The 144,179-nt window shown below is 39.4% G+C and overlaps 2 protein-coding genes across 17 annotated transcripts; both read right to left on the bottom strand.

Annotated features, from left to right (window-relative positions):
• Window positions 1–42,903: 42,903 nt before the first annotated feature.
• LOC130087183 (uncharacterized) lies at window positions 42,904–78,379 on the bottom strand. Its single transcript, XM_056253409.1, has 28 exons — window positions 78,321–78,379; window positions 73,196–73,264; window positions 72,906–73,043; window positions 72,744–72,770; window positions 70,595–72,287; window positions 70,299–70,382; window positions 60,126–60,293; window positions 59,624–59,707; window positions 59,306–59,473; window positions 59,069–59,230; window positions 58,904–58,984; window positions 58,748–58,822; window positions 58,449–58,601; window positions 58,073–58,231; window positions 57,824–57,892; window positions 57,460–57,651; window positions 57,182–57,340; window positions 56,923–56,994; window positions 56,036–56,095; window positions 55,668–55,754; window positions 55,468–55,548; window positions 54,683–54,832; window positions 53,909–54,067; window positions 43,931–44,014; window positions 43,687–43,830; window positions 43,411–43,569; window positions 43,189–43,287; window positions 42,904–43,102 (listed from the first exon to the last, which is right to left on the bottom strand). The coding sequence occupies exons 2-28, from the start codon at window positions 73,212–73,214 to the stop codon at window positions 42,904–42,906; spliced, it is 4,725 nt and encodes a 1,574-aa protein (XP_056109384.1). The 5' UTR covers window positions 73,215–73,264; window positions 78,321–78,379.
• Window positions 78,380–78,899: 520 nt separating this feature from the next.
• On the bottom strand, window positions 78,900–141,986 carry svilb (supervillin b). Of its 16 annotated transcripts, XM_056253461.1 has the most exons (42): window positions 125,127–125,337; window positions 122,366–122,429; window positions 119,797–119,876; window positions 119,643–119,700; window positions 119,087–119,250; window positions 117,969–118,689; window positions 116,695–116,778; window positions 112,344–114,557; window positions 111,469–111,639; window positions 111,153–111,187; window positions 110,949–111,013; window positions 110,610–110,746; window positions 109,946–110,041; window positions 108,511–108,775; window positions 108,046–108,132; window positions 105,374–105,956; window positions 101,836–102,418; window positions 100,367–100,502; window positions 98,978–99,022; window positions 97,151–97,231; window positions 95,970–96,114; window positions 95,245–95,340; window positions 95,044–95,124; window positions 94,627–94,807; window positions 94,187–94,359; window positions 93,269–93,424; window positions 91,437–91,573; window positions 91,190–91,337; window positions 90,946–91,091; window positions 89,744–89,919; window positions 89,473–89,620; window positions 88,923–89,220; window positions 87,789–87,943; window positions 87,597–87,702; window positions 86,901–87,108; window positions 86,106–86,239; window positions 84,758–84,913; window positions 84,515–84,658; window positions 84,228–84,352; window positions 82,675–82,830; window positions 81,778–81,803; window positions 78,900–79,750 (listed from the first exon to the last, which is right to left on the bottom strand). In XM_056253461.1, the coding sequence occupies exons 1-41, from the start codon at window positions 125,182–125,184 to the stop codon at window positions 81,792–81,794; spliced, it is 8,808 nt and encodes a 2,935-aa protein (XP_056109436.1). In that variant the 5' UTR covers window positions 125,185–125,337; the 3' UTR covers window positions 78,900–79,750; window positions 81,778–81,791. The 16 variants fall into 16 exon arrangements, with proteins under 16 accessions (XP_056109436.1, XP_056109445.1, XP_056109444.1 ...); XM_056253470.1 differs by lacking the exons at window positions 81,778–81,803; window positions 125,127–125,337 and adding an exon at window positions 141,935–141,986; XM_056253469.1 differs by lacking the exons at window positions 81,778–81,803; window positions 125,127–125,337 and adding an exon at window positions 141,711–141,813.
• Window positions 141,987–144,179: the final 2,193 nt, after the last annotated feature.

Genomic DNA, 144,179 nt, shown 5'->3' with positions numbered 1-144,179 from the left:
CTTATAACTCTTATAGCTCTCTCTCTCTCTCTCTCTCTCTCTCTCTCTCTCTCTCTCTCTCTCTCTCTCTCTCTCTCTCTCTCTCTCTCTCTCTCTCTCTCTCTCTCTCTCTCTCTCTCTCTCTCTCTCATTGAAAATGTTTAAACTTTATACAAATATCAACAATAGCATATCTATCCTCTGGAAGCCAGTCAATAAATTTATAAAATCCTAATATGGAAAAATGATTAAGAGCATACATTTATTCAACTCCTTAATAATTCAAAGATAAAGCATCATAAAACCGCTTGTGAATGTAAATCCATGCCTTCACCCATTTTCTTGGCAAATACATGTATGCTATTTAAAGAACAATAAAATGTTAAAGATGAGACCTTCCTTCTCTCTCCAACACACTCTTTGTCATCAGTCTGTGCATCAGTCCCGAAACAAAGGGCTTAAAGGTGCCATATGTAAAACTTGAGGTAAAAATATCCAACAAATGAGCTACACGTATCAAAAGAATGAGAAGAAATAAATGCAATGATGTCATTAAAAAAATGACAAGTTATAGTGCTGCCGAGATATAAACCTGAATTAGCATGCTAAATTACTAGTCCCGGCCCGGCCGGTGTCATAATACCAGTTTCGGCCATGGGAGGCGGTATGCGGGCAACATACATAACCACCAGCCAAACTCCAATACACGAATAACTCGCACGGCTTGTGGGCGTACTTGAACCTGTCAATAGCGTCTATATGAGGCCGGCCTTTATAATTTAGTGTTGAGATGTTTTCATTGAGTCTCTAATCTCTAAAAATCTCCAAATGAACTGCGGTCTTACGATCGTGTCAATTGATTTGATTAATATGCGCGAGGGAGAGAGAGAGCAGGAGGACAGCGCTCGTGTTGTTTGAAGACGTGAGAGTGCGCGCGCGCGGCCGGGGCGCTCTCTCTCTCTCTCTCTCTGCTCGTTATGCGCCCTGTCAAGCGCAGCAGTCATTCTATTCTACATCACTCACCGATCAAAATAGGCTTTGGTGGGACAAAGCGGACGATTTGACGGTTTTAGAAGATTAACAACCCGAAACTAAAAAACAGACTAGAGTAGGCCAACTTTCTGGAGGTATACTGCCCCCATCTGGTATGGAATATGTGGATTTTGAATTGATTTTTTTACACAAGGCACCTTTAAAAAGAAAGAGCGGGAATTGTTATCGAACAGAGAAAAAAAACATCTGTCTTGTGATTTAAACAGACCATATTCATATTTCTAACAGGAACACGATGTAATATAACCAAATACGTGGTTATGAAAGATTAACATTTAGAAACATTTAAAGTGAAAATGTTCAAAAATGTTCAAATTATATTACAAAAGGACCTATTTGATGACATTTTTTGTCAAATGTTAAAACGTACTTTCGCAAAGTCTCCATAGAAAAGCCCCGTTTGTTTAGATGAATCTTCACCCGCTGGTCAGTGCACTGGTCAGATGATTTCTTGCATATGAACCTGGGACATTTCACATAGTTCAATCAGATTGTTACAACATGATACATTTTGGTAATATTTATTATTATAGCATTTAGTCAATTGCTTCTACGTATGTAACAAGAGAAAATGTAGGAATTGTATGTAACAAGTACAGACCCTTCAAAAGTGAGTGTGCAGCCAGGCCTTGGCTGGGCGTTCTGCAAGACACTGACTGCCTCCTCTAGTAACTTGTTAGCTTTTAAGCTACAGAATAACACAACATATTACAATCAGCATATAGTACGGCATACTTTGCTTTCAACATTTATTTGAACACTTCCATCACCACATTGTTGGTGAATGAGGGCAAATGTAAAGCTGAAAGTGCTTTGTAAAGCCAAAGTTAGTCTAAGCCTCAGGTGCTCAACAGACCCGGACAGTTCGGAAATCGTAATAACAACATGTACGTGCATTCAGGTGTATTTGGATAGTATAAAATGGACAAATTTAGAAAAGTTTCTAAATTTTAGAAAGTTTCACTTTTTTTTTTTTCACTTCCTGAGAGAAGGGAGTGGTAATACAAAAAAAATGCACTTAGAGTGACAACATTGACAATAACAACTTTTGCACAGTGTGACGTTCAGTAAAACAACATCATTTCTTACCTGATTTCTGTTAGTCTGGGACAGTCTCTGGTGAAGGACAGGATATAGTATGGTATAGTTATAAGGTAGTCATTGCTTTTCTTTAGGCCTTAAAACGGTCAAAGGGGCCTCCAACCAAATTTTGCTTAGGGCCCCCAAAGGTCTAGGGCCGGCTCTGACAGGATCGAATCAGCCCACGCCTTTATCAGACTTTTTAAATTCAGTTCCAACTTCTGTGCAGGCAAAGAACTCAGTAAAAATAGAAAATAGTTTGTAGAAGCATTCGAAAGAAGTTTGTCCAGTCAATGCTTATAAGCTCCGAGCGCCGGAACGAGAGGCTGAAGTGAACCAGATCTTCAGATCTGGTGAAGATGTAAACACTTTTGGTTGTGGCTATGTGAAAATTAAAAATGAAAGGCAGAGTTAATATCAACGGTAGCAACAGAGACACAACATTAGTAGTATTAACATAAACCATGTGTCAAAAAAGGTGATTTATGACTTTGATTTATGGTTCTGAGGTTCCCCTGTCTCTGATTTATGATGGGTCGCTGACAGGCTCCGGTATGTCTAGGCTGCGCAACGCCATGTGACATCCTCCGTGCCGATGTCCGGGGACTTTTAAAAAACAAACAAACAGATCAAACAGATGTTAAATTTTTGACTGGTTTTTACGACTGGGTTAACGAACTCACACCTCGCAACTTGCCATTGTAGTTTTTATGGTATGAGGCGTGCCTTTTTCACAACTACGTCACTACCTACGTCTTTTGTTGCAGTTTTAAATAAGGTTAGGGGTTACACTGTTGAACACAGAAGACATTCTACGACTTTCCTGATACAATGGCTACTCCGAGAACTCCTAAAACCCCTAGAAAGGTTATGTGTATTTCGCCGACAAGAGGACCTGTTGAAATGAGAGAAGATCTAACTTTTGCTCCAAGGAAAAAGCTAAATGTTAGCTTGACAAGATTTCTTCATGAAGACAGTGCTCTTGTGAAACAGGATTTCTCAATGTCTGGTGGTTGTGTGGTGAGGTATGTGTTTGACAAGGTGATGCGTACTGTGAAACTCTACACAGGAGATGTTGAAGACGATTTTACATCACAGACCCCATGTGTGATTTTCCACAAGAAGGACTGGTTTCTGTTTTTCAACTACGTTTGGAGAGATTTGAACGACTGTGGTGATGATCCGTTGTACGTAGCCGAGTGGGATGGCTCAATTCCTGACACAAGATTTCGTGTGGTCGGGGACCATAGTAAAAAGTTACCAGACGATTGTGTTTATATTTTCTGCTGCAACGACAAGACAAAGCTCTGCGAACGTGCGTGGCCTGTTCGTGAATCTGAGCATCACTTGTGCTACGACATGAAATTTTTGTTTCAGTGGAAAGATGTTCGTACGCTTGACAACGTATTTACATGCATCGACAAGATGTTTAGATGGTGCGACATGTATGACCGTTACAGTTCTGTAAAGATTAAATTGTTTCACCCTGAGCAGGGCGTTACCAACGCTGAAGACCGCCTCTTAACCCCACCCACGTATTACAGCCATTAAAAACGCCTGCAGATCGGTACAATTGCTACATTCATTCACCATGTCTCAAGAATCTACAACAGTCTACTGCTACACCAACAACCCTGAGGCTCCCCCAGCGATGCCTGATGACAATGCTACGCCGCTGGAGCCCCACCCACAAACTTGCGACAACAGTTGGTTGGATAAATTTTGCATGGATCTTGGATATCACAACATGACCTTCCTTACAACACCATACGGCAACACTGGTGCAATAGCTGGAGCTGCGGCCCTTGCTGGAATTGACAACACAGACAGTTGTATCCGCTCGGACGGATTCAAAATCATAAAAGCGACTGTTGTGGTCCTTCTGGAACACGTCATCAACAAAAAGCTGAAAGAAATCTGTTTGGGTTGTGAAGTGGATCACCCCAGTCAGATTAGACATTCCTGCCTGTTTGCACCGGGTCCCTATTTCTTTGACGCCTACTTTGAGGAACTGACACGTAATCTGGTGAAACCGGACCTTAAGCACATCGTTGCTCAAGCATTGAGCCGTTGTGGTTTAAGGGTTCACCCCCAGAGGATTCAAGGTTCAGTGGAGGCTATTTTACATGAACTGCGTGACGAAGTTTTCATTGTGGAAAAGCTTCGTGAAGTCAGAGAGAAAGTTGTGGACGTCAGCAGCGAACAAATTGTCTATGACGCTGTGGACAGCTGGAAAGGTATTGTCCAAGTTGAGTGACTGTAACACCGACATGGGGAATACGTGTTTTGCAACAGGTCTGGCAAAGTGTCTACTTAAACAACGTATTAGATGTGAGATGACCGGCTTGTTGTATAAGATTATTAATGAATGTGCCAATGTATCTGTTACTGTAAACAGATTTGCTGTAGATACCAATCGTTTTACAAACCTCATGAAACAAATGTCTGTTGTAAGAACTGTGTCAAATGAATGGACAGATTTGATGCGTTTATGCGTTAATGCTGGTGAACCAATTTGTGTGACTATCAGAAAGATTTTAGACCTGATGACTGAATGCGGCAGCTGTATTAGAAGCATATTAGCTGATATATTGTGCTTGTGTACATATGTGACTGATCTATGTGTAGACATATTGACAAGAAACAATCAGGCTGATGTTTGTGAAATTATTGAAACCCTGGTTGATTACATTCTTGAAAAAAACATTGTGATGTGTATACATTTTTTACACTACATTGATGCTGTATGATACCTTTGTTTTCTTTTACTGTTTAAGAAATAAAAACCCAAATTACTTAAACCATCTGTGTTATTCTTTTTGTGGAGCGTGAAGTGGAAACATGTCAGAAGAAATGAAAAAGACTTATTACACACCTTCTAACCCTGGTTCTTTAGGGGGGGAAAAACGCTTAAAAGAAGCTGTTTTAAAAGAAACGGGTGTTCGTTTAACCGATAAAGAGGTTTCAGACTGGCTCGCTGGCGAGGATGCATATACACTACACAGAACGGCCCCACTAAAATACAAAAGGAATCGGGTTTTTGTCTACGGTATCGACATGGAGTTCCAGGCCGATCTAGTCGATATGTCTGCATATGCCCCGGTAAATGACAACAACCATTTTTTGCTGACATGCATCGATCTCTTTAGTAAATATGCATGGACAAGGGCTTTAAAAAACAAGAGTGGTGTAGAGGTCTCTAAAGCTTTTGAATCCATACTGAAAGAGGGACGTGTACCACAGAAATTACAGACAGATAAAGGAAAGGAGTTTTTTAACAAACATTTTCAAAATGTAACAAAAAAGTACAATATAGCCCATTTCGCAACAGCCACAGAATTAAAGGCATGTGTTGTCGAGCGGTTTAATAGAACCTTAAAAGGTAGAATGTGGAGATATTTAACTGCTACAAACTCCAAACGTTACATCGACATACTTCAAGACATTACACAAGGATATAATGCGAGCCATCACAGAAGCATCAAGATGAGGCCGATTGATGTGGGGAAAGAAAACGAGTCTGTGGTGCTGCATAACCTATATGGTGATACCAGACCTCATAGTGTTAACCCCGTATTTAAATACAAGATTGCTGACGTGGTTCGAATTTCTAAAGTCAGAGGACCGTTTGCAAAAGGGTATGAGGAAAACTACACACAAGAGTATTTTACTATATCAGCGTGTATCCCACGAGAACCCCCTGTTTACAGATTGTGTGATTACGACGGGGATGTTATCGACGGCGTTTTTTATGCGGAAGAATTGCAAAAAATATTTGTCAGTAAAAACAAGACATTTAAAGTTGAAAAATTTTTAGATAAGAAGACGAAGGGTCGCAAAACATTAGTGCTGGTGCAGTGGCTCGGATGGCCAGCGAAGTTTGCGTCATGGATCGACCAGAAAGAATTAGTTGATGTACAGAAGCCATAAATACAAACCACACACACAGGATGCATACAGTTGTATAAAAACCAGACATGGCTGAGGGTGGATTTTATGTCACACTACCCTGCAACGCTTCGCAGTCTGTATACCCTAATAATAAAATCTCTAATTATAGAACAAGACTGGCTACCACTATAAATATAAAAGGAGAATGGGAGGTGGGGCTTGTTCAAATTGAATATCCTAGAAGCTGGTACACCTTTAACAGCAATGACGCCGTTTTCGAGATAAACATTGGACCCACCACGACCGATGGTGAAAAGTACACTAACAGCTTACGCCATGGTGTAGATGTGAAGAAGACCAGCTTATCGAAACTACGCATACCAATAAAAACAGGGTATTACGACAATGTCCCATCTCTAGTTAGTGTAATAAATGATTTAGTAGTGCCTCATGGGGAACTCGGTTATGACCGCGTAAAAAACAAAGTATTTCTGAAAGCAAAACCTAACATTTCAATGACCTTCCATGGAAAACTAGCCATTATTTTAGGATTGAAACCAGGCGTCCCTATAGGAGATTCTATTCTGCAAAAAACAAACCCTGAAAAAACTAATTATGAAAAGGATATTGTAACATATGCAATGCATCAGTCGGACATACACAGTGGTTTCTATACTCTTTATATCTACACGGACATTATCCGTTACCAATCAGTGGGTGATGCTTTTGTACCGCTCCTGGAGTGTGTACAAATAACAGGGGACAACAATAGCACAGTCAGTGTTCGATACGACAAACCCCACTACGCGTCTATCAACAAATCAGTCATCACAGATATTGTTATAGAAGTGAAGGACGATCAGAACCAGCACGTCCCATTTTCTTACGGGAAAGTGTGCATCAAACTTCACTTCAGGCCTGTAAAACACTTTGTTTAAAATGGGATATTTCAACAATCACAATGTTGACCCTATGCGTTACGTTGCCTATTACCAGAATCAGGCAGGCAGCGGGCTCCCCGGGTATGCAGGAGGTGGAGTCATGTATGGGGCTGGTTTGGGGGGGATTTTTCGGGGGCTCTTTAGAATGGCTATACCCCTACTAAAACAAGGATTTAGCATAGCCAAGCCGCATCTTAAATCAGCTGCAAAAAACATACTAAGTGACGTTGTTAGTAATACGTTATCAAGATCTTTTAACAACAACTATGATGCTCAAGACGGATCCGGACTAATGGTAATGGCTCGCAAAAGAGCATCTAGGCCGCCAGGGGTGCGGAGGAGTGGCCAGAAGCAGAAGAAAACAAAACAACCTCCCAAGAAAACATCAGTTGTAAAACGCAAGCGCAAGGAGACAGCTAAGTGTACTGCTTCAAAAAGATCAAGGAGCTCTGTTAAAACAATATTTTAAATCATGGCGTTACTACACAACATGTCAGAAGAGTGTTTAAAGACTGAACTGGATCTGTTTACTGTACCACTAACTCAAACAGCAATTGAAAAAAACACTTATATAGAAGTTCCACCACTATCAGCGATATCCGACACATCTCCGCTGGAATTTTTTATTGCGGGGAATGGAGAGGATTACATAGATATAAACAACACATTAGTTTTTTTGCGCCTCAAAATCACTAATGCTGATGGGACGGATATTGCAGACGGAGATCCCGTAGGTCTTGTGAACTATCCTGGATCTACGATTTTTTCACAAGTGGATGTGTCGCTTGGAGATCGGCTTATATCACAGAGTTCTAGCACATACCCATACCGCTGTATGATAGAATGTCTTACCAATTATGGTAAAGACGCCCTTGAAACGCTTTTCTCAGCAGGGCTCTTTTACCTGGACACTGCGGGCCATATGGATGTGGCTGACCCGGCTGGGGGAAATCGCGGGCTGACAAAGAGAGCAGCCTTCACCAACGCTAGTAATGTGGTCGAACTACTCGCACCTGTTCACAGCGATATCTTCTTTCAGGAAAAACTATTACTTAATGGATTAGATCTTAAAATTAGAATGACTAGAGGTAAAGATGAATTCTGCCTGATGAGGAGCAACGCTACAGCCTATAAACTAAACATCCTGTCTGCGTCGCTATTTGTGAAAAAAGTGTCTGTGTCGCCAGCTGTGAGACTGGGGCATGCACAAGCCCTACTCTCAACCACAGCCAAATACCCCATCGACAGAGTGTGTCTGAAAAACTTCTCAATACCTGCAGGCTCACGTGTCTGCAATCAAGAAAACTTGTTCTTAGGAACTCTGCCAAAATCTCTGGTTCTAGCTATGGTTGATAATGATGCATTTGTGGGTGCCTATAATAAAAACCCATTTGCGTTTAAAAACTATGATTTAGAATTTCTGGCCATTTATCTGGATGGGCAACAGTACCCAGCGAAGCCCCTGCAACCTGAATATGAAAATGGTTCTGCAGTGCGGGAGTTTTACCAGCTAGCGCTGGCTTCTGGAAGGCATCTTAAAAACCAGCCTCTATGTATCGATAGAGAGGATTTTCTGCACGGCTATACACTCTATGCGTTCAATTTTACACCAGATGAGGAGTGTAGCCAGCACGTATCGCTTATCAAAAGTGGCAATATTAGACTAGAAGCCCGTTTTAGACAGCCGCTACCACGTACGATTAACTTAATTGTTTATGCATTGTTTGATAGTTTGATTGAAGTGTCAAATCGCCGACAGGTCCTGGTTGATTACTACTAATACATTCAAATGAACACTGTACAGCTTACGGCTGTCATGGATAAGGTTTCATGCGATACTTATTTTCTCGGAGTTCTACCATGTGACTACCTACCAAAAACCCCTTTAAGAAAACTACCAGCAATGGTTTTGATCAATACACATCCTTCAGGACTCCCAGGGGAACACTGGTTGGCTATCTACATAAATGAGGATGGTGTAGGATGTTTTTTCGACAGCTTCGGTAATAAACCAGATTATCATGGTTTTCCGCCGATTATCAAAAACTTTTTAAAGCTCAACTCTAGTCAAGTACTACATTCAACTGTGCAAGTCCAAGATTTTTCATCAGATACATGTGGACAACATTGTGTGTTCTTTCTCTACCACATGGCAAAGGGATTTGATTATGATTATGTGATGAAATTGTATACCAACGATTTTATTAAAAATGACAAAAAGGTGTCAGCATTTGTGAGAAAACTAAAACAAGCACCATGTAGTGAAAATGTTTTCAAATGTGTTCAGTGTGTACAAATGGGTGAAATGTTCATGTCTCATGCTTAATATTTTAATAAAAACAACTAAAGAACGGAATTTTGTTTATTTTATCCCCACTTTTATTACACATACATCACATCATAAGTTCTCAAAAAAAAAAGAGAGAAATTGAGAACACAATACATACAAACTGTTAGTTTAAAAACTTAACCACTGACTCGGGTCTTTCTGTTTCTTACTCCTCTTAGATGATCCTGTTATAGACGTGGTCGATTTGGTTTTGAAAGAGTTAATTGCATGTCTGACATTGTGGTTTGGTACCACAGAGTATGGCAAATTTAAACTAGCAAAAGCCTCCAGAAATTCACGCCACCCGCCAGGTCTCCGCTCGTCAACAATCTTTTGTGGAGCCGTGACGCTTTTAACTAAGTCAAGCATGTGTGAACCAGGGATTGTTCTGCCTTTAAACACAAACTCACAAACACAGACTCAGTCCATGAAGTAACATCTTTAGTTTTAGACATTTTATCTAAAATGTAACGAACATTTTTCACACTCCTCTGTGGAATATTCTTTAAAATCTCATCTGCAAAATCACCTAAATCGTCATGGGCACGCACATGGCCTGGTGCGGGAGGGTCTTCTTTTTCAACATTACTAGGATGTGGTAGCCTCAATGTTAATGTACCGGATTCTCTATCCCCCTGTCTAGTGAGTGTTAAAAACCGCTGCAAAACACCTGTGTACATCTTAACTTTTTCATGGTGATCCAGATCAGACCTGTGCAAAATATTTCTTATAGTCATGTCCAGGTCATTCTCCACAACCTGTTGTATAGACTCACGGGTGTTAGAGGATTTCAGCTTATCCAACTGGTGTTGCGGTACTAAAAACATCTTCTCGGCATACTCCATCACCAAACTTATTTAGATGTAACCAAACTGGTTATAAACGGGATTGCCGCACTTAGCAAAGGTAGTAGAAATCCTCCTTGTTGGTTGATTAATCGTCTTTTACGTCTAACTCCAACCTTTTTATCTGCAACAATTTTGATCTCACTTCTTCTTCTCTTCAGTTTCTGATATTGCAGTGGTGTTAGCGGAATATTACCGTGGACTACGTTAAGAGCTACTTCACACAATGTCACAATGAGTTCGTCTGCAGCCGCCTCTAAAATAACGCGTCTTTGTTTAGGCGTGGCTTTTAATAACAATTTTAAAAGAGGTAGGTTTCTTAAAAGTCTTGCAGACATTTTCAAATCTCTCTGTCAATGTTTTCTTTTCTGAATGTACACAACTGGATGTTGTGACAGAATATCTGTTCTGAGACGGTACTGTTCTGGTGTTTTCGCTTTAAAGTCAATCAATAGATACCCGAAAGGGGTGCTGGTAGCATTTTCATAACACTCCATAAAGTATTTTGTGTTCCTGGGGTACATCTGCCGCGCTAAGACATTAATTTGGGTATTGTCTCTAGGGTTTTTAAACAATACCAAATAATTAGTGTTCAAACTGATAGTCCTACTGGATTTACCTTGAAAAAATAAGTTTTGTACGATATATATTGCACTCAAGCTTCTATGGTGCACATAGTTGGTAAACAAACGTTCAACTTCTGAATTGCTGCTAGCATCTTTCATAACATCATCCAATATCACAAAATTGGTCTTGTTGGTGGGAAACAAGCGATCATCATTCAGAGTCTGCGGTATACCTTCAATAAATTTAATATCATACAGTTTCAACAATTCATCATACATAGGTTGCCAGCAGTCATAAATGTACACAATGTTTTCAATTTTTTTAGAAATTACACTTTTAGCATTTTCCAACAACTTTTTTACAAAAAATGTTTTTCCTGAGCTAGAAGGACCGCTTAACACACATGAAAAAGGATGTTGTAATCTAAAATCAAAACCATCAGGGTCTACCACACCCCGGTGCCCAAAAACGTTGTCAGTAGCCATATGGTAGCGTAGTTAGGTCGGGTAGCAGTACACGCTTGTTGTATACGACTTTAAATTTTTTCACAACTGACTTGTTGTGCAATGTGAACTGCTTTTTGTTCCTCACTATACTGTCGGTGTACGCGAGAATGTGATTACTGTCACCCCGCCCCCTCACATATTGATCGACAAGCCCAATTAATGTGTCTAACCTAATGGTCTCGGAGTTTACAGCATTCAGTGTGATACCTTTGGCCTTCATACAGACCTTACCCTTAGCAGTTCTGTACCCGTAACTTTTCGGACCACTTGCCGAAAATTCCACAATATGGTCTCCATCCCCAACTTCATCAGTAAGGTCACCAAGATATGGCCCCAGTGGGGGCTCATATTCACCCTCTTTAGACGTGAACACAACACTATCTGTGTCGCAATAAAGCAGTCTATCACCCAACATGTCCATAAGATCATAAAGTTCTAACCGCGCGTGGGCCGTTGTAAAAGCCCCGAGAAAGACGTTAATGTCACGAGTCTGGGTCCCTTTCCCATTTGCGTAAGCCCACTGAACGATTGCAACAGTGTCTGACACAAATGAGAAATGCTTGAGGTCATACTCAGTGCCAAAAATGTATCGGGCAAACTGTTCGGGGTCTGTTAGTATTTCGGTTGTTGGTAACTCCTCGCGCATACTGAACCTCCCCCACAAAGAGTTAAGCAGTAGCTTCATGATGGATCTACGTGCAGCATTAAACTCAATCTTGTCCAGATTCAGCTTAATCCCTTCTTTCTCAAAGTAATCTCTAACATACGATTCTTTGTCGGCGTCGGTCACAACGTCTTTTGGAAAACCTGAACTTTCCTGTTTGAACTGTAAAAATGTTTTAACATAATCACAAAACAATGTTTCAGAGCGTTGGGGAAAATGCCAGACCTCATCGATTTTTGTCACTACATAACCCTTCTCAACGGCTTTTAACAGTTCAATGCTAACCCAGCACCCATGAATTGCTCTTTCCTCATTAGTATGCACACACGGGTGTGTCTGGTTCTGCTGTTCAGCACACGTGCTGCAAAGCGGGAACATTAACTTACCCCCGGTCCAATAAGGCAGTACGGGGTGAAGCAACTTCCGTGGCGGAAGGACTGTTGCCTTGACGAGTCCGTAATAATCTTCAAGGTTTTGAAAATCCTTGTGTATTATTTCCGGATGCCCAATTGGGTAACATTTTCGAGCCTGACAGTAGGGATATAGTGATGTAAAGTCAACATACCTAATCCGCTCGCCCTCCGCAACTTTGTGATACAGTTTTAATGCGTTAGTTCGGCCGCCGAATAGAGCTTCACGGGGTTTCAATCTTTCAGTGTGTTTGTAAGTGGACATGAAATCCATAACTGCAACATCACTCTGTTTAGCGCGTATCCATGCACATTCCCAAATCACCTCGACCTGAAGACCGTACGCACGCTCCAAAATTTCAATCTTGTCGTCGCATTGTCTTCTCAAAACGCCATAAGGCACTTTTGATAAAGGGTTTAGGTCGTTGGGGTTATAACATCGTTCACAACCATGAAAGAAACACCCGAGAAATTCGAATGCTTTTTTCACGTAGCCATCGTCGTAGAAACCATCCACATAGTATTTCCCAAATGACGCCTCACCGGTGTTTAAAGCATGTTGAATTTCTATGCCCCGTGATTTTCGGATGAATTCGAGCCATTCAATTGAAATGTTCGAATATGTTTTGTTCTGGTTGGTGTACGCATTGTTACCTGTCAGAGCTATTGTGTCTTTTGGGATGTAGTGTGTTTTATATGTGGCCATACATGTTGCTGCCAAAGTGGTGTAATTAAATGGATCAAGGCCTGTACACAAAATGAATTCGTCGCGGTACTTCATGCATGCCTCCCTCAGCAAAACGACATCGTTTTTACCATAAAGCGCGAGTTCTTTTTTAAAATCGAACACTTTGTCAGATATGGTATTGTACCAATCATCAAACGCAGCCCTGTCTTGGTTCGACATTGTTGCATACCCGTAAAATTTCTTGTCAGGGTACGGGCCTATGTAGTTGTCATTTTCAACGCGGTTAAAGTGGTGCGGAAAATACCCCTTCTCTGCATTAGTCAGATTAAATGCAACGGGTGTCTTGGCCAGACGCATGGGTATGAAGGAATATGTATCAATAAAACGTTGCTTGAAAGCTGTGTCATACATTAAGATTAGCCTGCAACCTTGCATTGTGATTTTAGGAGCAATCCCCATCTTAGTAAAGAATTCCAAAATTATGAAATTGTCAAATCCTGCTGCATTGTGCGCAAGCCATGTGTAATTAAGGTAACGTGGTTGTCTGAATTTTTTAATGAGACGATCCACACAATCGGTCCCTTCAGCCACGAATTCCTCGCCATTAAACGTGATAGCACATACAAAATTGGCAACGTGTTTACCATTTTCATAACGGGTCTCAAAATCGTAGAAAATGTAACGATCGTTCGGCATCTCCGGCTTAACTGGTTGGATAAAACACTGATGCATACCATCGGTGACCAAACTCTCACCACAGTGCACACAACGATCTGCAGGGCATTTATGGGGTTTGGGTTTAGTACCGCTGACATGGTAACGTCTATTACATTTACCGCAATATTTAGTCACGTCGCACTGTGCGTATTGCATACCCCGAGGTGGTTTTTTATGCATCTCGAAACAATAGTCAGACTTACAGTAGCGCAGGCAGTCGCCGCAATGTTTTGGCTTTTTGGGGTGTTTATGACATTCCGGGTCATTACAGACATCGCAGATGTACCGACATCTGTGATCTCTCCTACAGGTGAATCCTCGGTGGCAGAACTCACACACGTATGGGGTGCCAATAAATGCACGTAGATTTTTAATCATAAAATAATGATTGTCATGCAGGTACAAAAATACTGTTTTAGGATGCGGATCGTCTGTGTTTGTATACTTCTCCAAAACACCCGTATCAGACCGATAGAAGACAACTATTTTAACGCTCAGCATCTGTTCAAACCGTCTGATGTCATTAAACGCTATCTTGTATTGATCACCATAGCCAGCTGACTTCTGTATTGAAGATGCTACAGACTCAAGCTCTACGTGTGGTTTCTGTGGATTTAGGAAATGTGCCAGACAGATTGCAAAACAAAGATTGTTTGAAATGTTCGTGGGACAGAACAGATTAAGTCTGTTTTTGGTAATCACTTCATTGTGGGCAAGATCACGGATCTTTCGATAAACACCGCCGTGTTTACTTCTCGCTATCGACAGTCTTAAATTCAATCTCTCATCAAACTGTACGTCAGAGTTGCTCTGCATTATTTTTTCAAGGTCGTTTATAAATAGATCTACACTATAACCATTGCTACCCGTCAAAAGTGTACTAACATCTGATGTCAAACTCGATCCCCTCAACGTGATGCTGATTAAACACCCGTCTCCGCCTAACAGTTTGGAAAACTCCACAATTTCAGAAAGTGAAAATGTAAAAACACTGTGTAGGCTGCTAAATCTGTCGAAGATATCTCTCGCAAATTTATAAGCCTGTGGACTTCCAGACCATTGAACCGTGCTCGTGGCAGTACCGTGTACCCACTAACATCACCACCTACTGTTACAAGTGATTCTATATCTCTATCTGTGAGACCCATATTAGGCGCTTCAGGGTTGAGTGTGCGATGTGTCTGTGTACCTGGGCCCTCGCCTGACTGGTGAAAAGACACAAGATGATCAAATGCAGAATTTGGTTCTGGACGAGGTTCTAACACCTCTCCTGCTTGTTGGGTATTTACAACATGTTCAAAATCATTATTTGGGTCAGGATCCTCATCGGACATTGATCTCACGATGTTTAATAATTCTACCAACGTATCAGTTGAAGACTCAGACCTATTCATATCCTCCACAGTCTGTATTAAATAGAGCAATGTTTCTGTGTTACTGCACTGTTCGAGGGGCACCACGCTACCATCGTTTCGTCTAACCCTGGCTACCGGACCCTGATCAAAACCATCTGGTTCCCGACAACGTTTAGGCATTTTTAAATCAGATCTTTTTTATTTTATTTATTTAAATCACATGTAGCAACACCTTAAAAACTATGGATAATAAACCCTGTGTCCATACAGTAAAAAAGATAGAATGAAAAACTGTGACAAATGTTGAAGAAAAAAAAAAAACAAAAAAAAAAACATAGTATGCAAAATATATATATATAAAATGTTGTCAACTCACCCAAGTTTCTTTTTAAGCATGAGCACCAGTTGCTTTAACAATTCTGTAGTCAGGCCTTGTTCTCTGGCTACTTTTTGAACAGTACCACTATGCAACCGTTGCGCTGCTATGCATTGTTTAAGCCAAATTCCCTGTTGTTGTTGTGTTGACTCATAAGCATCTAAACGTCTCTCAATGGCATTAAGGCGTTTGTCAAAACGTACCTCGAAGGCATTCAATGCGGTCTTGACAGAGTCCTGTATCAGTCCGGCTATGTGCTGATTGTCTATAACGGGTTGTGATTCCTGTTTGTAAGCCTCCTGATTTGAAGGCAGCTGTTCAGGGTCAGATTCTTCCACGACCACGACCCGTTCGCTGGTTGGAACAGACTGCGGTGTTTCTTTAGGGTCGTTTGTAAATACACAGCCGTCCCACGCAACCCAGTCTCACGGCAATTCGTGATATGGTCACGTAATTTAATCTATTGATTCGTGACACGGGCACGTTTATTTCGTTATTTTCGTGATATCAGCACGTTTTTTTAAACTAATGTATTTCAATGGGAACATCTTTCGTGATCACAGCACGATTATTTTTGCCTGTCAGGCTGCAGCAGAGAAGCTGTTTAATCAACATTTATTCACGAGATCTTATCATGGTTTATGTATTCCTTTTAATTTTATTGTTTCGGTCTTATTGCCAGGGAAGCTGGATTGCTTTGCTGTTTATTGATATTTTTAAAAGTATATTTTATCAGTAGGAAATCGCGCTGAAGCAGGCTCATTCCGAACACATCGCGATATTTGGCATTAGTTCACGTGTGCCGGATGTTGGTAAGTAGTCGTAAATACGCTGTCCTAATAATGTATGATATAGGCTAATGTATTTTCTGTTTGTCGATATTAATCAGATTAGATCACGTTCAGTCACTGCATCATCTCCACGGAGGCTTTGCATTTCATTGCTTTCTAATTCAAAACAGGGTGATTAAACAGTATAAACACTGTCTGTCACGTGATGTTAGGCCTAGAACTTCAATCAGTTAATCATATTAATATCAGGTTTAAAGTAGTACAATTAGTACATAATAGTACATATCATTTGTATAAATATAAATATACTTGACTTGACTTGATATAATTTGTAGTAGAAGCACAGTAAAAACAACACTTACCATGCTTTTACCATAGTAACATTAGTTTTACTGTGATACAGTACTTATTGTAAATGCACAGTAACCACAACACTTACCATGCTTTTAATATTTAATACTCTAATGTAACATCCTATATTTGTAAGTTAAATCAGTACTTTTTCCTTGAAATAATCCTATATATTATAAATAATGATATTTTCTTTTCTCTTTCTTCAGCTGAAAAGACCAAAAGGGCCTTTCGGACTCAGTCAGCTCATTATTGTTTGAGGACAAGTAAACCGAGGAGACGGACAGCTGCAAAGGCAAATATTCGCAATGGTATGTGTTGGTTTTAACCCTAAATCAAACATTTTATAAAAGCATTTGTTGTTTCTTAAACCTTTTCTTACAAAACTCATAGCCCAATCAGTACGAACATAGTCTCAAAGTCTTAATAATTCACAAGATTTAACAAGTTGTCAAATTCGTACGATACTCGTACATATTTGTATAGTATACTCGTACAAAAACCTGCAGCTTTTACTCCTAGTGCTGCTGTCATTGGCTACTGCCTATTCCTGTACATTTATGGCGATATTTGTAATTCAGTTACTTTCTTGGAAAGTAGTCGAATGTCCCACACATTGTCAGAAAGTTTATATTAATTACATTGTGTTCATTAAAATTATTACAAATTGGTCCCTGTCTGTTCATGTTCCAATGATACATGATTTCTCTTCACACCTCATGACCTTCCTCTGTTTGCAAGAGTGGAAAAGCTAATTTGACTTGTCACATGACATCATATATTCGATTATTTTGTAGTAATCAGATCAGTTACACTGCTGATAACTGTCCCATTTGCATGTAAATCATGTTATTTTTAAAAGGGTTCATATGATTATTGCTTGCTAGTAAAGACATACTTTTATTCATAGAAATGCCCACATATCAGTGAATTTATAACATAAAAATGCTTTTAACATTTAATTATGCAACACTCTTTACAGAAAATATCCCAAAGTTATGGATAAACTCACAACATCATCATCAAGTCCTGGGCACATTGGGCAACAAGTGTCCTCCAACGTATTCGATACGTGGTCGAGTTCTCCACATCTTCCCATGGGACACTGACATTCTTCAGGTCTTCGTGAAACATCTGTGTCCATTCCTTGGTCTTCCCGGTCTCCTGCGTCCTTCTGCTGGTGTCCACTTCATCGCTGTCTTTGGGTGTTGTTGTTCGGGCATGTGTAGGATGTGTCCAGCGAGGTGCACCCTTTGCTCTGTCACAGTTTCTGAAAGTCTGCATGTGAAGTCCCACTCCTCCTCAGGATCTCTTTAATATATGCAGAACCAATATTGAAAATAATTATTTATCTTTTTCCATATTGTTAAAGCATTTTGTTTTCTCTTTTCAGCTCCATAAATTGTACTTGATGTCTGCCTAATGCCTTTATCAAAAAAGTGTCAGTGCTCATCAGGTGTTTTGCTAAAGGATATATTCATTGCCATCCATTAGTTCTAGTAATGCAGTGACATGATGCAATAGACAAATGTATATTTCTGCAAGTGTATATAGCAGGTGTTTGTCCGAACAATTGAAGATAGTGAGAGTGTTCAGGAAAACCTTTTGAAAACAGTCAATATTTCTTTTTGGTGCTGAAAGAGTATTACAGAAATGACACACTTGACTACTGGACATTATTCTGTGAGTTTGTTACATTTGTCTTTAAACAGTTTGACATTAAATATTGGAATATGCTTTCAAAATTGTGTGCATTCATTGTACTTTTGTTAAATTTATTTGAATATAATTGATATACCTTTGATATACTATACATACACTGTAAACCATAGAAGCACTTTAGTACATGTGATTATCTTTAATTAAAACACTGAAATACTACCCCTGCTGTAGGCCATTGCTTAGAATAAAGTTTCTCTTTCAAATGTATTTATGCATTAGTATTTAATCAAATAAGCAAATTTGTGTCATTGATCATGTGAACTCGTTTTTGGATGGTAACCACACAAAGATGTATTTTGTTTTTAAATATTAGTTTTATAATTTAATTAGAAGGAATGTATGTTTAAAAGCACAAATATTCAATATTTAAGTTATCTATCCCGGAACCGGAAGAGATCTCTCATCATTTACCATAAATGGGCAAGTAAGTGTGACGCATCTGTTCAGCTGGGTTGTTATTGGCTGTGACTTTATCGCAGTACTCACTGTGATTGGACTATCATTTAACCCATATAAAACGGCGCTTCATGTTATAAAGTATGTTTTGGTGTTATTACGTTAGTTATACATTAAGTTAACTATAAAGTGCCTCTATTTTGTGAGAAATTACTCCTTTGCCGAGATCACAACCCTTACCCTAAGCATGTCTGCACATTTCAATGAACTACAGCACCATGTTTCCTGTTCCATTGATAGAATGACAGAGAAATGTGGGTAATGTAGTTTAAAACGTTTCATAATGAAACAATAAATGTTAAATAAATAATATCTTTAATGGGCAACTGGATATCTAAATTTGTTCATTGTGCAAACCTTTATGACATATATGAGGGACAGGCTGCAATTTGATATTTTACTGTGAGCACTTTTAAAATAACCTTTTTGCCAGATTTACATATATGTCTGAAAACTGTGTCCAACATTATTTAGTAAACATAGCATAAGCAGTTGTCCTGCCAATTTTCTCTTTGATACACTGACCGGACTTTGAGTTACAGCCATTTGAAATGTGCATTCTTTTGCTCTTCTGGGGGCCATTGCTGGTCTCTTGGGGGTGGAAGGGCTGGACAATCTACACAGATCTACACACACTATTACACAAAGATAATGCACCATTTAGTAAAACAACAAAAAAACAGTGCCAACATTTCCTTTTCTCCCCCTCTGATTGTTTCTTATATGCCTGACATTAGTAATGTATACGCTTTCATTTTAAATGCAGTAGATGTACTAGAATGATCAACATGGATCATCTTCAATTATACTTGAAGTGTTTATAGCAAGATAGCCCACTACAGCCTCTTGTTATTCACATAGCTTCCCTTTATTTCACTGAAAACTGGCATACATGCAAGTATGTGCAACTTTTGTTGCATTGTCCCAAATATCATTAACAAGATCTAAATTTGTATGTCCTAAGTAAAAGAATCATAGTAATTAATTATATGTAGTTGTTTTTAAATAATTAACTAAACTAAAGAAATAAGAAATTAAAATTTCTCAAATAAAATTCTATTTACTGTACCAAACACCACTTTAAATACACAATATTCACGATACTTTATTCCAAAACTTTATTGGAGGACACAGCATAAAGTTGATAAAGTAGCATAAAGACAAATGAGATTCAAGATAAATAAAAATGTGTCTTCAAAAATACATTAACATCATATTAATCCATTCACAGCTGCTGAAGCCACACAAATGAGTGTCAGAGAATCCTATCTAGTCACCTATGATACAGAAAACAGATTTGATATTGTGTTGGAAAATAATGATTCATTATCACAGCTAAACTGGTTTCTCACTCTTCCCTGTACATGTCTCTATCGTGTTCATGTTCTTCTTCCTCGTCTAAACAGTTTGTTCAGTTGTACCCAACAGTACAACAGATGAACAGAAGATGTAATCATTGATGTGGTGTAGATCTTTCTCAACCAGAGGAAGAAGTCTCAACATCCCATCGTCAGGCGTTCTCCAGTCCTGTTCTGAAAGTAAAACAAAAAAACACAAACAATTCAAATTAAGTTGTGTAATGGACAGTCAGGTCAGCTTATATTCTGTGTTATTTACAGCAGTGATGGGCTACTCTGGCCCTCAGCGTCCACTGTGCTGCAGACTTAGCTCCAACCTTTAACCCACTTGCCTATTGTCTACAAGTAAACCTGAAGACTTTGGTTAAAAATGTCAGGTGTGCTCAATTAGGGTTGGAGATAAACTCCCCACCTAAAAAGGAGAATGCAAGAGGGCCAGAGTTGCCTGTTCCTTATTTAAATTTACATAGCAGCAGTCAGTACATTATATAATATACACATTGCAGTAATATATATATATATATATATATATATCAGCACATAATATAAGCTAAGTACTGAACAAAAACAGTTTTACACATATCAACGGCAACCTATTTTAAAAGATCTTTTAGAATGGCATGGTCTCTTTTGAGCCTTTGCAAGTGATGCTTGATTTCTTTCAAGACAACATACTCTTCTGTCAACTTGTTTCAAAAGCTTCACTTGGTCAAAAACCAAGTGATAACCTGTACAATGTAAAAATGTCAACATCAAATTATGTACTACATATTACAGCAGTTTCAATACAAGACATACAAATGGACTTGTGCACCTTTCTGTCTTCTTTGGGCACCAGATGTTCCTTTCTCACCCCAAACAAAGGACTTATTCGATTAGCTTGTCATGATATAAGGACAGGTCTTCCTTCTCTGCTGTAAAACAAGAAAGTCTACTTACTCTATGTGCAATTACTATTGTTCTTGAAACATAAATTAAGAATAAGTTAATCTACCATACGATTCAGGAGAGAACATTTGATGAGTAAATACTGATTGAAATATTGTAGAAACTTTACCTGGGAAGGGCTGATCACGGCATGATTCACTGCCGTTTCAGCTCTTGTGAGGATTGGCTCTTAAAAGCGCTGCTGAGTTTGATATTGTAGAGCTTTAGTAATCTAAAAGAACTTAGTAATCCTGCAAAACAGAAAGGAAGGTAATTTTAATACATTACATGCAAGTAGTCAGTTTATATATAACTGTAGGATTTATATCTGTAAAGAGTGTTGCATAATTAAATGTTAAAAGCATTTTTATGTAATAAATTCACTGATATGTGGGCATTTCTATGAATAAAAGTATGTCTTTACTAGCAAGCAATAATCATATGAACCCTTTTAAAAATAACATGATTTACATGCAAATGGGACAGTTATCAGCAGTGTAACTGATCTGATTACTACAAAATAATCGAATATATGATGTCATGTGACAAGTCAAATTAGCTTTTCCACTCTTGCAAACAGAGGAAGGTCATGAGGTGTGAAGAGAAATCATGTATCATTGGAACATGAACAGACAGGGACCAATTTGTAATAATTTTAATGAACACAATGTAATTAATATAAACTTTCTGACAATGTGTGGGACATTCGACTACTTTCCAAGAAAGTAACTGAATTACAAATATCGCCATAAATGTACAGGAATAGGCAGTAGCCAATGACAGCAGCACTAGGAGTAAAAGCTGCAGGTTTTTGTACGAGTATACTATACAAATATGTACGAGTATCGTACGAATTTGACAACTTGTTAAATCTTGTGAATTATTAAGACTTTGAGACTATGTTCGTACTGATTGGGCTATGGGTTTTGTAAGAAAAGGTTTAAGAAACAACAAATGCTTTTATAAAATGTTTGATTTAGGGTTAAAACCAACACATACCATTGCGAATATTTGCCTTTGCAGCTGTCCGTCTCCTCGGTTTACTTGTCCTCAAACAATAATGAGCTGACTGAGTCCGAAAGGCCCTTTTGGTCTTTTCAGCTGAAGAAAGAGAAAAGAAAATATCATTATTTATAATATATAGGATTATTTCAAGGAAAAAGTACTGATTTAACTTACAAATATAGGATGTTACATTAGAGTATTAAATATTAAAAGCATGGTAAGTGTTGTGGTTACTGTGCATTTACAATAAGTACTGTATCACAGTAAAACTAATGTTACTATGGTAAAAGCATGGTAAGTGTTGTTTTTACTGTGCTTCTACTACAAATTATATCAAGTCAAGTCAAGTATATTTATATTTATACAAATGATATGTACTATTATGTACTAATTGTACTACTTTAAACCTGATATTAATATGATTAACTGATTGAAGTTCTAGGCCTAACATCACGTGACAGACAGTGTTTATACTGTTTAATCACCCTGTTTTGAATTAGAAAGCAATGAAATGCAAAGCCTCCGTGGAGATGATGCAGTGACTGAACGTGATCTAATCTGATTAATATCGACAAACAGAAAATACATTAGCCTATATCATACATTATTAGGACAGCGTATTTACGACTACTTACCAACATCCGGCACACTAATGCCAAATATCGCGATGTGTTCGGAATGAGCCTGCTTCAGCGCGATTTCCTACTGATAAAATATACTTTTAAAAATATCAATAAACAGCAAAGCAATCCAGCTTCCCTGGCAATAAGACCGAAACAATAAAATCAAAAGGAATACATGATAAGATCTCGTGAATAAATGTTGATTAAACAGCTTCTCTGCTGCAGCCTGACAGGCAGAAATAATCGTGCTGTGATCACGAAAGATGTTCCCATTGAAATACATTAGTTTAAAAAAACGTGCTGATATCACGAAAATAACGAAATAAACGTGCCCGTGTCACGAATCAATAGATTAAATTACGTGACCATATCACGAATTGCCGTGAGACTGGGTTGTCCCACGATTGTATCAGACCCTCACTCCAGCTCTGCACATCATTTATATCGGGAACTACGACCACCTCTGTTAAGAAGTAGAAAAGGGTGCAAACAAAAAAAGTTAGTACAAATGTGTGTTAATATTATAATGATAACAGTAATATTAATATTAACTATATTTTCTAAGACTAAAAATAAAATAAAAATCAGTCTGGTACTAATGTAACATTAAAAAACAATATGTAGTGTCAAATTATCTCTCTCTCTCTCTCTCTCTCTCTCTCTCTCTCTCTCTCTCTCTCTCTCTCTATATATATATATATATATATATATATATATGTATATATAAACAAACAATCAAACAAGACCATGCTAATATGGAATGGCGCAGCAGCCTAAAATCAACATGTCTACACTTTTTTTTTACACACAGTTCTCCAATGGTGTCACCTAAAATTATAAATAATCACCTACTCTAAGAGACATGCAGGTTTTATGTTTTTTTTTTTTTTTTTTTTAACAATAAATGCTAATGTATGATAACAACAGTTCTAAACTAGCGTATTGGCACATTATAAATCCACAAACACATTCGACCTCTCACTATCACATTCAAATAAACAATATTTATCTTTCTGATTTAGTGTGAACAGAAAACAATCCATCAGCTTTTGTTCATTACTTACTTTTATCAGCTGATCGTCTTGGCTTTTTTGGAACAGATGTCTGTGGTACGTCTCTCGATGACCCATCAGCAGAAGCTTTTGCGTCCGCATGGGATACCACTGCAGCTTTACGTTTCAACTTATTTTTCGGTTTGGCCACTATGCCCTTCAAGCTTGCCTTATCCAGGTCAATCGCACATTCAGACACACCAACATTGCGCACAACGTTCGATAAACCATCTGGAAATACATGTGTTAAAGTTTTAAAATAAAATCAACAAACCATAGCAGCATAACATTGTTTGATAAAGCCGAATCACAATGCACATACCCAGGGGAATAACTTCAACGTTAGCAGACTCGCAGCTTCGCGGTGGTGCATGTACTAAGGCCTTGATAGTCACGCGTTTCGGCCCTGGTAAAAACAAAAAACCCAGAGAAGATAAGATATTTTCACACAGCCACAACACTGTTTAAACACGGGTGTAACAACATTTAACAATACCTGCCACAAGTGCTTCCGTGATCGCTCGTGAAGAGGCAACAGCGTTGTGCGTAGCAGCAGCTGTGCTAGGTCTAGCCACGCCTCCTGGCGAAAACAAAACATCATCCGTCACACACACACACACACACACACACACACACAACGTATGCAACATTTAAACATAATTATACGTACCGCCGGCTTGATTTAGGAAATTAATCTCCCCAACAAGATCGAAGAGACTCAAACTATCACCATCTGAAGCGGGCAGATAAAACCTTAAGTAACGCAATAGAACAGCGACACTCATATAAATAAATAATCATCCTTAACAATGTTACTAAATAATAAAAAATACTTACTGTTAAGAGTTGTAGTGGCAATTTTAATGATATTCATTGATCTTTAGTAAAATATAGATGATTCAAAGAATGTCACATGTGTGTCTCTCACTTGTAGTGAGAGAAGATTCTGTTTATGTACCTGGGGAGGCAGAAGAGGGAGACACTCCAGAGAACAGACGAACAAGGACCTCTGACCTAGATGTCAGAAGGCCATTTTGGTGCAGGGGGGCTTAGTGGGCCAACTAGTGACGTCTATGGAAAACTACTGGGAGGAAGGCTCTGGGGGGAAGAAGGCCTTGAAACTAAGATAAAAGCTAGTTCAGTCTGTCTGGGGGTGTATCACTCTTCTGCACAGGGTAACAACTGTGTATTAGACTGCTCCTATTCTTGCAAGAATAAATACTTCTATTTTATATAATTTGACTCTGAGTGTCTCTTACGCAGTGATGTTTGTTTGAGATGAATTTTTGCCACAACAGTTTTGGTGTCAGAAGTGGGATTCCTTGGACGTGCCTCCTGGACCTGAGATCGGACGGTGTTTGGCCACCTGGACTAAGTAAGTTCCAGCTCTACCTCGTAAACTTGAGAGAGAGGGGCCGACCGATATCAGGGCCGGGAGAATCGACCACTGGAATCTAAAGAACCCGCAGGTGGCAACAGAAGCATCTCTGGTAAGAGACAGTTCAATTTATTTTCTTTTGGGTAAGTTAATTAAATTCAGTTTAATTGGGGAGAAGAGTGAAATTGAACCATATTGGCTGAAGGCTGTTTCTGTGGTACGTAATCTGAGATTACTTGAGATCTATATAGAACAAGAAATTTCAAACAGATACGAGGGAAAAATCTGAGATTAATTGAGGTCTGTAACAGAACAAGAAATTTCAAGCAGATAAATAATCTGGGATTAAGTGAGAACTGTAACAGATCAAGAGATTTCAAACAGATAGGTACCCTGAAAATGAGTTGTTCCACGACGGAGCAAATTGTTTTTAGGTACTGAGGCTAATTAGGGGGAACCAGAATTTTTTGGTAAACCGTAATTAGGAGGGCACTAATAGTGCAACCCGACCGATTTGGGTTAAAAGAAAGAATCGGATTTGTTTAGGGACGCCTAACAGATTAAAGAAAACGCGCGTTGAAGAGAAATCCACAGAGAACAGAAAACAGCCAGTATGGGGATGTCTCAAAAGCAAGCTTGCGAAATTTGATACACCGGTTTTCTGTAGAACTAGGAAAGTATGGGGGGAAATGTATATTTTAGATATTGAAAAAACTGAGAAAATACCATGATTTCCCCAGGGAGGGAACACTGAGCACAAATAGACTAAGAGTGTGCGAGAATCAGTGGAACAGGGCAGCGGGACAAAAGGTTCTTGTGGCTGCGTTCAATATGTGTGTAAAAAATGTGAACAGATAATGGATTGTTGGCTTGAAGATAAAATGTCGAACTGCCAGGAGAAATAATGTTTTTTACTTCTTCATCCAGTAAATGGATGCATGACATTAGATGTCTATAGAACTTAAATTTATATGACAAGGATTGAAGTAGCAAGAAGCAATAAGGCTGTCTGTGTGAAATAGAGGGAACTGTAAGTGAGACTTGGTGGAAGAGGGAAGTGAAAAAACAAAAAGGGTTGGTGTGTGAGACATGTGTGTGTGGGGATTGTTCAAACAATCATGTACTGGTTAGATAATGAAGGAACTGGCATGTTTGAGAAAAGAAAGGAGAGGATAATGAAGGAACTGGCATGTAGGGAAAAGAAAGGAGAAATATAGTAGAAAACTATATGTGATGAAAATAGAAATGGTCTGACAGAATTTATGGAAGTCAAATGTAAAATGTTTAAATGATATGAAAAGTTTTAGAATAAAATAAGGCATTGTATGATTGACAGGGATTAACATGATATGAAGAATGTTTTAAGCAGCATGGGGAACAATTCTAGATTTTGATAAAATAATGATTGAAATGATGATATATCTGCTTTATTTTATTAATGTTAAGAAAATAAGGGTATTGAAGCAAGTAGCTATAATGGTTGTCTGTGTAATTTACGGACTGAGTAATATAATCTGTTTTGGAGAAACAGTAGAGATAAGACTGAGACAATAATGTGATGGAAGGGAAAATGGCTTCAAACCAGTGGAAATGAAAATAATGATGTACAAATTGTTACACTTTATGAAGAGTAACGGAACAGTCCGGGAAAATAAATAAGTAAATAAATAGTGAGACAGAAGAGAGCAAATGCTGTAAACAGCTCTGCTCTGAAGATCTCACTTTGAAGAGATTTGCAGATGATGTTTTGTAAAAGATAAGCTGGGATAACAGCAACAGTGCTTGCTTATTCGCCCGGTTTCCGGATGTTAGACATGTACTTGTAATTAGTGTTGTTGATGATAATACCAAATTAGTAAGGTAAAGACAGAAAACAAATTCGAATATTTTGAGCATTTTCTGTGCTGCTCATGAAATTATGTTCTGCCAATAATAAGAGATGATTTGGCTATTGTGATTGAATCCGCCATTGGTGGATGGTCAAAGGAATACAGAGAACTGCTTGCTCTGTTTACATTCCTGAAATGGGACACACACTGCTTCAAACGTGTGCAATTAGTTGGAGCCCTTTGGAAGCTCACAGTGATCAAACTGCAAGGTGTCTGATGCTGTAGTTGAGGCTGACACACGAACCAACCAGATGACAGAGAGTGTCTTGATTGTGGTCAGCAGGACTATTTAACACGTGACACATTTCTGGTAATAATATTGGTTTGAGAATAGATCAGTGTTTAAATGACGACAGTGACAATTTTTGGTCTGAGAAATAAGAGATAAAAAACAAGGTCAAAGATTGAAGTCTTAAAGTGAATCCTTTTGTGACTCCAACAAATGTGAGTTGCAAAAAATGTAAAGGTAATATAGAGAGACAGATCTCAAAGATGATTTATAATAACTGCAAAAGATGCAGAGTAGCCTCGTCAAAGTTAGTGTGAATCCTGATTGGAGACTGATAAACTCCTAGAAAAAAAAAAAAAAAGAGAAAACTTTGAAGTCAGAGATTAAGCTATGGTAATTGAGATTGAGAAATGTGAAACGTTATTGAGAACTAGAATAATTACCATTATGTAAGAACAAATAAGCAGAAGCAGTAGGCTACTGAATTAACAGTTGCTAAATGTAAAATGTGTTGAAAGGCATCTGATTAAACAAACAGCTTGAAAAGTTGACCATGAAAGAACTAGAAGCTGATGTTTTGCTTTCAAAAGATAAGTTTGTTATGGGCTGTAATGAAACAGTTCGCTTATCTAAAATCTGATGTGTGCTGTGCCTGAAACTGCCAGTGCGACAGAGACTCAATCTGAGTGGAAATTTGTAATGTCTAAATTCCCTGAGGTGGGCAAAAGACAAATATAAATAATATGTTTATTTGAAACCGTATGTAATTTCTGGCAAAGATGCCTTAAGCTGGGATAGAGTTAAAAGATGATAGATAAAAGTTTGATGTTAGAAGTATATGAGAGAGCAGTGTACCATCCAATAGAGTCTCAGAGTCTCTCTCATTCAATGAGTCAGCTAAAAGCTGGTATCTGTGATAATAAGTAAAGCACAGTGTTTCAGTTGAAGATCATAGACACAGAGATGTTTTAAAAATAAAACTGAATGACTTTAAAGAAGTATTTAAAATAATAATACAGATAGAGATGACATTTTGATTAGCTTATTTTAGGACCAGTAACTTCTTTGTCTCATTTAGTCTCCACCATTCAGGACCGATGGCTCCGGCTACAGATGAAGTACACTGAATGTAAAGTTGTGATCTAAATTCACTGAGTATAATCTAAGCAGCTAGGTTTCTGCTTTTAAGATGGTTAATGGATTTAAGTGATTAAATACTGTTGTTATTGACCTGTCTCCCTTTGTGAACACTATTAGGCAATCCGAATGGCTCTGGTGACTCTTGAACGTGCCTTTCCTAAGCTCCAGAAAACAGCTGAGTTCTGTTGAAGAGAACTGATTGTGTGATGGGAAAGAGCGGTCACCAGTGTGTACAGTGGCTACTCAATGACGGGTTTGATCTTCCTGGCCAGGGGACAGCCTAACGCAGGGGGTCACGAACATTGGGCACCTCCGGATGGAGGTGTTATTTGTGAGAAAGGTATGAGAGTTGAGCGCTGATTACTGGAGGCCACCGGGGTCAGCAGAGCATTGAGAGGTGAGATGGGCTGTGACGAGTCACGGCGGTCTGACCCAGAAAATGTGAGTTTCCTCTACATACCACTCGCCAGAAGAAACCGCATTCATTGTATGGCTTGTTTTTCATTGTGACAAGTCTGCAAATATGCCAGGGGAAAACACCCTGATGGAGATTATAGATAAAGGGCTAACAGGAGTGGGCTTTCAAGAGCCAGCTGAGGCCATGAAGTGATTTCCCATTAGTTGTTGTGGAGACAGTAGCAAAACTTTTTATGTACTGGTTGCCTTACGGGCAAGGAAAATCATAGTGTTGATTTTGAACTAATATGTTATAACATAGTTTTAACTCTTGAAGGTCGTTAGGCATGGTGGTGGCTAAAGATGAAGACAGCTTTTGATTTAAGAAAAGTCTGGATGACAAAGGTGAATGGTCAAAGGTTATTGTAATGAATAAAAATTTTGTCTAAGTTACAGCCTTAGGAGGCTGGTGGAAAATTATTTGTTTATAGTGAGAGAGACTGCTTGAGCGGAGGAAGGGATGGTAATTGTGTCTGTCTTTCTGTTATTGGCCTGCTAGAGCAAGCTGAAGAAAAATAATGATAATGAAACAAAACAACCCTGCTGACTTGTCTAAAAATCAAATGAATAATGAACAGACGTGCTTTGAAAGTGGTTAAGATACCATGTAAAATTAGGTAGAAGCTACAGTAAAAATGGAAAGGTTAAAATCTTATTTAAAATTTAAATCTTTAAGCAATAATATAAAGAAAAGTGAACATTGAGAATGAGCAGTTAACATATGTGTGTCTAGTACGAGTGTGTGTGATGGTGACAGCACTTTATGTCTTGTATGTATTAGTTTGGGGCACTAATATTCCGCCTGAATGGTGTGTATATTGCGTCATTAACCTCTGGAATGAGTTTATCATTACAGATGGGTTAAGGCAAATGACAACTTTTAAAGAAGCTGATAATTCTGATGAAAAGACAATACAGAACATGGGACAAGCTTTAAGTTGATTGGCCATCAAGCTCTGTCTGGTAGTAATACTTTTGTCATACATAATGTAGATTTGAAGATCAGTTTAAGTAAATTGGAATTGTGTAGTTGTAGATCACCATCTGGCATGGGCTGAGATAAATGAAAATGTTGTAGATTTGAGGGAAACAACAAAGTGACATATTGGCTAAGTCAACATGAAACTATCAAGAGAGCCTCTCACATTTATGATTATTGTGAACAAAGGGGGAGAAATGATTGACTGACATTGACCAAGTCTGTACAGCACGACCTGACCTGATAGGGAAAATTGATGACTTTGGAAATGTTTGTAGATGACTGACTTGAGAGACCAAACAACAGGCCTGAAAAGCAAGATTCGATGTGAGACTGAGGGCCGTTGCCTTTCAAATACTTCGAGAAGAAGATGAGATTGTGGCTTTAAGTGAAGAATGTAATATTTTTGTTTCAGAGGCAGAGAAATTTGTCTGAAGGACAACGTTTGGATTAGTGTTGATGGCAAGCTTTATAAAAACACTATGTTAAATGTTATGTTAAATTGATGCTCGAGTTGTGTCGTGCATCAAGAGGGAGATGGTATAACAATTGCCAAATATGGTTTATTAAGGGGTTCACAGTTGCTGAATAAATGTTGGGAGAACACTAGGGGTAATTTGATAAAAGCCCTGAAAGAAGCCATTTTTTCTGCCTAACAAAATTGATGTCTGTGAGTGTGCACACACCAATAACAAAGATTGTTTCAACAGGAAACGCCAGGGCATCGAAGGACACGGGAGAACAGTAGACAAAAGAAACTGCGTACTTTACTATCTGACAATAACCTCGAAATTTGTTTCTCTTTACAGAGAGCATGCAGGATTGGGAGACAGGGCAAAATGTGCCAATAAAATAATGGTTATGGATGAATTTGGCTAACTATCCTGGCCTGGGTTATTAGTGTGGCAGAAAGGTGCTACACCTGCGCAGCGCATAACTTAAAATTTTCCTTTTACAGAATGTCAGGATGGATTGGATCAAACAGAACTAATTCTGTTCCAAATGTATAAATATTGTGTGGACATGAGCAAAGTGGGTTGAGTGTTTTTCAGGGTAAAAGGACCCCGAGTGCTATTAAGTGAGCAAGAAATTATCCGGAGATAATGTTTCAGGTTGTTGATTCCACAGGTCACACCAAAGGGGACGAGCGGCTGTCAAGCGGTCACTAACAAAATACTTAAGGTCTCCATTCACAGGTGACAGTTCACTCCAGTGGGGGTGCGGTCGTGATATAAGGGAAAACCTTATAAGGATCAGAAAATGGTTGGAGAGTGTGACACCTGGGTCCAAGCCTCTCACCTACACCGACAGGCCACAACCATCCCATAGTCCATGGGGCGAACGAGATGATCAACACGCCTGGAGGAGGATGTGAACCAACTAATGGTTTAAGAATGTGGTTTTGTGATTATTTTGAGGATTTTATTTGATTAAATCAAAATAGGGCTTAGTATTGATATACAGTAGATCAAAAGATTTGATTGGTTACTTATTCATTAGGAAATATTTAAGGAAAATGTTTTTGGGAAGAGAAGATCTATTAATTAATGTAAATTATAGGGATAATTGTTGAAGCTTATTAAGTAGAACCACAGCATGTTTGAATTAAAAGTTAAAGGTAAAAGAACACGGAACGTCCGTGGGGCGAACGAGATGATCAACACAACTAATGGTTTAAGTTTAACAGAAGAATCTGTTTTTGTGATGATTTTGTTTGATTGAATCAAACTAGGTATTGATTTGATTGTAAATGTAGAAAATATATTGATTGTGTCCGTAATGGAAATATTAGAGTTAATATTGAACAACTGCATTGGTTAGAAGAATGGATAAAATTATAAGACTTCTCTGGTTAGATTTTGTTAAATATGGCATTAAATAGAGCTTACTAAATTGAATTAGAAGTGAACAAAATATGGTTAGGAAAACCGAGGTGAAATATGGAGATGGGCGTAGATTAATGGAAAAGGCTTAATGATAGGAGTTAGGATTGTTATTCTAATAATTTTGTTATTCATGGGGGAATATGATTACAGTGACAGGTGAAACATGCTGTCTGTTCAATTGGTGAAAATGACAGTCTATCCCAAGGATGAACAAAATTATGTGACGATACATGTAGCGGGAGCTACAGTGAGATATGTGTTAAATGTATGTTCTGTTTGTTTTTCTTCTATTTGTTTATTTTCTGAGAAAGATTAAGGGCAAAAGATTTAAAGAAGGTTACAAGCAGCGGTCATCCGTGTTACGAGATGGCGTACAAAGATAGGGTTTGAAACTGAGTGATTTTTATTATACTTTTATCTGTTTGATTCCTTACTATGTTATAACTACCTTTTTCCTTACTGGCGTGACTGAGGGTCTGTTTACAGGAGCGCAGGAACAGTGATTTCTCGCTTAGCCCGGCGTCGTAAAAATGTTTACTTGCTAGCTAAAATATTACGGGGCCTTTCCCCCACAAAAACAGCCTTATGCTTCTTCATTCTAAACCTTTCTTCACAGGTTCAAGGAGAGTGATCATTTATGCAGTATAAGTATAAGAGTATAAGTGTGATGATATGACTTAAAATTTGTTTTATTGTTTATTATTGTGATTATGGGTAATCAGAATGATAAAAAGTGAGGAGTTGTAGTGGCAATTTTAATGATATTCATTGATCTTTAGTAAAATATAGATGATTCAAAGAATGTCACATGTGTGTCTCTCACTTGTAGTGAGAGAAGATTCTGTTTATGTACCTGGGGAGGCAGAAGAGGGAGACACTCCAGAGAACAGACGAACAAGGACCTCTGACCTAGATGTCAGAAGGCCATTTTGGGTGCAGGGGGGCTTAGTGGGCCAACTAGTGACGTCTATGGAAAACTACTGGGAGGAAGGCTCTGGGGGGAAGAAGGCCTTGAAACTAAGATAAAAGCTAGTTCAGTCTGTCTGGGGGTGTGTCACTCTTCTGCACAGGGTAACAACTGTGTATTAGACTGCTCCTATTCTTGCAAGAATAAATACTTCTATTTTATATAATTTGACTCTGAGTGTCTCTTACGCAGTGATGTTTGTTTGAGATTAATTTTTGCCACAACAGACTGGATTCCATCTTCTTGCACTCGCGATTCCAACAACACAATATGGCTTGGAAAATAGTTTGAGAACGAGAATAATCAGCGGTGATGCTTGACACGAGACACGACACACTAGTACGCTTCAGTGACTGTGCTCGCGTTCAACACACATTTATACACGCAGCTTTTGGCGAAGTGTGAAAACGGGCCTCCCCAGCAGACAGAATACACAACGACATAACACCTATATCGCGCAGGTAGACGGGCAATAAAACCCGGAAGGCCATGGGCCAGACACCTTTCTTTTACACCTCTGGCCAGGATGTCACCGCAGGAGGATGTCACATGGCGTCGCGCAGCCTAGACATACCGGAGGCTGTCAGCGACCCATCATAAATCAGAGACAGGGGAACATCAGAACCATAAATCAAAGTCATAAATCACCTTTTTTGACACATGGTTTATGTTAATACTACTAACATGTATTTATGTTTTTTTTTTTAACCACCCAGATTTGGTGTCCTTTAGTTTTTATGAGTTTTATACGGCCTGATTTTGAACTCGCACTGCAAGCTCACAACTGGTTTAAAATACAGTCTCTTTTGCCCAATATGCTGTTGGTCCTCCACAAGCTGCCAAAACAGCACTGACCCTGCTGAGGCTTGGACACTTCAAGACCCCTGAAGGTGTCCTGTGGTCTCTTATGCCAAGACATTAGCAGCAGATCGTTAGCCTATTTTTACAAAAACTGCTTCTACGGGGCCATAACATAAGATACAAGGTAATGGAGCCTTTTATACATTGTCGTGTTTCTTTAGAAATAAACAATGGACAAATGGAGTCTTTAAACGCCTCAGATATGAAGTTATTCGCTGTCAAAGTGACGCCAAAATGAATGGGACTCAATGGAATGCTAACAGCAGGTGAAGGCTTGTTAGCCAATGGCGGCCCCCGGGTAGACTTCAGTTTCCGTCTGGTGGATTACCCCCTTGTGTGTTACTTACATGTGCATGTAGTTTGACTGGTTACTATTTCCTTTCCTAATGTTTTGTCTGCCCTCTAGTGGTTGGAAGTGTGTATTGCGTGTCTTATTAGGAGCAGATTCTCTACACCTGTGGACCGTATAAGAGGAGTGTGGATATAAGGAGCCCCGTTGTTACATCTGGGAGCGGTGTGATTGGTGTGTCGTCAAGTGGCGATTGTTTTCTGTTTTTCCTATCCCTTTACTCCCCAAACTTTACGTTATGATTATTGTTTGTTAAATAAAACCCTATTGGACCGAGCCTTCCGTGTTGACCCTCTGTGTTATGGCAAGGGCCGTAACACCCTGTCACCGGTTTGTGTTTTTTTCCTAATCAAACCACTGCTGGTAAATTCTCACCACTGCTGACCGGAAGCAACCCACAAACCCTGCCGTTTCAGAGATACTCTTACTCAGTCACCTTTTAATAAAAATTTGGCCCTTCCTTTAGTTCTTTAATCCTGCCCATTTCTCCTGCATTCAACACATTGATTACGAGAACGGATTGTTTGCTTAACATGTAATTTTTCCAGACCTTAATATGTGGCCTTGTTAGGAGACAATGTTGATTTCACAGACAGGACTTAGACTAAGCCAGGATTAGACCTTAGTTCAATTAGGGCATTTAAGTGCATCTTGAGACAAAATAATGGCACTGAGATATTTTAAGATATATCAGTGCAAGTTTGAGCTCAAAACATCTTAAACATGCATTTTAGTCTAGGACTAGCTTAAGCCATGTCTGTGAAACCGGGGAAAGATGTTTTTACACAAGATTAGATTAAATAAGCAAAATAACAGATCTTCTTCACAAATAAGTGGAATGCACTCGTAGTGTGTACACTAGGCTGGTATTCAATTTTAAAATACAGTCTCAGGTGTCAAGCAAGCCTCTGCACTTAAAAAACAAAACGTGGTTAAAAGGTTATTTGGCCACGATTGTGATTTTTTTTTTTTTTTACAAAACTCACTGAAAGCTAAATGTTTTGGTAGGTTCAATCTTTGATTTATTGTTGCAGATTGTGGCAATATATAGATGTGCAGATTTTGCCAGCACCGAGATTTAACCAGCGTAAAAAGACTATGGCAATTGAACTAGTCAATAATACGACTGGTTATCAACAAGATTTAAAAGATGAGAAAATATTTTCAAAATTTTATACATGTTTGCTTTATTTTCCTTCACCTGGACAGTTCTTCGTCGATTGTCAGATATAAACTTTTGCCGCAATATTTCAAATTATGGATTTCCACACTGCAAACAAAAGCATAAAAAAAATGAATGGTTATTGTGCAAGCATGCTCAAACTTCCTATTTTGAGTCAATGGTATTTTAAAAAGTATTACCTCTGTGATCGTAGGGTCTGTCCTCTCGCAAAACTTTGCATTATGCCCACAAAATCAGAATCTGATAAATATTCACCTTCTGGAATCCTTCAATATAAACTCCAAAACATGAATGTACAAACTTTATACTGATAATCCCAAATAATCATGTGCTAAGAAAAAACTGCATTTTCTGAAACGCATTATCTCCAAAAATACTTGTTGGCCTGTTTAGCTATATCCAGAAATTAGATTAGATAGATATATAGATATTGATCAATGATGAAAAGATGGATTTGATTGTAGCTGCACAATTGTAACGACTCAGTTCACTGCTGGACAAAGTACTCACCTTACTGAGCGAAATTTGTGTAGTACAGGCCCAATAATAGCCAGCTTCTCTGATGTTAAGTGGCAGAAAGCGAAAAACAGTTCTTTAATACACTGGCAGCACTGAGCGCAGAACAGCAGGACCCAACAGTCTGTTCTTCTTAGGACTGTATTGTATATATAAACACTTGGCCAGGCTTCTCCAACTTCTTTCACAAAGTCTGCTTCATGCAGCTCGTACAGACAGTGGAAAAAAAACAGAGTCCACCAATCAATAGTAGAAGTGGTCCTGAATACTAAAACATGTAGCCTACATATGTCTTCCGTGGAAGTCAGAGAACGGGTCAGAGTGCAATGAGAGCGTGTCCAACTGGTAATATGATGCCATAAAGAATCACATGTGCAGTAAGATTTGTGAAGTGTACATAAGATTGCAAGCGTAAATTAAATTTGCATGTGCAAGAGACGACTACGTTGACAACGGGGATATACAAATCTCCATGGAGAAGCTGACACCAGCGACGTATTTGAAGAGAAGAGGATTACATGGAAAATGTTCAGATATTAGTAAACAAGTGTTTAATAGAATATTGTTCACAGTGATATCACAGTAATGTATGATAGATGAATAGTGAAGTCTGTAGTTTGAGAGCATATGTTATTTAAAAGGAATATAATTATATAAAAAACAAAAAAAACAAAAAAAAAAAACATAGCTTGTGGGGTAAAACTATGCTGAGGGGTAAAACGCCCCCCAATGGGCATAGTTTCTCTTTATCATAATTACTATAGTAACATATTTCTGTTTATCAAAGTCTTTATTTTACACTTTAATGCAGTATAACTAGGCGATAAAATCAAAATATTTTAACAAAACATTGTGGAGTGCAGTAAGTGAGGAGACAAGAGACGGAGATGCGTCGAGTCAACTTTACTATCCACTTCAATATTTATATCACAAGTCAGCGAGTGATATCCAAACATAAACACAACGTCAAAAACCGGAACCCGTCATCGTCTAACCCCCCCTTCCTTAAAGGTACAGTCCCTTGGTGAATGTCTCTTTCAGACTTCCTTGTGGGTCACTACACAGGCCCCCCCAGAATTCACCCATAAACAGGGCCAGGCCGAACATGTACCCCAAATAGAACATGTGACACTATGCACTAGTGCAAAACAGGACAGTCCAGCACATAACAGTCCCTCCAACAAAATCAACGTACAGGGGGGCGGACTGGGCGGCCATAGCGGCTGCGCTTAACAGTAGAGGGGCCAAGGGCAAGGGGCGGGGCAGGGGCAGGGGTCGAGGTTGCCGCAGGTGGGCGCCCTCGCCGTGGGGGCAGGGCCAGCTGAAGCGGTTCGCCAATATCCACATGAGCAGGCTTGAGACGGTCAATAGCCACCCGCTCAGGCCTGCCCCCTATATCCACCACAAAGTTCTTAGACCCCCCCACCAGGACACGGAAGGGCCCATCGTATGGGGGCTGCAGCGGTGTCCGATGGCCATCATGGCGGATGAAGACATACTTGGCTGATGGTAAATCCTTGGGCACATAGGACCGGGGAAGGCCATGGTGAGACGTTGGAATAGGAACAAAAGCATCTGCAATGTCCCGAGACGCAGCCCGATGTGAGGCAACTGACCACGGGGCCGTGGCATCTGGAAGAAACTCCCCCGGAACACGCAGAGGCTGGCCATACACCAGCTCGGCCGATGAGGCTTGAAGATCTTCCTTAGGGGCGGAGCGAAGGCCAAGCATAACCCATGGGAGGCGGTCAGCCCAGTCGCTGCCCGTAAGGCTGGCCCTGAGCGCGGCCTTCATGTCACGATGAAACCGCTCGCACAATCCGTTGCTCTGTGGGTTATAGGCTGTGGTACGGTGGACCTTCACCCCAAGGACCTCGGCGACCGCAGACCAAAGCTCCGATGTGAACTGCGGACCCCGGTCCGAGGAGAGGTCGGACGGTGTGCCAAAACGGGCCACCCAAGCCATAATGAACGCCCGGGCCACTTCCGCTGATGTAGTGGAGGACAGGGGAACTACTTCTGGCCACCTGGTGGTCCTGTCCACCATGGTGAGGAGGTAGGTGTAACCACGGGAGGGGGGAAGTGGGCCCACCAGGTCCACATTCACATGATCAAAACGTCTCTCTGGCACTTTGAAGGGTGCCAAAGGAGCCTTGGTATGACGAGTCACCTTTGCGCGCTGGCACGCCACACAGGCCGCAGCCCAGGCCCTGATGTCCCTCCGCAGTCCCGGCCAGACGAACTTGGCCCCCACCAGCTTGGTAGAGGCCTTCACCCCCGGGTGGGAAAGACCATGGATGGCATTAAAAACTTTATGCCTCCAGCCAGCAGGTACCATGGGGCGAGGTTGGCCAGTGGAGACGTCGCAGAGGAGTGTAGCGTTGGCCGTGTCAAACATCACATCTTCCATGAGCAGCGCCGTGGGGGCCGTCCTGTAGGCTTGCACCTCAGAGTCCGCCATTTGATCCGCAGCCATAGCCGCATAGTCGAGGCCCAAGTGGACGGAACCAGCGACCGCCCGGGAGAGGCAGTCGGCGACGAAATTGTCCTTGCCAGCCACGTGCTGAATGTCAGTGGTAAACTCGGAGATGGCCGAGAGCTGACGCTGCTGTCGACCAGACCACGGCTCCGTAGACTTGGCCATAGCAAACGTCAGCGGCTTGTGGTCAACGAAAGCCGTGAACCGCCGACCCTCCAACAGGAAACGGAAATGACGGGTGGCAAGGAAAAGACCCAGGAGCTCCCTGTCAAAGGCGCTGTACTTCCTCTCATTGTCCCGGAGCTTCCTGCTGAAAAAGGCCAGCGGCTGCCAGGCTCCGCTCACCCACTGCTCACACACAGCCCCCACGGCGTAATCAGAGGCGTCCGTAGTAAGAGCAACTGGGGCGGTCGGAGACGGGTGCGCCAGCAGAGCAGCGTTGGCCAGCGCAGTTTTGGCAGCATCAAACGCATCAGCCATCTCTGGGGACCAAGCCAACACGTCCGCCGGTCTCCTACCCCGCAAAGCGTAGTACAATGGACGCATGAGCTGGGCCGCACGGGGGAGGAAACGGTTGTAGAAGTTCACCATGCCCAGGAACTCCTGCAGGGACTTCACAGTGCGTGGGCGTGGAAAACTGGCGACGGCCTCCACCTTGGCAGGGAGGGGAACTGCCCCCTGTGGGGTGACGTGGTGGCCGAGGAAAGTGATGGATGACCGGCCAAACTCGCACTTGGCCGGGTTGATGATGAGGCCATGCTCACTGAGCCGGCCGAACAACTGCCGGAGATGCGTCCGGTGGTCGTCTGCGGACGCGCTGGCCACGAGAATGTCGTCCAAGTAAACAAACATGAACGGCATATCTCGCAGCACCGAGTCCATGAGACGCTGAAACGTCTGCGCTGCCCCCTTGAGGCCGAAAGGCATCCGTAGGAATTCGAAAAGGCCAAAGGGTGTGATGACTGCTGTTTTGGGGACATCCTGCGGGTGGACAGGCACCTGGTGGTAACCGCGCACCAGGTCCACCTTTGAGAAAATGGTGGCACCGGCTAGGTGGGCGGAAAAGTCCTGGATGTGCGGCACTGGGTACCGCTCGGGTGTGGTGGCGTCGTTCAGGCGACGGAAATCTCCACAGGGACGCCATCCGCCATCAGCCTTGGTCACCATGTGCAGGGGGGACGCCCACGGGCTGTTGGAGCGGCGCACGATGCCGAGGTGCTCCATGGTGGCAAACTCCTCCCTGGCGATAGCGAGCTTGGCAGAGTCGAGGCGCCGGGCTCGTGCGTAGACTGGGGGGCCCACCGTGGTGATGTAGTGCTCCACGCCATGCTTAGCCACCGCCGATGAAAACGTGGGTGTGGTGATGTCAGGGAACTCAGCAAGTAGGCGTTGATACAGGTCCCCGTTGGCCAGCGTGTTCGACAGACAAAGCGCCCCTGTCCCTCCCAGCGTGCAGGGGTACGAAGCAAAAGAGAGGGCGTCGATCAGGCGGCAGTTTGTAACATCCACCAACAGTCTATAAGCGCAGAGAAAATCCGCCCCCAGGAGCGACGTAGACACAGCAGCCATGACGAAGTCCCAGCCGAAACGCTGTCCGCCGAAACACACTTCCACATGCCTCGTGCCATAGGTACGAATGGGTGTGCCGTTAGCGGCGTCCATCGGGGGGCCGTGCCCGCCAGCCATGGTGTCCACAGGCTGCGCCGGCAGGATGCTGCGCTGAGCCCCAGAATTGACCAGCAGCCGCCGGCCGGACAAGGTGTCAGTGATGAATAACAGCTTGCAGTCACGGCCAGCGCCCATAGCTGCTAATGAGCGCCGGCCCTGGCTTTTCCCTGGGCTCCGAAACTGCAAGGCTGACGACACTGCTTGGCTTTTGCCCCAAACCTGGAATGGTAATAACACCACCCGTCCTCACGCTGTCGGCGGGGCGTCACAGCAGCTGCAGTGTCTGGGTCGTCCTCCGAGGGTGGAACAGACGTGCGCTGGGTGGGCAGCAGTGCATGGACAAACTGCTGTCGGTTGGCGAGGAATATCCTGTCTGCCTCCACAGCCAGTGCTCGGTAGTCTCTGGAGGAAGGGAGGGGGGAACTAGCCAGTGCGGTGCGCACGGGTGCTGGAAGCTGCCGCAGGAATATGTGGGCGAAAAGGAACGAGGGATCCGCCGCGCCCAGCACCGCCAGCATCCTCTCCATTAACTCGGACGGCTTGCTGTCGCCAAGGCCGTTCAGGGACAGCAGGCGGTCTGCCTTCTCCAGTTCTGACAGTTCAAAGAGGCTCAACAGGAACGTTTTAAGTGCGTCGTACTTGCCGTCAGCTGGAGGAGCCTCTAACAGCGCCATAGCCCTGGCCGTCGTCGAGGCATCTAAGGCCGCTACCACGTGGAAATACTTTGTAACGTCCTGTGTTATTCCTCTCAGCTGGAACTGTGCCTCGATGTGCTGAAACCACGGCCGTGGATTGTGCTGCCAAAAGTCCGGTAACTTGATAGTGGCTGCGTAGATAGCGCCGACATTAGCGCCGGCGCCACGGCCGCAGCGTTTTCACCACCGTCGTTGTGTGACATAATTCAGCCGTGTTCAACTCGCGTCAGGGGTCACCAATGTGGAGTGCAGTAAGTGAGGAGACAAGAGACGGAGATGCGTCGAGTCAACTTTACTATCCACTTCAATATTTATATCACAAGTCAGCGAGTGATATCCAAACATAAACACAACGTCAAAAACCGGAACCCGTCATCGTCTAACCCCCCCTTCCTTAAAGGTACAGTCCCTTGGTGAATGTCTCTTTCAGACTTCCTTGTGGGTCACTACAACATGATAAAATTACCTCAAGTGAGCATTAGCTAGCTAGCTTGGTGGATGCAATGATGGAAGGTGGTTAGGTGACCCAATGATAAAATATAGTGACTTTTAGAGCATTTATTGAATATATTTCACTTTAAATATACTAATTTATGTTTAATATTTATTTCTGTTTTTCTTGATGATAGTGGTGAACAAATACTACATCAATTATCAACCCCATATAGGCCTAGTGTAGAAATCAAAATATTAAAATGTTAGAAATTTGGCTATTTTGTACATTCCTGAAATAAATATTAATAGGTATATATACATGTTGTTGCATTACTTGCCTTTTACTTTTAGAGATTAAAAACTATGTTTATTTTGCTGTTGATCTATGAAGCAAACTGGTTGGTAAGAAAGGGGGCGTTTTACCCCACCTTGGGGGGCGTTTTACCCCACCGCTGGGGCAAAACGCCCCCTTTGTACAAAAATATTTTCAGTCAAAAAATATATATAATTATGCAGGTTGAGCAATTTTAATATTTAGTAATATTCTCCTGCCATAGTCACTCAAAACTGGGATGGCAATTCTAGTCACATTTATGTTTTGTTTCACAGTAATGTCACATTTTCCTTAAGGGGGGCGTTTTCCCCCACTCTACCCTAAAGGTGTAAATCGCCTTTCAAGTGTAAGAAAAAAATCTTTGTATCATTTTACTGTTATTCATAAGTGAAATGCATATTGTGAAACTGCAGCTCGACATTGTATATAAAAAAATCACTATTGAAACAAGGACGCTAAAATGTAATCGCGTGCAAATTAGCTTCTTTACTGCTTATTCAATTCAATTCACATTTATTTGTATAGCACTTTTCACAATACACAGGGTTTCAAAGTCCATATTACAATTTAGTGATCTGTTATTAGTTCGGATCACTGTCCATAGTTAAGTTATGCATTTCAGAAGTATTCATATACAAATCACAGATAAAAATATATTAATTTAAACAATGTAATAATTTATTGTGAAATTGATTTCTTTAAATTTGCTATTGGTATTCTCCACACTGCAAAATCCTTATGTGTTAATCCAATGTAAAATCCTGTATTGATTTTATACGGGACGCATCATTTTAGACTGTGAATACGGGACGATCCTGTATTTTACGGGACGGGAGGCAACCCTGTCAAAAATATACGTTATTATTATTAATACGTTATTCTTCTGACATCTGAAATATGAAGGAATTTTACAGCTCATCCAGTCAAACTGACAGATAAGGTTTGTTTGCACTGCAGTGCAACCTTATGATTTAAAATGATTTGTTTCAGTCTTTTTGAGTGGAACTTCCCCAAACTGGAAGTGCCTATGATCGGCTTAGGGAAAAGGTTGACAAGTCGAAGCAGAAGTTGAAGTTGAAGACGCCTAATGCTACAACAAAAACTAACCCCTAACCGTACGCCACATCCTAAAGACCTTTCGGCACACCCATTACTCTGATCTGCAGATAACAACACTTACAACGCTCGACTTCTCTCGAATCCACAAATTCCTTATTAAAAAAATAGACACAAAAAACTTTTATATTAAACATAATGCTGTCACAGATCATTATTTTCCAGATATACTAAATTAGATCAGTTAACCCTTTAAAACTGTTTCAACAGATGATGTTGAGATGCAAGTTTGTGCCATCTATAGTCAAGAGAAAAAATGTGGGTGTGGGGACATCTTACCCTTAAAAATGTATTTATTAACATTATTTAGTGCATAACATTCTGTTTAATCAACATGTTGTCAATTAAAGGACCCATTGAAGAACCAAGTAAACAATTACCAGTTAAGGATACTGTATGTTCAGGTGTGCTTAATACAGTCGTGCTATGACTGTGACTGCACCTGCGGCCATACTGTGTATACAGCATTTTTTTCATGACATCCCTATGTTTAGTTTTGTCTTGATTAATTTCATCTTACAATATAAAAGTTAGACCACAGATAACCCAGTTTTACTGATTTAAAACTCTGTCCCTCTATGATAAGATAAAAAATATAATAAACTATGTGATTGTTTAACACTCTTATTTTAGGATATATGTTTTTTGCCACAATCTCTAAAGAGCGATAAAGTCTTCATAATCGAAGATGACCTCAGGGTCATCGTCATTGTTGTCTTCTGTCTCAATGTTATCTATTGTGAAAATTCTTGTGCGCGAGTCCCTGCAGAAGGTGACCGTCACTTTCTCATCGCAGGCTGATGATGTGTCTATCATGGTTTCAGTGCGCACATCCATTGTTTCACTGCACTTCATCCTTCAAAGAGATTGAACAGCAGTCATTAAACCATACTTAATGGTGCAATTCTTTAATAAATGGATAAATAAGATTATAGGACAAACCCTGTGATGATAATCCTGCAATCTGAATCCACCCGAGAGCTCTGGAGGATCCTCACAACATCCTCCAACAACAAGCCACCACTTTCAATGCAGTCATATCTGAAACAGTAACACATTTCAATAGAAATATTTCCATTTTCATTTTTAAGAGAAATTTTAAGTTTAAATAATAAAAAACTTTGTTCAAGGACAAACTGCAATTTCCTTTAAACATCCTCTTACCTGATCTCCTGAAGACTGGGACAGGCTCCGGCTAAGAACAGAATCCTCCTCACCCAGTTCTCTGTAAGTCTGCGGATCTCGAGTCCGACTCTCCGCAGACCAGACACTGAGAGTAAGCTGGACATCAGATTACCCACAAGCTCTTCATGCTCTGAACTGCTGGATTATGAGCAACATAATTAGAAATGTTAAATTCACTGTTGGCAAATGATAAATATATATGGTGCATATTTGCTATGACATTTCACATTTATAATGAAATGGCAGAATCCTTACCTTTCTTCTAAACCTTTAAGGTGGTCAAGGGTTTCAAAGAGTTCCTGTCCATCGAGTTTAGGGATCTCTGAACATGGTGATGTGAATGAAATGAATGATGGGGATATCATGCTATCACGGGCCAACCGGATGTCCACTGTGCAGCTAGAAGAGAGACGACGATGTAAGTTACAAGTGCATATTTTTATGCTCATATTAGGAATGTGTCGTTTCTTTACAGCCTGGATAGTTGAGATGGACTTACGTAGAGTCTGTGATGTTTTTGGTGACTATGAGAGAGGAACACACATTTGGCACACTGTATCTCTTCTCGTTCTCCACCTGCAAACTGACAGGCGAGAAAAAAAACAGGGCTATATTGAAAAAAATATTTATTTTAATGCACCATAATATCCGATCCACCTGCTTTAAAGTTAATCTTTCAGTATAAGACAATAAAACAACAACATAATAAAATTGCATGATAAATAATAACAATAATAATAATAATAAATATAGCTGCGAGCAGCGATTACGGGCCCAAGCCGGTGGCACCGCAACCCCGGTGCCTTTAGTTACCTAAAGGCACCGGAGTGGCGGTGCCACCGGCTTTGGCCCTTCATCGCTGCTCGCAGCTATATTTATATATATATATATATATATATATATATATATATATATATATATATATATATATATATATATATAAACAAGCCGGTGGCACCGCCACCCTGGTGCCTTTAGGGTTACTGTGCATGACGGGCAATAACTTAACCCCGCTTTGACTGTTGAGAAGATGTGTACTGTAGAGCTTGCATTGGTGTGGGCTCTGCAAAAGTGTGCATTGAGGGCACATATCATATGCGTGAGCAACCTTCTGAAACCTAAAATGAAAAATGAGACACCCTACGGTCTCATGGACTTAATGGACACATGAAATAAGTACACAAGATTGAAAGTTAAATCAAGTGTGCCAAGACAGAATATTACTTGCCTGATCTGATTAGAAAAAAGTTTGTGTGTGTGTATGTGTGTGTGTGTGTGTGTGAAACGTGATTGAACAATGTAGACATTAAAACATACTCCGTCCTTTTGTTCATACAGGACATTATTCAAACTGCAAAGTGTTTACTTATATTTGTGTACAATCGCAATAAAACACAACATTGTGCTTTTGTCAAACTGTAAACTACAACTGTCACCCAACCAAAATCTCTTTTTTATTTTATACAAAAATAAATAGTCTATCATTCAGATGAGAATAAAGTTAGTTCAAATTTTAAGGAAAACTCTGAAATATAGCACATTCATTTAAAATTCATTCAGGTTCAATTACCAAACATACAAATCTTAATGTAATTTAAAGCAAACAATACATTTAAAATATATGGGTTGTATGCCTATTTTTTTTATATAAAAAGATATATATCCAAAAAGACAGCCTAAACTTTAACAAGGGTTAAACAATCACTGTAACAGACACAATCATACACACACACACACACACACACACACACACACACACACACACACAGACACAGACACAGACACAGACACAGACACACACAAGTCAAATCACTTACATTTTAGATGCAATATTGACTTTTTTCTGTTTCAGCAGCGAAAATAGTTAAACAAAGATCACAGCAGAACCATCGAGCATCTCACAGCAACGCGTTCTCATTACTGAATGATTCAGCATTTTGAACGAATTGGTTGACTCAAAGATTCAATGACCAATCCATAATCTGTCTCATTCATGAATGACTCAGCCGTTCGAACGAATCGTTCGAACAAATGAATCAATGACTCGCTCATTAAGACGGTCGCCTGGCGACACCTAATGATGGTTTAGTGATATGTTTAAAAGTATCATTCTTTCAAACGATTGTTAATTAACTCATATTTGAAACATAAGCTATATATATATATATACACACACATATATATACACAAAAATAAAATAAAAACACATTTGAAGCGTGTTTGCTTACTAAATTGTGAGCGGAACGAAAGTTGCAGCAAATATCAGCAATAAATTTCATTAATCACGAGAGTGAAGTGCTGACTGAAAAGATGATGACGGAATAGGCTATTTTATGTAAAAGCGCCTATTTAAGCGAATCTGTCATTGTACTCTTTTGTTGTTGTGTTTTCCGTGAAAAATAATAGACTATTGAACTCACAATTCAAGCAATTGGCCCCCGATATTGCACTAATTTTAAAGTGACACTAAAAAGTATGCGGCTGCAGTGGCATTCATTACGGTGCGCATCCATGGCGACGAGCGAGCAAAACAGAGCGAACGTTTTTTCATTTCTACTTCCATAGAAATTCATTCGAGCGCACTGCGAGCGCCACCACTATAAATGTCCTTACTTTACTTTCACTTTTAACTTAGCGATATAAAAGCCCCCGGTGTTACACGTCAAATAACCGGTGAGAAAAAATTCTCGGAGTCACATAGCAGCTACCTATATTTAAATACAACAGGCCTACCTGATTTTGAACACAAGAGGGCAGTATAGCCCTATGTATTATTTGATATATTTATTTTTTAACTGAATAGTGCATCCTGGCTGTTTTTAAACTTGTACATTATTCTTAAATTGAAAACAAGAATAAAATGGGTTTAGTTCTGATATTTGTATAATTTTATCTAGAAATAAATGGTGTATAATTACATTTTTAGAAGATATGAAGCTTTTAGTGTTTTTTTTTTTTTTTTACATGACTTTAATCCCTCGCCATAGCAAAACAATTAGAGATATTCAATAGATATTCACAATTATGCTTCTTTAATGTATTTTCATCATGTTGAAAAAGTTTGGTGGGAATAAAATAAACCACTTAAGAGGAGTGATGCATATTTTGTCATTTAAAAAAAAATACAAAAATTGTTATGCGAAAAGACAAGGACTTAGAGATTTCTTTATCCTTTAATGCAGGAAAAATCATACAGCCAGCCACACACACACACACACACACATAAACACAGACACCAACCCTCCCTCCCTCCCCTCCCCTCTGCTCCCCTCCCCACACAGACACACACACAAACAGAATGGCAGGGGGACAAGAAATCCATTCAAACTACAACATCTGACTTTCTGTTGCTCTGAGCTAATGACTTTAAATTAGAAAGTCGATTGGCTTGATGAGAACAATATGCGTGGCAAGTTTTGTAACTGTAGGTAAAACGAGCAAAGTTATAACACACTTTATGTGTCCTTTTTTAGTCATAAAATTAATTTCCTCGCCACGGCCAAACCGTTCGAGATATCAAAAATCCCTCCGGAATTTAGCATCATCAATGTCTTGACGTCATGCTGACCGAGTTTGCTTGAAATCCGATCAATTCCCAAGGAGAATTAAATAGAATTTCAGGGGTATGCGTTTCCAAACAAACCATGATAGCCGGCTTCCTGTTGGGATGTCGTAAAACTTAGAGCACGAAAGTTGTTTAACCCAATGAGATCTATAAGTGTACACAGTTTCATATTATTACATGCAAGTGTCTTTGATTTATGGACAAGTGTTCGAATCCCAGTCCAGGGGGCGCTGTCGGTCCGCCCTGCCACGCCCGGGTACCAGCTTCAGTCCGGCCCTGATGGCCACGGGTTCTGACCCGTGTGCAAAGTTTCAAGAGTTTTAGAGGATGTTAAGGGCCCCAAAAGCCCCCGAAACCTTGATCAACAATAATTAAAAGCTTTGTCACTCAAACAGACACATCCCCCTCCCCCCACAGACACAGAGGTATGCAGAGAGAGGGAGAGAGGGACAGAGATTACTCCAAAACATCCCATTCAAACCAAAATATCTGACTTCCTGTTGTTCGGAACCAAAATCTGTAAATTAGAAAGTTGTCCGGCTTGATCTGAACAATATGCCTACCGAGTTTTAAGATTGCAGGTAAAACTATGAAACTAACCCTCTCACTTTTGTCAAAAGGTGGCGCTACTGAGTCCCTGCACCACGCCCGTTCCTGAAACTTTGCACATGTCTACTGGCTAATATATGTGACATGTCTGTCGAGTTTCATGCAATTTCAAGCATGCTAAGAGTCTCAAAAGCCTCAAAAAAGAATTTTGAAGTTTGATGTGTTGCCACGGTAACAGTATCAAAGATATCAAGAATCCATTCACAGGTCTACATCTGGCGTATGTTTACATTATAGTAGTGAAGTTTGAAGCAAATCGGGTAAAAATAAGAGGGTGCTTTCAAAGCATTTTGAAAGTGACACACTTCCTGCTGCCAGTTGGTGGCGCTATAACTTTGACTCACAAAAGTCACATCCATGTGATCGGCCTCTTACAGCGAACACACTGCTGAAGTTTCATCAAGATCAGTTAATGTATGTAGAAGTTATAACACACTTCCTGTTTCACGTTTCTCGCCATAATTTCGTTTCCTCGCCACGGCCAAACCGTTCGAGATATCAAAAATCCCCTCGCAATTTTTCATCCTCAATGTCTTGAGTTCATGCTGACCGAGTTTCGTGGCATTTCTTTGAATTCTCTAGGAGAAGTACTTTAAATTCCATTGCATGCGTTTTACAAACAACCCTAAATAGCCGACTTCCTGTTGGGCTGGGGTAAAAAGTAAGAGCATGAAGTATATATGAACCGATGAGGTCTATATGTGTACCGAGTTTCATATTCTTACATACAAGCGTGTTTGATTTATGGACCAAGTTTTCGGAGCCCATTCCAGGGGGCGCTGTCGAGCCCCCCTGCCACGCCCGGGTACCATCTTCACCCCGACCCTGATGGCCGCGGGTTCTGACCCGTGTGCAAAGTTTCAAGAGTTTTCGTGCACGTTAAGAGCCCCAAAAGTGCCCGAATAGTCGTAAGAAAAATAAAAGAGGAGAAAAAAAAAATATATATAGCTGCGAGCAGCGATTACGGGCCCAAGCCGGTGGCACCGCAACCCCGGTGCCTTTAGTTACCTAAAGGCACCAGGGTGGCGGTGCCGCCGGCTTGGGCCCTTCATCGCTGCTCGCAGCTATATTTATATATATATATATATATATATATATATATATATAACGCCGGTGGCACCGCCACCCTGGTGCCTTTAGGGTTATTGTGCACGACGTGACACAAAATATCTGCTTGCTATCTGCCGAACGGCTCTGGTAGTTTCGCTTCAGCACTGATGATGTTGTAGAAATAGTGCGCTCTGGTTGGTCTGGATTATTCGGGATTTTTTATTTTATACAGAAATAAATTCTTTATAATTCAGATGAGAATAAAGTTAGTGTTGATTAAAATGAAGGAAAACAAATATATTGATCTGAAATATAGCACATTAATTTAAAATTTATTTAGGTTCAATTACCAAACATACAATCTTAATTTAATTTAAAGCAAACAATACATTTAAAATATATGGGTTGTATGCACATTTTTTTAAATAAAAAAAATATATATCCAAAAAGACAAGGCCTTAAAGGGTTAAACTCTTGTCACTGTAACAGACACATCTCTCTCTCTCTCTCACACACACACACACACACACGTCAAGTCACTTACATTTTTAGATGCAATATTGAATAAGCAGAAAAATCGGATTTTCTGCTCTGAAAATATAAATAAGCAAAAAAATTGAATAAGCACTTTGAATATTCTAAACAGAATAAGCACTAGTCGCTAATGAATAAGTACTAGTACTTAATGGAATAGATACTAGTATCTAAAAAATAAGTACTAGTAGCATGAAAATAGAGACTAGTAGGTTAAAATGATTAAATGTTAAAACGGCTTGCCATATTGGCTCAGAGAGAGAGAAAGAGAAAATGACCTTTTAGATACTAGTACCTATTAATAGATACCAGTACTTATTCATTAGCTACTAATACGTATTCAAAAGAATATCTAAAGAATAAGCACTAGTATCTAAAGAATAGGCACTAGTACTAAAGAATAAGCACCAGTCGCTAATGAATAAGTACCAGTACTTAATGGAATAGATACTAGTATCTAAAAATAAGTACTAGTAGCATGAAAATAGAGACTAGTAGGTTAAAATGATTAAATGTTAAAGCGGCTTGCCATATTGGCTCAGAGAGAGAGAGAGAGAAAATGACCACATTCATTTTAAATTCATACAGCTTCAATTACCAATACAATCTTAATTTTATTTAAAGCAAACTATACATTTTAAAGATCTGGGTTCTATGCATATTTTGTAATTGATAAAAAAAATATAAAATTGTTATGCAAAAAGACAAGGCCTTAAAGATTTCTTTATCCTTTAATGCAGGAAAAATCACACAGCAATGAAAGGCTTAATCTCTTGTCACTGTAACAGACAGACAGCCACACACACACACACACACATAAACACAGACACCAGCCCTCCCTCCCCTCCCTTCCCTCCCTCCCTTCCCCTCCCTTCAGCCACACACACACACACACACACACACACACACACACACACACACACACACACACACACACACACAGAAAGGGGGGGGGGCCCTCTCTCTGTCAGAGAGAGACAGAGAGAGATACCATTTCAAGAAATCCACATTCAAACCACAATATCTGACTTTCTGAGGGTCGGAGATAATGACTTTAAATTAGAAAGGTGTCCGGCTTGAGGAGAAGAATATATAGCCTCGTGAGACCATCCTGATCTCGCGAGCTTTCAAGGTTTCACTCGCAGATCAGTCTGGATACTTTCCGTTAAAGAAAATTTGGGAGCAGTTCACCAAACGAACGTCCAATCAGCGTTGGCTTTGAGGCGGGTTGAGGTGTGACGCAACGAGAAGCGCGTCAGTTCAGTCTAAAGAACATGTCGGCTTCAGCGGATGAAACTAGCATCAGCGTGGCTATCGAGCAAGTTTTATCGGAATTACAGAGTATTTCTTCACTGAAAGAAGAGCAAAACACTGCTCTGGAGGCTTTTCTCAGAGGAAAAGATACGCTCTGTTAGTACGTCATATGCTTCGTTGATCTGATTGGTTGATTTGGCCCGTCTATCACCAACATAGGCCAATCAGCTAACCAGTATTTTCGCCCCTTACCAAAACTACTTCAACGGAAGGTTTCCAGATGGATATGCGGAGCAAATCCATCTGGCGGAGTCAGGTTAAAGAATATACAAGCTGAGTTTTGTAACTGTAGGTAAAACTAACTAAGTTATAACACACTTTATATGTCCTTTTTTAGTCATAAAATTAATTTCCTCGCCACGGCCAAACCGTTCGAGATATCAAAAATCCCTCCGGAATTTAGCATCATCAATGTCTTGACGTCATGCTGACCGAGTTTGCTTGAAATCCGATCAATTCCCAAGGAGAATTAAATAGAATTTCAGGGGTATGCGTTTCCAAACAAACCATGATAGCCGGCTTCCTGTTGGGATGTCGTAAAACTTAGAGCACGAAAGTTGTTTAACCCAATGAGATCTATAAGTGTACAGAGTTTCATATTATTACATGCAAGTGTCTTTGATTTATGGACAAGTGTTCGAATCCCAGTCCAGGGGGCGCTGTCGGTCCGCCCTGCCACGCCCGGGTACCAGCTTCAGTCCGGCCCTGATGGCCACGGGTTCTGACCCGTGTGCAAAGTTTCAAGAGTTTTAGAGGATGTTAAGGGCCCCAAAAGCCCCCGAAACCTTGATCAACAATAATTAAAAGCTTTGTCACTCAAACAGACACATCCCCCTCCCCCCACAGACACAGAGGTATGCAGAGAGAGGGAGAGAGGGACAGAGATTACTCCAAAACATCCCATTTAAACCAAAATATCTGACTTCCTGTTGTTCGGAACCAAAATCTGTAAATTAGAAAGTTGTCCGGCTTGATCTGAACAATATGCCTACCGAGTTTTAAGAGTGCAGGTAAAACTATGAAACTAACCCTCTCACTTTTGTCAAAAGGTGGCGCTACTGAGTCCCTGCACCACGCCCGTTCCTGAAACTTTGCACATGTCTACTGGCTAATATATGTGACATGTCTGTCGAGTTTCATGCAATTTCAAGCATGCTAAGAGTCTCAAAAGCATCAAAAAAGAATTTTAAAGTTTGATGTGTTGCCACGGCAACAGTATCAAAGATATCAAGAATCCATTCACAGGTCTACATCTGGCGTATGTTTACATTATACAGATGAAGTTTGAAACAAATTGGGTTAAAATAAGAGGGTGATTTCGAAGCATTTTGAAAGTGACACACTTCCTGCTGCCAGTTGGTGGCGCTATAACTTTGCCTCACAATAGTCACATCCATGTGATCGGCCTCTTACAGCGAACACACTGCTGAAGTTTCATCAAGATCAGTTAATGTATGCAGAAGTTATAACACACTTCCTGTTTCACGTTTCTCGCCATAATTTCGTTTCCTCGCCACGGCCAAACCGTTCGAGATATCAAAAATCCCCTCGCAATTTTTCATCCTCAATGTCTTGACTTCATGCTGACCGAGTTTCGTGGCATTTCTTTGAATTCTCTAGGAGAAGTACTTTAAATTCCATTGCATGCGTTTTACAAACAACCCTAAATAGCCGACTTCCTGTTGGGCTGGGGTAAAAAGTAAGAGCATGAAGTATATATGAACCGATGAGATCTATATGTGTACCGAGTTTCATATTCTTACATACAAGCGTGTTTGATTTATGGACCAAGTTTTCGGACCCCGTTCCAGGGGGCGCTGTCGAGCCCCCCTGCCACGCCCGGGTACCATCTTCACCCCGACCCTGATGGCCGCGGGTTCTGACCCGTGTGCAAAGTTTCAAGAGTTTTCGTGCACGTTAAGAGCCCCAAAAGTGCCCGAATAGTCGTAAGAAAAATAAAAGAGGAGAAAAAAAAAAAAAAAAAAAAAAAAATAATCCTAAGGAAAACAATAGGGCCTTCGCCTTTTCAAGGCTTGGGCCCTAATAATCCTAAGGAAAACAATAGGGCCTTCGCCTTTTCAAGGCTTGGGCCCTAATAAATACAACCCCAAATCAGACAAAGTTGGGACATTTTGTAAAATGCAATAAAATTAAATAAAATCAAATCTGTGATTTGTTCATTCTATTTAACCTTTTTTTTTACTGACAAAAGTACAAAGAAAATTTTACCAATGTTTTCACTGACCAAAGGAGGACTTTGGAAAACCATTTTCACTTAACACAGTCTGACGCTGCATCAAGAAATGCCACTTGAATCTCTGTTACACAAGGAGAAAGCTTTACATCAGTTCTATGTGGAGACACCGGCGAGTTCTGTGGGCCTGAGCTCATCTCAGATGGTCTAGAAGACAGTGGAAATGTGTGCTGTGGTCAGATGAGCCATGTTTCAGCTTGTTTTTGGAAAAAAATGGACATCGAGTTCTCAGTCCCAAAGACGAAAGGGCCCAACCAGACTTTCACCAGCGACCCGTTCTAAAGCAAACATCTGTCCTGGTATTGAGGTGCATCATTGCAAACGGTATGGGTAACTTGCATTTTTGTGAAGGTACCATTGACATGGAGGCATATATTTGGATTGTACAGACATAAACTGCCATCAAGGGAAGCAAGACAATGTTAGGCCTCATTCTGCACATGCTAAAACTGAGTGGTTTCTAGACACTCTATATGTAGAAGAGATGAGCCTGATGCCTAACTGCAGTCCAGATCTGTCTCTTATGGAACATGTATGAGCCATCATGAACAGGAGAATCAGGCAACGATGACCACAGACTGTTGAGCGCTGTCTTGTATCAGACAAGATTGGGCAAATATTCCACTTGCAAAACTCCAACAATTAGTATCCTCAACTCCCAAATGATTAAAAAGTATAATTAAAAGGAAAGGTGAAGTGACAGTGGTAAACATGCATCTGTCCCAACTTTTTTGGGGTGTGTTGCAGCCATCAAAATTCAAATTTGTTCATATTTACAAAATACAATTATGTTGGTCAGTGAAAACATTGGACAACTTTTCTTTGTACTATTGTAAGTAAAAAATAGAATGAACAAATCACAGATTCTTGATTGTATTGCATTTTAAAAAATGTCCCAACTTTTTCTGATTTGGGGTTGTAAATCAACCAATAGCAAACCACAACCATCTAATCAATTTCCCAAAATCAAGTACCGCCCTGCATTTTTTCTTATTCCAGATCCCGTTTCACACAGATATACATCACAATGGAGAAGAAAAGACTATCATAACTTCATTACTTTAAATGTTATTTCATGTGGAACAAATATATATCTAACAGAAAATTTTGTTTTCATTCTTTCTAGCAGAAGTTTTGGCAGATCATCATACCAGACGTCATGGAGGCTGGGACATGTGTGACACAGGGAGAGGATCTTCGGTGGCCAGTTCTCAGTCAGGCTGTTCGTCGTCAACTGCACCTTTTTCAGACCAGACACCGAGTGCAGAGACAACAGCAGAGCGTCCACACTCTCGTCAAACGCAGGACCTCTGGTGTTACATGAAAGTGATCCATATTTAGTTAAAGAGAACCTGTTATGCTTTATCTCTAGTGTGTAATGCTGCAGTTTCAGTATGAAAAAGTCTGCAAAGTTACAGTTATTCTTTAAATCAGTGCGCACTGTTTCTGAACTCCATTGTATTTTTGAGTTTTCTTCCGGAAACATATAGGCTATGTCTGACAATATCACTCATTTAAATAATTTCTGCCCAAGGCATACGCAAAAAACAGGTTAGATAGTTAGTTAATTAGTAGTGTGTTAAAACTCGTGGTTATGGTAAGGGGCGTGACATTTCCAAAACACACACTGGAAGCGACCAATCACAACACACTGATCCAGCCGACCAATCAGAGCACATTGCGCTTTTCGGAAGGAGGGGCTTCATAGAGACAGGAACTAAACAGAGCGTTACTGACAGACTGGGAAGAGAGGTGTTGCAATAAGGTCAAATATGTGAAAAATAATGTGTGTTTTGAACATTCAAACATGAAAAGCTATTCTACACTAAATCAAGACTTTGTAAAAGGGTATAATATGGCCTCTTTAATAAATTAACATTGATTTCATATTAAATTGAAGGTTCTGTTTCATAGTGTCATTTTACCTTATAGAGAGCCCTTTGCATTGGTTATATGCTCGTATGAAGGTTTTCCAGTCACTGCTAGTTTCTCCTGAGTTTTCAGACAGGGTGAGCTCTATCCGTGAGAGCAGGGACTGTGTGCTGGGACTGGAGTCATTGCACTTTAAAATCAAGCTAAAAGGGAAATAGAAATACTAAATAAATAAATACATACATACACAAAACAGTAAAGTTGGCCTTAACACATATCACACTTATTTATTTCAAAAATTTGGTAACAGAACAACTGTATGTGGCTGTTTCAAAACAACACACCGAGTCAGATGCACACATACTGTACATGATGTGTATTATAACATTTATTTGGAAGGATGTTTGCTCTTCTAGAAACACAGTATGTTAGAAGGGCATGCTAACATCTTATCAAATTTATGCTTGTTTAAGATTTATGTGAATCCACTTGTTTAAAAATGGTGGAGATACTGGGTTTAGTTTATGGTTTTATTCAAGGTATACATTCTATCAATACATGCATTCCCTGGGTCTCGAACCCATGACCATGACGTGTCCAGCACTATGCTCGACTGGTTAAGCTACAGGAATGCATAAAACAGGGCTTAACTCCTACTAGTCATTCTTAGTTGCTCTAAATACAGTAGAACCATACATTATACAGTAATTAAATATTACAAAAAAAAAGACCTTCCATATGAAATTAAAACAAACCAATGAACACTTATCAACTCGCTCTCATGGATATTAATAATTCTGGTTTGTGATCTACGTTTAAGTAATAGAGGGCTCTCTACCTGCATTTTCCAGACAAAGTTTTCCACATCCTGATATCTGTGCAAAGAATACGCTCCACATTGTCCAGCTGATCAGAGTCGCTTCAGGTAAAAGACACATAGCCAGTGTTAGCTTTCTTTGCAGATTCAACTTAATCCAGTCTGATGTTTTGAGCAGAAGTAGTGATTGTATCAGTATTATATATACAATATTTTCTCACTTGATTCCATGGCTGCAGTCACTGAGAGGCGAGGAGGACATGCTGTCTTCATCACTGTCACCTGACATCTGTCTTGCAGACGGACACCTGTGAATATTTTCACTGTTAGATAGATGAACACTTTCCTCAAATACAACTGTGCTGAATAATCCAAAAATATATCGCATATCCTCACCACAAATAATACAAAAAGTCGAACTTAAATCAAAACCTGTCACTTTTCAATTAAATTCAGATTGATTGGATCAAGACTTGAGCTATATATTATATGTCATTGAATATCTCGTTTCACTCTGAAAAGCTGTACATCAGATTACAGAAGTATAATGATTTCCAATTAGACTCTTGAATAAAAACTGTCATCCCACCTAAAGTCATTCGATCTGTCTGAATCACTGTCCTCTTCACTCTCACTCGTCCTGTGGACACTGAAAAACAACCACAGAAATAACAACATTTAACAATATTTAATAAAAGCAGATTTAAAATGTTCAAACCGAAAGAAAACAGGATCAGTGACCAGCTGTCAAATTCATGTTTTGTTTACATGTTATTAATCTTCATTATTTTTTATTATATAACTCTTAACGGATCTAGTGGAAATGGCAAGAAATGTCATGAAACCTTGATTCATATATTCTCATATATATTCATAATCAAATGCTTACAAATTACAGACCCGTTAAGCTTGTTTGTTAATGACCAATCATAGAAAGTTATTATATTGTTGCAGTGTATTGTGTATTGTAATTACGTTATTTGAAATGAAGCTGAAACAAGATATTAGATGAATTAGATTAAATATTAGATGAAACTTAATTTTTTTGCCTTAAATAAATAACCTGTTTAAATTAAATTAAGTTCAAATATTAAAATAAATTCAAGCTAAATATATATATATATATTAATGATAAAAATGATAAAAGCACAAAACAAAATATCTAAAACTTAAACTAGAAATGAACACTGAAAAAATAAAGACAACAGCTAAATTTTTTTTTTAAATAAATGCTATTATAGTATATAAAACGTTACTACACTAACACTGGTATTGTGTTTTGCACTAATAATGTTATTGCTTTATAGCATCACTCGAGGGCGCTGGGTGACGAGTAATAGGATAGAGGATTCAGTTTTTAATCTCTCTCTATTCTCATAGTTAAGTAACTATGTGCTCTTTCATAAAGCATCAGTTGGTGGCACATGTCTTCATGGATGCTTGTTCTTTAGAATTCAGGAATCACTAATGCCTCACCTGGAGAATTCATTCCTGTAGTCCTTTTTGAAGTTTGCTTTACTTGTCTCAGGCCGCTCGACTGCCAAAAAACTGAGCCAAAACGTACATTATTAAAGCAATTATATTATTATTAGTAATTCAATGAGCTTTTCTCATCATTAAATGCAGTGTTCAACATGCATGTCACCATCACTAAGTAACTGCCTTCTCTAAGAGACTGCAAGTAACCATCAGTGTGTAGGCTACTCGTATGAAAAGAAGTGAACTGAATTCTCACGCTAATTCACTCAGACTGGGGTTCATCTGAATGAGATCCAGGACTCTGGATGCTCCATCCAAAGTCATGAATCTGAAGAACAGATCAACCTTCTTCAGACCAGAGGCCGAGGTCAGGGCGGAGAGTAGATCACACACTCTCTCGTCATACTCTGAAGAACTGTTAAAAACATACAAATACAGATTTTGAATCATTGCTACATCCTCCCTATTTCACACATACAAACACTCTCACTCTCTCACTGTCTCTCACTCTCTCTCTGGGGTTGAAATAGTTACCACTCCATCAAGTCTTTCAGCTGGTTGTAGGCCTGAAAGAATCTCCTCCAGTCAGCATTTGCATTCTCAGAGTCATCCGTCACTGTGATGGTGATGCAGGGAACCACTTTGTGCTCTGGACGTTTAAAAAGGTCGGTGATACAACAGTCATCGTCATCTATATAATTCAGATGGTTACAGCCGACTGAGAGCCTGCAAAACAACAGAGGACAAACATAGCATAATGCTTTAAAGCACAAAAATGTATTTAAGCAATTATATTCTCTCAGAATATCCAGACCTGTTGGAAATTTGGTGATATTTTACTGCTAAATGTCAATTATAAATCTAAACTACTGTTAGAAAGTTAAAACAGATGTGTTACCTCACTCCATCTTCTCTCATCATACCCAGACTCTCCACATCACTAACATTAGACATACTGGTCTTCAATCTGCCAAAACGAGAATTTATTGTGTTTAGATGTAAGTACAGAAAGAAGACACAACCATTTCCTTACAGATGTATTATGTAAGTATCATGGTATCAAATGATAATGTCTATACAATGTTTTTCACATCATGGCACTTCTTTGTACGTTTTCAAGTGGGAAAACGCAACAGGTTATTCTTACTGCAAGTGAAGTAAGCTGGAACAAGACAGGAAGAGTGTGAACAGACCAGCCGCCCAGCTCTCAATCAGGTTGTTTAGCCAAACTTTAACCTCCTTCAGACCAGGAACAGAGTGAAGGAACATCAGCAGAGAATCTGTATGCTCATCCAACTCTGGGCATCTTAAAAAGAAGAAGATGTATTAGCTTGTTGAATGTATTGGGTGAATTCCAGTCAATGAATATATCTTGTTCAGAAAGTTGTGAATGAACAAATAAAAAGGGACAAAATATTTAAGACGGTAGTTGAGAGAACAAATCCGAATGCATCATGTTGCGTTACATTTTTAAGTTCTCCCAACAATTCCTTTTTTTTTTTTCTTTTTTTTTACAAACTCACTGTTCTGTCAATTGAATGACATTGTAAAGCCTTTTGAAAAGAACCTCCCAAATGACACTAGACCCTTTGAGAGGAGGGAAACTGAGCGTGAGCTTCACCAGTGCCGGTTTGTCCAGACAATGGTAATGTGCCGGCTCTCCACTGCTACCATATCTGGAAAGAAACATTCATTTTCATACAGTAAATGTGCACGCAGTATGACTTAAAATGGTAATGAGCTTTGCCCTAAATTTAAAAGAAACTTCATAAAATTCTTAAAGTGTAAAAGAATGCAGGATATTTCATGCTTGAATTCTTACGCAATATCATGAGCCCATCTGTCCATTGCAAGAGTCAATGATGGATTTTTCTTTTCACTTTCATGCATCTTGTACCTAAAAATATTTTACTAACAGTTATTTAGCACAACTATAGGGTTGATGGACCATGCAAAATGAAAAGAAAGGATGACTTACGGTTCATATGGCTTTCTAAAGACCGAAAATGTTGAACAGATCCTTTCGTCATCACTAATCATGAGGTTGCTCACATGAAACCTAATAGATCATAAATGTGATCAAAATATAAATCAGCTGTACATTTATTGAGAAATTACATATGTTAACATTATTTGCTCCTACTTTATGTGAGAAATCTTAGGATTAACTTGAAGGTAGCACAGAATTCTGGAGGTCCAAATATCTGTCAGGTACTCTGCTCGCAAGTCCAGCTCAGTTAAACCAGGAACACGACTCATGAAAGACAGCAGTGCATCCACATTCACACCAAACTCCATGTTTTTCCTTGGAACAAACACACAAATACCAATGTTATACATGTGTATCGTGGGTATTTAAAAGTAAAAGGAGAATACCTACAGCTCTGAGAAGCATCTGAGGTTATGGGATGACTTGAGGAATTCAGTCATGGGTGTTGCAGAGAAAGGACAGAGCGCGAAGGATATTTTTGAAAACCCTTGATAATAAGAAAGACCAAGCTTTTCTGAGATTTCACCCTGATGCCCTTCTGAATGCCCAACAGTAAACCTAAAATTAGGACAAAAGAATTATTAAATGATTCATAATTTGTTGTTATTAAAATATCAAGTCACATAATGTTATATTCTTATCTGAATAAATGTAAGACATTTTAACTGATAATGATGTTGTTTGGAAAATGTATAAGAATTGAATTACCAGACAGAATTATTTTTGCTTGCCATGGTGAACTCTGAGCAAAGACTCTTATGTATGGTTTCTGCTTGACTGGCAATGCATACGCTGTGAAAATCAAATGAAATGAGCATCAATCTACAAAATACCTGGTTTCAAATGTAAAAAGATTGCATGCATGTCTTCTTGTTTCTTGGGCAGCTGACACATCTCTACACTTCATCTTAAAACTTTAAAGAATTCTTCTACTCTTTTATAATTATTATGCCTATTGTTTTAATCACATCACATTAATTGAGAGGCAAGATGTAATATTTGTACTGTAAAATGGGCCCTTTTCTGCAAAAAGCTGAAAATGTTATGTACATATCTCTATATTTATGTACATTATGAAAATGTATGCAGATTTATGCATATGTTCCCTATATTTATGCTCAAATTTCCCTATAATTATGTACATTTAAACCAGAAACCTTGACGTTCATGTCCATGATATTTGTCAAGTTCGTCATTGTGTTTGGTTTACCTGAACCTTCTATCCATCATCTCTTGTACAAGGAAGTTCATGGTCAAATCGACATTGGTGTCGCTGATGCTCCTCAACACCAGTCGAATGTTACCCACTGATGTTTGCCCACTGAGTGTTTTCAGGATCTTCTGCACACTTTCATCTGATAGGGCTCCATCCTCCATGCTGCAATGCATTTATAACACTGCTTTAAAAAATGTTAATTTTAAGATGTAGCAAAAAAATTAAGTAAGGTTGTCTGTATTGCTTTCTTTCCTATCATTTAAAATTGCAAAACATGGATTTGTGGTGGTGGATGCTTAAATATTAAGTATTGCCTAAACCTAAAGTTTAGCCTACAGATTTCTGAACATGTATGTGGACAGATGGATCTATTAGTTAATCAGATCATGGTGAAATCATGTTCACCACGGTGGATCTAAGTAGAACATGTTCCTGGACCAACGTCCTTCTTGATCCTGGAACAATAGACATTTCACACAATAAGTGGAAATACGTAATCGTTGCGGAAGCGGAGTTCCTGTCAAGCGTCAATACATCAGAAAAACATACCTGGGCAAGAGAAAATAGATCAGAGAGTCTACACAACTTCAAAAAAATTAAACTTGTCATGGTCCAGTTGTTGATGACTTTGTAAAATGGTGTGGTGATGCTTGTCTGCAGCTGAATGTGTCTAAGACCAAAGATATGACTTTAGAACTGAAGCGGATTCTTCCCAGTATATGTTCATTTAGGGTGAGAAGGTGGACTGTGTGGAAAGTTATAAATATTTAGGGACTATTATTGACAATAAACTGCGTTTTGATGTGAATACGAAAAAGAAGTCTGTCAGTTTTATTATGTCCCTAATTTTATTAAATGTATGCTCCATCTTTCATTTCAAATTCTTAAATTTGATAAATATATTCAATTAAAATAATTATACACTAGGCTGTTACCAATAAAATTAAATAATAATTTGCATTGAAAAATTATAACTGTATTAAATTAGATTATTTAAAATATTTTTGAATATACAACTAAGGAATGTTGAAAAGAATGATACTTTATGAAAACTAGCGTTTTGTCATTCAACGTTATCACTTGCTTGAGAAGTTGAAGTCGTTCTCTATCTCCGTTGCTTCTAGCCACGGTGGTTAAAAATGGTACGGTCCACAATAGGGGTGTCTGAAATCGCTTTACATTAAAATGTTCCTACAGTGAAAATAGGAGTTGACTTGTATTGTAACTGTAATTATATTTTTTCACAATATCAGAAAAATTATCTGACCCCTCCAAAACTGATATTTCTGTCTTCATTGGGGGGTATACCCCCAGTACCCCCCGTAATTCGAACTATGTTTTTAAGGTGACAATCCTTTACACGAGTGCTAGTATTCTATGTTCAAACCAAGCGGCAACCTCCCTGTCTCTCTCTTGAAACCAACACGGAAGTGAATTAAACTGCAATTCATCGACTGGCCGCTTGAGGCAGGCTGCAGAAGTGAGTCAAATCTGCATCTCCCCCATGTTAAAATGCCCAAATTTACAGCAGAAAAAAAAACATGTTTACAGCCTGGAGCAAAAAGTGGTTTTGCTCTTTATTTATTTTGCCCTTCATGACAACTGTCAGGGGGGTGAATTTTTTTACCACTCATCCGTTTAAATTATATTAAACCTGCATAATTAAGGGCGTGGCCACTTGAGTGACAGGTGGATTGCGGCCGTTTGTCTGCTGTCTGTTAACGTCACCTCAGCTAATTCCAGCAGCTGCTGTACTAGCCATCTCTGCCGTGTTTGTGCTTTTTTCGGGATTATTTCATACAATTTAATACACGCAATTATACCTTCCCCCACGCCGTTGGATTCCGTTGTTGTCGAGTATGGAGAGAACAACCAGCGCTGTATTTCCAGTTGTTTTCCTCGCATGCACTAACATTAATGGATGTCTGACAATTTCCTTGCTAAAAAAGTCTATAGATATAGAGACCATGCACACTCGTTATGCGGTACTGTTGCTCTCACGGAACAGATATGCTTATGTAGTGACTTTGACATACATAATTCACCTTTGTTCTTGGCATTGTTCCTCACTGTTGTTCAGTGTTCAACACCACAATCACTGACTGTCGGAGACTGGCCGAGGAGGCTGATAATTTTTTCCTGGCGAGTCAAGAAAATTGCGCGGCCGCGCTTTTTCCCACGCACATCTCTTCGGTGACACGGAACGACTCCACCTTTATCGCGGCTACCACTTCTCGGCGGCAGCAGTCTTCTGGCCCCCAACAACCTTCAGGCTTGTGTTTTTACCATGCGAAGTTTGGAACTAAGGCTAACAAATGTCGCCTACCATGCAGTTTCGGCGGGTCGGGACACGCAGGGGCCGGCGCTCAGTAGTGGCCATGAGTGTTGGCCGCGTAGGCAGGCTGCTTTTCATCCACGACAGCATCTCCGGACGGCGTTTTCTGTGCGATACAGGAGCACAGAGGAGCGTCCTGCCTGCATCCCGTTTGGACATGGTGACTGACAGCCACGGCCCCCCTATGGAAGCTGCCAATGGAAGCCCCATCCGCACTTATGGACAAAGGTACGTCGAATTGTGTTTCGGAGGACAGCGCTTCGGCTGGAACTTTGTTACAGCAAAGGTGGCCGTTCCCCTCCTCGGTGCTGATTTTTTGTGTGCACATGGACTGTTGGTAGATGTAAAGAACCGCCGCCTGATTGACGCGTCACGTTTTGCTCTTATACATGCACGCTCAGCGGGCCCGACTCCATACGACTGTCTAGCATGCTTTCAGTTTCTGATGATTTCCACCGTCTGCTTGCCAGGTTCCCAGCTCTCACTCAGCCCACTTTCTCTGCATCTGCCGTGAAGCATGGTGTGGAGCATCATCTCGCCACTACTGGTTCGCCCGTGTATGCCCGTGCTCGGCGCCTCGACCCGACCAAGCTTGCCGTTGCAAAGGCTGAGTTTGCGAACATGGAGCGCCTGGGAATAGTCCGCAGATCCGACAGCCCATGGGCATCGCCTCTTCATATCGTCCCCAAACCTGGTGGCGACCAGACCGATACCCAGTCCCGAACATACAGGATTTTTCAGCACACCTGTCTGGCAAAGTGATTTTTTTGAAGGTGGACCTTGTTAGAGGTTATCATCAGGTTCCGGTACATCCACTGGACATTCCCAAAACGGCAGTGATCACACCGTTTGGTTTGTTTGAGTTCCTGCGCATGCCGTTCGGCCTTAAAAACGCAGCCCAATCTTTTCAACGACTCATTGACTCTGTGTTGCGGGACCTGCCTTTCCTTTTTGTGTATTTGGATGACATCGATTACATTATTTTAAATGAGTCAACCCCACAAGATTACAGTTATAAAAATGAACCTCGTCTGAAAGGCAAAGGGGGAGGGTGTTGCTGTAATTTATAGTAATATTTTCAAAAGCACTAAGAAATGTAGCTTTAAATATACTTCTTTTGAAGTATTGGTGCTTAATGTAAAAATATATAGTGTAAACGATAAATCACATTTGAGAATTATGCTGGCTACTGTATACAGGCCACCAGGGCACCATAAAGATTTTATCAAAGAATTTGCGGACTTTCTATCAGATTTAGTATTGGCTGCAGATAAAGTACTAATTGTTGGTGATTTTAATATACATGTAGATAATGAAAAAGATGCTTTGGGATTGGCATTTAAAGACATTGTAAACTCAATTGGAGTTAGACAACACGTGTCAGGACCTACTCATTGTCGTAATCATACTCTAGATCTAATATTATCACATGGAATAGATGTTGATGCTGTTGAAATTCTGCAGCAGAGCGATGACATCTCAGATCATTATCTAGTCTCATGTAAATTACATTTAGCCAAGGCTGCAAAGCCGACTCCGTGTTATAAATACGTTAGACCTATAACTTCTGCCACTAAAGATTGCTTTATCAATAATCTTCCTAATCAGTTTCATCATCTCAGCATCCCGGATAGCTTAGAAGAACTCGATATTGCAACAGAAACGTTTAACTCTCTCTTTTCCAGCACTTTAGACGCAGTTGCTCCGTTGCGCTTAAAGAAGATTAAAGAAAATAGTCCAACGCCGTGGTACAGCGAGCACACTCAGGCCCTTAAGAGAGCAGCCCGAAAAATGGAGCGCAACTGGAAGAAAACTAAACTAGAGGTATTTCGGATTTCGTGGAAAGAGAGCTCGATTGCTTACAGAGAGGCTTTAAAAGCTGCTAGATCTGCTTATTTTTCAAACCTATTAGAAGAAAATAAACATAATCCTAGGTATTTATTTGAAACAGTGGCTAAACTAACGAAAAAGAAAGCTTCAAGCTCAGAAGTGTCAAAGCAACACAGCAGTGATGACTTTATGAACTTCTTCACTTATAAGGTTGATAATATCAGGGACAAAATTATAACTATGCAACCGTCTACCACAGTATCGCATCAGGGAGTGCATTGTAGTCTCCCTGAGGAAAAATTTGATTTATTTGTTGCTATAGGAGAGGAAGAATTCTGCAAACTCGTTAATTCATCTAAATCGACAACTTGTATGTTAGATCCTATACCGACTAAGCTACTGAAAGAGATGTTTCCAGAGGTCATATATCCTCTTCTTAATATCATTAATTCCTCTTTGTAGGATACGTACCAAAAACCTTTAAACTGGCTATGATAAAACCGCTTGTTAAAAAACCACAACTTGATCCTACAGAATTAGTCAATTACAGGCCGAGCTCGAATCTGCCTTTTCTGTCAAAGATATTAGAAAAAGCAGTATCTTCACAACTATGTTCCTTTCTAGAAAGAAATGATATCTGCGAGGATTTTCAGTCCGGATTTAGACCGTACCATAGCACTGAGAACGCTCTCATTAGAGTCACAAATGATTTGCTCTTATCATCCGATCGTGGTTGTATCTCTCTATTAGTGTTACTCGATCTTAGTGCTGCATTTGACACCATTGACCACAACATTCTCTTAAATAGACTAGAAAACTATGTTGGCATTAGTGGAATTGCATTAGCATGGTTTAAATCATACTTAACTGACCGTTATCAGTTTGTAGCAGTAAATGAAGAGATGTCTTATCGATCACAAGTTCAGTATGGCGTACCACAAGGCTCAGTACTAGGACCGCTGCTGTTCACTCTGTACATGCTACCATTAGGAGATATCATTAGGAAACATGGAGTTAGCTTTCACTGTTATGCCGATGATACTCAGCAGTATATTTCTTCAAAACCCAACGAAACTTACCAATTCACAAAATTAACGGAATGCATAGCTGATATAAAAAATTGGATGACTAGTAATTTCCTACTACTAAATTCTGAAAAGACAGAGATTCTAATTATTGGACAAAAAACTTCCACACGTAATAACCCAGAATACTGTCTAACACTTAATGGCTGCTCTGTCAAGTCTTCGTCGTCGGTTAGGAACCTGGGTGTGCTATTTGATACCAACCTTTCTTTTGAAAGCCACGTGTCTAGTATCTGTAAAACTGCATTTTTCCATCTTAAAAATATATCTAAAATACGCCATATGCTCTCATTGGGAAATGCGGAACAATTAGTCCATGCGTTCATGACCTCAAGGCTAGATTATTGTAATGCTCTACTGGGTGGTTGCCCTGCACGCTTAATAAACAAACTACAGCTAGTTCAAAACGCCGCAGCTCGAGTTCTTACCAGAACCAGGAAATATGACCATATTAGCCCGGTTCTGTCAACACTGCATTGGCTCCCTATTAAACATCGTATAAATTTTAAAATATTGTTGATTACCTACAAAGCACTAAATGGTTTAGCTCCGGAGTACTTGAGCGAGCTCTTAACGCATTATAGTCCTTCACGTCTATTGCGATCTCAAAATTCCGGCCAGTTGATAATACCTAGAATATCTAAATCGACTGCAGGCGGTAGATCCTTTTCCTATTTAGCACCAAAACTTTGGAACAGTCTTCCTACCATTGTCCGGGAAGCAGACACACTCTGTCAGTTCAAAGCTAGACTAAAAACACATCTCTTTGACCTAGCATACACATAATACATTATAGACTTCTATAAATTCAATGTTAGGCTGCATAGATTAGGTCAGCCGGAACTTGGAACACTTCCCTTAAATCTTGATGTACTCGCTACATCATAAGAAGAATGGCATCTATGCTAATATTAGTGTCTTTGTTTATCCCGAGGTTTTCCCGCAGCCTGCCGGATCCAGGCCATGTCCAGATCTGACGAGGGAGCTTTGCTTGGACCCGATGACAATGCAGTGCTGAAGTATCCAATATCCTCTCCCTATGGAGGATCCCTTTCCCACTCTACAGATAAAGCGTTGTGAATTCCGGCTCGCGTACCCCGAAGTGATAAAATAAAACAAAATTCTGTATCAAAATTTATAGGCAAGAAAAGTAGTTTGTTTAGGCTGGGTTGTATGAATTACAAACCTGCGCACATATTTTAAAAAGCACATAACTATAGAATTCTGAATGAGCATGTGAACGCCGTCAGTGTTAATCACAGGTTCGCGTTTAAAGTCTGATCATTTCGACAGAGGTGAATCAATCAAAGTTAACTTTAGCTGGAAGTAACATTATTCAAGAACCGCTATAACGCCAAAACAATCTGTTACCTTAAATTATATGTTTATCTCTGTAAAGCTGCTTTGAAACAATCCATTGTTAAAAGCGCTATATAAATGAAGATGACCTGACATCCTAGTAGTGAGCACGTCCAAGTCTCAGCACCTTGCGCACCTCCAAACCCTTTTTGAGCGGCTTAGCCAGCATGGACTGATTGTCAACCCCGCCAAATGCCAGTTCGGCTTGACCACCATCGACTTCCCAGGACACAGAGTCACTAAGGACGGGGCAGTCCCCCTCCCGTTAAAGGTGGAGGCGGTCGCACAGTTCCCGCGCCCTCTCACTGTCAAATCCCTGTAGGAGTTCCTCGGCATGGTAAATTTTTACCACCGTTTCATCCCTCGAGCTGCTCAGCTCATGCAGCCTTTGCATGAGGCCTTGAAGGGTAAACCCAAGCACGCTGTATCCTAGAATGAGAGTAGAGACAGGGCTTTTGCTGCCACTAAGACAGCCCTAGCAAACGCCGCCATGTTGGCACATCCTTCTCCAACAGCCCCCATCTCCTCGGATGCCTCGGACTATGCTGTTGGTGCTGTATATGAGCAGTGGGTAGACGGGGCCTGGCAGCCGCTGGCTTTCTTTAGCCGTCAGCTGCGCCCCTGTGAGCGGAAGTACAGCACATTCGACCGGGAGTTGCTGGGTCTCTACCTCGCTATCCGACACTTTCGTTCCCTGCTGGAGGGCCGACATTTCACCGCTTTTGTGGACCACAAGCCGTTGACTTTTGCCATGGCCAAGGTGGCTGAACCGTGGTCCGCCCGCCAGCAACGTCATCTGTCCTACATTTCTGAGTTCACCACGGACTTGCAGCACGTCGCCAGTAAGACCAAGCAAGTGGCGGACTGCCTATCACGGGCTGTGGCTGGGGCAGTCCACCTGGGTTTGGATTACGACAGCATGGTAGCGACTCAGGCCACAGACCCAGATGTGCAACTCCTGAGGACCTCGGCTACAGGGTTGCAGCTCGAGGACGTGGTTTTTGGCGATGCCGGCACCAAGCTCCTGTGTGACATCTCCACAGGTAGTCCTCAGCCGGTCGTTCCCTCGGGATGGAGGCGACAAGTTTTTGATGCCGTCCATGGTCTCTCCCACCCGGGTACGAAAGCGTCACAGAGACTGGTGGCAGGGAAGTTTGTTTGGCATGGCTTCAAGAAGGACGTTAGGGATTGGTCTAACACCTGTGTTGAATGCCAACGGGCCAAAGTCCATCGCCACACTTAAGCCCCGTTAGGGTCTTTCTCGGTTCCGGAAAGACGTTTTGACCATGTAAACGTGGACCTGGTTGGTCCTCTGCCCTCCTCTCACGGTTTCACATATTTGTTCACCATGGTTGACAGGACCACCCGCTGGCCCGAGGCTGTGCCTTTGACGTCAGTGACGTCTTCCGAAATGACACGGGCATTTATTGGCACCTGGGTTGCACGTTTCGGCACTCCTTCGGACATTTCCTCTGACCGAGGCGCACAGTTTACTTCTGAGCTGTGGGCCGCTGTCGCACAGAGCCTCGGAGTGAAACTCCACCGTACGATGGCATATCACCCGCAAGCTAACGGACTCTGTGAACGTTTTCATAGGTCAATGAAGGCTGCCCTGCGCGCTGGCCTCAAAGACAGCAACTGGGTCGACAAGCTCCCGTGGGTGATGCTGGGCATCAGGACCGCGCCAAAGGAGGACCTTCAGTCCTCATCCGCGGAGTTGGTTTATGGACAGCCACTGCGGGTACCAGGGGATTTTGTCCCTAGCACCACGGTTCCCTGGTCTGCTACTTTTCAGCGGTCCACTCTACTGGACAATGCGAGGCTTTTCGCACCTGTCCCTACTTCCCATCACGGCCTTCCTCAGTCACACATACCCGCTACGAGGGCCCATTTCGGGTTCTGGAGAAGGGGGACAAACATTTTGTGGTGGACAGGGGCGGGAAACCGGAGCGACTCTCCATTGACCGCCTCAAACCAGCTCACTTGGACGTGGCCAGCCCCATAGACCTGGCCCAGGTCCCACGGCGCTGGCGGCCTCCTGCTCTGCCCCCACCCCTTGCTCCCCTCCCTCCCAAGCCTCCCACACTCCATGTCCCACACCCGTGCCAGGGCGGGTTGCCGGCTGCAGTGCGGTCTCCTCCTCCTTCCGTGCAGCGCAGCCGTTGTGGCAGGTTGATACGCCCACCTCCGCGTTGACTGTTTGGTTCTCCTGATATGGTGAATTCTGGGGGGACGCGTGTAGTGACTTTGACATACATAATTCCCCTTTGTTCTTGGCATTGTTCCTCACTGTTGTTCAGGGATCGTGGTCCCTTTAAATGTTCTGTATGCGTGATGATGTGAGACGCTAGTCAGCGCCATTTTGGAGTTGAGTGTTTTTGTTTTCAATAGTCAAGTCAAGTCAAGTCACATTTATTTATATAGCGCTTTTCACAATACAGATTGCATCAAAGCAGCTTCACAGTGATAACATGAAAGTAGTACAACACAGTTCAATAATATATTATTATAACAAATAATAATACAATAATAATAAACGACACACGCATTCGTGTGCTCAATGTGAGAAGTTGTCTCTTGCGATTTACTACAATTTCCACACTTATTTAACTTTTTAGTGAAAGTACCGTCAGATGAAATCCTGCAGGTGTCACTGCTTTCTCTCCGTCCATGCAATAGATGCACACCCTTGAATGAGCGCGGATTTCTAGTGCATTTACTTGAACTTCTGAGGTAATATCTTTGGTTTAACCCATTTGAGAAATTGAGAGGCGGTCAAAATCAGATTTTAAAATGGACTGAACAAAGCTCTTTACGAACTTGACGTGCGATGCCCTGCTGACTGACATGTATGCGCATGAACGCACAAGCTCAGAGCAATATTGTAAGTTACTGCATGATAATACATTTTTATAGCAGAATAATAATACATCATGATACAGAGTCTCACTTTTAGTTATGTCTTTTAACTATTATAATATTTCGAAGGGCAAAAACATGAACTAAACTATTGGCTTTAATTCTTCAATCAGCTGTCACTTTAACGTGAGGCCAGTAGCTCCACCCACGTCCTGCCTTTTTGCCCATTTTCTGTTATACGGTAGTGACGAAAGGTGACGCGTTGCCAAGATGGCGACGCCCAGCCCCGCTTTAGGCTTCAAAAACGCTCTTCAGAAACCTACGGGTGATGTCACGGACACTACGTCCATATTTTTTTTACAGTCTATGGTTCAAACCACTGATCTATATAATGACATGTCATTCTATATAGATCAGTGGTTCAAACACTTCAACCGGAAGTAGAAAACCGTTTAGTCAGTTGAACCCGCTATGAATCATGGGAAATAGAACGGGTGAAGGATAAGGTGGATAGTCCAATAAACCAATCAGAGCTGATGGATAGGTTTACAGTTAATGTCAATTTTAGGCTTAGGACAGGGGTTAGGGTCTTCTAGACCATTATTATTCACCTATCATTTCCCTTTAAATTCAGTGCCTAAAAACTCATTCTTGAGGCAATGGTGGCATTGTTACATTTATAAAAAGAGTAGCACATACTTTAAATAGTTCACGTTCTTTCTCCTCCCCAGGGCTGATGTCAGGAGGTTAACATCGGTGTCAGATAAGGAATCAAAATCCAGCCTTCAAAAACAAAAACCAGAAACCTATAATTCTTCATGACATAAACCAAACCCTTCAAATGATAATAAGAACTATAATACATTGTATACATCATCAAGGTTTTTAAAACATGATGAGATGGTAATAACATTTTTGGACACTATGGTATACTTTGGAAACCATGGAATATAAATACTTTTTGTAAGAGCATATAATTTAAGAACATAAATTACCTTAAAGTTGAACACCTGCAGAGTGCAGGATGAAGCATCATTAGATCTTTTGCATTGCACTTGACATTCATACTGATAATGCGTGAAGAATACTTGAGGCAGTACATCACAACCTGACAGTCGATGCCCTTCAAAGACCAGTTTATGTTAATACCTAAGTGTTCCCACCGCTTCATGATGTTCTTTAGTATGTCCTTATCATGAAGCTCATACAAGCAATGAAGAATGAAATCATTCGGGAACAATGTGCCAATGAAGTCCTTCTCTAGAATTCTGCTGATCCATTTTTCCAACTGGGAGCGAATAACAGTAAATGTTGACCGTGGATTTCCCCCCGGGATTAAACGGCTAACTTTCTTGTTTGAGAGACCAAAAAGGAACCGGATTACAGGGAAGAGATACTCATTGCACCTCCCATTGCCTGCTGATTCCAATAGCTCCTTGATTTTTATTTTCGCATCCGCCTCGTTTGTTAACACGTAGAACAGAGCGGTGAAGAACTCCTGAAAGCTGAGGTGCATGAAACCGAACATCTCCTTCAGATTAGTTCTCTCTTGCTGGCGAAATGTGCAGAGGAAGGGAATGTTTGGTAATTCAGAGATTGCTTTTGGAAGATCGTTTCTGGGAAACAGGACTTGGCGTTTTGACATTCCACTCTCGGCTAGCTGACCCAGGTTCTTGAGGAGGTCGAGCACTTCATGCTGACTCGAACTACTGTGATGCTTCAAGAGTGTGAACACAAAATCAACAAATATGGACGTGGTGGTCGTCAACTCGCTAGTAACAACACCATCTTTTCCTTTTCTTTTGAAAATTGTGCAGACAATCCAGCAGATGACCGGGATGAAGCAAGCGGTGTAGAGCAGCTCTTGTCTCTTTACCTGCTCATACACTTGACTTGAAAACTCTTCATCCTCAAAGAACCTCTGGAAGTATTCACTCACTCCTTTCTCCGAAAATCCCATGATCTCCATGAAGCATTGAGGCTTTTTCAGAATGTTCTCCAATTTGTCAACAGCGTTCGATCTTGTAGAAACCAGCAGGAAGGACTCTCTCATCATACGTCCTTTCAGAAGAGAGCAAACAATGGCCAATGGGTGGGATTTGATGACTGGTTTTGGTGGCAATGGCTCTTTGGATGCTGACAGCATAAGTTCATCAAAACCATCAATGATGAACAAGATCCTCTGTGGTATGTCTTTTAAGATCTGACCAATTTCATTAGGAGTTAAACTGCAGTTAAGGAGATCCACCAAGCTCTTCTCACCTGAGAGACCGCTGAGCTCTTTACATCTTAGATGAAACACTACATCGAAGAGTCTAGCGTAGAGCTCTCCAGAGGCCCAGTCCAGAATGATCTTTTGCGCAGTGATTGATTTCCCACTTCCAGAATCACCTTGGAGAATCACAGCTCTTGGAGTCACTTTTTTGGGGCCATTCTCTGGACCGAACAGCTTATCAAGGCTGATGTTTTGGTTTCTCTGGTTACTTTCTCTTGTGTTGAAGAATCGTTCCCCTCTAGAGCGCATCTCATTCTCTCGCTCTTTCTTTTCTCTGTGTTTCTGCACTATAAGCGGATCAATGTAGCGGTCATTAAGCAGCACCTGTTCACCGGCACGGGAAGTGTATTCTGTAATGTAGGCATATTCGGACAGTAGGGACTCCTTGTATTCTGTGATCAATGAGCTTGTATCTGCAAAAAACAATAGTTTATTTTAGATATTAGATTTTGTTGACCAAATATATAATCATAACTAATTAAGTACTGATAATTCTCACTATATGGTAAAGAAATTGGGTATTTTACCTACTTAAAGAGGTAGTTCACCATAAAAAAATTAATTCTCTAATCATTATTCATACTCATATTGTTCCAAACCAGTATGATTTTCTTCTGTGAAAAAAAAAAAGATATTTTGAGAAAATAGCAACCTGTTTGGTTACCACCAATATACTTCAAAATATCGTTTTCTGTGTTCTGCAGACAAAGAAACTCATACAGGTTTGGAATGCCATGAGGGTGAGTAAATTATGACCGAATTTTCATTTTTGGGTAAGCAGTCCCTTTAACTGTTTATAAGGTCTTACAAATGTAAACATGGTAAAAAATGGCAATATATACATAATTTTACCCAGTGGTGTATATTACCTGTGATTTCAGCTGCAGGCCCTACAGCTGGAATAATAAATCTTAGATTATTACAAATATTACAGAAGGTATATTATTGAATTCTTTGGACATCTCTGTGCATTTGTATAATTATTGACAAAATGTGTTCAGCTGTGGCCTTTCCTCCAACAGACCACTCACCTGGAAAGTAATTAGAAATATTAATATTTCCTGTGACTGTTGAGTTTAATATGAGAGGTGCTGAAACATTGCTTCCATTTTGGGCAGAGATGTTGATTTTAGAGACTTCACGGGGCTCCACGTTTTCCCCTTTGTCTTCTGATAGAAAGGAAAGACACATAATCAATTATATTTTTTAACCTTATATGCAAATATTTATTAAGGGCCTATAACAGAAAAAAATATTATTATATAACTTTATTCAAATCAGCCCTGATCTGACTGGTGTGTTTCATGGGGCTGTACATTACCATAATTAGACATGTCCATCTGCTGTTTTCAGTATGTGCACTCCTCTAATCTGAAATGACCAGCTCAACCTGAGGAAAAAAAGGCAAATATTATGTAGGGGTGACGTCTGGTTAATTGTGACACTTTTTGCCACTGAGATAACTGGGGGAAAAAATGTCCCATTTAACCTGAATTCATCATAATAAGTAACAATTATGAGGAAATAATTATTATATGTTTTGTGTTTTCACATAAATAGCAGTATACGTACCAGTAGTTTACAAATTGCAATGATTTATCTCCAAATGAGTTTGCTACTATTTAGTGTTGTAAGTATGTCAGATACTTAACCAATCCCAATCATTTATTCATTACTTACCTCCTTCCCAAATTTATAATTATAATAAAATTCTGACAGTTATTTTTATGGCAGTAAAACGTCTCGGTTACGGACGTAATCCCTCGTTCCCTGAATAGGGAACGGAGACGTTACGTCGTAGCGACGAAATGGGGTTTCGCTTAGAAAATGGGGCTTCGCCTATCAAATTAGAGTATTACAAAACGGGATATAAATGGCTCGAAGCAACCTCAGATGCTTCTGACTCCATAGGAGGAGGTGGCGGGCGAGTTGCGACATACGGCGGAAGCGTAGACCACCTTGTCGGTAGTTGTAAGCTACTGTCGTGGTATTGTCTGATCGGACTAGTACGTGCTGGTTCTAAAGCAATGCATGGAAGCGGTGCAGAGCGAGACGTACTGCCAGCAATTCGAGGCAATTGACATGCCATAGGCGCTGGGGTCCTGTTCAGGTGCCCGCGGCAGCATGTCCATTGCACATGGCACCCCAGCCCGTGGGGGAGGCATCTGTTGAGACAACAACATGCCTGGAAACTCGTTCTAAGGGCACTCCGGCCCGTAGAAAGCTGAGGTTCGTCCACGGGGTGAAGGTTTGACGGCAGGTCGGAGTAACTGGTACTCGGAGCGTGCCTTGTTGCCGTGCCCACCTCGGGACAGTGATAACATGACGTATCTATGAATGCTGTCTGAGCGTGAGCAAAGCCCACACACGTCAAACAGCGTTCGTGCCCATCAGCTGAATCTATCGCACTCAGGAATACACGGGCAGAACGGCTTTAAAAAGATGTGCCACATGCAAGCTCTTTTTATGAGAGAGTGCTGAAGCGCCCGGGGAGAAGCACACACGCTGTTGCAGTGAAACTGCTGGAATACGCCATCACACCAACACCGACTGGAAGCTGCTCGTCTAGAAGATTCTCGAAGATAGTCAGAGAATTCATACTTTGCAGTCACGTGACTACCATGGATACCTGGCGGGCAACAAACGGGTATTTTCAACGTAGAGTCCTGTAGTTCCAGGTCTTATGGGTCTTTTAGTAGCTATCAAGTCTGTTAGCGAGCTAGCTGCATAACTATGGACTAGAAATAGGATTAACTCCAAGGTAGCTAAATTGTGTAAAGCAGACAAGGTTTTTTAAGATAATCGAGCAGTAATAATTCCTCCATAAATAATCTAGCTCTATTGTTGGGTCATCTCTGGTTCTCATTGAAAACCATAGATATCACAAACCTCAAAACACCAACTTTTGTGTAGTAAAACTGGCGACGTCCTGGCAAGATCCTTGATTAGTTTACTGGGTTTCGTTGCTGGAGAACGACGTTCTTGCCCGCCAGCCAGTACTTGTGACGTCACGTGCAAAGTATGAATAGGCTGCAGGAGTGAAGAGGACCTCTTGGCTCCGAAGCAAAAACATAACTGCATGTTGCCAGCGTACTTCCTTATATACCCACGAGGTGGGGCGGAGTTACGCTATGCAAAATCCGCAGACCCATGGCATTTCTTTGCCATTGGCTCGTTTTGTAATACTCGAAGTTGATAGGCTTTCTAAGTGAAACCCCATTTCGTCGTCACAACGTAACTCGTAGTGACTACGAAAGGGAACCATGGTAACCTGACAGTAGCAAGCACTATTATAAACAATGACTAAAAGAGTCTAGCCTGGTTAAAACCAGACCATTGTCAGTTGTAACTGAGTTATGGTCTGGCAAAGCGTCATAGACAAATCATTTCCAGAGGGGCGTCACCAACGGACGTCGCGGATAGACCTAAACCCAATCAGAGCGATGAAGGAGATGACGTATGCAGAGCGGCAGAGAAACATCTCCGAGTGTTGTTCTTTGCTCGGTTTTTGGACGCGATAGCTGATTGGAACGAGTGATGTTCGACGGCGGCATCCATCTTTGTAATGTAGGCTACAAAATCTGCTTCAAAATCCCAGCGCTGTCGTCATCGTGTAAAGCCCGCCCCAACGTTTCTGATTGGTGCCTCGATTTCGGCGGATTGGAAATGGGCTTGAATGAGCTCTCTGCCAGACTAACTTTCAGAGCAAATCTAAATTTGCCGGAAGTTGTCTGGGTTTTCCCAGGCTAAAAAGAGTCTGAAAGCTTCTTAAATTCGATACTATGTTAAAATTTTATTTGGATATTATTACATTATTGTTTACATTTGAACAACTAGTTGGCCATGGTTAAATTAAGGACTAGGCCACATCTTTTGACAACAAGAACGGGTTGGAGTAGCCTATGTATATGGGCCATTCTATAAAATTGGTTCAAAGTCAGAGTTGGAAACGTCTTGAAAACAAATGAGTCTTTTGCCACAAATTTTGTATGTATGGAAATTGTATAAAATCCAAGGGACACATTTCTAGTAATTGTAATTATCATATTGTATTTTCAGAAAGTTTTGAAATATTTTTCCTCTCCCCAAATTTGTCACTACCGAAACACAATAATAAATAAATTAATAAGGAGGCTTATATTGACCTATTAATATTTTGTTCACATCTATCTTCTAAATATATTTTTTGCTATTTAAAAAAAAAAGTTTTCTCAGGTAAATCAATATATATTTTTACAATATTTCAAATGTAATTTATACTGTAAGATTTGTTGTATTTTTAATCCAATCTTTCTTTGTAAAAGGCATTAAGTTAATCATACTGATTTCAAAGTTAAGGATTCATTAGTTTGAATCTATTGAACGAAACACTTTATCATCATCTTAGTTGATAATTCAATATACTTTATTTTAGACAAAACATGCATGTTTCGGTCGTGACGGTACATTTTCGGTAGTGACAGTAATGCTTTGGTAGCGACCACATCACATTACAGAATTTTAGCTCACATACTAAAACACTACTAAAACATACTAAGATACTAATGATTTGCATAACTGTACTAAAATTTTGTTTATTTCCCCCAAATAAATGATTATATGTTCCCTTTATTCACTACCAAAACAATGCTGACATGTTTCGGTCATGACTGTTTCTGTTAACTCAAAGATGCTAATCAGCACATGGTTGTACACACAAAAAAAAACTAAATTTTATCGAATAACACTCAAAAAAACATGATGTCATAACCAAAACTTCACCACATGTTTCGGTAGTGACAATTTTAGATACTTTTGAGCCTAGTTCAAAGATGATAACCAGCACATGGTTACCTAGCACAGTTCTGAACAGTTGTACACACATAAAAACTACATTTTATGGAATAACACCCAAAAAAGTTTGCTTAATTGCAGAAAAAAAGTGTTTGGTACTGACGTTCCTTAAAGTTACACACAGATTTTCAGACTTTTGAACATTTCCCTCAAAATGATGGCATACCTATCTGCAATGAAAGAGAGGCTATGAGAGAAAGGGACACAGGAATATTTACTGATCAAAAATGTAGGGGTATGGTTAAAATCAGTCTCAGCCAATGGACTAAAACACACTGATTCGTTGTGACATGAAAATGCGGGACACATTGTTTTACATAAAGTTTCATGATTTAAAAATTAATATAAAATAAATGCTTTTTTTTTACTTCGCTTTTTAAAAGAAATATATATATTTAAAAACAACAAGTGAAAGTGATATTCAAATGTTTTTCTCAGTTTTTTCCAAAGTTGAAATTTAGGGGTTAGGGGACAGCCACCTCCCAATAGAAAGTACCCAAATAAATTATGATTTTATATATATTAAGTTCACTGATATTTAAAATATTACTGTGGGATTCAATAGATAACAGAAGGATCTTTGTAAAAAGCGAAACTAAACTGAAAAGTTTCGAATTGAGTGATGAATAGATGAAAGCAAAAGGATGACCACTCATTGTAGCCTACTTTATGAAGTCCTCACGCAAGTACTAAAAAATTATGGGCGTGGTGTTTTTTATGCTCTTTAAATGTGTTTTTTGGTTGTGGAACAGCAGTTTGCACCATTTCTGTAGAATGGCCCATATATTAAAGAGGACATGTGTTCTTAATAGTATGTTGTTAAGTCATTTACGACAACAACAAGCATTTCTTAAATCGAACGAACTGAAGAGAAAGAAAAATACGTTAGCTAAGAAGGCTAAGAAAAGTCTTGGATTCATGTAGCGCCCTCTGCCGGTGTCACGCTGAACACCACGTCCATCATTTTTTAGTATTTGCGTGAGGACTTCATAAAGTAGCCTACAATGACGAGTGGTCATCCTTTTACTTTCATCTATTCATCATTCAATTCGCAACTTTTCAGTTTAGTTTCGCTTAAATGATATGTTGTGCAAATGTATATTATTAGGCTAAATGTTATTTTAAATAACTGATTTGTGGTAAAACCAGTCAAGTAGGCTGTCACTTAAAACTGACGAAGAAATCTAATTATAAGTAGTTACATTTACAGCGCTTTTTACAATACAGATTGTTTCAAACCAGCTTTACAGTGATAAACTGGAAAATAAGGCAACAAAGTTTATTTTGGCTGTAGCTACAGCAGCTCTAGAAGAAAGGCATTGTCCAGCTCAAGTTAGTTCGGTGTTGATTCAATTCCGTTGTAAAATTCATTAGTAGCCTATTATAAATTAGTTCATCTTATCAACTCTGGAGAAAAGTTACATGTCATCGGCTACGTGTAAAATGAAATGTAGAACATTTTCTAAACGTAATAAAAGTAGGCTACGTACGTCTTGTGTTTGTAACTATAGATGTTTAATAGATCACATCACAGGAAATACTGTGATTCGGTGGTCTTATTACTTTTTTTTTAAATGATCATTAGTCAAGTCAAGAATAAACGCTATATTTACCAGGCGCTTGAACATCGCTGTGTATCCTGCGAGCTTGAGCAGACAGTGATGCCTGAGAGGGAAATACTTTCACTTTTAATTTGACAACGAGACCAGCCTTAAGTGGGCAACATCATTTTTTTTTTTTGACAGTGTCTAAATCACTTTGAAACCATCCTATACACTCAACTCTTTCTTAATAGAATGCAGTTTAAGGTTTTTTATTAATATGCCATCTTTTTTTATCAGAAATGTGTCACTTTGGTTTTCAGTGGCATTGTAGGCTATAGGTTGTAATTTTTACATTAAAGGTGCTGATATAATTCATCTTCGTTTCATTTTTTACACGTTTTAACGGGTTTGTAGACTTTTTTTATTACATACACTCAAATGGAATGCTACTTTCGAAATATTTACATTTATGTAAATATTTGACATGACAGTATTGCTTTAGTCTCTGACGCCGTTGACCCACATTGATATACATTTGTGTAATTGAATTCCCCTGAACATGCTGAACAGATCAATCCAAAATACATATTTTCCCCACTTCTTTGTCCCTAAAATTGGTGAAAAATAATACAAGACAGAGGAAAAAACTGATTTGAATATGCTTTCTTTATTCACTATTTCTTTTATCACAAAGAAAGTGTCTGAAATGCAGACTATAGAGTGTGTTTGGTATAGAAACTGTACACAAAAGCAAGGCACTATACTGTACATTTAAATTAATATCTTTTCTTTCTCTCGTCCATTACTCCATGCTGTCCGAATACAAACAAACATGACGTCCCTCACACCTCAGGAAAAAGAGACCATCACCACCACAAGCAACAGCCATTCACACAAGAACACACACAAAATACAGACGCGCCATGTAAACTCCTCTTGAATCAAAAAGAAATATCCTAAGACATATGACAACATTAAGAGCGATCACACAGGATTTTCTTTGTTTGCTACAAAGTTTATACAATTTCCAATTTATCAGCAGATTTATCAAACGTACATGTAACAACAAACACACATTGCAGATCGGACCGGATGGGAAGGTGAGCGAAGTATTTGATTCCATGTACTTCAAGAGATAAACATACTCACAGACTGCTAATCGTTGTACATGAACGAGGCGAGGACACACACTGACACACACAGACGTCACTTCCACGGACTTAATAGATACATCAAAAGAGGACGCCACAGCAGGTGCATCTGTAGATCCTAAAGTGACCTTTGACCTGACCGTTTACCCTGCTCTCTGAACAAACACCTCCATTAACCGAAAGAGGTCACAATGCAGAGGCGACCGCAGAACCAGTGGTCATGGTGGAAATGGACAGTGATAATTCGATTTCGTCAGGCTTTTAAAAGAGTCCTTTGGCTTTTTTGAGGTTCACTTGCTTCCATCCAGGCAGAAGGTCAAACTCTTCTCTCTTCATGTCTAACACTCTCTGAGAACACAGACAATATTACAATGAGGGAAGGGAGAGAAACACACTGGCATATAAATATAAATACACTTACCATTCAAAATTTGGGGGTGGTAAGATAATACAGCAAAAACAGTAATATTATGAAATATTTCTACAATTTAAAATAACTGTCCCAAATTCAGAGTCATGTCCCAGAGTCATTATTTACTCACCCTCATGTCGTTTCAAACACGACAGACTTTCATTAATCTTCGGGGGAAAAAATGAAGATCTTTTTGATGAAATCTGAGAGCTTTCTGTCCCTCCATTGAAAAAGTTCATATTATCTGCATATAATATACATTTATAATATCTGCTTTTGTGTTTTGAAGATGACCGAAAGTCTTGCGCCTTTGGAACGACATGAGGGTGAGTCATTAATGACAGAAAATTAGATTTTTGGGAAAACTATCAATGGCTGCATTTTATGAATGCTGTGGAATACAGACCTAAGGTGGTCTCTTTTAAAAGACGACACTCAGCAGATTATTACAGAAAGTCTAAAAAGGTTATAGAAGTTTACGTTTACAATAAAGCAAGTGTATTGAACTAAATATTTGTATTTAAATATATATTTTACAAAATAATCTGCACTCTAAAATTGCATACAAATCAAGGCCATCTGTCTACGTTGCGTTTCAAATTTGAAGTTGATCAAATAAAAAATTTAGCTCGCTGAGTTACCGTTTTTATGGTAACACATTGAAGACTGGAGTAATGGCTGCATTATAGTGTCACATGATCCTTCAGAATTCATTCAAACTTTTCTTATTATTTTCAATGTTTAAAACAGTTGTGCTGCTTAATATTTTTCTGGAAATCATGATTCATTTATATTAAGGATTCTTTGATTATTAGAATGTCTAAAAGAACAATTTATTTTAAATAGAAATCTTCTGTAACATCATAAAAGTATTTGCTGTCATTTTTGAGCAATGTAATGTGTCCTCCTTACTATATAAAAGTATTCATTTCTTTCAAAAAATAAAAAAACTCTTACTGACTCCAGTATTTTGAATGGTATTGTACATGTGCACAAAGAATCTTAAATTAGCAGAAAAAGCAGGAGAAAAGGGTTACAGTAGCACAGTGTCCTATCTAGGCACATTGTGTTTCCAAAGTAACTTTTTCTGTCCACACAAGGCAAAATGCAACATAAATCACAGTGAAATGGAAAATATTTGACATTCATTTACAGATAGATGGGACTTTAGACCCATTAAAATTCCCTGTGGGTGGGGGAGGGTTATCTTCTTGCTGCTTGTGCAGAAATGTAGATTAAAAATGATGTGTTGTCTAAAAATACTTTCTCTTATCATAGCACAATGTGCAGAGACAACTTTAAGCAAGCCAATTATGGACTGAGCAACATACTCAACCAATGGTGTGCCGACCAATGGCAGACCTCACATGCATATTAACTGTGATCATCTATATTAAAATAAGACCACAGAAAGATTTCATCAAAACACAGTGTGGACAAAATGCAGTCCTATTAAAACACAAATTTGATCAGAGTTGATGGTTTTATGTGCAACTAATAATATTTAATAAACATATAATAATTGCTGCATTGGTCCAAAGGTCTAGCTGAATCTCACTGAAAATGAATTACTTTTGGTTGCTTTATCAAAGCAAATTGCTATCTGTGCGACACTGACGCGGAAGAGATGATTTATTGCTTTTTTATCATGTCACGCCTAGTTAGGACACTGTGCTTTCAGAAAAACATTCCCAGAAACGTGTCAACTATTGCTGGGAAAAAAATAGCTTGTGAGGAAACATGTTCACATTGTGTTTGTGTGCATGCATGTGTGCTTGTGTGGTTTAATGTGGGTATCAAAGAGCTCTCCTGGATTCAGCAGGACAAGAAGAGGTTTCCAACGTGAGTAGGACACAGGGAGGAAGACGAAGCATAAAAGTGAGGCTGTCAGGAAATGGTACTTGAGTAGTTAGCATAGAAACAATTGATCCCTGTGACATCAGTCAATTTCAGAGATACTTACCTATTCGGAATTCCCTACTTCCCCGCCTAAAACGGCAAAACATTCCATTCTTAGTATCTAGTCATGTCATACTTTAAGCAAGCCAATCATAGGCTGAGCAACCTACTCAACCAATTGTATTTACCAATAGAATTTAAAGGATAAACAGAACTGAAAAATCTATATACCTATTATAAACTGGTTTATACAGAATCAATCTTGTGAGCATACATTATTTTAGGGTTTACATAATTGGTTAATTGGTAATTTGTCATTTTTTTCCCCCCATATTGAATTACGGTGATTTGAATTTTGGATTGTTTTTTGTTACTTTATTACAGTGTTTGATATTTTAGATTGTTTGTTGGTTATATTTAATGTCTGGAATAAAAGCAGGGACAAGTGTTGCAAAAAAAACAAAAAAACATGTATACATATATATATATATATACATATATATGTTATATGTATATATATGTATACACACACACACACACTACTGTGTAAAAGTCTTAGGCACGTTAGTATTTTCACACACAAAAAATGAGGTCAGTAATTTATATCTTTTGCTGTGGTGTGTCAGTAGGTAAAACATTAATTTTACCATTAATTGCCACACTGCAGCAAAAGATATAAATAACTGACTTAACACCATTGCTTTGGGGCGAAAATACTAGTGTGCCTAAGACTTTTGCACAGTACTGTATATATTTATATATATCTCTCAACGCTGAAGATATGTTATTCTGTATTGACATATAAACAAAAACAAATAAAAATTGTTTATGAAAAGATCAATATATATATATATGAAAATATTATTCTGGAACGTAAACTTTTTTGTATCCATTTTATGTGTTTTTTACATAAATCCCAGGCTGTACAGGCAATCTGTCTCATAGTTGTGTACGGCCTTACCTCAAAGTCCTCATCGGTCAGATACATCTCGATTCTCAGAGGGTCGACGCCGTGGGGAAGGGGACGGGTTAGCAGCGTTTCTAGAGGATAGGTGCTCTGACAGAGTCGAGCCAAAACATCCTCCACTAAAATGATCTGGTTACACACCTCTGCCTCCTGCACACACACACACAGACACACAAACATGTGTGAGGAAGCCAATCCGTGAACTTTACTGTAAAACCAGCAGCTGTGGTAGCCAGAACTTTACCATAAAAATATACTAGTAACATATAAAGTTTTAAAGATTCAAATAAATGTACAAAATATGTTTTGTTATAATCTAAAATAGATTACCTATATAATATACTGACAAGCACCTTAAAAACACATGTTGTATTGAGAAAGCCATATGATAAATCAAAGTTCATAACACGTGGCTTTTACACAAGCGGAGCTAAATACTAATGTATAGAGGGTTCACACAGTGTCATGTACAAATTAACATAATACACACAAGATGAAATTCATGCAATAAACAATAATTTAAACAAAATTATATAACACATAAAACCCTATTGTACATAACTGATAAGAAAAAAATTGAGCTGTCACAGAGAGTTCTGGAAATTTTAATTTACGTTTTTTTCACTGTAAATTATGTATTGTATTAGATCCATTACAGTTTTCTAGTTTCTAGCCAAGCTCAAAAATATTGTATGGGGTATAAATACAAACTACTTTTAAATCCTTGTAACTACTGAACAAATGTTGGTAAAAGTCATGGGGCCTTTGTATATTGTTGTTGACAATTGGGGGGGAGGGAGAGACCACTTATGTAATTATGTAATTTTCCTTCCTGTTGGAACAATAACGTTATTGTAGTTCCAGTTCTACTATAGTTACTCACCTCACTTGCACAAAAACACATTCAGTACTTCTCAAAATGAATGAGAAGTGTGAAATGCAAACTCAGAATATTAAGCAAATCTGCAATAACTAAATATGTTAAATAATAAAAATATACTTTATGTATTTAATCTCACTTTATTAACCAATGTCTTTGTTGCTGATCTTCGACGATCCAGTTGTTTTTAGTTTCTTGCTGGACCGTTGAACTTTCTTCTCCTGTGGCTTTATTTCTTCTAAAACCGAGAATGGCAGTACAGCTGAAATGTTTAGTTGAGCTCTGCTCTTTACTGTACAGGCATGGATTTGCATTTCCTTTTGCATTTGCACTTTTGGTGTGAAAGGGCCTTAACATTTGCCAAAAACAAAACTTTTCATTCGATTTTTTTCTTCTTGTTAATAAAAAAAGAAAAAAAAAAGAAAAGGAAAACCAGCCCAGGTGATAAAAAGTAAGTGATGATAATTCATCACAAAAAGTATTGTAACATATTACTTTACATAAAAATTAACAATTAGTTACTTTTTAAAGAAGTAACTCATTACTTTTAAAAGTAACTTTCCCCAACACTGTCTATGAAGCCTGAAACTGTCTAGTTAGAAAGCTTACCATGGTTTGGAGAAGACCTAAAGAAATTTAGAGACACAACACACATTGAGTGTCTCACCCTCTCTGTGATTTCAGCAATATCCTCTCTGTGCTCCCAGTTGGGGAACATGTTTGTGAAGGTCAGAGGCTCCAGTCCAGCATGAATCAGGTACGACTTCTGAGGCTTCTTCTCGTTCTTCTCTGCTAGACAAGAAGAGGCATCAGATATCTGTGTACATAGCATAAATGGAACAGGAACTGCATCTGAAGCAGCATATCCATCATTACAAGGTGCTTGTTTAGATGCACGCCTCTGATTTGCTGGAAGATTGAAAAAAATTGTTGTCTAATAAGGCTGTCAATCACCTCTGCAGTACTGCAACACTGTTTCCATAGCACATTTCCTGTCTGAGTCCCAGCGGATGCGGGCAGAGCCGGTACTCTCTGCATCCTGAGGCCACCAGCCCTGCCACAGGTAGACTTCATGATAGTTATCCACTAGGAACAGAGCTAGAAACAGACAGAGAGAGAAAAACACATGCATTGTTTTATATGACTCATTATTTCCTGTCTGAGATAAAATAGTTCAAGTGTATCATATATTTTTACCTGGTTGTGGGGCAGAGTACAGATCCTCCTGTAGGAACGGCAGGGAACAAACAAGGTCTGCAGCTCTGGATGGGTTGAAAAACTCCAGCGCCACAAACTCTCCCGAAGAACTACTGAGCTGGAACAGACGCGGCGTGAAGTTAAACTTGCCAGGGTCTACAAAAAGAGAGAAAGATAAAAATAAAAACACAGAAAAAGCTCTTTTTTTTGAAGCAGAGAAAAAAGGTCTTTCTGGTCAAATCTTTTGTTTGAGTCTGAGTGATAGTAGTCCATGAATTCTTATGATATAAATTTGCATTATGACTCGTGAACATATGTAAGGCCATTTCCACCAAATAAGAAAAAAAAAATTTAATTTTAATTTAGTAACATTTTACTTGAAGGGGTGTGCATAAGACTAACATGACACCTTCATATTCATGACATGACGTTATGAATATGAAGGAAATTATATGCATGTTTATGACAACTGTCATTAAGTGTCATTCACTCAGTAATGACATTTTTAATGCAAATACGACATTGTTTGAAATGTCTTTGTTATGACACCTTGACATAAACAAATACATCATAACCTGTCAGTGTATCTGTCATGACAATTTGACATTACTAAGACAACACAACCTGTCATAAACATGAGCTAGCAGATTAATTATCAAACTTAAGAAACCATTTAGCTTTATTGGTTAACATTACATTAAACTGTCAGGTGGTTGGTTTTGACATTGGCTGTCATGAAGCCATTATAACTTTTTAATGACAAATTCAATTTGTACCACTGTAGTTGAGGTCACGAAAAATATTCATGACACAGTTATAATGGCCTCATGACAGCCAGTGTCAAAACCAACCACATGACAGTTTAATTTAATTTAATGTCAAGTTGTCATGACAAAGACACTGACAGGTTATGATGTTATGGTTTATGTCAAGATGTCATAACAAAGACATCTTAAACAATGTCATATTTGCATTCAAAATGTCATTATTGAGCGAAAGACACTTAATGAAAGTTGTCATAAACATGCATAAACCCTACTTCATATTCATGAGATATGTCATGTCATGGTTATGAAGGTGTCATGTCAGTCTTATGCACACCCCTTCAAGTAAAGTGTTACCTTTTTTTTGTCAATTTCAATATTTCATAATTGTGACTTTATATCTGATAATTATGATTTTTTAAAGCATTTTTCTTCTCATGTGGTGGAAATGCGCTTCCATATGAACATGTTATGCTGGAGATAGATTATTTTTGGCGCGATTTTGGACTGAGGGAAATATAAACTCATCACAGACTTACAAAATCACCCAACTCTCCTCCTCACTCACCACCGGTGTGTGTTACCTTGCAGCATGCAGTCGTAGGCCTTACGGTCCTTCCTGCCTAATGCTTCCCAGAATTCCATTGGCTCGCCACCTTCCTCACATTCATGAATGGTCACATTACAGCTGCTGTGAAGTCCAGCCTCCAGCGGTCGTCTTGGAAACACAAATATGAGTCAGATTTCAATCAAAAAAACTTTCTGAAATGGAAAATATGACATCAAGAAGACATTATATCATTGGTTAATAGATTTAATATGCACCACTGTTTAAAAGTTAGGGGTCAGTAAGATATTTTAATAGTTTGAGTCTCTTATGCTCACAGAAGCTGCATTTATTTGATCAAAATTAAAGTAAAAACAGTAATATTGTGAAATATTAGTACACATAAATATTTTCTTTTTGAAAACATTTTAAAATGTAATTTATTCTTGTGATGGCAAAGCTGAATTTTCAGCATCATTACTCTAGTCCTTGTCACATGATCCTTCAGAAATCATTCTAATATGCTGATTTGCTGCTCAAGAAACATTTCTTGATTTTTAAGCTAATATTAAGCAGTGCAACTGTGTTTAACAATGATAATAATAAGTTATTATCATTGTTAAACACAGTTGCACTGCTTAATATTTTTGTGGAAACCGTGATGCATTCTTTCCCGGGATTCTTTGGTGAATAGATAGTCCAAAATGACAGCATTTATTTGAAATAGAAATGTTTTGGAAAACTATAAATGTCTATACTGTGACTTTTGAACTTAATGCATCCTTGTTCATGTGTTGTGTATATCTAATGATTTTGTGTGTGAAATACTTACTGTTCTTTGATCTTGTCTGCGGCGGTTCGAGCTACATGCCGTGTGTGTGTTTGTGTTTTGCAGCCATGCCACAGGTAAATGAAGGCTTTGTTGATGTTCAGAAGAACCAATGAGGTGCGAGATCGCAAACTGCTGCAGTGACACGCCACTTCCAACAGGTGGCCCTCAACGGGTACCTCACCACGCGCACAGTACAGACGCCAATCATCTAAAACAGGGTCAAACAGTAAAATATTAAATTAATATGCTGGTGTACTGCTTGCACAGTATACCATGTTTAATAATAATAGTACTTGAAATGGTTTGCATGGATAAAGATTACTATATTGTTCTCACATGAGTTCATTACTTGCAAGCAAGCAAGGTATCTTATAGAAAAGAATATGGCTGTTTTTACATTTTTAATCCAATATTGTGTAAAAACATTAACAGTTTGAATAAATGAGGAATCATTTGCCCCATTCAAGCCCCATGTCATGTGCTTCTGTGTCGCACATGACATGGGGAAACGGAAGGTCAAGTCAAGTGCACTACATTGTGTACATTGCTTCACTATGTGCTGTGGTTATATTTGCACATTTTGGGAAATCCATGAATACAATAAATGCACGTACTATGATGAGTATGCATAATATATAGTACTTCTACACAAGTATTAGGCAGTCTGCCAATCCTAAAATCCCCTAAAACTCTTACTCTGAATGTTCTCCTCTTCTTCTTCTCTCTTCCCAGAATGCACGGTCATCCCCCCATTGAAACACTGCAGGAAACAGGGCGGCTCCTTCCCCTGCTGGACCTGCATCTGAATACGAGTCACAGCAGCAGTGAGCGAGAGAAAGAGAGGAGCAGAAAGCAGTCAACCACGTTTAGTCCAGCATCTCGTCCTACCTGTGCTCCTCTCTCTTCGTCCAGTTCAACAGTCATGAGTGCAGATGTTCCTTTCTCACTGACCGTGGAGTTTCTGCCCTGCCAGAAGAAATAGCAGCACTTCTCCCTGCCGGGACCTGCACTGCGCACCTGATCCGGCTTCTGCCTGCTGCCCACTGCACACGGACACACACGACACGGACACGCACGGACATGCACGCACACCAATATTTTATATACAGGTATACAGCATGGCCAAAAAAGTCACTGTTTGTATTTAAATGCTGAGGCAAATGCTTAAGATTCTATGATTAGATCATTATTGCAGTGATTATTATGTTTCTAGCATGTTAAATGTTTGGCAGCAGTTCTTCTAACCCTAATAGAAGGAGTGTGTCGCTTTTAATTTCTTAAACAACCATGTAGGAAACCACGTCATGGCAATATTCCAGGATGACAATGTCAAGATTCATCAGGGTTAAAATTGTGAAAGAATGGTTGGAAGGAGCATGAATAATAATTTTCACACATGAATTGATGCTCCACTGAATCCAGACCTTAAATTCCTTGAAAGTCTTTGGGATGTGCTGAAGGAGACTTTACAGAGTGCTGGACTCTTGCATTGACAAAACAAGATCTGGACCAAAAATTGATGCACATCTTGATGGAAATAAATCTTGTGATGTAAAGTCTGTAAAGTCTACTCCAGCACATTTAGGAAATGAAAAGCTACACACTTAGCTTTTTAGAAGGTTAGAAGAACTATTGCCAAACATATAACATGCTAGAAACATAATAATCACTGCAATAATGATCCAGTCACAGACCCTTAAGCATTTGCCTATTTAAATTTGGGCAGGGCAGTGTATGTATATATACACATGTACATATATTTATATATAAAAGGAATGAGATTATGTAAAAGCCTAAACAGAATGCTTATATTATGGAAAAATGGATTTTACCAAATGAAATGTTACACTTTCACCGCAGTTCTGCGGGTTACCAATAAAGCAGTCAATCAACAACTTCCTATTCCAATAAGCAAAATAGCTATATTTTCCTGCACAATGTACGTTGACAAACACCTACAGCATTTGAATAAACGCAAGAAGAGACAAATCACAGTTCATTTGTCCGGGTGCAGTTACTGACCTGCAGCGCTCACCATGTACTTCCATTTCACCACATACGCGTCTCCCTCGTGAAACTGGCCGATGCTCTGCTTGGGCAGTCGGCTGTAGTCGAACTCCAGGATGTGCCAGACATCAACGGCAACCGTGCTGATCTCCAGGGACCGCAGACAGTCGTCCGAGCTGTTCTCCACTGGGCCGTGTCCACGACCCACGTCCTGACCGTCCAGAATCGTGCTGATGGGCGACTGCAGGACTGGCAGCATCAGAGAGGCGCTGTACGCCTGGCATTCCGAACGAGAATCTGTGCCTGGAGACTCCTGAGATGGGCAACAAGAGGGATTGAAAGAAGAGAAAGAGAAAAGAAAAAAGAAAAAGAAAAAGTTGTGATCAAATCAAAGGAACAGTTGGGAATCACTATTTAATTCACTATAACACTAAATTATTCTTATTATTTCATTACATTCCTAACAATTCCCATCACTGTAATGAATGTCAAAGGATTTTTTCCTTTCTGTCCAGCTGATTTTTTTTGTGTGGGAAAAAGCAGATACTAACACACAGCCACCCACCTTCTGTTGGAATGGGTGTTCGATGACACTTTTAGGTGAGAGTCTAGAAACATCTCTCCAGTCCAGGAACTTCTCTTTAAAAAGACTTGTTTCATTATGTTCAGTCAGTCTGCCAAATATGGCCCAGTCTGGGCGACCTTGACCTTTCCTAAAAATAAATAAAAAAAAACACAAATTTACACTGACTATAAAGTTACACAAAAACAAATTGTAAGATGAATTTAAGTGGATAATTCAAGTGAATTGCTTTAAATGTGTGTAGTGTACCCACCTTGGTATGAGTGTGTTGTGTCCTCCAGGGTCCAGAGGGTTGATGTCACAGTTGGTATAATCAAAGTTCCCGTTCCAAAGGTGCTTGGCCAGCTGAAACGCCACCTTCCTCTGTGCCAGTGTGACCTCTTTACCATGCCATACATACACTTCACTACCGAAATCAAACACTATCACCTAATGAGAAAATGAGAGCCAAGAAAAACAAATATATATGATATATACTATATATTATTCACATTTATTTTGATGAAAAATTGGTTGCCCTGAATGGGGAAAAGTCTTATTATTAAATATAACAAAACATGCAAAATAGAAAAGAATATGCTAACTGTTTAATTCATCCATTTGTATAAAATAAATCATAATGATAAACATAGTTGCCACAAAATTCAAATAATGTTAATCTATTTCATATTTCACCACAATGTTAATGCAGACATAAAATAATACACAGTACAAAAATGTTAATACAAAATAGCCAAAATGTGTAAGATGTGAAAAAAAAAAAAAAGATATACATATACGTACATATACACATATACATATACATACATACATATATATATATATATATATATATATATATATATATATGTATGTATATATATATATTTATATTTTGAAAGCCAGTGGAAATGCATACATATATTCAGATGAATATATGGTTCTCCGAAATGGGGAAAAAGCTTTATTATTATTAAATAAAATAAGAGAACTTATTAAAAATAACTTATTATAAAAAAACTTTTGAGAATGTTCAATTCACACAATGGACCCTTTTCATAGACTGTGATAACACGTTTTCCACATTTACATTTTTTTTTATATACATTTATAACACTATACCTTGTGATATATTACCATGGCAGTAAAACACAAACAACAAATTAACACTGCAGCGTCAGTGTTTCTAATACAACAGCATAGGGAGTGACAGCTAATTTGACATCATTCTCTCTTCTGACTGCTATAAATCACTCACTACACTTTTTTCCCTCTTTTGGAAAGTTGGAATGTCACTTCTGAGAACCGTGGAAATGTGAAATGGGTCCATTACATAAAATAAATATTGGTAAATATAAAGTTACCACAAAATGCAAAGAATATTAATCTATTTTATATTTATGCAAAAATAAAAAATAATGTATGAAGATGTTTCTACAATATTTTTTAAAAATACACAACATATTGTTTTCTGACCTCTTTAGATCCCAATAGTGTGCTACGAGGCACTTTCCCCCAGGAATCATCATCAGGAAGCAGTTTATCATCCACTAGACGGAAGATACAGTTTGTCTCCACAATGGCACTCTCAAACATCTCATCCTCGTCTGGAGACCCGGTCGCTGTGATCATTGCACGCATAGAGGGAAAAATAATATTAATTTCAATTAAGATAATAGCACATAAATGGTATCTTTTTGATTTCAGGCAGGGTATGTACATTGGTAGCTGGCTGTTCCTCCCAGGATCTTCCAGAACTCTCCAGCTGCGGGGCTTTGTGATTTCATTCCTTCTTCAATCGTCTCCACCAGTGCTGCCCGACAACCAAGGTCATGGTTCAGCTGGATGAAAGTGGCCAGTTCTGATGCCTAGATGTCAAGCGGTACAATACAACAGTAATGTAAAAAGCTATCTGATCATATGAAGAATAACATGAGTAAGATGTCAGAATATAAGTCAGGTTGTACCTTGGCTCTTTCAATGACATTTGCAAACTCTCCAATCCAAACGAAACAATGTTCAGGCGTAACCAGTAGAAAACAGTCACCGCTGTTCAGAGAGGACACTCTAGGCTCCACTAGTCTGGTCTGGACATGTCGTCGACCTGGGGAACATACATGCACGTAGAGTTTAACTCACACAAACAATTAAAAACTGCAGTAATACATTACTATATAACTATTTATATCATATTCCATGCCTCTTGTTGGTGTTTTGCAGCATTCTAATCAAGAGTAATGCTATTTAAGTCATTTACTAAAAGTGAAAGGCTTTCCGAAGCCAATCAGAACACATTTGATGTTTGGACCAATAGGAATTTGCTGTGGGCGGGGCTATGCAGCTTATTCCATGTAACACTTGGGGTGTTTCTCAAACGGAAAGCTGCATCCTACTGAACCTGTGTCCTTCCTAGTTCCTAGTTCAGTCCTTCTGAGGCTTGTAGTCTAGTGTCCTCCCCAGCATTAAACGCTAGAATGAAACGGTCTAGTAAGTATGCATGGCTACGTCACATATGTTCCCGCCCCCACGGTCACTTTATATTAACTGGCTTTTTATTAATGCAATACAGTGAATGGCAGCTGTCTGCGGTCTGCCAGTGGCTTACATTAATGTCAGTTTAGAGTAAAGCCCCTTTCACACAGCGCTTTGAACTCGGAAAATTGCTGGAAAATTGCCAGAGTGCCTTCTGTGTGAACGCAAACACGACCCGGGATTGATGCCGGGATCGATGCCGGGTTGGGGACCTAGGCCCTGTCCCAAATGGAACCCTAAGCACTCGGGGGCTTCCTCTGAGTCCGCACTTTCGTAACGTAATGTCGCTTTGACTGTCGGGAAGAAGTCTGCTGTGGAGTTCGCATCAGCACGGGCTCGGCAAAAGTGCGCATCAAGGGCGCAAATCGACCGCACGGGGCGCTCGCGAGCACCCTTCTGAGATCTAAAAATGACAAATGGGACACACTACGGTCTCACGGACTTAACGGACACGCGCACGCGGCAGCCATTGTAAGTCCACAAGACCGAAAGTGCACATGAAGTGTGCCATTTGGGATTTGGGCCCTAGTAACATTGCCGTGTTCAGACCCGGAACGCGCGCTGTGTGAACAAAAGCCAGAACCAATGCCGTATAAGGGGTGTGTCGTAGTGAGGATTCACGAGCCTTTGCAATGACGTAGTTATCGTGCGACTCAGTTACTCTAGAAGAAAGTTTGTGTTCGTCATCGATACAAGAAAGAACGAAAAAATTTCTGCAAACTGGACTGAAGTAGAGACCCGTCACATCCAACGTCCCGCGTCTTTCCGGAACATACACGGGTTGTGTGTGAACGCGCTCTCTGATTCCGGCAAATCACTGGCAGTGTGAATGAAGCAAAATCAAACGAACCCGGGTCAAATCCCAGGTCACTTTATCCGTGTATTTTCCGGAATCTCTGTGAAAGGGGCTTATGTGATACATTTACAGCAAAACAAAAGATAACATCTATGCTTTCATGTCCGAAAACATTATTTTTGTCATACATTTCATAATAAACTTAAGCTCAGTAACAGCTCGTTTTCCGTTTTTCGTGAATTGGAATGTGTGCAAAGGATTGTGGGTGATTTAAGACTGCAAAGAATACATCCAATGCATCCTTCAAAACCAAGGCTGCCTTCCAAGGATCCTTCAAATTGAGTTGGCCTTCAGCTACGTTTGATGACGTGGCAGCCGAGAGATGCAGCCTCCCGTCTGAGAAATGCCCTTGGTATTCCATGCATCACATCATGCTTGCTTAGACACAGTGTTAGGGTACTACAGACTGACCTTTGACCTGCATGAGCATGATCTTTTTGTAGGGAGCTGCGCTGTTATTGGTCATCTGCTCTGAGATGCTGACACTACGCAGACTCACGCTGCTGTAGCTTTCTTTACTGGCCAGACCAGCCAGGGCTGCGTCTGACAAACTGGAGCTCTTGCTCACTGGAAAACACACGTAAAAACCATATCATTACAACAGGAAAAAAACAAAATATGTTTTATTAATCTTCTTATATTAAAGACAAGACCATGAAATCAAAATTGATAACTTTATTATTAATGAATTATCCGGGCACATCATACATTTTTTTTATTTTATTTTTATTCATATGCTCTCATAATTGATTCTCATAATCATTCATATTTATTAAAAAGCGAAACGTGTGAAAAAATATTTCAGGAAATGGCTAATATGAGCCAATAAATGCTCCTCTTCCGCAATCTACCGGTTATAGCGTTAATTAATATCCTTTTCTATTTTTTGTTTTCAATCAAATGTTGGATTTCCTACATCTTGAAAAGTTCACTTATACAAATGGGGACAATCTAAGAAGGATGAACATATAATGTTTTTGGTCATCACATTAAAATAACATTTGAAGTGCTGGAAAAATGTTGCGTGTGCGTCTCAAATTAGACACTGTGTTTCTTATTCCAATGTTGGCATTAGCTTCAACTCTGCAGTGCAATGAATAAAACTGGTTTATTGGCAAATTAGGTGAGTGTGATAACTGCGTTAAAATATAAACACAACATTAAAAAGTCTAATATTGATGGTTTTGTGTCGATGTACAGCGAATGCAGAATGACAGCTAATAGTTCACTGGAAATGCCCAAGCTGGCTTATCGAAAACAGGAAGTAACTGTGCATATGGTAACAACACTGAACGGAGGCACCTTTCCATCCACTACTGGTCGACTCACTTTTCTCCTGTTTAATTCTCTTGCTCTCCAGCTGCCCGACATTCAGTCTCTGCTCTGTGTACTCCTGACGGATGTCGTCTCTTGCAGCTAGAATCTTTAAGGGGTTCCTGGATGCCTGGACGTTACGAGAGGGACGGACAGCCCGCTTGTGCTGCACCATCGCCGATGTCAACCTGGAAGCCAAAGAGAGGCCAAAAGTCAGACAGCAAAGTCTTTCAAATGTCAAATATTTCAATGCCTACAAGCGTCTTTAAATGCTTAATGCAAAAGAAAAGATACAATATGCTTTGTAAAAAAATATATAAATATATATAAAATAAATAAATAAATATAATTTATAATTTATAAAAAATTAATTATATTGTATAAAATATTTTTTCAATATAAAAATAAATGTACGTGCTTGTATGTATAGCCTATTAAAGAAGTACAAAAATTACATTGGCGCTTGTTTTCCAAAGATGGCATCAAAGTCCTCCTCCAAATGCATTCTGCTACTCATGCTGCGGGGAATATCTGTCATGTGGCGGTAAAATTTTGAAAAGACCTCATCATCCAATCGCATCACTTCCTTCACTGCCTTTTCTGTTACTGTCAGTGTCGTCTCCTGCAAACCTGATACTGAGGAGGAGGAAGGAAGGAAGAAAATGAGAGAGAGAGACAGTGCAATGGCTTCAGTAAAAGGTACATTATTAGGACACTGTGACAGCAATTGAAATAATATGTCATGAAGCTTCTTTTTTTAAAGACACCAAATGATTCAATAATCATTTCTACTCTGACTTCTATAATGGACTTATAACATCCGTCTGCAAAAAGGACAAGAAAATGAGCAGATCTTGCATCAATCAACTTACCTTTACTGTTCAAACGCCCCAGAAACGTCTCTAGCTTTTCCAGCTTCTTATCAGACTCCATTTCTGCTCTGGCCTCAATATCTGCAGCACATCAGGGGTTTTGCCCCAGTTATTATGGCGCAACAACATTTCCAAACTTTGTGACTTTCTAAAGAGAAATATCTTCTTTCTTTTAATGTAGCGAGTGTTTGTCTAATTTACCTTCCTGTGGTTTAGAGATAGCCGACACACTGCTCTTAAGTTTAGCAGAGACTGGAGACAGAATCGGGCTGATCACTGCAGAGGAAGCGGCCAGACCTGACACACACACACACACACACACACACACACACATAATCAGGCATTTAATAACAGCATTTTTATAATACATTTTATGAAACATTAAAAAAAATTCTTTATATTTTACACAGTTTCAATTTGTTTAATTTTTAATATTCCATATCTGTAAGCATGTATGTACAGTTGTAATCAAAATGATTCAACCCCCATAGCAAATCAGGTTTATTGTCAAAATGTCCAGACTTTCAGCTGTTTGCAATGAACAAATCAAACAAAAGTAATTGAAATAGCTCAACACAACAAAATATACCCACTGAAATATTTCCAGTTCGCCAAAAGCAGCATTATGGGAACAAATATTTTGTATAATGTCTATGATGGCTAGGGTGTCTTCTCACTTATTAAAGTACACTTTTTTACATTTTTTTAATCAATGTGGTTTTAAAACATTTCAAATGTTGTAACACTTTCAAGTTTTTCCAGTAATTCATTATTTGATTATTAAATGTGTTTAGTTGGTTTTAGGAAAATGTATGAAGATGTATTAGATGAATTTTTTTGTATTTTTTGCATTTAATAATATTTGTAGCATTTAATAATAAAACAATATAGTATTTAATATCCGATCTATGTTTGCACATTCTAACCTTTTTTCACCATCCTGGCAGCCACCGTGTACTGGGTCGAGTCATTGGCCACGCCCTTCCCTGAGCTCTGCCACGCCTCCTCTCGGGTCGAGATCATCTGTTTCCTCTCTTCAATGGACATCTTCGCCTCCCCCTCTTCAAGTTTCTGATTAGATGAGACAAAACAGATATGATGGCTATAGATCATCTTGATAAATTCACAGCAAAGAAAGACCAGCAATTTGGACATACAGGACAGACCACATGAGCATTCATCAGCAAACTGTCCAAAGCACTTACAAAACGTTTGAATATGACTATTCTCTTTGCTGTACATACAGTATTGAAATTTATCAGTCAACAGCAAAAGCCAAAAATGCAGTAATCCTTACTCAAAGTGCGGTGCATTTCTATCTAAATTACATTTTTGCATTTATGCTGCCAACACTCATTTAATGAATGCATTTGCCCTGGGAATATGTACAGAGCTGCCTGTTTCCATCAGAGAAATATAAGGGGTTTCTACTATCATTCACAGTGAATTAAAGGATACATTATGCAAACTAATAATAACAGTCCTTTATAAACTAAATGAAACCAGCCAATTTTTACAGCTGATGCATTAAAGCAGAGATATGCGTTAAGTATTTTTTGTGACTTTGTCGTCATTCAGTCAGGAAGGAAGTCAAGAAGTAAGGAAGGAAGGAAGGAAGCAAGGAAGGGAGAAAGGAAGGAAGGAAGGAAGGAAGGAAGGAAGGAAGGAAGGAAGGAAGGAAGGAAGGAAGGAAGGAAGGAAGGAAGGAAGGAAGGAAGGAAGGAAGGAAGGAAGGAAGGAAGGAAGGAAGTCAGGAAGCAAGGAAGGAAGTCAGAAAGGAAGAAGGAAGGAAGTCAGGAAGCAAGGAAGCAACGAAGGAAGGAAGGAAGAAAGAAGGAAAGAAGGAAGGAAGGAAGGAAGGAAGGAAGGAAGGAAGGAAGGAAGGAAGCAAGGAAGCAAGGAAGCAAGGAAGGAAGGAAGGAAGGAAGGAAGGAAGGAAGGAAGGAAGGAAGGAAGGAAGGAAGGAAGGAAGGAAGGAAGGAAGGAAGGAAGGAAGGAAGGAAGGAAGGAAGGAAGGAAAAGTTAAAATTTCAGACCTTTTGTAGAGTTATGTTTGTAGAGTATGTTAGAAATGAAATGGTTCCAAAATGCACAAGCTCTCTCTTACCTGGCCTTGATGTTCTACATATTGGCATTTTGGGGAAGATGGAAGAGGAGGAGGAGAGTAGGTGGAGGAAAAGACAGGCCCCTACAGACAGTGAATAAGGACGAAACAGGATAGAAAACAAGAGTGGATGAAAGAGCAAGAGACAATGATTACAGGGCGTTGATAGTGAAGGAAGTAGAAAATAACTCAGATATGGCTGAGAATGAATGAGGGGGAAAAAAGCCAAAGGAAAGGATGCAACACCTCTAAGTGTGGAGTGGTTCTCAACTGGTTTAGCACCAGGACACAGATTTTGCAATCGACATCGAGTGGCAGCTAACATTGTACAATAATACGTTTTGGCACTTTCTCAGAAATAAAGGGACAAAAGCTGTCACTGGGGAAGTTTCCTTTCAAAAGTTACTAATATGTACCTTTAAGATACTAATATATACCATTTAAGGGTAAAGTCACTATGAAATAAAAATAAACAATTATAATTTTTTTATGGAACAATTCAGTATTTATTATGAATGATTTATTCATGTGCATGTTTTTACTTAAATTCATGTGGCCTCATGATCTTTAATCAAAATAACTTTTAGTGACATCTCTTCTCTAAAGGCGTGTTTACTGGCGCGAGGGCGGGACAACCTGTCCCTCAACCAATAGCAAACAACAAGGATCCAACCACCCAATCAATTCCCCATAAACCAAATCAAGTTCTGCCTGACATTTTTCGTTTTAGAAGCTGTTTCACTTGGATACAGGTCACAATATACAGGGAAGAAAAGTACATTGAAAGTAAGTATTGTTGTTATTGTTTTTCTCTCTTGTTTCTTTTCTCTAGTTTTAGGCCTAATTACATCTGGCAAAGGGACAACCAATGAAAACTAGCCTTCGGGTTAATTTGGGTACATTTAAATTCATGAATGTTGATTAATGTACACTAGAAAATGTTTACTTTTTGGGTGACAACCCAGTGACTATTTTTGTACCTTTTTTTCTGAGAGTTTACAAAAGTAAACAACAATCGAAAACTGAAATCTAACAAGATTAATATGAACCACATAGGCTAAAAAATACAGGAAATTATTAATATGATAACCTACACAGACCATTTTGGTTTCTATATATAATAAAGGATTCATGTTCTTGGTCAGCTACTAGTCCATCTAGATTATAGAACAGCAAGGTGTTTCATCCTAAAACATGCTAGAATTTGATTTGGACACACATCAAGACAAACAAGAGAAGCAAAAGGTCTATAATGGCAGTATAACGAGGAGTCGTTTATAATGTTAAGTGAAATTATTAGCATGTTCCTAACATTCCAACAGCAGTAACATTTTAGAGAGACGCAAATATTCATTTATTATAGCCACCAGAAAACAAACTAAAAGATAACACTTTCCATTAGTTAACATTAGTTAATGCATTAGATACAGTAACATGAACTAGCAAAAAGCAATATTTTTTTACAACATGTATTTATCTTTGTTAATGCTAATAAAAATATTCATGTTAACCATGCATTACTTTAAGTTAACAGATGCAACTGCACTAATACAAAATGTATTAGTAAATATTGAAATTTAACAAAGATTAATAAATGCAGTAGTTATTGTTTGTTGTTAGGTCATGTTAACTAATAGAGTTAACTCATGTGAACAAATGAGACTTTATTGTAAGGGTTACCAAGTGAAATGACAAAATAAGATTAATTTAGAAGATAAAGCAAGCAGCGTGAAACAGCCAATCAAATTGCAGTTTGCACTAGCAGGCCAGCCAATCATCTTGCAGCTAAACCCAAAATTTCCTAGGACAGCCATTGATGCTAGTGCTTACCCAGAGCTGCTCAGATGATGTGAATTCACTGATAACAGTCTTGTCCTAAACACACAGGAGATGCATTTGTGTGTGTGAGGGACAAAAAGCTAAGACTAGAATAAAGCTGTTTGGTGTGAAAGACTTGGCATTTATCTTTGGATAAACTGAACAGGGTTTACTTTAACCTTTGCACTTGCTGAATTGCGAGAATCACAATAACCCAGTTACTTTATAAAACTCAGTGAACACCACGCTGTGAAATGACTCAGACTGGGCAGTCAATTCACAGCTTTGCCTGCGACAATACATTAATGTGTTACTATTCACAAATTACACAATCTGATTCACAGTTTGGATTAGGAATAGTTCACCAAATATTAAAATGACCCTCATTTACTCTGTCATCTTTCTTTTGTTCTGTGGAACACAAAGGGTGAATTTTTAAAGCCATTTTGTTTTAAAAAAAAGCACCATAAAAGTATTCCATGTCCATATGGCACAATTAGAGGTGTTGCATTAGGTCAATGACATTAAAAAAAAATCTACTCATGTAATTTTATAAAGCAGAGAGAGTTGACCGAATCATTTCTGACACTTTAAATGTGATTTTTTGTAATTTCACAGATGGATAGCACCAGTCCCATCAATGTCATCATATGTGTGATGTATTTGAGTACTAGTACTTCACCACTATACTTAAAATGTCTATGTTGGGTGTTTTGAATATACTTTAAACAGTGTACAAACCATGTGCAAATTCATCAGTCAACACAATTGCAGAGTATTTTCTCCTTAAAACTGCAGTGTACCAAAGACGTGGTTTGAATCCACCCATCACAAACAAGTAACCAATCTCGTCAACGCGCCTTTAAGAAGGTACAGGAAAAACCGGGTTCATATCCCAATATAGCTGGTGTATAAGATGTATATTATGATGTTATGATGAATTACAGTTTATGCCTTTCTCCAGTGACTTTCTATGATGTTCAAAGCGTTTCTAATAAGGATGCTGATTTTTAGAAGGCATCCGTCTGTCTGTTTAACATTAGCAACACATGATTAGCTGTTTGATAATGTAGTCAGGCCAAAGGCTAATCATATCAATTACCGTTATGTGTCCGACACTGTAAAGAGCGATACATAAAATGCATTGCCATTCTGATACATCGACTTGTAGATGAGCCTGTATAATTCACTCTACAGTCAGTTTCTGGTTATGGCTATATGACTATATTTCCACTTGACATTGTGTAGCATTTAATACAGTTGACTGAGTGGATCAGGTAGTCCAAACTGGTGTGATGGAGTGGAGGCGGGGACTAATTTACATATTCATGGAATTTATATATAAAAAATTGTGATGAGTTTCCATATTTGATTTAGATCAATATTATATCATATTCTTACCTTTTTCTTAAAGCCTTGCTCCTCCACTATTTCACTTGTCTTCTCGCTTACAGACACCACTTCCTGTATAGCTTCCTGTTTCTTGTTGATCCTGTTTTTCCAATCATCCTCTCCACTCTTCTTCAACATGGCTAACCTGAGAAAGAAAAGTGTCAAACGCTTCACTCCATCTTGAACATTGTAGAGGCGAAAATCATGCAGATATGCTGTATAAAATGCAAGAAATGACAATTGAAAAAGAAAATTAAAGATATGTTGGTAGTTAAAACTCATTCAGAAATCACACCAAATACTACAGCATACAAAATTCTTCACAATTCAGCCTTCTCATACTACTTCGTCATGGTTCGTTCTCTCTCTCTGTCTATACTCATTTCATCCTGCCTGGTGGGGAAAGCTGGAGTACTAAAATAGTGCTGTCCGCATTATCAGCGCTCGCGGAGAGCAGAGATGACCCAATTTCATTTATAAGACAAGACAGAAGGAGAACAGCTCCAGTCACCCTGAAACATCTCCAGCCATGTGCCATTGTTTCTTACACCGCAATATGCTATGATGAGTGTGCTTTTAACATGCTATTATTATGCTACCTAATCCTGACACATAAAAATCTTGCTTTCTAGCATAAAAAAAATATATACACAACGGAAGAGTAAGATTTTTTTAATTTCTCCTTGTCGAATTGAAATTAATACTTTCTATTCGACAAGGAGACATTACATTTGACAGTAAATACACTTATAATGGTACAAAAGATTTCTATTTAAAATAATTCCTTTCTATTCATTAAAGAATCATGAAAAAAGCACCACGGTTTGCACAAAAATATGAGACCGCACAACTGTTCAGCTCAACATTGATAATAATGCGATTTTTTTCTTATTAAAATTCAGGTTTCTGAAGGATCATGTGACACTAAAGAATGGAGTGATGATGGTAAAAATTCAGACTTGTCATCACACAAATAAATTATATTTTAAAATATATGTCTGCAACCCTGCCAGACATCCCACCTCTCCCGGAATGTGCAGGAGTCTCCCGCATATTGATAGCAGCTCCCTGACGGCCGCAAATTATATACAATATCCCAGAAATTGAGCAAGCTCGAGAGAAATAAAGCCTGTTTCCACCTGGTATTAAGATGCATTTTCGGTGAACCAATCACAAGCGGTCAGCAAAGACGCATTACCTTTACACCTGGTATTATCACAAGTTTCAAATGCGTCTCCTGTGACCACTTCGGATTTTGTGGAGACCCTCGCCTCTTTATTTTCACACTCAACTACATCAGTTTTGGCGCATCAATACTATTGAATGAAAAGGCGGCTTACGTGAATGAATATAATGGTATAATTTTTTATATTATGGTGGTGGTGGTGGGGATTGTGCCATCTCCCGGGAATGAGTTTATGCAGGGTGGGATGTCTGGTATGCTCACAGCTGATGTACAAGTGAAGTAGCCAACACACCTCTCTTTGATTGACATAGATGTCATGGCCTCTGGATCTTCGTGAATCTCTGGCTGCTGGTCTTTGGAGACGATGGGTGCAGATGGGCCGTATTTTCCCAGGATCTCTTCTTGGGGTTTTGTTTGAGGTGGTATGAAGCACTGGGGTTTTGGCTGGGTTTGAGGAGGTATCTTGGGTTGAGAGGGAATGTAGGCATGCGACTGAGGAGGAAGGAAGGATTGTGGTTTCGGCTGTGTCTGTGGCGGTACTCTGGGTTGTGTCTGCTGTTGGGGTTCAGAGGACACCTGAGTTTGCCGTGGAGGAGCCCGAGAGTCAATGTGAGGTTGAAAGTCAGAAATGAGGTGTGTTTGTAGTTTGGCCTGTGTCTGTGGCGGCGTCGGCGGGCTGTAGGGTTGTGTTTGGGGTCGGGTGAGTGTCGGTGTGTAAACTTGAGGGTGCTGCACTGGTTTTGGTTGAGGTTGCGGAGGAGTGTAGGACTGGGTTTGCTGGAGGTAAGTGAGCGAGTGTGAGGTGTGTGATGAAATTCTGGAGGAGACCGCAGCAGTGCTCACCGCCCTCCCGGGAACGCTGGTATCAGGGACATCTGGAGAAACACATTGAGTCTAGCATGAGAGCAAATACACAAAAACAGCCTTAAAGGGTAAATCTCACAAAACATTTCTCCCAAAAGGAAAAAAAGAACATACATTTTGCATAAAGAATGGACAATTAGGTCATTTTAGGAATATCGTGACAATTAAGCACACCTTAAATCCCCATTCCTGTTATGCAAAAAATAACTTTAATTTAAAATTGTAATGTATTTATACATCATGACATATGTATATATATTACATATAAATATATATATATATATATATATATATACACTCACCGGCCACTTTATTAGGTACACCTGTCCAACTGCTCGTTAACACTTAATTTCTAAGCAGCCAATCACATGGCGGCAACTCAGTGCATTTAGGCATGTAGACATGGTCAAGACAATCTCCTGCAGTTCAAACCGAGCATCAGTATGGGGAAGAAAGTTGATTTGAGTGACTTTGAACGTGGCATGATTGTTGGTGCCAGAAGGGCTGGTCTGAGGATTTCAGAAACTGCTAATCTACTGGGATTTTCACGCACAACCATCTCTAGGGTTTACAGAGAATGGTCCGAAAAAGAAAAAACATCCAGTGAGCGGCAGTTCTGTGGGCGGAAATGCCTTGTTGATGCCAGAGGTCAGAGGAGAATGGCCAGACTGGTTCGAGCTGATAGAAGGGCAACAGTGACTGAAATAACCACTCGTTACAACCGAGGTATGCAGCAAAGCATTTGTGAAGCCACAACACGCACAACCTTGAGGCGGATGGGCTACAACAGCAGAAGACTCCACCGGGTACCACTCATCTCCACTACAAATAGGAAAAAGAGGCTACAATTTGCAAGAGCTCACCAAAATTGAACAGTTGAAGACTGGAAAAATGTTGCCTGGTCTGATGAGTCTCGATTTCTGTTGAGACATTCAGATGTTAGAGTCAGAATTTGGCGTAAACAGAATGAGAACATGGAACCATCATGCCTTGTTACCACTGTGCAGGCTGGTGGTGGTGGTGTAATGGTGTGGGGGATGTTTTCCTGGCACACTTTAGGCCCCTTAGTGCCAATTGGGCATCGTTTAAATGCCACGGCCTACCTGAGCATTGTTTCTGACCATGTCCATCCCTTTATGGCCACCATGTACCCATCCTCTGATGGCTACTTCCACCATGTCACAAAGCTCTAATCATTTCAAATTGGTTTCTTGAACATGACAATGAGTTCACTGTACTAAAATGGCCTCCACAGTCACCAGATCTCAACCCAATAGAGCATCTTTGGGATGTGGTGGAACGGGAGATTCGCATCATGGATGTGCAGCCGACAAATCTGCGGCAACTGTGTGATGCCATCATGTCAATATGGACCAAACTCCCTGAGGAATGCTTCCAGCACCTTGTTGAATCTATGCCACGAAGAATTGAGGCAGTTCTGAAGGCAAAAGGGGGTCCAACCCGTTACTAGCATGGGGTACCTAATAAAGTGGCCGGTGAGTGTATATATATATATATATATATATATATATACAGTACAGTATTTGTTGTATTACCTTTAAAAGTGATTATTGCATAATATTTACAATATGCTGATTGTTCTGCTAATTTATTTGAATAAAAAAACACTCTTCTTCAATATTTGTGCTTTACAGTCAAAGACTTGTAGACTTGATAATCTAATGAGAATCATGATTTAAATAAGAGAATTCTGATAATGGGAATTTAAAAGGGGGACAAAAATGTTTTGGGGGGGGGGGGGGGGGGGGGATTCATGAAATTGACCCTGTAACCAGAGGCATTATATCAATGTGAATTAATCAAAACATACTAACAGCTGATCAAGAACTTTGGACTTCAATATTTTGTACTTTAATGCAGTAAAAAAGAGAATATAATGAAAATTATTACTGGGGGGAAAAAAAAGAATTACATGAATGAGAATTTGAAAACACACACACACACACATACATACATATATATATATATATATATTCTTTTTTATGGCGAGGGAGGTGAAATTGAACATGACACACTTCTCGGGATTCATGAGATTGACCCTATAACCAGAAGCATTATATCAGTATATATCAATCAAAATATACATTTATAACACCCAATCAAGCAGCCAACAGTATTATACCATTCAAATATTTATATCCATCCAGTTAAGAATACACAAATATGTGTCTAGCCATAGCTATTCAACACACCAGATACAGAAAAGAAAACTTCATACATAAAACCTAGAAACTGCATTGCACATCAGCTTACACACACACACACACACACACACACACACACACTCTCTCATGTTTATCATAGGGCTAACTCAATACCTGACACACATGAACAGACAGCAGTCTAAAGCACCACTGCCACACACACACACAAAAAAAACCATGTTAAAAACATAATTTATCCTGTGAATGCCACTGTCGCATTCTGCTGTCATGGCTGTCCTTTAACATGTGGCAGACATGAACCTGATAACCTCCTGTGTTTTTCCTGTGGGATGACAACATGTCTGTATCAATGTGGGCACACTTCCATCCGCCTTACCGCTCCAGTCTTTCATTCATCTCCCTCTTTACTACACAATTCACACATACACGCCTCTTGCTTCCAGACGAATGGATAGTAACAGCTTTGGCTGGGAACGCAAACAAAAGCCACAGAGGGGAGCATCACTCCACTTTGCCTTCTGCCCGATTCATTTCGGCATCATTAGTTTTGCACGGCTCAGACAAAGAGAGCCACACGCTTGATGTATGATAAATTATGCTAATCACATTCGACTCGAGCAGCATGTTGGCTGGGAACCCAGTTAACCCAATCAGAGGCCGGCTGCATCTTGCAGACGTGCATCATGCATGTGTGTGATTGCATGTAAAAAAACAATAGACACATCTGAGAGGTTTGCACCCCTTTTAAAATACTTTTCTTTTTTTTCTATCTAACCTTACCTGAGATGACAGCTCTGGTACCGCTTCCTCTTGCCGTCTGATGATTGTCTGGTGAAAGGTAGCCTCCCGGTGTGCTTTCTTTTTCCCTCTCTCGCGGGCCGCTCAGCTCTGCATCTCCCCTGCCGTGAGGGGGTGTGTGTATGGGAGCATGTGTGTGAGGAGGGGAAGTCGCACTGGGGAGCTCTGTCTCTCTCTCCTCTCTCTCTAAGTACCCAAGTCTTCCCCTCCGCCCACTTTCGTCCTGCCTCTGGCCATTGGCTGAAATCAGCGCGGCCCCACCCTTGCTGTATCCTGATTGGCCGGGCTGCACTGCGGGGGGCGGAGACTGAACATCAGGAGTGGGATTTTCCCCACTCTCTGTAAGACTGAAGTATCGAACTCCTCTCTCATAGGCCGGTAGCTGAGTCTGATTGGGCGAGGCCTGAGTGGAGGGCGGAGCTGTGGACATCCCCATGCGAACATCTGCGGTCATTGATGGGGAAGCGCTTGTCACCATGGCAACAGAGGCCTGGGCGGTGACCGCAGTAACAGAGCGTACCAGTGATGCAGAGAGAGGCTCCAACTTCACGCTTCCATTTTGCAGCTGGAGAGAAAGAAAGAATAGTTGTATTTTCAGATGTCTTTTTAGATGGCGTTCAGATTTACAGACCCCAGAGAGGTCAGAGGTCATATGCAGGACACACAGGCAGCTTGCAGAGATTGGATGTGCTTTGCATACCAAACAACCTGATCAGTTAACTTCTCAGACATGCAACAAACCAGAATTTTTGTTGACGTCACCATAATCATAATCATCATCATCATCATCAAGGTCAGGGTGTTTAAAACGCAATTCTGTCCGATAGCTGTATTTCTCTCATAGCGAGCACAGATTTGCTTATTTAAAGGAATAGTTCACCCCAAAAAATCTTCAATAAAAGCACCATAAAAGTTGCCTATGTGTCTTGTCCATTGTGAAAAATGAAGTGCACTCTAGCATACTTCTAAAAAGAGTGCTTATTATGGAAATAATATGCTTTAAAAGAATATACTTAAGTGCGAACTAAATGCAACGGTTTCGGGCACTTAACTGCATGTTATTTGCAATTAAAGAAAATGTAGCATAGTTCAAATAGATACTAAACTCAATTAGTTGAACTTAAGAATGCTTTTTTTTGACCCACCTAAATCTTTATGTATAATTTCATGGACATATGCTATTTCATAATTTCTATTTAAAACTTGTATATCATGTAATTATGAAATATTTGTAAATATGTGTACACATTTGTAATGATAGTTGCAATTTAGTACATTTAAGATGTATTACTGTAATATAGAAAAACACATTACAGTTCAAATAATATATTTGTATACATAATATATACAAAAAGTTATTTACATGTGCTTTAGTATGTTAGTCAACACATCAAAATGTCTATTTCTTTAATGCATGACAAAAGATTACTAAAACAATGATTTAAAAATGTACTTTAAAGTAAAATATTTTATAACATTATTAGAAAAAACTTTTTTCTCTAAAGTGTACTTAAGCGTGTTAAGAAACAGTCATGAAAGTGAACTCTTTAAGTACACTTAAGAGGCCTCTTCTTATGTTATCTCCAAGTAGTTTTTTTTTTTAAAGTCCACATTAAATAATATTAAGTGCCATGGATTATCCCAATTATACCATAATCACTGGCCAGCATTGACAACTTAAAGCTCTTATTGATGTTTGCAGTGCACTATTTGACTGGAAGGATACAAATTATGGTTATTTTTGTCAGTTACGGCTCGCTAGATCTAGCATTCTGTGAACTTTAAATCAGACACAAAGATAAAGCAGTGCGTAAGATTACATTTATTTGAATGAATAAAAATATAGCATTTATTTGAATAAATTATTGAGAAAGAGAGAGAGAAAGAGAGATGCGTGTGTGAATTACCTGCATCTGTGCAGCGTCTTTCTCTATTAACAACAAAGCTATAAGTTTAATTACTTCAAAACCAGCGATGTTACCCCCTTCTTGCTGAGACGTAGCGATTCCGTAGTGAAGATATTTTAATAATTAAAAATAGTGGGGCAGCATTGATAAGTTACTGTGCTCCTAAATGTGTAAGCTGTGTATGCGCCGCGCAATCTGTGTGCAAATGATGTGTGTGCGCGCTTCAAAGAAAACTGTGCATTCATATAAAACAGTGATTAAACTGATTCGGAACTACCTGTGCATTAAACGGTTTTATTGCACACCTTCCAGCCAATCAGAGTCGAGTGTTCAGACAGACCATGGTATAATTCAAATCATTTGATGCTATATGATATAGCGCTGTGTGAGGAAAAGACCACATTTTGGATACTGACAGCCCCTGTTCTCCATATGCTTTTGCTATATGAAGAAAAAAAATCAACATGAACATCCTGCCAAACATCTCATTCCATATTGGGGGCAGGCATACAGGTTTATAATAACATGAGGTTGAGTAAATGAAAGAATGCAGTGAAATGCAGTTACTAGATTAAGAAATGAAACCGGTCAAAATCAAAGCAGGTATAATGCAACTCAGCAGTAGCAAATATCCACTTGGAAAATGCAATGTTGTCGGGGCCTCAGCAATTAACCAATCAGCAGCTGCTGCCAAGGCAAAGCTCTCACTGCTCAGCCAATCAAAAGTCTCAGTCCAGGATCTCTTACTTGCTCGCTCTGAGGGGGACCAACAGAATCATTAGTCACAGCGCGTTGATCTGTGAGACTGGACGGGTCTACGTCTTTTGTAAATTCCTGTGAATGGCACAATGTCTCTTCACTTTCAAGAGAGTATTGACTGAAGTCAATTACAACGCTAAATGATTCAGAATGAAAGACAAATTGAATGCTTTTCTTTTTTTAAATCTCTCTTTAATCATCTCTAAAGTGAAGGCTATCATCTCTAACGCCACTAAACTGAAATAATTTCCAAATATATGCAAACAAACAAAGACAATAAAATAAGTAATGGCCTTATAACAAAAATAACTGACTAATAATAATAATGCATAACCTCTGTAAACTTGGTGCACCTAGCATTGACATTTTAGACTTCATCTTTAAAGTACTCAAAGCAAAAATATGCATTTACTTAAGTGGTTTCCACAAAAATAGGTAAAAAGGAGACCTCACCTGATCAACCTCGCCCTGGGTAATAGGTTGGGTCTGAAAGCGGGCATTGGCCCTACGCTGGCGTGTGTCCGAGCGGGGTCCGTTTGCTGATTGGCCAGAGGGTTGCGACAAGCGATTGAATAATGCCATCTTCTCAGCTAGGCTTAGTGCTGATAGGTCCGGTTCATTAAGCCCCAAGCCCTCTTCTCCCGCAACCGCCTCCTTTGATACATCATCTTTCTCCTGCTCATGGTGGGCCGATCCATGTGCTGATGATGCCTGCAAACTGGGAGGAGAATTACAGGTTTTTTATGCGATAATAAAACACTGCACACAGAGACATGGCTGCTAACAAAATTGCACACAAAATGATTCATAAACAATTATAGTAACTAATCGCAGTGAGCATCACAGTAACTATTCCTGGTTTGTGCATTTGTTTATCCAGACCTCAGTCATCAAGCAGAGCAATATGATTTTATACATTATACAGTCAGCTGTCCATAAATTACATGTGGACTAACAACAACAAAAGATTTATCAAAAAAGATTCAAGGGATCTGTATAATTGTAACTCTGTAACTGTACAGACAGTGGCAAGAACTTAGTAAACATGTACTTAGTAAACAAGTAAACAGGTGCAAATAATGTAAGTTTTACCTTATTAAACACACACGCAAAAACGGAGTTCAATCTACTGCCAAGCCATTATTTCAATCTATACAAGGTTTAAAAAAGACATAGGACTCAAATGCATTGGTGTTGTGTTCTTTACTTAATTTGAGTGAAACTTTATTTTTTGATTTGTTTGTCCTTTGTTCTAATTTAAGGTATTCTCCTCCTCTGCCACTTTCATAAAAGTCTTCTTGACAGATGGGTGACACCTCTGACATTTGGGTGTGCATGAAGAATGCAGAATGTGTTTTGCTGCTAACCATGTGACCATTTACAGCTAATCTGGGTGACCACGCGCTGATGTAGACACCCAAAACATCTGCACATGCTCACACACATTAATATACTCTTACTTTTTCATAGACACAGGCACATGCTCACATTACAAAATTGAGGAACTGCATAACCCCATAATTGCAAGCCAGCCATTCTGTTTTCACACTCCCAACAACAATTTACAACAGCGCATGAACATAAAATACACCAGCAGATGGCGCACTGTCACATAAACATTCCCACAGAGACATTTTTGAGAACGAATTGAATAATCCAACACACCAGAATGAATGAACCATTTAATTATACTCTTTCTTTCAAGTATGGTATGAATTCTCTATTAATATGCAATGATGCTGTCAAAAAACACATGTCTGTAAAAAGCCCAAGTTAAACAATGAACAAACTGGGAAACAGCATGTAGCTCAAGACAACAATTCCTAAATGATCACATATAGCCTACACAGAAAAGTATACAAAATAAAATAAAGCATTCAAATGATACCTGAAGCTAGTCATGGAAGTGCTGACTACGGCAGGACTGGGGATTCTGGGAGCAGTGGTTTGAACAGTGATGACTTGGGAAGGGGGAGCAGGGGAACTTTAGAGGAGGACAAAACAAAAGGAATGAAGTGAACAAGAATTATTGCAAAAGAAGGGGGTGATGAAGTGGTCAGTGATGGGTATATACTGTATTTGAATGGAACAGTTTACCCACAATGAAAAATTCTGTCACTATTTACTCATCCTCATGTTGTTGTATGCTGTAATTTGTTTTCTCGCAAAGACAAAACATTCACCGTAATGACCACAAGCTCCAAAAATGAAGTTATGATATAACTTGCTTCTTCAAAATTCTCTTTGAGCTCGACAGAAAAAACAACAGCATTCTGGTTTAGAATGACATGAAGGTGAGTAAACTGAATTAATAACTTCTGGCAAAACTATTTATTTAAAACAAATATTTTAATGATGAAAATTTGAAAGCTACTGATCCCGATCTGAATTCTGACTTATGATGCGGCCTGAATCATAATCACACAGTGTTTGTTCGTTGGCCAGAGGAGAACTGGCTTGGTTTCTGACTTGACTTGACTTAAAATAGCAGGTAAAATTGAATGATATGAAAACCAGATCCTTTACATCACAAAAAGTATGAAATTACTTACGTAGCAGCAATGACAACTTCCTCTGACGTGACGGGCTGTGTCCGTGAACGATCCTGCACTCGTCTGAGTCTCCGCTCAACCGCAGCATTGCGTGACCGAGGTTTGGGTACACCTCCGTCTGAAGTCCTCTCCAGCTCCTGCCAGACGAGAAAAGACAAACCAGGAAAGGTCACAAAGAAGAAAAAAAAATGTTATGGCTATACATACAAAGGCAATATTAACTGCATTAACTAACTAAATATATATATATACAAATATATTCAATATTGTTTTTGTAGCCATTAGTTTCATGTGATATTTCATATTCAACAAGTTGTGTGTGCTACAGAGAGCTGATACCCTGAAAAGAGACCTCTTGGCTGCCACGCTCATTTTAGCTCGTTCATCCATTTTTTCCTCATCCACTACACAAAAGAGAGGGTTAAGTTACTCAATATGAACTGTTTTTATAGAAATGGTGTGTAAAATCATGACTTTGGCCAAATCACAGCTGCTGATATTAGGTACAACAGTTTGTTTGATATTGCTTAAATTTTGACTCACATTCTCCATGTTGATGCTCTGGACTAAGATGGGACCTGAAGATAGAAGTACAAACAGAACAAAAATAACTGACCCTGATGATTCAACTGGTGTAATATGATGACTAAAGAAAAGAAAAATTAACCACATACTGTAGCCAGAACAAATGCACTTTACAGATACTGACTGAACCTTTCAAAAACGCTTTCATAACTGATAAGTAAAAAAAAAAATTTTTTAACTCTAAAAGATTTGAGAATAAAACAGAGACAATTTACCACAACAAATAATAAATTGGTGGTTTCAGTGCAACAGATGACTTCCTGTTTCACTGTACCTATCAGACTCCAGCCTTTCGGCTGATGTAATTGGCTGGGTTCTAAACCTCTCAGATGACTTCCTGTCATCACCAGGGGAAATATAACGTCTGGGCCGACGTGCTCCTCTCTCCCGGTCACTGCTGACAACTGGATCAGTCTCCATGGGAACCTGGTCACCTTTAGACTCCCTTTAGACAGGAAAGATTGTCTTAATAAAAAATAACTTTTAGAATTAGTTAGGTACAGAGACTCTAAAGCAAAATTAGCAGGATAAAAACCCCAAGACAATTGTATGTGCATACAAGAAAATTGTCATGCACACACAAACACTCCATAACAAAGTTAGTCAAGAGTCACAAATCAAAAACCCTAATCTAAATCCCTCATATTTCAGGCTACTTAAACTGAGCAATACATCAACAAATCAATCAAATCAACAAATCACACAATCAATTTTATTTAGTAATGATAATCATGCATTTGATGAAGACAGAACCAAAATTATTCGCACAAGATCAAGGCAAGGTTAAGATCCAACAGTTTGTAACCCTACAAAATCTCATCCTGCTGCCCATATAGTTAGAGGAGATGCCAAAATAGATTTAGATTAAGTTTAGATTAAGTGATTTTAAATGCAAAAGTCATTAGTTGAAGCCAACATTCCTCCATTCAGACTTAGTTGATTGGATGTGTGGTAAAGTTTCAGCAATTCCAAATTAAACTTCTGAATGAACAGCAGCATACGGTAGACAACAGCAGGTAGAGTTAACACTGCATTAACAAAGCAGAACTTTACATCCAAAAGAAAGGGTTATTACTTGAAGGTTAGTGTGTTTAATCATCATCTTTGACAAAATCTTGACTTAGCATGCTGATAGGCCAGTCCACGTACAGCTCAGGTCTGTGTCCAGAAGCATTCTCCAGGTAGGAATGTCTCAGCTTTGCCACAGAAACTCTTGTGTCCAAGGTGCCCATTTCACCATTGGCCACAGCACCCGGCTCCTTAGTATGAAGCCCAGGACCCATCACTATGGCAGACTCTCGACTGGCAGCACGCTCAAGACTTCTCAATGCAGCAGATCGCTGCATTACTCCAATATCTGACATGGAGCGGATTCGTGCCTTTGGCCTGAGGTCACATGCATCCTGACTCACGCGATGTTGAGCTTGTGGGAGGGAGGAACCTTTCTGCAAGTACCCTCCAACTTCCCCCACCTTATTGTGTGGAAAATGCTGTTCATTGGTCAGCTTTACCTGTGTGGGAGTGGTGTCCATACCTTCAGATACTTGTGGGTTATACTTCTGTTTTCCTTTCTCACGTCCTTCAAACTGATCATCTGGTTGGCCCATTCGATGCACTCCTTGCGCTTCCCATTCATCCAACTGGCCAATTGTACGTACCCTACGTCCCTCCCAAACATCTTCGGATTGGCTTATCCTTCTTCGTCTGACTTGCCCTTCCTCGTTCTCTGACAGATTGATCCGTTGTCTTCTACCATGTCCTTCTACCACTTCTTTTTGCAGGAACCTTTGGCCTTCTTGCTCTTCTACCTCCTGACTGATTCTATTATCACCCTGTACCAGTGGTTCAACAGACTGTTCAGCGTGGGCTTTTCTTTGATCAACTTCCCGTTCTCTTTCTTTGAATTTGTTAACCTTCCTGACACCTCCTTGCTCCATCCCCTCTAACTGGTTAATACTCCAATTACCTTGACCTTCCTCCTTTTTAATACCACTCCTTTGCTTGTTCTCTTCTCTTTGACCAATCTTCCTTACACTACGTCCCACATCGTCACCTGTCCAACTGTTCTTTGTGCCATTATCTACCTCCCTTTCCTCAGATTGTCTGTTCCTTCTGTCAACAAGCCCTTCTCTGTCATTTACTAGACCCATTTCACCTGTTATTGTGCCCTCTTCCATTTGAGCCATTCCTCTTCCATCAGGCCCTTCCCTTCCTTCCAACTGGTGCAACTTTCTTCCACCTCTACCCTCGGTCTCCTCTGACTGGCTAATCGTTCTGATTCTTTGACTTTCTAAAACTTCATCAGTTTGTCCACATATGGGATCATCCACACTTTTTTGTCTGCGGCGGATCTCTGAGGGTAGCACAGCCTTTCTGCTCCTAAGTAGCCCTTCTGAAGGTGGATGTACCCTGGATGCTGATCGACCCTCTCTGTAAACGGGCTGAATATGATCAGCACTGGGACGCCATCTTGTCTCTTCACCCTCTTTTCCAGTAGATGTCGAACCAGGTGAGGCCAAGCATTCTTTGTGATCCAGCATCTCAGACATGCCAAGTGGAGGTCCAGGCACAGGATGAGCTACGTGAGCATTTGAAGGTGGGGATAGATGGCTAGATGCATGGGAAGGACCAGAGTGGACAATTTGTCCGTAGGCTGGAGGTAATGCCTGGACTGTACCATACTGCAAAGGTTGGCTGTGACCATAATGCCTATGTAACGGACGCAAATGCGAGGTGTGTTCATATTCATGTAGAGGCTTCTGAGTAGTTGCATGTGCTTGAGCTGGTTGGCGAGAGTCCCGATCCAAAGGCACTGGTTGAAGGATAGCCCGATACTTTTGTACAGGTGGTGGGGCATCTCTGCGACCAGGTAATGGCTGCTGGAGGTCTTTGTATGCTGGGCGTGGTTGTTGTGTCATTTGTGTCGGTTGTTGAGCATCTTGACTATCTCGCCTTGGTAGGGATTGCCTGATTTTCCCGAATCCAGGCTGATGACCCATGGTGCTAGGGTGTACACCTGGAATCTGTTCATAGTTTGGGGGCTCTGCACTTTGAGCACGCTGATGAATTCCCATTTCACTCGAAGGTATGTGTTGAAAGGCAGGTGAATCCATACTGTGATTGCGCTGGAATCGGGGCCGCTCTGCACTATGTGCCCTTTGTTGACGGGCCTCTGCTAGCTGACTCGGTTGTTGGATTGGGGGATCAGTGCTCCGTGTTCGCGGCTGGTTAGCAGATTGAGGTCGTGGAGCCAAATATTGAGGGGCAACTGTTGGATGATGTCTGACAGAGGATGCTTCTGGCCCAGAATCAGAAACCCTTCCTGAGATATCCTCCCTTGTCTGTCTCTCTCTTACTCGTATTCTTCATGAAGGGAGGAAAGAGAGGAATTAACATTCACCCAGTTCAAAGCATGACCTACTATCATTTTGAGTAGGGATGCACAATATTTTGTCGATATGCCGATATTTATCAACTCATTTTGGTGGATCGCTGATGCCGATATCTTTTCCTTTTGTTTGGAAACGACACAAAGTCTTTCCTGTGCACTTTCCTTAGAACTAAAACATTATTAAAGTTCCATTTATAATGAGAAAACATTGAAAGCTTTGACAATGCTTTGACAAAGCTTTGAACTAACAATAATAAAATAAATCACTGCTGTTTTTAGATGCAGTTGTAACCTTAACATGTTATTTGTGGATTTAACATTTGTAGATGGTCTACACCAAAAGCAAAAAAATATTTTAGGCCCCGTTCACAGGTGGACGACACTAAATACAGGTTTAAATGGGATGTAAAATGTTTTGAGCTTGTCCACTTTCAACCCCTTCCATAGGTAGTCGAAAATGCATTTGACCGGATTGCTTTCCTAGTGTAAACGCTCATGTGGAATTTCAACTTTTGTTTCAACAAAGTTTGGTTTGAAGACGAAAAACGTACCAAGCTCAATGTTCTCTCACCATTCCTGATTTCTAACACACACTCACAGCGTTCGGCACAGTCTTGCGGCTGTCAGAGCAGAAACGAAAGCTGCTGCTTTCCGTACTGAATGTTTTTCCGTAGTCTCCGGGCGCGTTCATTTGTAAATTGTGCACGCTTATTTTGTCCATTAGATCGAAAGATCTGAAAAAACAACAACATACATTTACCCCCCAAAACCCTTCACTCAAAGAAATCAGGACAGAACAGAAGTAGTTAAAAGTGGACAAAAGAGACAAATTAAAACACCAGGTGTAAACGGGTATGTGTCTCCCTCGTCCACCTCGATCCGATCGACCAAAATGCATCTTAATACCAGGTGTAAACAGGGCCATAGAGCTTTTTGGATTCAAGTTATTTTTATAATCCATTTGAAAGAATGACACATTATTGAATTAAACTGTATATATAAAATTATTTAATTTACAAGTGTCATGTTTGTGATTTTTATTCATCATGTAAACTATAGCTTCTGACCTTTAAATCAAACTAGATTTGTGATTTTATGACAGCAACTGCTGCTTTATTTATTCAGAAACACAAGTATCTTAATGTTATTTGTGTATTTTACTTTTCATTTTATTGGTCTAATTAGGCCTACAGCACCTTCTTAAATAAATAAAACACCTCACCGGGCGGACATTAGGACCCGGGAGAGGTTGCTGCACACGCTAATGACTGTATTGCACACCGGACGCATCATTCTGTACTTGCATTCTGAGATTCAGTGCAGCGATCCAAAACATTGAATCTAATCACCATTCAGGCAAAAGTTTCCTTAAAAAATGACCACAGCGCATGTGATCATACTTGCTATTATCATATTATCATATTATCGGCAAGGCATATCGGCATCATTTTAAATCAGGCCGATGTTTACATTTTAAGCCTTTATTTGCCGATAATATTGTGCATCCCTAATTTTGAGAGAAAGTGTCATCAAAATTAAGGAATCAAGTGTCATCAAAACAAACTTAAAATAGATTGTTTCAATTAATTCTGCAGCTAGCTTTTCCCTGACATCAATGTTTACCACACAGGGAACAAAAAACAAAACAAAAAAACCCCAACATATTTAAAATCCAGTCCAGTTATTTATTACCCTTTTGATAGACTAATATGAAATCATTAACAAGCTATCATGTCCTGGTAACCATTTATAGTTACTTAACCATTTATTGATAACCTCTCAACCAGCAGTGACTCACCTGTTATAGGTTTATGACAGGGACAAATTGAAAAGGACTGAAGCCAAGGTTCATTGTTAGGAGCTGGTCATATTTTGGCGAGGAACAAAGGTCAGTGGTAAAAAAACGCAGTGGATGCAGGGGGAGATTAAAAAGGGAACGGTTTGCCATCATCTATGGTGACTATAGATGATAGGGTCAAGGGGATGAAAATTAAGGTGTGCAAATGTATACTTGTGCACATGGACTTTGTAGGATAAGGACTATTGTGGGAAAATGGAGTTAGCGGGTCAACTGAGGGAATTTAAAGGGTTACACTTCCACTCTGATACCTGGATGGCCAGTTGATTTGTGACATGGATTCACTGTCCATGTCTCTCCTGAGGGACCACTCACTCTGAGAAAGAGCTGCCAAGCTAAAGAACACAGAGGCCCAGATCCCAGTTATCACAGTGACAACACCATGGCATTTACCACTATAACAAAACACACTCATGACTTCACCAATCCTAAATGAGTTTCTAATAGGGGACTATTGTAATGTCACAAATAAAACATCTCTGTCCACGATCCCAGGTTGTATTCCCTGGTTGATTTCCTCTCTTTCTGGTTGTATAGTTATCTTGCCTGACTTTAGTTCTTAGGTTCTTTAATTAGTCTCTGACTACTGCCTTAGGGACATTTAAGTGTGATGATCTCATCCTGGACATTTTTCTCCTCAAGGGTTGTTTAGAGTGTCAAGAGTTATGTAACACTCGATTAAAACACATGTACCCGTACTTGGATATAAAAGATAGTTTATCTCTTTATAAATTATTGTAAGGGTCTCCTATGGAAACAATCACTATGAAATAATGAGGGTTACACTAGGTGACTTGTATAGGTTGTTTATTTTAAATAAAATGAGTTGCTTTTCTCCTCTGATGCTGAGATAAATTTGATAAATGTCTGAAATCAACCAATTACTGTCATACTAAGTAATTTTAATTTCTTGTCCATGACTATGGAGAGACTAAGCATTGAAACTAGGTAAAACTTCAGCAGAGCATCAAAGTGAAATTCTTGCTGATGTCCAGTGAACAGATCTACATACAGGTATTTCACCCCAGGCATGACTGTGAACCTGACTAAACATAATAGCTGGTCCATTCAGCATTTTTACAAGGAGAATGTAAGAGCTTTAGCGTTATCGGAGTGAGGCAAAAAACCCAAAGCATTAGTCTTGTCGAAGTCCACCAGTTTATCGGTATAGATAGATGATGGCAATTGTTAACCCTGTTGCATTTACTTGCTTTATAGGATGATTTCTAAAAATGAAGCAAGCTGGGATCTCAAAGTCTCAAGATCTCAAAATTTTACGGGACCCCATCTTAAAAATCTAATTGGCAGTTTTGTACCATTAGTCCATGGTTTTTTAACTTTGAGGCCATAGATATGGTAGCATTCATTCAAGCTAAATGTTAAAAAAGAGCAAGTCCTCTTATATGTCCCGCACCAACTTCTTGTTTCAATAGGAAGTACGCCAACACAGGAAGACAATACCACGTCAATCAAAATCAGGGTCCTCAAACACTTTCTAACATCCAGAAAGATCAAACATACTTACCCCTGTCTGTTGAGGATATTTTGAGCTTGTTGCTCAATGAACAGGTCTCCAGGAGAGATGCCATATCGTGTTGTGGGCAACGAAGCTCTGCGTGCTGTTCTAGGAGAAATTGCCACAGTGACAACAGCAACACCCTTCGTTGGTTGGGCAGCTGTTGTTTCCATGGGAACCGGAGCTTCCTGTGGGCGTGGTTTCGGACTTCGATCAGGTGCTCGTCTATAATTTTCCAAGTTCATTGCCCTCTCTCTCTCTCGCTCGGCATCAAAGCCTGATGGAGGAGCAGGATCGGGGGCGGGGTCAGAAGGCATGAAGACCCGCCCTATCCCTGAACTGCTGTATTTAGACCTGCTGCTGCTTCGATCCCGCCCCTTATCCTGCTCTTGCAATGCCACGCCCCCTGTTCTGCTTTCACCACGTCCCCTGTCAGGAGGAGCCCCTCTGTCCGACAAGTCAGACTCTCTCCGTGCACGTGTGTAGCGTGGCGTGTAATCCAGGTCCACCTCCTGGTCAAGGAGGATTCCGTAACGTTCTGATAATTGTCGTCGGCGTTCAGCTTTGTAGCGTGCGATCCGCTCCGCTTTAGAGCTGAGGCTGGCTGCGTCAGACCCTGCTGGGGTAAGGCCTATCGGGTCGGGATTGGCGGACGACTGTGGATCTGGACGTGTCCGACCTCTGGATTGCCGCTCTGGAGCTTCCATCTCATCACGACTGTAGCGCCGCACTGTAGAGAGGCAAACAGAGAGTGAGAGGACATCATCATTGAATTCATTTTATTAAAAAAAAAAAGTTTACTTCTGAAGAATGTGTGATCAATGCCAGGGCATTGATATAGTATTCTGAGTGTTTTTTTAGTGTGTTATTGTGTGGTATCTAGGTTGTAATGGGTGATTGCTTACTGGTCCAAAATTATATGATACTGTGGTCTCTAGCTGTTACATTGTCCGCTAGGTTTCAGGTTGCTAATAAAAGTTATAGCACACCTCTTCTTCTATGTGCCAAAGTTTAAAGGGGTTTGTCAAAATGACAGAACAACACATAGCAATAGAAATAGTGTCTCTTGGCATAGTTGTCCATGTATATCGTCTGCTTACAGAAATAAATAAATTGTGGTGTCTCACCCACAATGCCTGGATCACTGGGATCTGAAGCACGTGTGTAGCGTGGTGTGTCCTCCTCCAGTAGCCGATTAGTCACAAGGCCGGCTGTGTGTTGCATGCTTGTAGCAAGAGCAGATGGAACATCAGATTCAATCCCCTCCAACCTTCTTGCTATCCTTTCTTTCCTGCATGATTTATGTAGTGTTCGGGTTAACACAACATTCTGGAAAACTGAGAGGCTAAGACTGACAGTGCTTTCCATAAAGTAATGATACAACATACTGTAAGTTACTTAAATTTTTTTTTTTTTTTTTGTAATGATAACATTCCTTAAAACAGACTACCCGTATATGAGTTTTCAAAAGTATTCAGTCATTGTACATCTATGCATTTGGCAGATGCTTTTATGCAAAGCAACTTACATTGGATTCAAGGTATACATTTTATCAGTTCATGCATTCAATGGGAATCGAATCCATGACCTTTGCATTGCTAACGCCATACTCAACTGTTTGAGCTATAGATAAGCCATTTTAATTTTAACATGCATAGAAAACTTTTGGGAGACCAAATGTACCTGTTCATTTCTGGATGACTTCTGATCGTGGTTTCAAATTGCTTCCTTAGCTCTGAAACTAAAAAGGATTTTAGTAAATATCCAACTTTAAGAACTTTAAAAAAAATAATTAATTCACTATTTCCATCCTTTACCTTATCTTAGTATTTCTCACCTTTGGGCAGCACAGCAAGAATGTTTGCATCAATATCTGTAGTACTCCTAACCAGTGATGTCCTGTCATCCACACCAAAGCTGTAAGGCAAAAACAGAGAGTGCATAATTCAAAACAATCCTATTGCAATCAATATTGCTTTAGTAAATGTCACGTTCGCGTCATATAGATACAGATACAGTAGATTTGATGTGTTTAATTAAATTTTTGGTCTTTCTGCCACTTTTTTTTTTTAAAGGGGACTTGCCCTACATTAAGTGTAACCGCAACCCTAAAATCCAATTGGTTGATAGGAATGTTGTTCTAGGATCCACAAGGATGTAACAGTAGGCACACTACCTGCTTGGCCACGACAACCCAAATTATATATTAGATCTTTGTTGATTTTTCCAACATCTAATCTCTGCACACCGTAGAAAAAAAAGCGGATTTGGAACTTAGTGTCTCCAAAATTCTACATCGGCAGGTCATGATCATGTGGCCAAATCTACCAATGTGTTCCCGTGTGACATTTTAAGCTGAATTAGCATAGAGGATCTTGAACGTTTACTTGCATCTGACCACAGGAATAGATTAGCTGCTGAGGTATTTATACATTTAGAGTTCCCCTTCACCATGGTACCAGTCCCTCCATCCCAAACAGCACACTCCAATTACTCCCATTTACAGCACACCCTTCGCTATCCACAACAATCTCATAAGCAGGACCGCAGAACACCAATTAGAGCTTGAACAGGTTTAGATTGCATTCGTGGAAACTTTTCAGACGCACCCGATATGGAAACTATACATGGATAAATAACTGACTCGGGCATTGAATTATTGAAAAATAACGCACAATAAGGTGTAATGGCCATTACACCCTTGATGTGCATTACATTTTCAATAACTTATAATAATAGTAAACAGGCCAGGTCAATTTTTCCACTTAAACCATAGTATATACTTCCCCACACCAGTATCTTGCTTAGAAACAAGCTGTAGTTAACTAGTTTAAAAATGATTGAAAGAGAACGTGGTGAAATGATATACTGTAATGTGGTTAACATACCTGAAACTTCTTCACTCCTGTTCAATTATAGGAAATTAAATCAAGACCCTTGTAACATACCAACCAATCAATCAAGCATTGTGACAGGGCTTAGTTTCATTTTAAATTTAAATGATCAAAATTCTTAATTATATATATATATATATATATATATATATATATATATATATATATATATATATATATATATATATATATATTACCGATACTATAAATAAACATACAAAAATCTGGCTCGATTTCTGGCTTCTGATTTCTGTTAAATATTATTTGAATGTGCGTACGTTTCTTATTGAAACCATTATGTTCCTTTACATTTCATGTATTTCTGATAATAATTAGATATTAATATAGGACTATATTTACTATTTTCATACCATGAAATTGGCCACTCTCATTCTATGAAACACAATAACTAAGATATATGGCAGAACATACACTACGATCATTGACAATGACATCCATAAGCTTAATTTAGACATTCTGAGTTGTGACTACAACATGTTTATGTTTGTGTTATCGTGAGAACTCCTTTAGAACTGATGTTTTGATTTATTCTGGACACATTAAAAGGCATGTCAAGAGCATATTCTTCTCTTTTAACAGCTTAACCAATGGAAACAACAAAAGATAACATGCACATACACCCACACATACACACTCTGGGTCTGTGATGATAACAGCAGACTATGCCTCTTTTTCTCCTAGGCAAAAGTCTTTTTTTGTTAAAGAATCAATATATTGTGCAGTATTGTGACCAATCACAATTTGTGACCACAGTAACCAAAACATCTACCCTTTCCATTGATCTCAAGATATTTAACACAACACACAATCGGTGTCCTGAGGTCCAGAGTGCAACAGCTTCATTTCAACAATCACTTTTATAACAGAAGTATAGATATGCCGTTCAGAAACAGCAGCAGCAAAGATTTGATTTATTTAAACTCCAGAATAAAGGTGTAAGAATGGGATATATATAGTTTAACAGCAGCACACAAGAAATCCTGCAGCACTCTACACTGTAGCACTGCTCCAAAACCCAGTTTGGTCATATTTATCTGGCATTAGCACATGTTGCTAAGCTAATGAAAAGATGAGGTCTATTCTAAGCACAAAAACACATAGCACACAGATTTATTAGATCAGTTTTTAGCAGTGCAACGTTTAAAGTTTCTAAAGAGAAATGTTTAAGTGTATTTTGACTTCTAAGTACACACATCTATTTTTGCTTATATTTTGACTTTGTTCATTTTCATTTATGAATTTAGCAGGTTTGTCCACCATCTTAGATGTAAGTTGTTGCAGTGCATGCTGCTGCCTTATAAATGCTGTGTAGGCAGGAAGGGTAAGGAGACAGTTTGGGCAGAAAATCTCTAATCTCTCTTATCAACCCATTTAGTTAAATATTAAAGAACTTACAAAGGATTAATTCGGGATTTAATTCAGCTATACACTTATGGGAACAGTTTAAATGTATAAATGGTCTTTATAAAGGCTAGATGCATGTATTCTAACCTTATTGCTCTTTTCTTTAGTAGTGCAGGGCTGTAGAGCTTAGAAGAAGCTTCACCGACAAAGCCTGCAAAAAGAAACAAGACAATCTCGGTTTAGAAATATACCAAGTCAAGTCACCATATTTATATAGCGCTTTATACAAAACAGATTGTTTCAAAGCAGCTTTACAGTGATATGTAAACAATGTTTTCATTAGAATTGGGGAAAGACACAAATTTATCTTGGACAAACATTTTAATGGCATATTTATCCTGAATGTCTCCACCTGGTGCCAACAACCACACCGATTTTAATAACATTCCATCTTAACGTCATGTTTTGGCCATTTAAAGGGATAGTTCACCCAGAAATGAAAATTGTGTCATCACTTACCCTCAAGTTGTTCCAAACCTGTATGAGTTTCTTTCTTCTGTTGAACACAAAAAATATATATATTTTAAAGAATGTTGGTAATCAACCAGTTGACAGTAGCCATTGACTTCCATAATGTAGAAAAAAATACTATGGAAAAAAAATTCAATGTTCTACCGTCAACTGGCAGGTTACCAACATTCTTCAAAATAGCTTCTGTGTTCAACAGAAGAAACAAACTCATACAGGTTTGGAACAACATAAGGGTGAGTAAATGACAACAATTTCAATGGTGAACTATCCCTTTAAATCCATCGTATTTTTTTTTTTACCCCGCTGTACAGTCAACAGCTTGAGTTACTGTGTTTAACATTCTCCAGTGTCGACTGATAAATTTACCCCCTCCAAATGGAGATCCTGGGCTGTGGAGGGAGGGTTCGCTCCAAGAACAAGCTGAGAAGAACAAAGTAAAACGTGGGTGTGAAGACATCCTAATTAGCTTAAATGAAGTCTAGTGGACGAGTTTCCGTCCCAGGGTTGCCAGAGAATCACCTCAGGATGCTGACAGCCACAAATTAGCCGAGTGCGGTGAGAAGAACAAGGCATTGTCTAAAAATACTAGATGGGGAGATCAGGGTAAAAAAATAGGCCCTGCTCAAAGGTTCACCCTCCTTCTTAAAACACATGTAGTTCACAGCACAGAAAGACGGACGTCTAGTAAACCACTTTTACACAAGGTTTGTGTGAAGGATTTTATGATCTAATGTGTGGACAGCACAACGCTAATTATCACGTCCTGCCATTAGCACATTTTAACACAGTGTTGACACATAGTCTGGGGTCATGTTTTTTCATGATCAACACATTACGTACAGGTTCATCCACAGTGTGACAGTTGCAGGCACTACAGAGGTGCGACTCTGAAACTTTGTCAGTTGAAACACACAGATTTGGCTTAACAAAACATCTAAGACGGACTGAGACATGCAGGCTATTAACTGCTTCATTTCAACAAGACCTGATTTTTCCAATGGTGAGCTGACGAGCAAGGTGTCAATAGTTCGTATGCTCAACAAAGCTGCATTTATTTGATTGATAAAATTGATAAAAACAATAATATTGTAAAATATGAAATTTAGAATAACCTTTCTTATTTTAATATATTTTTAAATAATCTATTTTAAAGTCATTTATTTGCCAATATAGCCATTACTCCAGTCTTCAGTGTCACTTGATCCTTCAGAAATCATTCTAATATGCTGATTTGCTGCTCAAGAAACATTAATTATTATTATTGTCAGTGCTGAAAACAGTTGAGCTGCTTAATATTTTTGTGGAAACTGTGAAACATTTTTCAGTATTCAGTGATGAATAGAAAGTTCAAAAGAACAGCATTTATTTGATATAGAAATTAATAATGCAACATTGGTTAATATAATTCAATTTTTCACGAAATTTGAAATTCACTGAGAAAAAAAAGGAAATGTTTGTTTATAGTTTAACGCTGCGCAAGCTACCCCGGCTATATTCATGGAGAGGAATTAGATTAAAATAGGTTTTAAAATTTTATCTTAGATAAAAATTCTTCAACTAGATCTGGTAAATAAAAAAATATAGAAAATGTGTTTTTATATAAACTTTAGAGGTTGGTTGTTTTACCTGCACATGGATAAAATTATATATGACGCCATAAGTGAGCTTGCCAATGATCTTGTTCCCTTTGATGAGCAAGTATTTAAAAGGCAAACTCTATCAATTGCACAGATAAGGGTTTAATATTGATTTTTAAAAATGGTTAATGTCGATGGTTAATGTCTCTGGACAACAGATTGACTATTGGCCAATACAATATTTATTATACAAAATAATGATGGCAAATTAATAGTATAGAAAATTACTGTTTCTGAATTTTATTGAATACTCATTTTACACAAAATGTACTCAATTTTCACAAAAAAGGCATACTTTCTATTTGAAAATCTCCATTGACTGGGCTATCTGTATTTCTACACTGACTCCAGGCAGAATGACCACTTTGATTCATTTGGCAACAGTCATCAGCTGATGCAGACTATCTACAAATGGTCAGTTCACGGAAACCTTTAGCACACCACAAGTATTCAGACTTCATCTGATCAATAAACCAATCTTCATGCTCAACAGAACAAGAGTAAAGCAAGAGTCATACTTCTGTTTTGTACAACTATTAAAATGAATTATGTTTTCCAGGATCACACAATGCCAAATTAATTCAAACAAAGCCATCCATTCTTAAATCAGACAACTGTGCGATCCTTTCTGTAACAGTAACTATTCAATCAATGACCCGGTAACGATTTTCACTCAAATCCCCATAAATCAGCCTCACTGCTTGGTAACAGTAACCGGGCACAGACAGTTCCACACTTACCTTGACTACACTGTGTGACATGGTTGAGATAGTTCGTAATCCACTGGTTTTGAAACATGTTGGAATGAAAAGGAAAGAAGAAAACAGAGGAAAGAGAGGAAAAGGACAGACAGACCTAATCACAGGCTCAGACAGACGAAGAAAGAGCAAGAGAGAGAGAGGGACCGCCACGGATGGACTCAACGTGATGGAAATGCACACAGGCAAAACTGCAGGGCTAAAGCAAACACATGGGAGGGTGGTGGAGAGAGAGAGAGAGAGAGAGAGAGAGAGAGAGAGGGGTAGAGAGAGAGAGAGATAGGGGTAGAGAGAGAGAGAGAGAGAGAGAGAGAGAGAGAGAGAGAGAGAGAGAGAGAGAGAGAGAGAGAGAGAGAGAGAGAGAGAGAGAGAGAGAGAGAGAGAGAGAGAGAGAGAGAGAGAGAGAGAGAAAGAGAGAGAGAGAAAGAGAGAGAGAGAAAGAGAGAGAGAGGTGCTAGGCAGCTCACAGGCAGTAATCTGATTACAGGCAGAAATTAGCCTGGATGATAAAAGTGGATTGTGGGAGCACGGTAGATTCCTGGACTTATGACATGATCGCTGCTACATTTACACACACTCACACATGCGTCAGCAATCCAGGAGTCACAAATACTCGGTGATGCAAAGACGAAAGTCTTTAATTAGTCTGACCTGTTTTTAACATCTTTAAGTCAGAAAAACAAGGCAAATGAATGTGAAGCTTTATTAAAATCAAGCTGTATTATTAAGAAAATTCTATATTCTTATAATGCACACACTAAAGACTGCTAAACAAGATAAAAACTATCTTCCATGTCATTTTGAGCTTTTATGCTAATTGCTACGAATGCGACAGGACATTTTGGATAATCTGGATTTTACTTCTGTAGTCAATGTTATCCCTTAAAACTCATCTTTGATCACCAAAATGACATATTTTAAAAAAAAGAAATTCCTGTGAAAAAAATGATTCATGCCTTAAAATAGCTTGAATGTTACTCACACCCTTGCTTCATTTAGTATACGCGGCTCTATGAATATGCAAATTAGCCCTGTCTCCACTCACTCACACCAGCCCAGAATACCTGATCCACTCGGTCAACTTTACAGTAGCTAATATGACACATAATGGTAATTAATATGATTAGCCTTTAGCTTTACTATATTATCAAACAGCTAATAATGTGTTGCTAACGTTACACAAACCATGTTCCTGTTCCCAATCTCAGAATCAGAGAGCTGCCTTCTAAAAATCAGCATCCTTAAACGCTTTGAACAACTTAGAACGTCAGTGGAGAAGAGCATAGTTCACATCGTAATATACATTATATACATAATTCACCCGCTAGATTGCTAAATGTACCCATAACTTTTTTTGAGTTCAAAATTTACAAAAAATAAATGAGCGAGTACATCATGAATCCATTTTCCAAACCGTATTTTTTTTTTTTTTTTTGTATTATCCTGAATCACTGTATGGTACACCTATAATGCGTGTTTATATTCAGACAATTTTAGACCGGTTGGGTCGTACCAATGTGGAGTAGCTCAGTACCTGCGTGACTCGTCATACATAAACAGAGAGAAGTAGCTCCGGCTATAAATGTTATTCTGCAAGACGCATACAGTTCTGTTTATTAACCGCAAGAGCCCCAAAAGTTATGGACTGCAGCTTTAATTTTATTGACAAACTATTATGATTATTCTTGGAAATTGTTGCCTAGTTGCAAAGTCGCTAAACAGGTGTTTGACAACATTACTGAGTGCCAGTGTTGTTATTTTTAACTGAAACTAAAACTAATTAAAAAAAAAACAATTTAGCAGTTCAAATAAAGCTGAAATAAAATATAAATATTAGAAGAAAAAATGAAATATAAATATATGAAGAAAAACGTACATTTAAAACACGACAACTGCATCATAATTATGTGAACACACTTTGTCTGCACTTGTTGTCAATCAAACTGCCTCAAAACTCTCACTGAAAAGTACTGTCGATTGCTTTGTTGCTGCAAATCACTGTTAGCATGAGACAAAGAGAGTGTGAGACCAACCACACAGAATGAAAGTGCAATAGGCCCACACAGGGATATGCCAACACAACATAATAAAACACTACAACTTTGGTGTGAAAGTATTATAAGTTGACATTGTCATAGTGTGCACTAGAGGGAGCACCAAGAGCCAATGGTCCTGTGAGGTTTAGTAAACCAGTGTTTACAACCAACTCCAGTCCCAGGGATCCATGCACCTACCAGAATGTTTTATATTTCTCACTAATCAGCTTCTTAGTATGTAGTGAGACAGCTCTACATACTTGAGAAGCACTGCACTAAACAACGTGTAAAACTCAGCCATGACATGAGAAGGGGCATAAGAAGTGTTATGTTTATAACTAGCTGCCTCACACAGCTGCTTTTACTGGCACATTTAAAAGTATTTCTATTGTACGCCACAGTATAATGGACATTATGTAAAACAAGACAGCACACAATGTGTTTTCATCAAACTTGACAATGTTTCAGTCCTTATTTAGAGTGATTTAATACATGAGATTGATGGTAATCATGCAATTCAGAATGCTATCCGATTACACTTCAAAAAGGTACAACTTGATACAAAAAAAAGGGGTTTTCATGATTAACCCAAGTATAAAGATTTTGAATTTTGAGCTCTAAAATATCACAGCCATAGTAATAGCTGTAAAAAAAAAAAAAATAATAACTGCTGCATTTTGAAGAAAACCCAGACCATACTAGCCAGAGCGTCATAATACTGCAAACATGTCCATCTCTTGTCATCTTACTGGACCACTCAAGCACTGCTGCCCTTAATAAGGCAATGTGTGATGTGATTGGCTGAGAGACCTCAAGGAGGAGTGGCTAACTTATGTTTATCCGGCTCTGCGGTGCATGTGCTCTTCACCACACTCATCTATCATATTCCTTTCACTCCTGGAAATCATACCTCTACTTTTCCTTCTCCCTTGGCCAATTCTAGGATACAAATAAACAAAACTGCACAATAAACACAATGTATATTTGTATGTAGTTTTGATCAAGTAGTTGATGTTAAGAAAGAGATATCTAATTTACCTGCCCTGACTGCAGAATTAGAGAGTACATTGAGACCACAAATAACAAACAAACAAACACAAATAACTAGACTCGATGCTTCCAGTGAGCCAAGGAGTTATGACTCTGAGTCTATTCTGGTCATTTAGAGGTTAGTAGCTGGTTACGCAGGACTATGAGTGTGGGTTGTGTAATAGGTCAATAACGCAGTATATCTGGACAAAACTTATAATGAGAGATGATGAAACAATAAAAGTAATATAATAATGTAATGTGCATATCTGATATTGTATAAAGTGTAATAGTAGGATAAAAGTCTCATTCATTTTCTGCATAGATAACCAGATTTTTAACAATAATGCACAAGTCAGTCTCTCAATCAAACTAGTAATGTGTTTCACTACCATTCAAAAGTATGGGGTCAGTGTGTTTTTTTTTTTTTTTTTTTAGAAATTAATACTTTTATTCAGCAAGGGTGCATTAAATCAATCAAAAGCAATAGTAAAGAAATGTATAATGCTACCAAAGATTTCTATTTAAAATAAATGCTGTTATTATGTTTCCATTCAAAGAATCCTAAAAAAAGTTTCCATATAAATATTAAGCAGCACAACTGTTTTCAACATTGATAAGAAATGTTTCCTGAGCAGCAAATCAGCATATTAGAGTGATTTCTGAAGTATCATGTGACTGAAGACTGGAGTAATAATGCTGAAATTCAGCGTTGCATAATATTTCACACCATTACTGCTTTTCTGTATTTCAATCACTGAATCGAGAGATTCAATATAATCAAACAATAATTATATCAACAGATTCGTATTGAACTGCATTTTAAGCATTATTGTGTTATTTACAATACATCGAATTTTCATATAGCCTACTACTTTGCTGAATGTATATAGGTGAAATTTCTAAGAAAAATAAAAGACAGCTGAAAAACTGACCTGTGAGATCCGTAGTCTAAAGCATCAAAATAAAAGCGGGATTCAAAACCGAGACTGATTTCACACATTCATCTCTCAAGGAACTGCTAGTGCCATTGCCAAGCAACAATCTTGTTTGTTTACATGAGACAAAGTTGAACGATGGATGGGCCACCTCAAAGCATTGTGGGAAGAACAGACATCACACAAAAACAACAAAGTTCAGTCTAAATGCTCTGACCAGAGATTACTAAACGCTCCATGCTCAAACATAGATGCCCACTGCTGTTATTCTTGACATTTATTGACACGAGCCCTTGTAATCGCTGTAAAGCTGTGTGCGGTGCAGGTATATGCAATAGAAACAAGTACAAATTTAAGTATACAGACACCCTCAGGCTGTGACACGTGACTAATATTATCATAAAGCAATAGAAAAAGTATCTCTGTATGGGAGACATCAGTAGAAACGGTCAAATCACTTCTGGAATATTATAAAAACTCCCTTTCATACATTTAACCTGCAGTCCCAGCACAGCTGGGAGGAGTTCGGTTAGACTACATTCTGTAGTCGTTCTGGTCTCCATCTTCTGCCTTTATTAGGACACAGAGAGCTTACTGGCAGGATGAGGTTTGTTTAAATTACTGCTGAACTACAGACTGCACTGTGAGAACAACCATTCGAACATACTTTACAGACAGGAGTCAGGTGTGGATCTCTAACTGCCTCAAACACTAGACGCTGGATTTCCAGACAAAGATGAAGCTCTGGATTGAAAGTGATTTTCTATTGGGATCCTAAGCCTGGACCGTCTCAATAGGTCTCATTGTTCTGTCTCGTATCTAAACATCTATCCTCAAAAGGACTTGTCTTTTCCTACCCTTATTCTCATCCTCCTATAGTTTGAACAGTCCTTGCACTGTTTTTGTAATAGAATACTCATAGTATGTGTTTTGTATACAGAATATATATGCACAGAATATCTGGAGGACCTACTATGCCAAAAATGTGATATATAGAACCAGCGAAAAATGCATGATGCAATACTGTATCCCAACAATGCAATGTGCTTGATTTGAGCTTTCAGTGTTGCAAATAAATCACCTGAAGTAAATCAAATAAAAAAAAAAAAAAAATCAATCTTGACTCATTTTGCTGGAGTGCCAAACAAACACAAAACTAGAAAGAAAAGGAAAATAATCATATTTCAAAGCATATGCCACTTGCAGAATTAATCATACAATACAATAACTGTATAGTAAAGTAAAACGTATTAATCAAAATATTAATCTCAAAATAAAAAAGTCCTATCTAAAAATATTATAACTGCATGCCATTCACTGAATTAATCATACAATAAATTAACTGTTGTTGTATAGTGTAATTGATAATTATATATATATATATATATATACACTCACCGGCCACTTTATTAGGTACCCCATGCTAGTAACGGGTTGGACCCCCTTTCGCCTTCAGAACTGCCTCAATTCTTCGTGGCATAGATTCAACAAGGTGCTGGAAGCATTCCTCAGGGAGTTTGGTCCATATTGACATGATGGCATCACACAGTTGCCGCAGATTTGTCGGCTGCACATCCATGATGCGAATCTCCCGTTCCACCACTTCCCAAAGATGCTCTATTGGGTTGAGATCTGGTGACTGTGGAGGCCATTTTAGTACAGTGAACTCATTGTCATGTTCAAGAAACCAATTTGAAATGATTAGAGCTTTGTGACATGGTGGAAGTAGCCATCAGAGGATGGGTACATGGTGGCCATAAAGGGATGGACATGGTCAGAAACAATGCTCAGGTAGGCCGTGGCATTTAAACGATGCCCAATTGGCACTAAGGGGCCTAAAGTGTGCCAGGAAAACATCCCCCACACCATTACACCACCACCACCAGCCTGCACAGTGGTAACAAGGCATGATGGTTCCATGTTCTCATTCTGTTTACGCCAAATTCTGACTCTAACATCTGAATGTCTCAACAGAAATCGAGACTCATCAGACCAGGCAACATTTTTCCAGTCTTCAACTGTTCAATTTTGGTGAGCTCTTGCAAATTGTAGCCTCTTTTTCCTATTTGTAGTGGAGATGAGTGGTACCCGGTGGAGTCTTCTGCTGTTGTAGCCCATCCGCCTCAAGGTTGTGCGTGTTGTGGCTTCACAAATGCTTTGCTGCATACCTCGGTTGTAACGAGTGGTTATTTCAGTCACTGTTGCCCTTCTATCAGCTCGAACCAGTCTGGCCATTCTCCTCTGACCTCTGGCATCAACAAGGCATTTCCGCTCACAGAACTGCCGCTCACTGGATGTTTTTTCTTTTTCGGACCATTCTCTGTAAACCCTAGAGATGGTTGTGCGTGAAAATCCCAGTAGATTAGCAGTTTCTGAAATACTCAGACCAGCCCTTCTGGCACCAACAATCATGCCACGTTCAAAGTCACTCAAATCAACTTTCTTCCCCATACTGATGCTCGGTTTGAACTGCAGGAGATTGTCTTGACCATGTCTACATGCCTAAATGCACTGAGTTGCCGCCATGTGATTGGCTGCTTAGAAATTAAGTGTTAACGAGCAGTTGGACAGGTGTACCTAATAAAGTGGCCGGTGAGTGTATATATATATATATATATATATATATATATATATATATATATATATATACACTCACCTAAAGGATTATTAGGAACACCAGTTCAATTTCTCATTAATGCAATTATCTAATCAACCAATCACATGGCAGTTGCTTCAATGTATTTAGGGGTGTGGTCCTGGTCAAGACAATCTCCTGAACTCCAAACTGAATGTCAGAATGGGAAAGAAAGGTGATTTAAGCAATTTTGAGCGTGGAATGGTTGTTAGTGCCAGACGGGCCGATCTGAGTATTTCACAATCTGCTCAGTTACTGGGATTTTCACGCACAACCATTTCTAGGGTTCACAAAGAATGGTGTGAAAAGGGAAAAACATCCAGTATGCGGCAGTCCTGTGGGCGAAAATGCCTTGTTGATGCTAGAGGTCAGAGGAGAATGGGCCGACTGATTCAAGCTGATAGAAGAGCAACTTTGACTGAAATAACCACTCGTTACAACCGAGGTATGCAGCAAAGCATTTGTGAAGCCACAACACGCACAACCTTGAGGCGGATGGGCTACAACAGCAGAAGACCCCACCGGGTACCACTCATCTCCACTACAAATAGGAAAAAGAGGCTACAATTTGCAAGAGCTCACCAAAATTGGACAGTTGAAGACTGGAAAAATGTTGCCTGGTCTGATGAGTCTCGATTTCTGTTGAGACATTCAGATGGTAGAGTCAGAATTTGGCGTAAACAGAATGAGAACATGGATCCATCATGCCTTGTTACCACTGTGCAGGCTGGTGGTGGTGGTGTAATGGTGTGGGGGATGTTTTCTTGGCACACTTTAGGCCCCTTAGTGCCAATTGGGCATCGTTTAAATGCCACGGCCTACCTGAGCATTGTTTCTGACCATGTCCATCCCTTTATGGCCACCATGTACCCATCCTCTGATGGCTACTTCCAGCAGGATAATGCACCATGTCACAAAGCTCGAATCATTTCAAATTGGTTTCTTGAACATGACAATGAGTTCACTGTACTAAAATGGCCCCCACAGTCACCAGATCTCAACCCAATAGAGCATCTATGGGATGTGGTGGAACGGGAGCTTCGTGCCCTGGATGTGCATCCCACAAATCTCCATCAACTGCAAGATGCTATCCTATCAATAAGGGCCAACATTTCTAAAGAATGCTTTCAGCAACTTGTTGAATCAATGCCACGTAGAATTAAGGCAGTTCTGAAGGCGAAAGGGGGTCAAACACGGTATTAGTATGGTGTTCCTAATAATCCTTTAGGTGAGTGTATATAAATATCAAAATTAAATAAAAGCAAAATAGTCGTATTTAAAAGATTATAAATGGACACCATTCACTGAATTATAGGTATGGTAGGCAATGATTTTCATTTGTTAAACTGGTTGAAACTCTCTTCACATCCTGATAGCAAACAATAATTAAAGTGGTCTATTAAAACATGTACATATATTCTGTGGAAGTCTCTGGACCAAAAAATCTTCGTCCAATCATTGCATTTTTTCCGAATGCAATGATAGGATGTCCGGTCTGCGTGTCAACATATGCATTTCCATACCTCTGTGCACCTCCTCACGCAGACATCACACGTCATCAGCGTGTTTCATGAGGCTATGCAGAGTTGTAGACAGACGTCAGTCACTGAGCACCGTAAACAAACAGCAGCCGCATTTTACAGCTCCTCCTGAACCAAAACCACCAGCTTATGCTACGAGATGGCAACCCGTGATGTTCTACCCAGAGCCATTCACATCCTCTGACTCGGATTTATGCGTTTCTATGTCAACACTATCAATGCCCAAATTAATCTGCAGCAGTCAGGTGGTAGAAGAAAGAGCTCTGTAAGTTGTTTACATTTATTATTATTATTATTATTTGCTTTGAGACATGAGGTAATAAAACACTGTCTCTTGTCTCGTGACGCTTTGCAGACTCTGCTCTGGCATTTGGAGGAGGTATGACTTTGGAGAATATCTGAAGGGAGGGTGGGATCTAATCCTTTCAAAGCTTTCTATTGCTAGCCTCTCTGAAATTGCCTACCATACCTTTATTCATACAATACATTAATTGTAGCAAAGGGTAAGAAAAAAAATCTTATTTAAAAGATTACAAATGGACACCATTCACTGAATTAATAATACAATGTATTAAGGGTAAGAATTAAATTAATTTCAACATAAAAAAGGCTAGATACAGTCTTATTTAAAAGAGTATACGGGATGCCATTCACTGAATTAATTAAACAATATTAACTGTAGAAGGGTAAAACATTTACATTTACATTTAATGTGGCTCAGTGGTTCATGTAGGTTGTCTGCAAACCGAAAGGTTGGTGGTTCAATCCCCGGTTCCACCTGACCAAGTGTCGAGGTGTCCATGAGCAAGACACCTAACCCCGGCTGCTCCCGACGAGCTGGATGGCGCCTTGTATGGCAGACGCCCTTGGTGTGTGAATGGGTGAATGTGAGGCAAATTAAAGCGCTTTGGTGGCCATTGGGTCTGTGAAAGCGCTATATAAATGCAGTCCATTTACCATTTATTTATTTAGCAGACGCTTTTTATACACAGCGACTTACAATTGCTATATATGTCAGAGGTCGCACGGCACTGGAGCAACTAGGGGTTAAGTGTCTTGCTCAGGGACACATTGGTGTCTCACAGTGGATTCGAACCCGGGTCTCTCACACCAAAGGCATGTGTCTTATCCACTGCGCCATCACCACCCCACAAATAAACAGACAACTCTAAACTAAGCAGAATACCGTATACTGTGTATGTAGTATGCGCAGTACACTAGTATTCCATTTCAAACACAGCACACATCATTCTGAGGTTTACAAATGTCGAGGACTCACATTCTCTGCTCTTATAAGGTTGTGAAGAGTCTGAATCAGTCTCAGGCCTCATCACCACATGAAATTTATTCAAGAGTTGTTCTTGGATCAGTTTGGGGAAATAGCTGATCTTGCATCAACAGCCGCTCTAAACAGGAAGTAATGATAAAGATCTACACAAGGAATTCATTCTAAACATCAGATCATTTGAGCTGTTACTCAAAACCTTCATTACTCTTCTGCGTTACAAACTCCTCCATTCTTCAATCTCTCTTGTAATCCAAAAACAACTACAGACACGAACTTATAAACATTTAAAGCATTGTCAAACACAGCTGACGAATAGCAGGAAAGTGCCATCTGAAGTCTGTAATGATCAATGGAGTTGGCCAAAGTTTCAATCTGAACCAAGAGGGCATGATTTGGCTGGTTAGCATGGCCAGTTTTCCCCTGCTGGCAGATGCCATAACTACACCATCTTTCTCCCTTGACTGCCATTCAAAAGTGAGAGTTGTATTTGGAGAGATGTCACATGTTTCGGAAAGATGTTACTCAACCCAGAGCAGGGAAAGAGCCACAGCTGAACCTCAAAGGACAAAGACAGACTGCGGTGAGCTGCAAACAATACCAGTGGGAGTGGGAGATTTATGGATGAATTCTATTCAGACTCTGTAGCAGTTAAATCAAATGGTGACACATTGCAGAGCTAATGTGATAAGGACGGCGCACACACACACACACACACGCACACAGAGAGGAGCAAAGCATGGCTTTGCAAACCAAAACAAATAGCTACAGAGTGCAGTCACGACTTTTGCACACTGTCACTATAGAAGATTATCGTTAAAGTTGTCATGAAAAAATGTAGGGCGGGACTTGATTTTGTCCATAGGGAATTGATTGGAAGGTTGTGGTTTCCTATTGGTCGATCTCATGTGAGTGACAGGTTGTCTCACCCTCACGCTAGTAAACGCATCATCAGAGAAGAGACGATTTGTTGCTGCAAGAGGGAGGGGATGTTATTTTGATAAAAGATTACTATAGCATCAATTTAAAATAATGATGTGCATGGATAAATCATATATAACACTGCAGTATTCCATAAAATAAAAAAAAGATTTGGCATTTTTGATTTCATGGTGATACAGTCTGGTCTGGTTAACGTCTTGTTCATTCTCCAGCATCAGTTTTGCATGCATCAGAAGGACAGCAATCACTTTTCTAAAGAAAACACCTTAAATGAGCATCAAATCTTTTCTGAAGTGGAATATCTGCAAAAAATATCCAGCCTTACAGGTTTTACATTTCACTTCTGATTTAGCCTTATCATATAAAATCCAGAAAAGCCGCACAACATTTATGGCACCAGATCTTCATCCGCAGATCTTCATAAATTATATGGATTAATAGATTAAAATCCTATCGCAATATAGGCTATCACAAAACCTGATGATAAGAACATGGTCTTAAGTACATTCTGTAGTAATATATATAAATAAAATATAACAATGCTATAAAAAATTTTCATCATTTCTTTAAAAAAAAGAAATGAATACTTTTATTCAGCAAGGTGGCAGTAAAGACTTTTACAGTGTTACAAGAAATATAAAGGTCACCACAAGCTATTTTCAATGTCAATAATAATAAGAAATGTTTATTGAGAAGCAAATCAGCATATTAGAATGATTCAGCTGAAAATGCAGCTTTAACATCACAGAAAAGTTATTTTTAATTGTAATAATATTTCACAATATTACTCATAATTTTACTATGTTTTTGATTAAATAAACGCTGCCTTGATGAGCATAAGAGACTTTCAAAAACATTTTTTAAAAATCTAACCAAACCTAAACTTTTAAAAAGTAGTGTATACACTGATCTATATAATGACTGGATAGCTCATGACGTTCTAAACTGCCACCAGGCAGTGAAGCCACCGGAAGTGTTCGAGCGGCCATCTTACGATTCCCTACCAGCAGAGGGCTCCAACGGCCGTTATACAGAGATAGGTAGCTCCGACGGCACTTTTAAGATGACCCGCTGCGCATCAACAAGTGTAAAACGAAGATCACAAAAGGATCTTGAAAAACTGCTCACAGGTTGTACTTTAAGCCTCATATATAGTAACTTATATGCACAATTGTCGCTATTTCCGTGTTGTTTAAAAAAAAAAAATGTATAGCCTACTATGCATTCTTTCACAGACGTATTCAAGTTTAAACCCAATAAACGTATTATTCAATGCATTACTTCTTATAAATTTAATTAAATGCATATATTTAATATTTTCATGTCAATCCGTGCTCAGTTTGACCACGAACCATGCACTGTCACTTTAATTCAGCGCCTGCAGCACAAACGGGCATCCGCGTGCAGTGAAAGCTCCAACCTGTTGACATGGGTATGGTAAAAAATATGCACTGCAAACGGAGTAGACCTATGTGTAAACCCCTTATTTACACTGCACACATCTGCGGCGCATTATGGCTCCGACAATGTTTTATTCCTACCTTCACGCGGTGTCAACTCACACCAGGAGCATTTCCACGTAATTTGCCGATTTGTGGGCGCGATCAGCTCCGGTAGCCGTGTCGCAGCTGTAAACGCGCCGCAGACGTGTGCAGTGTAAATAAGGTGTAAATAAGAGGTGAAACAGGTGTACATTAACCCATACAATTTGTATTATGCATTTCCTGGACATGTTCTTGCTAACTAATCAAATACTTGAACAGACTACTGATCTATCTGTAAAACACAATCAGAAAGAGCTAAATTTTAAAAGTTCACAATTCACATATACTTAATTTTTATTAAGCAGGAATAATTTCCGACTTTAAACAAATACCCATTTAAATGCTTAGGATGTTTGCGTTGTAAGACTGTTCAGGGAGACTTTAGATTTAAAGACGGTGTCTCGTTATGCAATGTTTTCTCAGTCAAATCATACAATTTCCTATTGATTCAATAGAACGCGTGAGCTCACTAGGGAATCACAATATGGCGGCGCGGTGGCTTCACTGTTTATGACGTCATGAGCTATCCAGTCATTCTATATAGATCAGTGAGTGTATACTGTGCAACCCCATAATTAAATAATGAATTAATCTATAGCGGTTAAATATATATTATCCTAAACATCCATCCTCAATATATATATATATATATATATATATATATATATATATATATATATATATATATATATATATATATATATATATATATATATATATATATTTATCTCTGCTTTAAAAAAAATATAGATAGACAATAACAAGAACTGTGAGACAAAGTACAAAGAAAAAGAAAACAGAGGGGTTAAGTGTTGACATTAAGTGTTGATATCTGACTGTTTGTTTTGACAGAAAGGGCAGGTGCAACTAATTCAACAGCTGCAATACCACAGTCTGGCTCCATAGACTCTCACACACACACACACACACACACGGTGCCATATGGACTGCTTAGTGCCCTTTCCAGCCTCATAACCACAGTGACTGTGCAGACCACCAATTGCATACAATTACCCAACCGGTACACATTTATGCCCGGTACACATTGTACTATTTTGGGCTGTCCCAGACGAAAGATGACCAATCGTGGCGATTTCTGTGGTCGTGGCGCCTAAGCAGTGGACCTACGTCGTACAGTGAGATGGTCAAAGACGGCCGTGTTACGTTCTTAAAACCAAAGATAGCCTGAGATCATTTTCTGACAGTGTCACTTCAGAGCTCATCTAGTTTGCTAGTTTCCCAGAATTGCAAACCATATTCAGAAAAGGTTTGACCAAGACCACATAATGGCTCTCTTTGACAAAGCACAAGCAGAACAAATTTGAGCAAATCATTTGTAAAACCGCTCTTCTTACATAAATTGTTGTGACAGTTTTGCAGTTGTTTTGGACAAAAGCATCTGCTAAATGAATAAATGTGTAAATGCACATAAGATTGTTTTTACGAGCAATTTACACAGAAATCTGCTCATGTTTCATAAATGAAGCCCAGTGATCCTAATGTTACCAAATAAACTCCCACAACTGTGCATTAACTGTCACAATAATCTCCAAAAGTTAGATCCATAAAAAGTACTTCTCTCTCTTCACTCTTAGTTGAATAATTCATGAGTAACCTTTGGACAAATCATTTATATGGTTAATGCATTGGCATTACACCAAGTATTTTGAAAACTGGATAAATTTGCTCGAGTATAAAATAAATTTTACCTTACAATAAAACCTATATTTTTACCATGCAGAACTACTTTGAAATGCCAAAACATGGGACAAAAAATATGCACATTTTGATAGATTAAGGGACTAAGACATTTTACCCCACTCTCCCCATTTCTTAACTCCAATTAACATTTCACTATATCCGTTTAATAATTTACACAGATTTCCCCCTCCCCTTAAAGCTGCAGTAAGCAATTTTTGAGAAACACTGTTGATATTTGAAATCAACCCAAACAAACACACCCCTCCCTTCATTGCTCCCCCCCCCCCCCGCCCCCCGCCCCCCGCCCCCCGCCCCCCGCCCAACCAGATCCAACAGTGGATTTCTCTTTATCATAGGTGAAGCGAAGCAATATAATGCTTTGCGAAATATAAAGTGAGGATGACAAATAAACGACAAGGAAGAACAAAAAATGAACATCCAGGACACAAGAGTACCTATATACAAGCAAGTGTTGGTTGTTAGTCGCCAGCAGCTCCAGACAAACAATGGCACTCAAAACTGTCCTGTTACTATGCAAACATTACAACAACAGCATATCTTGGTTATGTGAAACAGCAAAACCAATGTTACTCGCATATGGAGCAGAAATAACACAACCTCTGCGTCCGTTTTCAGGCCTTCACGCTTCAGTCTCTCCAGTGCTGGGAAGCTTTTCTAATATGAACGCGGGTCCGAAAGCTCTTGCCGGATCATAACCCTTCTTTTTCTAGTGACATTCCTGAGCTTTTCTCTTTTGTAATGTCTCTCAGCCATCTCTCCTTCTGCAGTCTTTCTTTAATTCTCCCTCTTGCTCACTCTCTCTCCTGCCATATCATGAGTGGACACGCCCCCTACTGCTGATTGGCTACAAGTGTCTTGTTCTCAGAAATCTCTTACTGCACCTTTAATATTGGAAGCAAGATACAAGTTTGAATGCTAATATAACAAAGCTTTGCAAAGGAATAAATTACATTTATAATATTTTAAAATACAGTTACTACTGTTTTTACTGTATTTTTTATCAAATAAATGTAGCCTTAAAGCCTTACCTAATCCAATTTTTTTTTTTACATTTCATTAAACCACATTGCCCAACACTGTGTGGCTCTAGACCTGAGCATGCTCTTTTTCTTAAGGTAGGAGCTCATCTTCAGGGCAGGGTACAGTTTCAGTCACTGAGGTTATGGAGTTCAAGCCGGTCTCATATCATAAGGTCTGCTGGATCAATCTTTATTCTTAAGTAGCATGTGATATGAATCACAGATCAGGATGCATGCCTAAAATATTGCAGAACCGTAAGTCTAAAAAATCTGAGAAAGAGGGAATCCATGCAGTGCATTTTATATAACTCCAAATTCACATACAAGCAGAAATAATCGGTAATTAACGCCTGGCCTGACCTCAATGACAACATAATGAAAATACTTTTAAAAAGCAAGTGCTTGTTTGAGAACATAAGCACCCACAGGAGCAGGTGATTTTCTTGATGCGGTTGCACGCTCCTCCAGACATCGCAAACATAAACACACATGGGATACCAGGCTTACACATACCGGCATATGTTGGCACAGTCCTCAGACACACTCCAGTTACAACCCTGCAGTTAACAGCTGATTCTAGATGAGCTTCAGACGACTTGAGGGCACAGCGAGTCCTAACCTTTACGTTTATGAGCAAAACAACAGTGCAAAAATCTCAATGTATCATGTCAAGCAAAATATCTATTCAACGTCCCAACCCTCAGTTTTGCAAATAAACATCAATCAAAACAATCAAATAACAAACCTGTTAACTACGATTGTTCAGAAGGAAATGTTCTTAAGAAAATCGAAATGTTTCCTGTCCATGTAAAACTTGCTGCCACAATGCTCAATTCACGAGTTCACACTTACATCAATTAAACAGAGTAAAGATTATGCGTATTTGGCGTGCTGTCCGGGGGGAGGGCTCCGAGCTCGGAATTTTGCCCGAACCCAGAGTACTCCCCCCGTTGTTGTAAGAGTATTGGACTATAAGTGAGGAGATGGGGTGGTGGAGGGATGCTGTTAAACTGTCAATGAACGGAGGTAAGTTTGCTGTATATATACACAGCGCTTAACTCATTGATTAAGCACCACTCGTGTCTAATTAGGTTTGATTATCTGAATGTGCTCCACGTGTGTTTAATTAGGTTTAATTATCTGAACGTGCTCCTCCCGAACTTTGTTAATAAAACATCATGTGTTGTTGGTGGTTGCCAGGGTGTTCCGGGTGGTTGCTAAGACATTACTAGGTGGTTGCTAGGTGGGTACTTAGTAAAAAGCCACCCCCGAATCTCTAGTTCCTATAGATTGGCTCTCTCTAAAACCTGAAGAAACAGGACAAAATGTGTGTGTTTTATGGCTTATAAGTGAAATAAACAAAAATAAAAACAGAAATAAAAAAACTAAATTTAATAAACAAATGAATAAATAATCAAGTAATTAAATACACACATACGTATATAAACAGATGGACGAACGGACAGACAGATGGAACATGGAAGAAAGGACAAACATTTTGGAATTCATTATCAACTGCTCCATCAAACATTCTCTTTATTCCACTAACTATCAAAGCACACACTCAGGGTTGGGGGATATCATAGACAACGAGGGTTACATCAATTCTGCCTTCCAAAGCCAACCAGATGAAGGCATATCTTCCTAGACAAGATTCAGATGTGGATAGATGTATCTCTATCTCCGTATACTCTGGTTTCACACATAGCCAATACAAAAATCCTGTAAGAATCCCAATTCCACTGTCACCAGTTCCAAAGCAAGGTCAGGCCACATAAACAAACACCAACTCAGAAGGTTATTTGGTAAAGAAACCATGCAGCACCATCAGCAACAGAACATTCAACAGTTATAGTAGATTCTATCAAAATGTACCTGTTGAGCTGTAAGAGGACGGACGCCGACGAGAATCACTGACACATGCTTCCCAACCTGTCCATTGTCCAGCAGGGAGCGGATCAGAGTGGGTTGGAGTCACAGGGGGATTACGCTATCATGGGGCTTAATAAAGCCGGCTCAGCCTGAGGGCTTACGGCTGCCGCCACACAGAGACAAATAGATGGAGAAACAAAAAGGAGGAAGATGGAAATGGTACTTACTTGTAACTGCCTGGAAAAGCTTCCCAAGTTCATGTGTAGAGTCCAAACGCAACTAAAGCAAATGCAACAGTCTCTAAAGAGTGTTTTGTATAAAGTGACCGTCAGTTTGTGAATGATAAGAGGTGAAGAGATAGCAGACGCCCATCATACTCCACCCTAAAAACGAAGGGATGCTGATCCATGTGAATGAAGGATGTAAAAGAATAACGGTGTTGGCGATAGACAGGAAGAAGGGAAAAGGGGGAGGGAAGGGGGGGAAGGATATTTGGAAGGGGGAAAGAAGAGGAAAAAATAGGATACGGCAGCCAATTAAAGAAAACAACACAACACAACAAAGGTAAAGAAATGATCAAATTCCAATGGCGTCCTAATCCAAAGAATATTCCATGAGAAGTGGTCACTTAAAATCCGCAGGTGGCAATTCTCTGAATATCCTGTTCAGTTAACAACTCCAGAGTGACAGTCTATTGAGAGTCATGCTAGTGCACATGCTCACACACTCGATCAGAGGTAACCTCAACCAGTGAACTCCATGTATGGCCTGAGAACTGAGTCCTACAGGGGAATCTGCCATAAATAGACTGTGGGGGTTGAGAGACCCAGGGATTGAATCAGCTGTTAGATCAACAACCTCACCAGACTACCAGAGATAGACACACACATGGATCAGACGGAACACATAGGGATGGATGAATTGAAATATCAATACAATATTCCGATATGATCACATAAAACATTGATCCTTTGAACATCGAAGCGTTTTGTTAAACTGTATTAAGTTATTTAGCAATAAAATCAATGTGCGTCATCAGTTGCAAAAAGTGGTTAAGAAATTAAAAAATAGTTAATCAATTTTTCAAAATCAATCAATGTGCATCATGTTTCAAAGAGCAAATGGTGTAGCATTTATTAAAATAGAATTGGTGCAATTTGTCTTGTGATCATTTCAATTAAAAGTGGTTATACTTTTAGTTAATGAATTCAGCATTAAAATCAATGTGCATCATAAGTTGCAAAGAGTCAAGTCAAGTCAAGTCAAGTCACCTTCATTTATATAGCGCTTTTAACAATGAATTGTTTCAAAGCAGCTTTACAGAGATAAACATATAATTTAAGGTAACAGATTGTTTTGGCGTTATAGCGGTTCTTGAATAATGTTACTTCCAGCTAAAGTTAACTTTGATTGATTCACCTCCGTCGAAATGATCAGACTTTAAACGCGAACCTGTGATTAACGCTGACGGCGTTCACATGCTCATTCAGAATTCTATAGTTATGTGCTTTTTAAAATATGTGCGCAGGTTTGTAATTCATACAACCCAGCCTAAACAAACTACTTTTTTTGCCTATAAATTTTGATACAGAATTTTGTTTTATTTTATCACTTCGGGGTACGCGAGCCGGAATGCACAGCGCTTTATCTGTAGAGTGGGAAAGGGATCCTCCATAGGGAGAGGATAGTGGATACTTCAGCACTGCATTGTCATCGGGTCCAGGCGAATCTCCTTCGTCAGATCTGGACACGGCCTGGATCCGGCAGGCTGCGGGAAAACCTCGGGATAAACAAAGACACTAATATTAGCGTAGATGCCATTCTTCTTATGATGTAGCGAGTACATCAAGATTTAAGGGAAGTGTTCCCAGTTCCGGCTGACCTAATCTATGCAGCCTAACATTGAATTTATAGAAGTCTATAATGTATTATGTGTATGCTAGGTCAAAGAGATGTGTTTTTAGTCTAGCTTTGAACTGACAGAGTGTGTCTGCTTCCCGGACAATGGTAGGAAGACTGTTCCAAAGTTTTGGTGCTAAATAGGAAAAGGATCTACCGCCAGCAGTCGATTTAGATATTCTAGGTATTATCAACTGGCCGGAATTTTGAGATCGCAATAGACGTGAAGGACTATAATGCGTTAAGAGCTCGCTCAAGTACTGCGGAGCTAAACCATTTAGTGCTTTGTAGGTAATCAACAATATTTTAAAATTTATACGATGTTTAATAGGGAGCCAATGCAGTGTTGACAGAACCGGGCTAATATGGTCATATTTCCTGGTTCTGGTAAGAACTCGAGCTGCGGCATTTTGAACTAGCTGTAGTTTGTTTATTAAGCGTGCAGGGCAACCACCCAGTAGAGCAGGGGTGCCCAATCCTGCTCCTGGCGATTGACTGTCCTGCACAGTTCATCTCCAACCCTAATCAAACACACCTGCCTTTAATTTTCAAGTGATCCTGACGTGCTCTGAA

This window comes from Rhinichthys klamathensis, unplaced genomic scaffold, assembly GCF_029890125.1.
Source record: "Rhinichthys klamathensis goyatoka isolate OS25496 unplaced genomic scaffold, OSU_Roscu_1.1 h1tg000105l_1, whole genome shotgun sequence".
NCBI classification, from domain to species: domain Eukaryota; kingdom Metazoa; phylum Chordata; class Actinopteri; order Cypriniformes; family Leuciscidae; genus Rhinichthys; species Rhinichthys klamathensis.
This window is presented reverse-complemented; position numbering and strand designations above follow the sequence as displayed.

Bases quoted from the DNA above. Each gene is read 5' to 3' on its own strand.
- LOC130087183 (XM_056253409.1), bottom strand. The intron at 59,474-59,623 runs GTAATTCAATTC...TCCTAATTTTAG, and splicing joins AGCAAAAATAATTCTGTCTG to GTTTACTGTTGGGCATTCAG. The intron at 56,096-56,922 runs GTGAGGCATTAG...GTTGTTTTTCAG, and splicing joins TACAGGAATGAATTCTCCAG to TGTCCACAGGACGAGTGAGA.
- svilb (XM_056253458.1), bottom strand. From the start codon at position 125,184: ATGTTTCAAAACCAGTGGATTACGAACTATCTCAACCATGTCACACAG. The intron at 122,430-125,126 runs GTAAGTGTGGAA...TTCTTTTTGCAG, and splicing joins TGTCACACAGTGTAGTCAAG to GCTTTGTCGGTGAAGCTTCT. The intron at 118,690-119,086 runs GTGAGACACCAC...GCCTCTCTACAG, and splicing joins CAGTGATCCAGGCATTGTGG to TGCGGCGCTACAGTCGTGAT.